Source organism: Oncorhynchus tshawytscha, linkage group LG24 (genome assembly GCF_018296145.1).
Source record: "Oncorhynchus tshawytscha isolate Ot180627B linkage group LG24, Otsh_v2.0, whole genome shotgun sequence".
Taxonomy (NCBI): domain Eukaryota; kingdom Metazoa; phylum Chordata; class Actinopteri; order Salmoniformes; family Salmonidae; genus Oncorhynchus; species Oncorhynchus tshawytscha.
This window is the reverse complement of record NC_056452.1, coordinates 25,451,482-25,595,660: the sequence shown is the minus strand read 5'-3', so window position 1 is coordinate 25,595,660 and position 144,179 is coordinate 25,451,482. Positions and strand designations below refer to the sequence as shown.

The 144,179-nt window shown below is 44.3% G+C and overlaps 3 protein-coding genes, 1 long non-coding RNA gene and 2 other non-coding genes across 7 annotated transcripts; 3 read left to right on the top strand and 3 right to left on the bottom strand.

Moving 5' to 3' along the window:
- Window positions 1-31,597: 31,597 nt before the first annotated feature.
- On the top strand, window positions 31,598-40,274 carry LOC112223377. Its single transcript, XR_002949300.2, has 2 exons — window positions 31,598-32,287; window positions 39,793-40,274. It is a non-coding gene; the product is annotated as an uncharacterized LOC112223377 (long non-coding RNA).
- A 28,027-nt stretch (window positions 40,275-68,301) lies between these two features.
- LOC112223368 (forkhead box protein K2) lies at window positions 68,302-81,272 on the top strand. Of its 2 annotated transcripts, none has more exons than XM_024386363.2 (9): window positions 68,302-68,799; window positions 70,795-70,989; window positions 73,331-73,481; window positions 74,180-74,326; window positions 78,221-78,414; window positions 78,713-78,915; window positions 79,013-79,273; window positions 79,396-79,593; window positions 79,758-81,272. In XM_024386363.2, exons 1-9 carry the CDS (start codon window positions 68,519-68,521, stop codon window positions 79,964-79,966), a joined length of 1,839 nt encoding a protein of 612 aa, XP_024242131.2. In that variant the 5' UTR covers window positions 68,302-68,518; the 3' UTR covers window positions 79,967-81,272. The 2 variants fall into 2 exon arrangements, with proteins under 2 accessions (XP_024242131.2, XP_024242130.2); XM_024386362.2 differs by having other exon boundaries at window positions 79,755-81,272.
- Window positions 81,273-90,257: 8,985 nt separating this feature from the next.
- LOC112223373 (WD repeat domain phosphoinositide-interacting protein 3) lies at window positions 90,258-105,556 on the bottom strand. Its single transcript, XM_024386367.2, has 10 exons — window positions 105,368-105,556; window positions 104,276-104,350; window positions 103,016-103,117; window positions 102,636-102,723; window positions 98,855-98,949; window positions 98,473-98,663; window positions 91,998-92,083; window positions 91,678-91,779; window positions 91,222-91,343; window positions 90,258-90,807 (listed from the first exon to the last, which is right to left on the bottom strand). Exons 1-10 carry the CDS (start codon window positions 105,432-105,434, stop codon window positions 90,701-90,703), a joined length of 1,035 nt encoding a protein of 344 aa, XP_024242135.1. The 5' UTR covers window positions 105,435-105,556; the 3' UTR covers window positions 90,258-90,700.
- A 5,087-nt stretch (window positions 105,557-110,643) lies between these two features.
- Window positions 110,644-110,715, top strand: trnaq-cug. Its single transcript has one exon. It is a non-coding gene; the product is annotated as a tRNA-Gln (tRNA).
- Window positions 110,716-115,435: 4,720 nt separating this feature from the next.
- On the bottom strand, window positions 115,436-115,508 carry trnar-ucg. The gene has a single exon. It is a non-coding gene; the product is annotated as a tRNA-Arg (tRNA).
- A 2,441-nt stretch (window positions 115,509-117,949) lies between these two features.
- On the bottom strand, window positions 117,950-141,217 carry LOC112223370 (cerebellar degeneration-related protein 2-like). The gene is made up of 6 exons (XM_024386364.2): window positions 140,872-141,217; window positions 127,927-128,039; window positions 121,826-121,974; window positions 121,581-121,745; window positions 120,495-120,702; window positions 117,950-120,003 (listed from the first exon to the last, which is right to left on the bottom strand). Exons 1-6 carry the CDS (start codon window positions 140,939-140,941, stop codon window positions 119,251-119,253), a joined length of 1,458 nt encoding a protein of 485 aa, XP_024242132.1. The 5' UTR covers window positions 140,942-141,217; the 3' UTR covers window positions 117,950-119,250.
- Between the last annotated feature and the right edge of the window lie 2,962 nt (window positions 141,218-144,179).

The window sequence follows — 144,179 nt, the reverse complement described above, 5'->3', positions numbered from 1 at the left end:
TTGCTCCATTTCACCATCATGGAGACATGATCCACCCGCTATTTGGGCCCACCTTGATACAGTTCTTGCTAAGTTGAAGCAGAAGTACCCTGAAATCAGCCGGCTTCATTTCTTTAATGACGGGCCGGCTACACAATACACGCAAAAAAGGGAACTTTTACCCACTTGCCAAAGAACCACACAAACAAGGCTTTCAAGAGGTCAACTGGAATTTCTTTGAGGCCAGCCACATCAAAGGGGGCACCAGATGATGTTGGAGGGGCCCTCAAGAGGGTGAAGTGCATGCACCGGAATGGCATCAACAACATCAGAAGGCACACCCAGGAATCCCAGTTCGACAATAAATGACTGATTTGTTCCATAAAGTTCCATCATTTATGTCCAAATAGCCACTTGTTGTTAGCGTGTTCAGCCCAGTAATCCATCTTCATGAGGCGCAGGCACTTCATCCAGACAAAAACTCGAAAAGTTCTGTTACAGTCAAACGATGTATGGAATCAATCTTTAGGATCTTTTTAACATAAAACATCAACAATGTTCCAACCGGAGAATTCCTTTGTCTTCAAAAAAGCACTGGAACGAGAGGTAACTCTGTCGGGAGCGTGCGTCATGAGACCAAGGCACTCTGCCAGACCACTGACTCAAAGAGGTCTCATGAGCCCCTCCTTTATAGTAGAATCCTCAATCAAGTTTCAAAAGACGGTTGACATCTAGTGGAAGCCGTAGGAAGTGCAACTTTATCCATATCTCAATGTGTATTCGGTAGGCCAAGCTTTGAAAAACTACAAACCTCAGATGTCCCACTTCCTGGTTGGATTTTTCTCAAGTTGTCACCTGCCATATGAGTTCTGTTATACTCACAGACATCATTCAAACAGTTTTAGAAACTTCAGAGTGTTTTCTATACAATGATAATATATGATATGCATATATTAGCATCTGGAACAGAGTAGGAGGCAGTTCACTCTGGGCACGCTATTCATCCAAAAGGGAAAATGCTGCACAAAAAGGTTAATGCACCGGCAATGTATTTTTGTGTTGTTTTTCACATTGAATATGTAACTAAATAGCAGTTCCAATGTTGTTACTACATGTATTACTACTATTACTATAATAGATATATTTTCAGTGTTCAGGGTTTAATTTATGTCCCGAAATAGCTGTCCACCCTGTTATACCTTGGTCCACCCTGTTATCTTGGCATCTTTTCAAAATAATTCAGTTACATTGTCAAATATCAAGAATTTGTGTAATGTATTTTAAAGAGTAAGACACGGCCAACACCACACAATTCTAAACTTGGATAAAATATCATTAATACCTGTCTCAATTTAGAAAGATATGGTGCAAATTAGATGAAGTTCTATATAAAACCACATATTGTATAGAAAATCTGTTATTTCTTTATGATTTGACCAGAACAAATGGACAGAGTTAACAAGGAGATACCATAGCTTTACGAAAATGTAAATATTATTAAAATAATTAAAGACAGTTAAGTGCATGTCCATAACAGGGTGGACATATCATATGGCTAATTCACTGAAAATGAATCTAACTCTAAGTGCTGGAGCTGGGCCAACATGTTTTTCTACAAGTCAAATATTTATTTTTTATAGTAAAACATAAAAGGAATAGAAATTCTGAAATAAAAATGTAAAATGTTGCATGGTTCATATGGTAATCTTGTGTGATATTGACCCACCTATTTGGATTCTCGTGGACAGTCATGACACCTGTCTCCGGAGAACGTTGTCAGTTCCGCGGGCTGCATCTCACTAGTCAATTACAGAGGAGACGACATGAGAAGAGGACATGAGGAGACCGAGCCAATTCACATCCTTTAGATTTCCCAAACCTCACATTTTGCCTCTAAAAAAATTCCCTAATTCCCATCTCCACCCCCTTTCTTCACCCCCACCCCCCTGGTACAGAGGTAGATTGGGTGTAAAGGCCCTGCGATAGACTAGCATCCTGTCCAGGGGGTGGGATTGTACATCAAGCAGCCCCACGCTACAAAAACAGGATAGGCTCCTGCCCTATTAGCCGTTCTGGCTCACACAGGCTACCCGCTGGAACCAAAAGGATTTTGAATCCTTCTGAGGGAGTAGAGTGGAGAGGAGAAGAGAGAGAAGCGATGCATCAAAACTCCATTGATGCCTTAAGAATAATAGTTGATTGAATTAGCCACCCATTTCTGTCCTGGCACTCATACATATACATACTTAAAAGATAATGGTTCTAAATAGTACCAGATAAGGGTAATTTGGCTTGTAACAATAGCAGAACCCTTTTTGGGGCTAGATAGAACCCCTTTTTCTTGTTCTTTATTGAACATTAACAGAGAATAGTTACATAAAGAACCTTTCTAAATATAAGAAGTTAATTGTAGACTATTTTAAAGAACAACACAGAGTTCTCTATTCTGGTCAGCCATGTTATTTTCTTACAATTATGTAGGTGTTATTCTTGTTAATTGACAAGTAGAAGCAGGTGAACTGACCAATAACATTTCATAGCACAACACAGCAGATTAGAGAAACTAGACTGACACTCTCACTCATGGTTCCACAAAAAAAAAGCTGTGTGTAAAACCGCGCCCCAAAATATTTTAATGATCCGCCTCCCCTACATTTTAAATATCACTAAAAGAGCAAAGAACCCGTTTGTGAACTGTAAAGAACCATTGAAGAGCCCAAAGGTTCTATGAGTCAGTATGGTTCCACATAGAACCAATAGCCTCTCCAAAGAACCCTTGAGGAATCCTCATTTTTTGTGTGTGTGTGTGTGTGTGTGTGTGTGTGTGTGTGTGTGTGTGTGTGTGTGTGTGTGTGTGTGTGTGTGTGTGTGTGTGTGTGTGTGTGTGTGTAGACAGTCTGCAGTCTAAAATAGCTTCCTCTCCTCGTCTCCCTTCATTGGTTTCATCTGATATAATAAGAACTTGGCAGCTGGAAAGTAGAAAGCGAACCAAGCAGCAGGGTTGCTCCATTGCGTCCTCTACTACACTGCCGTTTCCCCTCCTTTCGTTCAGGTCTAATGAGCCTTGTCTCTTTGACATGCACATTTTAAATCACACTGTGGGAAGTTGAGCCGCTTTGTCAAAGACTTCTCAACCGGCAAAGGGAACTATTTTTAAATCTACATTGAAACATTCACCCACATCAACCCCATGTTAATGAATGCATGCATGTTCAATGTAGATTAAAACTACTTTGGAGCACATTGTCCCCACTGCTTTACCTCAGAAGACATGTAATCTGTAGTCATCAGGTGGCGGAAGTCTCACAAAGACAGAACAAATTGAAGTATTAGAGCTGCCATACCTGTAGACCCAGACTCTGAACGGCACTCTGCCCTATTAATTAATATTCCTGGTTCAGTGTGCCTTTTCATACAGCTTGAGACGGGATCACAAAGATAAAGGAAGTACATGGCAATGGATGCAATGCCCTCAAATGACCTGGAATCTGAGTGGAAAGTCTTTTATAAAGCCTGTCTGGAAGAAAATCAATGCTTGTAATTGGCAGATTTCTGCTAACATAGTTGACACTGTCCCTATTGGTTGTATTTCGAGAGAGAGAGAGAGAGAGAGATCAACGTAGAGAGAGAGAGACACTAATCAAAGTGGAGGGAGAGAGAGAGAGAGAAATCAAAGTGGAGGGAGAGAGACTAATCAAAGTGGAGGGAGAGAGAGAGAAGGGGAGGGAGAGAGAGAGAGAGAAGGGGAGAGAGAGAAGGGAAGAGAAGGGAAGGGAAGGGGAGAGAGAGAGAGAGAGAGAAGGGGAGAGAGAGAAGGGAAGAGAAGGGAAGGGAAGGGGAGAGAGAGAGAGAGAGAGAAGGGGAGAGAGAGAAGGGAAGAGAAGGGAAGGGAAGGGGAGAGAGAGAGAGAGAGAGAAGGGGAGAGAGAGAAGGGAAGAGAAGGGAAGGGAAGGGGAGAGTCATCAAATAACATTGCTCATAATAACCTTTCATCCATTGTAATGACTTTGAGCCCAGACAGGCTCTGTTCCAGTAGGATGCAGTAGAAAATGGACCACTCCTTCTTTCCATAGCCACTGACCTCACAACATTCTGTTTCATCAAGCGAATTGATCGTGACCTACTCTGTTCAAAGACGTGGTGGATGCAGGGTTATGTTTAGTTGGATGTATTGTATTCCACAGTGGGAGTTGTTTGTGTCGTCTAATTGTTTGTGTCTTGCCACAAGCTGTGAACATGACATTCCCCAATGAGGACAGTCAATAAGAACAAACACTGTAGAAAAACATTGAGCTCTGTGTGATTGAAAGTTAGATGGAATGTCTGCTTTAAACCACGTAAAATCCAACCCCTGGAGGGACGCAGTGTCTGCAGCAGGGTTTTGTTCCTCCCTGCCACCTAATTGATCAAATAAGGTCATTGATTGGCTGGGAAGTCCACACACCTTGGTTTCCAGGTGGAAATCAGACACTAATTACAAGGGAAGAACAGAAAGCAGACACTGTGCCCCTCCAGGAATTGAGTCCTGTGCTTCAAACAATGGGCCTCTGCTTTGTGAATGAGGTGACACAAATGGTGATGTCTTCATCTCTGACAGAGGTCACACACACAATATGAGGTCACACACACAATATGAGATCACACACACAATATGAGGTCACACACACAATATGAGGTCACACACATGGTGACGTCTCACTGTCGTGTGTGTGTGTGTGTGTGTGTGTGCCTGCATGCATCGGTATAGGCTTCACATATACCCTTCACTGTAGGTGTGTGGGAGTGAGTGTGTGTGTGTGTGGGGGGGTGAGTGGGTGTGAGTGAGTGAGTGAGTGAGTGGGTGGGTGTGGGTGCATGTGAGTGGGTGGGTGTGTGTGTGTGTGTGGGTGTGTGTGTGTGTGTGTGTGTGGGTGGGAGGGTGGGTGGGTGGGTGGGTGGGTGCGTGTGTGTGTGTGTGTGTGACAGTGTGTCACAGCCCTGTCTCTGTCTGTGACGTGAAGCAGGGGTGCGGAGGGTTGGAGACAAATCTGTCTACTTGTCATACAGCTCCCAAACATGGAGTTCAGAGAGAGACTACTTCATACTTCTGGTCCACTGTCCATACGTTTATTCAACAATCACTCAACCCTGTGGGGTGTCTCCTTTCATAGCAGTGTGTGTGTGTGGGTGTGTGTGTGTGTGGGTGGGAGGGTGGGTGGGTGGGTGGGTGCGTGTGTGTGTGTGTGTGTGTGTGTGTGTGTGTGTGACAGTGTGTCACAGCCCTGTCTCTGTCTGTGACGTGAAGCAGGGGTGCGGAGGGTTGGAGACAAATCTGTCTACTTGTCATACAGCTCCCAAACATGGAGTTCAGAGAGAGACTACTTCATACTACTGGTCCACTGTCCATATGTTTATTCAACAATCACTCAACCCTGTGGGGTGTCTCCTTTCATAGCAGTGTGTGTGTGTGTGTGTGTGTGTGTGTGTGTGTGTGTGTGTGTGTGTGTGTGTGTGTGTGTGTGTGTGTGTGTGTGTGTGTGTATACCTATAGCTGTTACCATACTGTACTATACTACACCTATAGCTGTTACTGAAAATACCTTTTGCTGTTAACTACAGTACGTCTCAAGAGTACAGAGAAGCTGACAACAAGCTGGAAGACAATATGCCCCTAAGTTTTCTTTCGCAGGGTTGCTGTGTATTGTTCCATAGTTAACTTCAATTGGAAAATCAAAAGAATCAATCAGTGGAACCCAATTAGACCCAGTTAAATCAATTTAAAGCTATGTTTATGCCACGGTGTGCTCTAATGGATAGGAAATCGTTATATCTGAGTCTAGTAACGAGGTGATTCACATTTGATACAATTTTGAGTATGGATTGGAATGAATCACAGTAACTCCCTTTTTTGGGTTTCAGCATGAATTTAATGTTGCAGTAGTTCTTCTCTTTGACAACAAACATCGCCATCTAGTGAGATTCATGTCATAGCAGGGGTGACGCTTGATGCCAATAAAAAAAAGGATGCATCTCAGTAGTCTCTTCTCCTCTGTGTTTCAGTTCAGTCCAGACGAAAAGGGGGGAAAAGCAACTTCATCTGTGGCCCTTTGAAGCACACATATACCGTAACTCCATAGCATGAATCATGAATCCATCTATTGCTTTTCAGGACTGCACTCTTATTTGTCTTTCCCCAGTTTCTCTTAATATTACATCCTCTTGTCTTATTAGACGGCACCATTCCTCCTCTACTGACATTGTCATCCAGCGTGTGTCAGTACGCACCGTCTCTATCGCACTCTCTCTCTATTCTATCAGCCTGCTAGTTGTCTCAATGTGTCATCGTCTCATCGTCTGATAGTCTCGTCTCTGTAACGTAAATTTCGACATGCGGGAGATTCATCGAAAGTGCATGGAAAAGAGCTTGAAAAAGATAGGGAAAGAGAGTGATAGAGAGAGAAAGAGGGAAAGAGAGAGAGAGCAAAGTGAAGGAGAGGGATAAAGAGAGAAATAGAGGGAATGAAACAGAGGGAGAGAGACAGAGAGAGAGAGAGAGAGAGAGAGACTGAAAGGGTGAGAGCGAGAGAGAGCATTAGACAGAGAGAGAGAGTTAGAGAGAGAGCAAAGCGAGGGAAAGAGGGATAGAGAGAGACCGAGAGGGAGAGAGAGAGAGAGACAGAGAGAGAAAGACCCTACTAGAATCTGAAGTCAAATGTCTACTGTTTGCTGATGATCTGGTGCTTCTATCACCAACCAAGGAGGACCTACAGCAGCATCTAGATCTTCTGCACAGATTCTGTCAGACCTGGGCCCTGACAGTAAATCTCATTAAGACCATAATAATGGTGTTCCAAAAAAGGTCCAGTTGCCAGGACTACGAATACAAATTCCATCTAGACACCGTTGCCCTAGAGCACACAAAAAACTATACATACCTTGGCCTAAACATCAGCGCCACAGGTAACTTCCACAAAGCTGTGAACGATCTGAGAGACAAGGCAAGAAGGGCATTCTGTGCCATCAAAAGGAACATAAAATTTGACATACCAATTAGGATTTGGCTAAAAACACTTGAATCTGTTATATATAACCCATTGCCCTTTATGTTTATTAGGTCTGGGGTCCGCTCACCAACCAAGAATTCACAAAATGGGACAAACACCAAATTGAGACTTGCAGAATTCTGCAAAAATATCCTCTGATTGAGTTCAAATAACAGACTGGAAGCTTCAAAAGGAGGGTGGTGCTTGGAATCATTGTTCTTCCTCTGTCAACCATGGTTACCTGCAAGGAAACACGTGCCATCATCATTGCTTGGCACAAAAAGGGCTTCACAGGCAAGGATATTACTGCCAGTAAGATTGCACCTAAATCAACCATTTATCGGATCATCAAAAACTTCAAGGAGAGTGGTTCAATTGTTGTGAAGAAGGCTTCAGGGCACCCAAGAAAGTTCAGCAACCGCCAGGACCGTCTCCTAAAGTTGATTCAGCTGCGGGATCGGGGCACCACCAGTACAGAGCTTACTCAGGAACGGCAGCTGGCAGGTGTGAGTGCATCTGCACGCACAGTGAGGCAAAGACTTTTGGAGGATGGCCTGGTGTCAAGAAGGGCAGCAAAGAAGCCACTTCTCTCCAGGAAAAACATCAGGGTCAGACAGATATTCTGCAAAAGGTACAGGGATTGGACTGCTGAAGACTGGGGTAAAGTCCTTTTCTCTGATGAATCCCTTTTCCGATTGTTTGGTGCATCTGGAAAAAAGCTTGTCCGGAGAAGACAATGTGAGCGCTACCATCAGTCCTGTGTCATACCAACAGTAAAACATCCTGCCACCATTCATGTGTGGGGTTGCTTCTAAGCAAAGGGAGTGGGCTCACTCACAATTTTGCCTAAGAACACAGCCATGAATAAAGAATGGTACCAACACCTCCTCGGAGAGCAACTTCGCCCAACCATCCAGGAACAGTTTGGTGATGAACAATACCTTTTCCAGCATGATGGAGCACCTTGCCATGAGGTGAAAGTGATAACTAAGTGGCTCGGGGAACAAAACATTGATATTTTGGGTCCATGGCCAGGAAACTCCCCAGACCTTAATCCCATTGAGAACTTGTGGTCAATCCCCAAGAGGCGGGTGGACAAACAAAACACCACAAATTCTGACAAACTCCTAGCATTGATTATGCAAGAATGGGCTACCATCAGTCAGGATGTTGCCCAGAAGTTAATTGACAGCATGCCAGGGCGGATTGCAGAGGTCTTGAAAAAGAAGGGTCAATACTGCAAATATTGACTCTTGCATCAACCTCATGTAATTGTCAATAAAAGCCTTTGACACTTATGAAATGCTTGTAATTATACTTCAGTATTCCATAGTAACGTCTGTAAGAAATATCTAAAAACACTGAAGCAGCAAACTTTGTGGAAATTAATATTTGTGTCATTCTCAAAACTTTTTGCCACAACTGTACAGAGAGATGAACCTGGAGAACAGTCCCCTAAGCAAGCTGGTCCTGGATCTCTGTTCACAAAGACAAACACACCCCACAGAGCCCCAGGACAGCAACACAATTAGACCCAACCAAATCATTAGAAAACAACAAGATAATTACTTGACACATTGGAAAGAATTAACAAAAAAACAGCGCAAACTCTGATGCTATTTGGCCCTAAACAGAGAGTATGCAGTGGCAGAATACCTGACCACTGTGACTGACCCAGACTTAAGGAAAGCTTTGACTATGCACAGACTCAGTGAGCATAGCCTTGCTATTGAGAAAGGCCGCCGTAGGCAGACCCGGCTCTCAGGAGAAGACAGACTATGTGCAAACTGCCCACAAAATGAAGTGGAAACTGAGCTGCACTTCCTAACCTCCTGCCAAATGTATGACCATATTAGAGACACATATTTCCCTCAGATTACACAGTTCCACAAAGAATTCGAAAACAAACCCAATTTTGATAATCTCCCATATCTACTGTGTGAAATACCATAGTGTGCCATCACAGCAGCAATATTTGTGACCTGTTGCAACAAGGAAAGATCAACCAGTGAAGAACAAACACCATTGTAAATACAACGCATATTTATGCTTATTTATTTTCCCTTTTATACTTTAACCATGTGTACATCGTTACAACTCTGTATGTGTACATAATATGACATTTGTGATGTCTTTATTATTTTTGGAACTTAATTTTTATTGATTATTTCACTTTTGTATATTATCTACTTCACTTGCTTTGGCAATGTTAACATATGTTTCCCATGATATTCCCCTTCAATTGAATTGAATTGAATTGAATTGAATTGAATTGAGAGAGAGAGAGAGAGAGAGAGAGAGAGAGAGAGAGAGAGAGAGAGAGAGAGAGAGAGAGAGAGAGGTGTGATGTTTTGTGTGGAAAGGTGTTTTGTCTTGTTATGTCTGCAGATTTATATTGAAAAACAATACAAATGTAACCATTGTAAATTACAACCCATAGTTATGCTTATTTATTTTCACCTTTAATACTTTAACGATGTGTACATCGTTACAACTCTGTATGTGTACATAATATGACATTTGTAATGTCTTTATTCTTTTGGAACAGAGACGGGGGAGAGAGAGACGGGGGAGAGAGAGAGGGGGGGAGAGAGAGAGACGGGGGGAGAGAGAGAGACGGGGGAGAGAGAGAGGGGGGGGAGAGAGAGACGGGGGGAGAGAGAGACGGGGAGAGAGAGACGGGGGAGAGAGAGAGGGGGGAGAGAGAGACGGGGGAGAGAGAGAGACGGGGGGAGAGAGAGAGAGACGGGGGAGAGAGAGAGAGAGGGGGGGAGAGAGAGAGAGACGGGGAGAGAGAGAAAGGGGGGAGAGAGAGACGGGGGGGAGAGAGAGACGGGGGGAGAGAGAGGGGGAGAGAGAGACGGGGGGAGAGAGACGGGGGGAGAGAGAGACGGGGGGAGAGAGAGACGGGGGGGGAGAGAGAGAGAGGGGGGGAGAGAGAGAGACGGGGGGGAGAGAGAGACGGGGGGAGAGAGAGAGAGACGGGGGGAGAGAGAGAGACGGGGGAGAGAGAGAGAGACGGGGGGAGAGAGAGACGGGGGGGAGAGATGGGGGGAGAGAGAGGGGGGGAGAGAGAGACGGGGGGAGAGAGAGACGGGGGGGAGAGAGAGAGACGGGGGAGAGAGAGAGACGGGGGGAGAGAGAGAGAGACGGGGGGGAGAGAGAGACGGGGGAGAGAGAGACGGGGGGGAGAGATGAGGGAGAGAGGGGGGGAGAGAGAGATGGGGGAGAGAGAGACGGGGGAGAGAGAGAGAACAGTCAGATGAAATGTGATGTTTTGTGTGGAAAGTTGTTTTGTCTTGTTATGTAGGCAGATTTATATTGAAAATCAATGCGAATGTAACTAAATATAATTTATTGATTGAAATAAGTAGCTAGGGAATTTGAGAGTTGGTGAGCTAAGTACAAGACAATTTTGAAGTCATTTTGTTATAATTGTAATGCATGACTTGATATCAGGTCGTCTACCCAACACTTAACATTCCCACCATCACCTCAACACACAAATTGTTTCCCGCAAGAAAAATAATTTATTTCATCCAATTAATGAGACATTGCCTTATTGTCCTGGCCTTGGTTCCTGAGGGGTGCATGGGGGTTATCTAAAATTCACTCATTTGAGAAATTGAATGACTCTGTACTTCTAGGACAATGAGGATGATTTATATCACTTATTTTCCTCTTTTCCAATAAGACTACTGCATCAGAATAAAAATCACCTCCTCCGTTGAGGCCTGTCCAGAGCTCGGACACACAAAGGATCCATTCAATAATTTATTGTTCCACATTAGCAATTCAATGACACAATCTGGCAGCTGCCGTAAACATAGCTGATCTTTTTTCTCTTTCCTAGCTGCATTTAACACTGCTTTTTTAATTAAACAACCCAGACATTTGGGATTAAGTAAGATGCAAGGTTGGTATTTGTTGTCGATAAGTGAAAAATAATTCATCTTGGTGATTTGACAAATCTCTGGCTGACAATGGCCCATTGTTTAGCGCCTGTTTGTGTATGAGTAGTCAAAGGATCAAATCTCCCTCTAGTGGCCTCATGGGTGGAATGTGATTCAATATTTTTCAGAATTTAATAATTAATCAACTTTTTTTTTTGTACAGACGAAAATAATGGTGTTTCTATGGCAAACAGTTTTGTTATATTTCAGTCTTCTGTGATGTATAAAAAGTGTAATATTGGGACGCAAACTCAAAATGGAATACATTTCAACTCTATATCTGACATGGTACAGGCTTATTTTTTGGGTACCCATAACCATGTGTGTGAGGTGTATACTTTTGTTTCAAAGTAGATTTGTTTAAGACTACCAAGAAACATTCTGTGTGACTAGGGCTGTGGCGGTCACAATGTTTCTTCAGCCGTTGATTGTCAAAGAAAAACTGTCGGTCTCACGGAAATTGACAATTAATTATCATAAACACATTTAGCATCTCCTGGCTTCCACACACAGCCTAAAAGCCATTTTAAGTCTAATAATACATGTAATATAGCCTACACCTTCACAATAAATCCATGATTTCTTTTAGAAGAAAATGTAGTCTATTTCAGAAGAAAATAATAGCATACTCTAAGTTGTCCTTATTTTAGGTCCTGATGTGTCTTATGCCATATGGCTGTGGGCTACACTAGTTCATTTAGCAGACCAGATTTGCTTATAATTCCGTGGCATTATTTTATATAATTTTATAGTACGAAGAATACAATTGAACAAAGCTTAATAAAATATGATTATTTTCTCCAAACGATTTCAGGGACTTGGGGCTATTCTGTGTTGAGGGGTTAACAAAGAAATAGGTACTCCTACATGCTTAATTTAGAGTTATTAATGTAACTTTAGCTGTTCTACAAATGTTGGGCTACATGGTTAGACTTTTAATACATTGTAAGGCTGAATGAGGAGACTCTAATGACGAGGAGGAGCCAATTAGCTTTCTGTAGGCTAGGCCTACTATATTTATTTCTCAACCTTCCTAATATTAAGCACATTGCTTATATTTACAACAGGAGTATAGCCTACCTGGCTGGCATGAAAATTAACCACGGGGGAAAAGCGTCCACCATTCACTATTTAAGTGCATAGATGATACAGTTGAAGTCGGAAGTTTACATACACCTTAACCAAATACATTTAAACTCAATTTTTCACAATCCCTGACATTTAATCCTCGTAACAAATTAAGTCTTAAGTCAGTTAGGATCACTACTTTATTTTAAGAATGTAAAATGTCAGAATAATAGTAGAGAGAAGGATTTATTTCAGCTTTTATTTCTTTCATCACATTCTCAGTGGGTCAGAAGTTTACATACACTCAATTAGTATTTGGTAGCATTGCCTTTACATTGTTTAACTTGGGTCAAACGTTTCAGGTAGCCTTCCACAAGCTTCCCACAATAAGTTGGGTGAATTTTGGCCCATTCCTCCTGACAGAGCTGGTGTAACTGAGTCAGGTTTGTAGGCCTCCTTGGTCACACACACTTTTTCAGTTCTGCCCACAAAATGTGTATAGGATTGAGGTCAGGGCTTTGTGATGGCCACTCCAAAACCTTGACTTTGTTGTCTTTAAGCCATTTTGCCACAACTTTGGAAGTATGCTTGGGGTCATTGTCCATTTGGAAGACCCATTTGTGACCAAGCTTTATAACTTCCTGACTGATGTCTTGAGATGTTGCTTCAATATATCCACCTAATTTTCTCCCTCATGATGCCATCTATTTTGTGAAGTGCACCAGACCCTCCTGCTGCAAAGTACCCCCACAACATGATGCTGCCACCCCCGTGCTTCACGGTTGGGATGGTGTTCTTCGGCTTGCAAGCCTCCCCCTTTTCCTCCAAACATAATGATGGTCATTATGGCCAAACAGTTCTATTTTTGTTTCATCAGACCAGAGGACATATCTCTGAAAACTATGATGTTTGTCCCCATGTGCAGTGGCAAACCGTAGTCTGGCTTTTTTATGGTGGTTTTGGAGCAGTGGCTTCTTTCTTGCTGAGCGGCCTTTCAGGTTATGTTGATATAGGACTTCTTTTACTGTGGATATAGACACGTTTGTACCGGTTTCCTCCAGCAGCTTCACAAGGTGCTTTGCTGTTATTCTGGGATTGATTTGCACTTTTCGCACCAAAGTGTGTTCACCTCTAGGAGACAGAACGCGTCTCCTTCCTGAGCAGTATGACGGCTGTGTGGTCCCATGGTGTGTATACTTGCGTACTATTGTATCTAGACATGAACGTGGTACCTTCAGACGTTTGGAAATTGCTCCCAAGGATGAACCAGACTTGTGGAGGTGTACAATTTTCTTTCTGAGGTCTTGGCTGATTTCTTTTGATTTTCCCATGATGTCAAGCAAAGAGGCACTGAGTTTGAAGGTTGGCCTTGAAATACATCCAAATGACTCAAATGATGTCAATTAGCCTATCAGAAGCTTCTAAAGCCATGACATCATTTTCTGGAATTTTCCAAGCTGTTTAAAGGCACAGTCAACTTAGTGTATGTAAACTTCCGACCCACTGGAATTGTGATACAGTGAAATAATCTGTCTGTAAACATTTGTTGGAAAAATGACTTGTCAAAACTATAGTTTGTTAACAAGAAATTTGTGGAGTGGTTGCCTTTTCGTTGTTGCCTGACGAAAAGTAAATGTGGATAGTTCTTACAATATCTTCAATACGCACCTCGGAATTGGATAAGGACGCGTGTATTTAGGTCCCCGATGTGTCTGTCTTCACTTGTAGCCTGTGAGAAAGACCTGTGTCACTTGTACACAGGGAGAAGGGAACCACAGCAGCACTCAAGGCCACAAAGGGCAAGGATTTCTTTAGTCTGCATTTCAGCCATAAAGGGGATACAGCCGTGAAATTCTAGGCATCATTAAGTGCTTGTCAAATTGTGAATGAGAGACTTTTGAAGTGTGTACAAAACCGAGGCCGTCACTCTGTTTTCTCATTGCCTATAGAAATATTAAGCAACATGAGCTCACGAAGTGTTTGATAAGATTTTCGGATACATTTGCATTGATGTCAGAGTGATTTAGAGGGACAATAGAGTGCTGAGTACCAGGCAGTTAGCAAGTTTGGTTGGCTACTAATGACCATCGGCAGCATCAGAGCTTGGAGAAGCCTAATATCCGTGAGTAAAAAAGTCACATGGATTTGACTGCCTTCATGACTCGGGACCGCCGGATTTGTGGCGGTAATACGGTCACCGCAACAGCCCTGTGTGTGACCCTGATTTTAGTCCACTGCAGGAAAAGATGAATAGCATAGCTACATCCCCTGAGGGTTAGTGTAAGAGACAGCGGGTAAACACCACATCAATCCCTACCCTGATTTAAAACCAAAAACACTTGAAGCTCGAGAGGCATCTTTAGCTTTGGTGGGGGAAGGGGGTGGCTCAAATCGTTTTTAGGTAGGAATAGGAGCCCCTGGTCTTTAGAAATAAGGACTGGTCCAAGATGTTGACTAATAGCTGAAGAGAAGGTTAATTAAACTGTTGGCCAAGATAAAAATCACCACCGAGTAGCTGATGAAAATAATCTATATTTCTCTTATTCCTCCACAGCTCTTCAGCTCTAGGCCTTCTGTGTGTGTGTGTGTCTCTCTCTCTCTCTCTCTCTCTCTCTCTCTCTCTCTCTCTCTCTCTCTCTCTCTCTCTCTCTCTCTCTCTCTCTCTCTCTCTCACTCGCTCTCTCTCTCCTCTCTTTCTCTCTCTCTCTCTTGCAGTGCATGCTGGGAGTGTTTTGGAGTGGTGTGGAGGGCTCTGTCCTAACTTATTTTCTTGATTCTGTCCTTGGTCTTTTCTTTCAATTTTATTTTCTATGGTGGAGGGTTAATGCATTATTTGTTTTAGCGGTGTCCACAGGTTTTTTTTCAAAGTTAGGGTGGAAGAGGACAGAGTTAGTTTCCTAGGGTTTGGAAGGTGTGGTGTGGGCGATGGCTTCTCAGCCCAGAGCAGAGGAGACGCTGTCGATATGACATGGATTCAGGTGTGTTCCTGAATAGGTAGGAGCTGAATTTATATATTCCGCTTTCAGAATGAACAAAGCTGTGGTTGCTATGCTAATTGCTGCTGGAATATTTGTAAGGGGTGTGTTGGTGCCAATTTTGCCTCTTTCTACCACTTCGACCAGGGTGGTAGTCGCTAATTTGCCTTTGTTTATTACGGATGATCAAATCAGGAAAGAGCTGAGTCGTTTTGGTAAGTCTGCTAGCAGTTTTCGTGTCCTGAGGAAAGAGCTGAGTCGTTTTGGCAAGTCTGCTAGCGGTTTTCGTGTCCTGAGGGAAAGAGCTGAGTCGTTTTGGTAAGTCTGCTAGCGGTTTTCGTGTCCTGAGGGAAAGAGCTGAGTCGTTTTGGTAAGTCTGCTAGCGGTTTTCGTGTCCTGAGGGAAAGAGCTGAGTCGTTTTGGTAAGTCTGCTAGCGGTTTTCGTGTCCTGAGGAAAGAGCTGAGTCGTTTTGGTAAGTCTGCTAGCGGTTTTCGTGTCCTGAGGAAAGAGCTGAGTCGTTTTGGTAAGTCTGCTAGCGGTTTTCGTGTCCTGAGGAAAGAGCTGAGTCGTTTTGGTAAGTCTGCTAGCGGTTTTCGTGTCCTCAGGAAAGAGCTGAGTCGTTTTGGTAAGTTTGCTAGTGGTTTTCGTGTACTGAGGAAAGAGCTGAGTCGTTTTGGTAAGTTTGCTAGCGGTTGTCGGCAGGCTTTCAGGCAGATGCCGTTAAGCACGTTGTTTCATTCCAGAGGCCAAGTGTTTATGTTTCTGAACAACAATGAGCAACAGCTAAATGTGCATTTTAAAGTAAGGCATGGGGAGGGGCTCTACGCAGGGTTTGCTACAGTGTTTTGAGTGTGTGGATTTGGGGCATAAGAGCTTTACTTGCCTACATAAAGGCCGTAGACAAGGTGAGGGTACAAGCACCGGTGGGGGAAATCGAGGTCAACGTGCAGGGGGCAATGAGACGCAGACAGCAGAGGCTGGGCTTAGTCATGCTATGGATGGTGGGGTAGCTGAGGCTGGGTCTAGTCAGGCTAGAGATGGTGGGGTAGCTGAGGCTGGGTCTAGTCATGCCAGAGATGGTGGGGTAGCTGAGGCTGGGTCTAGTCAGGCTATGGATGGTGGTGTGGCTGAGGCTGGGTCTAGTCAGGCTAGAGATGGTGGGGTAGCTGAGGCTGGGCTTAGTCATGCCAGAGATGGTGGGGTAGCTGAGGCTGGGTCTAGTCAGGCTATGGATGGTGGTGTGGCTGAGGCTGGGTCTAGTCAGGCTAGAGATGGTGGGGTAGCTGAGGCTGGGTCTAGTCAGACTAGAGATGGTGGGGTAGCTGAGGCTGGGCCTAGTCAGACTAGAGATGGTGGGGTAGCTGAGGCTGGGCCTAGTCAGACTAGAGATGGTGGGGTAGCTGAAGTGGGGTCTAGTCATGCTATGGATGGTGGGGTAGCTGAAGTGGGGCCTAGTCATGCTATGGATGGTGGGGTAGCTGAGGCTGGGTCTAGTCAGACTAGAGATGGTGGGGTAGCTGTAGTGGGGCCTAGTCATGCTATGGATGGTGGGGTAGCTGAGGCTGGGTCTAGTCAGACTATAGGTGGTGGGGTAGCTGAAGCTGGGTCTAGTCATGCTATGGATGGTGGGGTAGCTGATGCTGGGTCTAGTCAGACTATAGGTGGTGGGGTAGCTGAAGCTGGGTCTAGTCATGCTATGGATGGTGGGGTAGCTGAGGCTGGGTCTAGTCAGACTATAGGTGGTGGGGTAGCTGAAGCTGGGTCTAGTCATGCTATGGATGGTGGGGTAGATGAGGCTGGGTCTAGTCAGGTTATGCTAGTGGATGAGGAGAGTATATTGGGGAAGTGTAAGAGATTAGGGGGGGAGGAGTAGGGTGTCAAGAGGAAGAGGAAAAATAGGGAGAAGGAGGTGGGAGGGGAGAGGATGGTGTGGTCAAAGGCCCCAAGGAACCTTTTCCTGGTGCTAGGGGGGGGGCAGAGAGGAAGGGCAGGTGGTCAGGATGGGAGATGGAGATGAGGAGGAAAGTGAGTCTGAGGAAGAGGATGATGAAGCCTTTTTTTCAGACTCTTCCTCAATGGGTCCGGAGCTGACAGCCAGTCAAGCAGAGGGGTCAAAGTCCACGTTGAGGGAACTGACAAGGTTCCTGAATGAGACAAAGGGGAAAAAAGTTCATCTTGAGGCTTTTTTTTCTTATCCGAGAAAGTTTGTAAGATCAGTACAACATGCTATGAAAAATGAGGGGCATGGTGTCCTCTCACCCAGGAAGCGGTTTAGGTTGAGGAAGTGGGTCACAACAGTGCGTAAGGGTCTACCTTCAGAAGCTGTTTATATGTATATATGTATAGATTCTTTCTGGCACTTGGGATTTTTGAGCTTTGCTATTGGTCTCTTTCCTTGCTGGCTTTTCTCCCACTTCTTATGGAGACTCTTTGGGTAGGCTTGCTCCATATAAATGGCGCCAGAGATGCGGGAAAGAGGAGTGTGTTGGGTGAATATGTAAAACAAAAAAGGTACAGGTGTTGTTTCTGCAGGAGACGCATAGTGATGTGTTGAATGAAGTCGATTGGGGGCTCTGGTGGAAAGGGGCAAGTGTGTTGAGCCATGGGACATATCTTAGTGCAGGAGAGACAGTCCTTTAGCACCGAGGCTGTTTGTGTGTTGATCCATGGGACAGATCTTAGTGTAGGAGTGGCAGTCCTTTAGCACCGGGGCTGTCTGTGTGTTGATCCATGGGACAGATCTTAGTGCAGGAGAGACAGTCCTCTAGCACCGGGTCTGTCTGTAAAACCTCCTCAAAGGAGGTGTGTAAAGGTAGGCTGCTTGTTGTTAAAGCAGAAATTAACAACATGGGTTTTGTCTTTATAAATGTGTATGCGCCTAATACAGGGATAGAGAGAGGGGGGTTCTATGTGGGTGTCTTAGACAGGAACTCTCACAGGTAGCGCCTGAGGAGACGCTGGTGGTCGGCGGGGACTGGAACTCTCACAGGTAGCGCCTGAGGAGACGCTGGTGGTCGGCGGGGACTGGAACTCTCACAGGTAGCGCCTGAGGAGACGCTGGTGGTCGGCGGGGACTAGAACTGTACAATGGATTTTATGAAAGACAGAAATGGGGAAGAGCCTCGTTCAGTGTCAGTGGGAGTGTTAAGGGACATCGTTAATCAGTTCAACCTAGTGGATGTTTGGAGAACTAAACATCCCAACACAAGACAATATACATGGGTGAAGATAAGTGCAACCCGACTTGGTCATTTTTGCATGTCCAGGAATCAGAGCAATAGGCTGCTGGGCGCTACCATTCTCCCGGTGGGGTTTTCGGATCATCACATCTCCATGGCTCGGCTGTCTATTTCTCCAGGGCCTCGGCAGGCAACCTATTGGAGGTTTAATGTAAAGCTCCTACAAGATGCCACTTTTTGCTCAGGTTTCCAGACATTTTGGGAAAGGTGGGGGAAGAGAAGAGTATGAGTCTCTGAGCCAATGGTGGGACGTGGGGAAAGTCCAAATTCTGATTTTCTGTCAACAGTATAAAACTGTTCGCAGACCTGCAACACAAGCTGGTGGACTTTTCCTGGTCGGGCCATCACTGGCTGAGGGCGGCAGTGTTGTACATGACCGTCCACGAAGGAGGACAGGGCCTGGTGGAACTGGAGAGCAGGATGGCTGCTTTCTGACTAAAGGCGGTGCAGAGACTGCTGTACCATACTGATGTTGGCTGGGGGGAACCAGCATGCACACTGCTGAGGAGAGCTGGCGGATTAGGGTTGGACCGGCAGCTGTTCCTCATGAAGCTGGAGAGGCTGAATACAGCAGGTCTCTCAGTTTGTTACTCTGCAGTGATGAGGGCCTGGCAGCTGCTAAGGCCCTAGCAGAAGGGGGTGTGGAGCCTGGGCTGTGGGTGTGGGAGAAGCCTATCTTCAACAACCCAGCCATCCCTTTGAGATCCCTTTCAGTCGGCCACCCTGCAGAGGCGACTGATAGCAGTGGGTTTACAAAGGCTGGGTGACCTGAGACTGCTGGGAGAGGAGGGGTGGAAAACCCCAGAAGTCCTGGCAAAACAAACAGGAATAACGTCTCTTAGGCTGCTGGAGAGATTTCTGGAGGAGATCCAGGAGGCACTGTTTGAGGCGGTAAGGGGGGTGTTTGAGCGGCCAAAGGGGGAGGGGCCACCAATGTTTCCGCCACTACAGGTGACGGCAGAGACTGGGACTGGCAAGGGGGTCTGGAGGACTTGTTAGATTTTAACACTCTGAGCCTGGGGGAGTTTGAAGGGGTGGGAGGTAATGTCCTCTACAACCTCTGCATTAAGATGAGGAACATTAGGAGCCTAACAGAAGTGAGGGCACATCAGTGGCAGGGGGGTTTTGGGGAGAAGAGTATGGTGGGTTTTAGATGGTGGGGGCTCTACAAAGCCCCAGTACCAAAGAGGTCAGGGGACCTCCAGTGGAGGGTTCTACATGGAGCCCTGGCTAGTAACAGCTGGTTGGCACGGGTTGACCCGGGAGTCGGGCAGGGGTGTTCTTTTCTGTGTTCTGAGAGAAACTGTGATTCATGTGTTTTCTCTGTGCGCCAGGTTAATGCCATTAATGTCTATGTTGGAATGCCTGTGTGAGAGGTTGGGGGTGGTTTTTACTGTTGGGATGTTTATAATGGGATACAGGTATTCAAATAAGGAGCTGGCCAAATGTGTTTTGTTGAATTTTCTGTTTGCTCAGACAAAGTTGATTATTTGGCTAACAAGGAGGAACATTTCATTAAAGAAAGACAAAAAGTCAAGTCTCTCTCTCTCTCTCTCTCTCTTGTTCTCTCTCTTGTTCTCTCTCACTCTCTCTCTGAGGCAGATTTCTCTGTCTCTCTCCTCCTCCAGTCCCTACACAGAGCCTCAGTTGTAACAGGTTTGGTTGGCAGCGTCTCCAGCTAACCTGAGGCTGTCCAGGTTAAAGGGGACTGAAATATCAGATCCTCCCCAGATCTGCACAGAATGTTCTGAAATCTATGTTGAACACCTCTCAACGTTTAATAAATGTTAAACCACTAGTGTAAATTAGTAATCAGTCGAGAAGAGGATGGAAGATTCCCAGAAACCTTGTGATCCATGTAGGAATGAAAAGAACTATAGGAGGCCTCCCGGTTGGCGCAGTGGCTAAGGGTGCTGTACGGCGCTGCCGGTAGGGATGTCCTTGTCTCATCGCGCACCAGCGGCTCCTGTGGCGGGCCGGGCGCAGTGCACGCTAACCAAGGTTGCCAGGTGCACGGTGTTTCCTCCGAAACATTGGTGCTGCTGGCTTCTGGGTAGGATGCGCTCTGTGTTAAGAAGCAGTGCGGCTTTTGGGTTGTGTATCGGAGGACGCATGACTTTCAACCTCGTCTCTCCCGAGCCCGTACGGGAGTTGTAGCGATTAGACAAGATAGTAGCTACTAACAATTGGATACCACAGAAAAAAAAAAATTTTAAAAGGACTATAGGTAGTGTCAGTAATGTGGTGTATATTTACCCCGCGGTCTGGCTGGGTCAAACAGTGAATACATCACACGTCTGTTCACACTATTATGACATCACACCTCCTCAAACACTAGTGACAGTGAGAGGGAGTGAAAGACATCAGCTAGCCGTCACTTACAATCAATCACCCATATAGACACACACACACACACACACACACACACACACACACACTACATACGTGCAAGAACACACACACAACATACAAAAAAAACGCACTGTACTGTACATGCAGAATGACACATTGACACAGCTAGGTTCAGGAGCTGAGAAGTAAACGTTGGCCCTCTAGCCTAATACCAGCCTGTTACCCACATGCTCACATGTTGGAACACACACACACACATCACAGCGCCGTCTTCTAATCCACTGGGTTGCATCTTCCACTTAGCTTCCCATTCACCATGACAACCTTGAATAAGACACCTTAGCAACAATGCCTGTTTTCTTTACATCCCTCCCCCTCTGTCTCCATCCATCCTCTCTCTCCATCCATCCATCCTCTCTCTATATACAGTTGAAGTCGGAAGTTTACATACACCTTAGCCAAATACATTTCAACTCAGTTTTTCACAATACCTGACATACAATCCTAGTAAAAATGCTCTGTGCTAGGTCAGGTAGGATCACCACTTTATTTTAAGAATGTGAAATGTCAGAATAATAGTAGAGAGTGATTTACTTCAGCTTTTATTCCTTTCATCACGGCAGGTTAACCTAGTGGTTAGAGTGGTGGACTAGCAACCGGAAGGTTGCAAGTTCAAACCCCCGAGCTGACAAGGTACAAATCTGTCGTTCTGCCCCTGAACAGGCAGTTAACCCACTGTTCCTAGGCCATCATTGAAAATAAGAATGTGTTCTTAACTGACTTGCCTGGTTAAATAAAGGTAAAAAATTAAAAAAATTAAAATTCTCAGTGGGTCAGAAGTTTCAACACACTCAATTAGTATTTATAGCATTGCCTTTAAATTGTTTAACTTGGGTCAAATGTTTTGGGTTCCACAAGCTTCCCTCAATAAGTTGGGTGAATTTTAGCCCATTCCTCCTGACAGAGCTGGTGTAACTGAGTTAGGTTTGTAGGTCTCCTTACTCGCACACGCTTTTTCAGTTCTGCCCACACATTTTCTATAGGATTGAGGTCAGGGCTTTGTGATGCCCACTCCAATACCTTGACTTTGTTGTCCTTAAGCCATTTTGCCACAACTTTGGAAGTATGCTTGGGGTCATTGTCCATTTGGAAGACCCATTTGCAACCAAGCTTTAACTTCCTGACTGATGTCTTGAGATGATGCTTCAATATATCCACATAATTTTCGTTCCTCATAATGCCATCTATTTTATGAAGTGCACCAGTCCCTCCTGAAGCAATGCACCCCCACATCATGATGCTGCCACCCCCGTGCTTCACGGTTGGGATGGTGTTATTCGGGTTGCAAGCCTCCCCCTTTTTCCTAAAAAAAAAACTATGGTCATTATGGCCAAACTGTTCTATTTTTGTTCTTGGCTGATTTCTTTTGATTTTCCCATGACATCAAGCAAAGAGGTACTGAGATTGAAGGTAGGCCTTGAAATACATCCACCGGTATACCAACATTGACTCAAATTATGTCAATTAGCCTATCAGAAACTTCTAAAGCCATGACATCATTTTCTGGAATTTTCTAAGCTGTTTAAAGGCACAGTCAACTTAGTGTATATAAACTTCAGACTTCAACTGTGTATATATATATATATCCATTCCTCTCTCTCTCTCTCGCTGTCTCTCTCTCTCTCTGTCTCTGTCTCTCTCATATATATGTATATATATCCATTCCTCCCTCTCTCTCTCTCTCTCGCTCTCTCTCTCTGTATCCATCTCTCTCTCTCCCTTTCACTCTCTCTCTCTACATATTTATATATATATATCCTGTCTCTATATCCATTCCTCTCTCTCTCCACATCCATTTCTCTCTCTCTCTCCATCCTGACTTATATGCCCAGGGTAGAAGACAATGGCTACTTAGAGGAGGGAGGGTGGGAGAAGAGGATAGAGGAGAGATTTAATTGGCGTCATGCTTCCCTCTGTCTGTCCCCCACCCCTGTTATAGCTGGGAGGAGTCGGAACGTCATGATTTAATACTATAAATAACTGCTAGTGTCCTTGGAGGGACAATCTCTCTCTAGACATTAGCTGATGGGGACTGCCCTTTGACCTCCACCAAGAAGAGAGAGTGTGTGTGTTTGTGTTTGTGTGTGTGTGTGTGTGTGTGTGTGTGTGTGTGTGTGTGTGTGTGTGTGTGTGTGTGTGTGTGTGTGTGTGTGTGTAATCTAGGGCTGGGCTGGTTCTGTGGATAAGATCGGCCTGTGGAACAATGGTGCTGTCACTGAACCCATCAGGTCAAGGTGAGACTAATGTACCCTGACACACACCAAACTCCAACCCCCTGGCCAAGCCCTCATTTCTGTACGTAGATACACAGATAAGCTGTCTATTAAAGACCCTGAAGCCTCACACACTCAGAGACACATTGTGTGTGTCTCCGCCTCTTCGGGATAAACACTGGCTCTCTTAAATGACAGAACTTCAGTTATGATGCTCCTGATATTGGACCTGAACAAAGGAGAATTGTCACCATCCTTCTAGAAATGTCAGATCTGAAGCCTAAACTGTTAAATATATAGTAATTAATATATTGATACATCTGATCCTCTGTAATTAAACCAATCCTGACATCAACATTGTGACAAACTGGCTGTGTAACACATCTAATGTTGTGTGAGTCTATAACTTGTATCCAGCACTCTATTAAATCAAATCAAATTGTATTGGTCACATACACATGGTTAGCAGATGTTATTGCGAGTGTAGCAAAATGCTTATGCTTCTAGATCCAACAGTGCAGCAGTATCTAACAAGTAATATTGAACAATTCCACAACAACACCTAATATCTAATATCTAACACATTCCACAACAAAAACCTAATATCTAACACATTCCACAACAAAAACCTAATATCTAACACATTCCACAACAAAAACCTAATATCTAACACATTCCACAACAAAAACCTAATATCTAACACATTCCACAACAAAACCTAATATCCTAACACATTCCACAACAAAACCTAATATCCTAACACATTCCACAACAAAACCTAATATCCTAACACATTCCACAACACAACCTAATATCTAACACATTCCACAACACAACCTAATACACACAGTCTACTGTAGGAATGGGATGAGAATATATAAGTATAAAATATATGGATGAGCAGTGACAGAGCGGCTAAGATGCAATAAAAAGTAAAGAATAGATAGTGGAGGATACAGTATACAGTATATACATATGAGATGAGTAATGCGAGGTGGAGATGTTGTTTCCTACCTTCACCACCAGGGAGCGGCCCATCAGGAAGTCCAGGACCCAATTGCACAGGGCGGGGTCGAGACCCAGGATCTCAAGCTTAATGATGAGTTTGGAGGGTACTATGGTGTTGAATGCTGAGCTGTAGTCAATGAACAGCATTCTAACATAGGTATTCCTCTTGTCCAGATGGGATTGGGCAGTGTGATGGCGATTGCATTGTCTGTGGACCTATTGTGGCGTTAAGCAAATTGGAGTGGGTCTAAGGTGTCAGGCAGGGTGGAGGTGGTATGATCCTTGACTAGTCTCTCAAAGCACTTCATGATGACTGAAGTGAGTGCAATGGGGCGATAGTCATTTTGTTCAGTTACCTTTGCTTTCTTGGGAACAGGAACAATGGTGGCCATCTTGAAGCATGTGGGAACAGCAGACTGGGATAGGGATTGATTAAATATGTCCGTAAACACACCAGCCAGCTGGTCTGTGCATGCTCTGAGAACTCGGCTAGAGATGCCGTCTGGGCCGGTAGCCTTGCAAGGGTTAACACGTTTAAATGTTTTACTCAATTCAGCAATGGAGAAGGAGAGCCCACAGTCTTTGGTAGCGGGCCATGTCGGTGGCACTGTATTGTCCTCAAAGCACTCAAAGAAAAGGTTTAATTTGTTTGGGAGCAAGATATCGATGTCCGTGACGGGGCTGGTTTTCTTTTTGTAATCCGTGATTGTCTGTAGACCCTGCCACATGCGTCTCTTGTTTGAGTCGTTGAATTGCAACTCCACTTTGTCTCTATACTGACGCTTTGCTTGTTTGATTGCCTTACGGAGGGAATAACTACACTGTTTGTATTCGGCCATGTTTCCAGTCACCTTGCCATGATTAAATGCTATGGTACCATGATTAAATGCTATGGTACATGTTTCCAGTCGCCTTGCCATGATTAAATGCTATGGTACATGTTTCCAGTTGCCTTGCCATGATTAAATGCTATGGTACCATGATTAAATGCTATGGTACCATGATTAAATGCTATGGTACATGATTAAATGCTACGGTACCATGATTAAATGTCATGGTACCATGATTCAATGCTACGGTACCATGATCACATGATATGGTACATGATCACATGCTATGGTACATGATTACATGCTATGGTACCATGATTAAATGCTATGGTACATGATTAAATGCTATGGTACCATGATTAAATGCTATGGTACCATGATTAAATGCTATGGTACCATGATTAAATGCTATGGTACCATGATTAAATGCTATGGTACCATGATTAAATGCTATGGTACCATGATTAAATGCTATGGTACATGCTTTCAGTTTTGAGTAACATATAAGAGTAACTTGAGAAAGTTAGCAGAAAGTTAGCAAATCTCTCTGCACTTCTAACCGGTGACAGAAATTAACTGCACTGAATAAAATAAGGGAAAAGTGAGAGGGGAGTGGTGGAGTCTGATTGGTCACACACACACACACACACACACACACACACACTCACTCAGTGCAAACACAATACACACAGACAGTACACACACACTTTTAAGGGAGGTGTGGTCTGCCTGCTTAAATGCTCAGGACATTCATGCATGTCGAGACTGCTGACCCTCTGGGAAATCAGGGGGCTGGAAAATGTCAGCCTCCCCAAAACATCCCCGACTTCTAACGCACCGAGATCTGACATCCTACTGAAACTTAGTGCAGCCAAACCACCTGCCGCATCCAAGCTTCATACAGCCCTGATGAGAGAGACAGGACAGAGAAGTGAGATAATTTCTTCAGTTTTTAGATCTCTTGCCAACTTTACCCATTGACCTATAACTCTGGAAGTGTCATAGGACGGCTGTAATGAGAATGGATATTATTTATCAATGTCTTCAATTACCTTCCTAGGCTCAATTATTTAATAAGGCCTCTATTTATCGCTCTAGAAGTTGCTCAAAGAGAAAAGAAGGTTGAACTCTGAACTCTCTCACTCAGATTGATCTTAAGTGGAGCTTTGCAAGACAAATGTTTCTGTGCCACAGTACTTTTGATTTGTAATGGTATCCATCGTCTAAGGAAGAGGAATCATCGGACCAAAGCGCAGCATGGTAAGTGTTCATGCTTTTTATTGGAACTGAACACCATAACAAAAATAACAAAGAGAATAACTGAAACAGTCCTGCAAAACACTAAACAGAAATGAACTACCCACATAAACCATGTGTGAAAAAGCTACCTAAGTATGGTTCCCAATCAGTGACAACAATAGGCTGTCCCTGATTGAGAACCATACCCAGCCAAAAACAAAGAAATACAAAAACATAGAAAAAAGAACATAGACTGGAGAGTGTCGCTGGAAGCTCCGGACTGAAGGGCGCCTCTGGAGGCTCCGGATTCGAGGGCGCCTCTGGAAGCTCCGGACTGAAGGGCACCTCTCGAGGGTCCGGACTGGAGGGCGACTCTGGAGGGAGGAGACGCAGAGACATCCTGGTGCGTGGGGCTGCCACAGGGCCCACCAGGCTGGGGAGACCTACAGGAGGCCTGGTGCGTAGAGGAGGCACCGGATGAACCGGGCTGTGGGGGAGCACTGGAGCTCTGGTGCGCAGCCTTGGCACCACTCCTCCAGGCTGAATGCCCACTTTAGCCCGGACTCTCCAAAGTGCAGGCACAGGTCGAACCGGGCTGTGGGGGAGCACTGGAGATCTGGTGCTTACCACTCGCACCTCTCCATTTGGCTCAATGCCCACTTTAGCCCGGCACGGTCAGAGCGCAGGCATAGGACGAACTGAACCGTCCCAGCACCCCGGAGACACAGTACGCAGAGCCAGCGCACCGGAGACCAAGTGCGCTGAGCTGGCACAATCCGCCCTGGCTGGATGCCCACACTCGCATGGCACTTGCGGGGGGCTGGCATATAGCGCTCCGGGCTATGAGCACGCACTGGAGACACTGTGCGCTTTACCGCATAACACGGTGCCTGACCAGTACCGGTAAGCACGGGGAGTTGGCTCAGGTCTATCACCTGACTCTGCCCATCTCCTCGTGTGCATCCCCCCCCCCCCAAAAACAAATTGGGGCTGCCTCTTGTGCCTGCTGCGCTGCCTTGCCTCATATCGCCGCCGCTCAGCTTTAGCTGCCTCCAGTTCTTCTTTCGGGAGGCAATATTCCCCAGCCTGTCTCCAGGGTCCCTGTCTGTCCAATATCTCCTCCCATGTTCAGGAGTCCTGAACACTCTGCTCCTCCGTACCACGTTGCTTGGTCCGCTTGTGGTGGGTAGTTCTGTAACTACCCACCACAACAAAAATAACAAAGCGAATAACCGAAACAGTCCTGTAAGGTGCAAAACACTAAAAAGAAATGAACTACCCACAAAAACCATGTGGGAAAAAGCTACCTAAGCATGGTTCCCAATCAGAGACAACGATAGACAGCTGTCCCTGATTGAGAACCATACCTGGCCAAAACAAAGAAATCTGAATGTTTCAATAAGACTTCTAACAACACTGCTTAGTTTTGGTTGTTTAGAAGTGCAAGCATAGAACATATGGACATTCATTTGCTCAGGCATTATCAATCAGGCAAACACATATTTATTTATTGTGGCATCCATCAGTGACATGCAAAGCTATGATCTTCTGTTCTCTATCCATGTAATTAGTCCACTGCGCCACCAGGATGCAGCTAGCCTACCATGTTTTTTAACTTGTACAAAGCTGTTCATTTTAGTCTATTCAAAACAGACCCCATTTCAAAGGAAACAAGCACTCATTAAGATCAGGTGTTGGCCAATTAGTTGGCGCGGTCAATGCACCTGAACACACTTCGTTGACACTGAGAACGAACGTTCTTTGAACGTTACTCATGTTTTCTTGTGTTTTTTTTATAGAAAGATTCCTTAATGTTCTGAGAACACGACTTTAAAGAGAACCATGAGGAAACATGTTGTTTCTCAAACATTTTGTTGTGTTACAAATTGGAATTAAATTGGATTTCATTGTCATTTTTTGTCAACGATCTACACAAAAGTACTCTAACGTCAAAGTGGAAGAAAAATTCAAACATTAGTAAAAAAATATATATATATATGAAAAATAAAACGCTATCCTATCTTGACTACATAAGTATTCAACCACCTGAGTCAATACATGTTTACAATCCCATTTGGCAGGCATTACCGCTGTGAGTCTGAGTAAATCGCACACCCGGATTGTACAATATTTGCAGATTATTCTTTTTAAAGTTTTTAAGGCTGTCAAATTGGTTGTCGATCATTGCTAGACAGCAATTTTAAAGTCTTAACGTAGTTTTTAAAGACGATTTTAGTCAAAACTGTAACTAGGCCACTCGGGTACATTCAATGTTGTATTGTTAAGCAACTCCAGTGTATATTTGGCCTTGTGTTTTAGGTTATTGTACTGCTGAAAAGTGAATTCATCTCCCAGTGTCTGTTGGAAAGCAGACTAAAGCAGGTTCTCCTCTAGGATTTTGCCTGTGCTTAGCTCTATTCCGTTTCTTGACAAAACAACAGCTCTACATTTAAAGTACAGGTTGTGTTCCGTGTAGGCCACCCTGGCGTGACGTTTTGATAACCGTGTAAATCTCTCTAGGACAAGGTGACTTTTAGCAATATATTAGCCTGTATTTTTGCTGTAAAGTGGTGGGCCACTAAACATTTTTCCCGCATGGTGGGGGGGCCCACAACCAAATCTAGCTTAGGTCCCCCAAACAGCTAGGGCATGCCCTGGTCGTAGCAGTAATAGTCACAGTAATGATAGGACAGAGTAATGTTAGGACAGAGTAATGATAGGACAGAGTGATGATAGGACAGAGTAATGTTAGGACAGAGTAATGATAGGACAGAGTGATGATAGGACAGGGTAATGATAGGACAGAGTAATGATAGGACAGAGTGATGATAGGACAGGGTAATGATAGGACAGAGTGTGAGTCTTGACTTGGCTTGAGCTTCTTTCCTCCCTTCATCTCAGCTTCGCCTCCCCTCTCCTAACCACGCCTCCCCTCTTCTAACCACGCCTCCTCTCTCCTAACCACGCCTCCCCTCTCCTAACCACGCCTCCCCTCGTCTAACCACGCCTCCCCTCTCCTAACCACACCTCCCCTCGACTCCGCCTTACCTCGTCTAAGCCTCCCCTCACCTCCCCTCCCCTCATCTCAGTCTTGCCTCACCTCCCCTCATCTCAGTCTTACCTCTCCTTCCCTCACCTCATCTAACTCATCTCAGTCTTGCCTCCCCTCACCTCCCCTCCCTCTACTTCCCTACCTCCCCTCCCCTCATCTCAGTCTTGCCTTCCCTTGCCTCACCTCCCCTCGCCTCCCCTCATCTCAGCCTTACCTCTCCTCCCCTCCTCGTCTAAGCCTCCCCTCATCTCAGTCTTGCCTCCTCGCCTTCCCTCATCTCAGTCTTGCCTCCCCTCCCCTCACCTTCTCTCGCCTCCCCTCAACTCAGTCTTGCCTCCCCTCACGTCACCTCCCTTAGTCTCAGCCTCTCCTCCCGTCCCATTGTCTCAGCCTCTCCTCCCCTCTCCTCCCCTCATCTCAGTCTTGCCTTGCCTCACCTCCCCTCTCCTCCCCTCCGCCAACCTTCCCTCTCCTCCCTCGTCTCAGCCTCACCTCCACCCTCCTCCACTCCCCTCGCCTCCCCATGTCTCAGCCTACCATCTCCTCTCATTCCTTCGTCTCAGCCTATCGTCTCCTCTCCTCACCTCCCCTCGCCTCCCCTCACATTCACTCGTCTCAGCCTAACGTCTCCTCTCCTCCCCTCACCTCCCCTTGTCTCAGCATCGCCTCCCCTCGTCTCAGCCTCTCCTCCCCTCACCTCACCTCGTCTCTCCTCCCCTCGTCTCAGCCTCTCCTCACCTCGCCTCTCCTCTCCTCCCCTCTCCTCCCCTCATCACTCCTCCCCTCGTCTCAGCCTCTCCTCCCCTCACCTCACCTCCCCTCGTCTCAGCCTCCCCTCCCCTCCACTCGCCTCCCCTCACCTCATCTCAGCCTCATCTCCCCTCTCCTCCCTCACTTTGTCTCAGCCTCGCCTCCCCTCTCCTGTTCAACCTGACTGGAGGTATCTACCAGGTCGTCCATAGAAAATCCTCTTCATAAGCGAATATACTGGACAGGCAAGAACCCTGCAATGCAGTGTACCGTATATGAATGCAGGGGCTTAACTGGGTGCACAGTTTAGATACAGTATGTGTACAGAGGCTATATGTGTGTGTTTGTGTCCCAGTGACACACAGGTATACTAGAATGTCATTTCAGCTGCCAACACTAGAGATAGTATCAGATATCACCCTCACTTTGAGGTGATGATTGGGGTGAACTTGTTGTCATTCAAACGCCTACCATTAATACAATGCACTGTGTTGAAAGACAGAAATCTCAACTCAGGCCTCACCTCAAAGTCCATAATGGGCACATGAACGAGGTCTTTGTGAAAACACTTAGTCCCTAACACACAGTTGGAAAGGATGTTATCGGCCCCCTTCAAGCTTTGCTCTGAATAACACACACACGCGCGCGCGCGCGTTACTTACTTGGCCTCTCAGGCGTTATATAGGCAGCGTGAGTGAGTCGCTGAAGCAGGGTTTGGGCCTGTTGCAAAGGGGTTTGGCGCCCTCAGCAGCCGAATTGGAAAAACAACAGCTCTACATTTTTAAATTCTGTAAATAAATAAATAAAAATATGCATGATTATTGCTGCAGACAAATGACTCTTTCCCATTAGCTCAGGAACACTAAGCAGAAGCACAAACAGTATTTATATCAGTTGGACTAATTATGGTCCCACTATAAACAAACCCTTTTATAAGAACTTTATAGTGGCATTAAGCAGGTGTTTACTGTTGGGCGGGACTGGCTCTGACTGATTAGTTTTGAGTTGATGTGGCCAGAAACTGGTGTGGTTGATGGGTATCACAGAACAAGTTCTGGGAGAGACTGCTCTATAGTTTCTGCTCAACTTGTTGCTCCATGGTTCTCGCCAGAGAATTTTTATTTTATTTTTTTAACCTTTATTTAATTAGGCAAGTCAGTTAAAGAACAAATTCTAGAAATCTAGACTATGCAGAGGCCAATTCTCCAGGAGGGCTGGCCAACCTCACTCTTACCAATTAAAACCTGCAATCATAGCGTCTAAAATACGAGGATCATATTCAACCTTTGATTATCCCACCCCAGCCTGTGTGATGGATAGCCTGTGTGATGGGTAGCCTGTGTGATGGGTAGCCTGTGTGATGGATAGCCTGTGTGATGGGTAGCCTGTGTGCTGGGTAGCCTGTGTAATGGATAGCCTGTGTGATGGATGGCCTGTGTGATGGATAGCCTGTGTAATGGATAGCCTGTGTGATGGATAGCCATTGTCCGATCATCTCAAAACTAAAAAATAAACTGCCAGATGGATGCTTCCCCCAGAACTAGCATGAGTTTTTGAGCCACTTCTCAGGTTCAACAAACAGAACAGGTGTGACAACCTGATTGGGTGTGGGGGAATGCTAAAATGCAGCACTTTATGTAACACATTTTGAATGTATTTGCTTGTTTCGATACAAGTCTACCTGTTTTACATATGACCAACCACCTGTCATTTGGGTTACACTTAGACACTGATCTTACATCAGTTTTGCGTTTCTCCCCCAAATGATAAAGGCTCTAAATTTGGGTTCGTAAACTGGACTCAGATCTGTACAAACCCTCTAGTTTGAACCCTCTAGTTTACATTGACGTCACAGGAAGGCGGCTCTCTGGCGGCTCTCTGCGCGCACAGGTGTTCACCACAGGTGGATGGTGAGGAAAAGTGCGTCCTGTAAAACGAGTTCAGCTCTTCCCTGCCGTTATTTGAGCTCAATCACTCATACAGCTTAGGTATGGCTCACAACTGCGTGGGGAACTGTGCCCCGTTATTTTTCCTAGCCATTGCTTTTGACGTCTGCGGTTTGATAGTTATTTTAGTTGGTATTTTCGCCGATCTAAAGTTGGACGGTCACTTCTACGGTGATTTCCTCATCTACACGGGTGCACTCATCATTTTCCTCAGTCTGGCTTGGTGGATTTTGTGGTACACGGGCAACATAAAGGTTTACTCCGAGGACTTTGATAAAAGCACCCTGGACAATTTTGCGCACTGGGCAAGAAAGTTTTCGGAAAGGCTCTCGAAGAGCAAGATTAAAACTCTGGAAGCTGGGGAGAAGTGCAAGTGGAATGGAAAGGAATCAGTGAACGCAACGGTTCCTGATCAAACTCTATCACGAATTACGTGTGAACACAGCAGCAGCCTGACGGGACACGACAATCTAGGATATGACCGAAGTTTTGACCACCAGCCTACAGAGAAAACGGTGGAGTTGGGGATTCTGAATAATTCTGAGGTGTTGCAGAGCATTATGGATGGAAAAGTGGTTAGGCTTCTCTGACACACAGTTGGTAGGTGATTATCCCAAACAATAACAACTCATTACCTGTGGCTCTTTCTAGGTCGGCACAAAAAAAACTGAACTCATTAGGGGCAGCAGTTGCTCGTGGGTTTATGCACCCACATCCATATTTTGTTGAGATGTTTGTGTTTGTGTGGGATGTTGAGAAAATGTTGCAATTTTATAACGAATTTCCTGCAATAACACATTTTGCCATAGGCTGTAGATAAATGTTTTCCGTTTTTAATATTATATCTGAGTGAGAATAACAAAATCAATGCAGGCCCCACCGTAGGTAATTCGATAGCTGATTTGGCGATCTAAAAAATCTTCACATACATGGGCTAATTGAACGAATTTCGGTGACTTCCATAACAAGATAAACTGCTGATGCACAACCACATTTAGAAATGGCACCTTGTGTATTCTACTGTTCTAAATCGCAACAGTAATTTGAGACCCCGACTGAGTTTTATAAACAATTATAAATGACTTTATTTTTGGGTTAATCCGAGGGCCTTCAACGCCAGTGGCCTAGTGGCCTAACCTTGATCTAGGTGAGTTTTCGGCTCATTCTATTGTTAGATTCAGCCTGATGTTCTGGGATCAATTTCTTTATAAAATACATATTACATGAAAATACGAGATTCACCCACTCAAGGTAAACATATGTTCATCATTTTTTTTTGCTCAATTTCTAACTAGCCTGCATTTGACACCAAAACAGCGGCCAAGCCTCATTTGTGGTTGTTTGGACTGTACATAAATCCATTTCATTTCCCTGGTTAGGAACTCTATCCTCCCAAAGAGTTTAATGTTGCAACTCTGACACAATCCCATTTCTTAGGCTAGTCCTGCAGCTATCCTCCCACTCAATACAACAGCAAGGCTAATATCTGTTTTGGCAACATGTACTGTAGACTGTGTCAACATTCCCTCGGCTCTCTTGCCTTGAAGAAATGACTAAACACCAGTAGGCTATATACCACATCTAATGATCCATTGGGATAGAACACAGTGACGTTAAGAGGGTAAAACAACATTGCAACGCTGACGCATTTCTGTCGTGCCACTCCTTAGAATAGAATAAATCAAACGGGTATCAAAAGAGATGCGTATCCATGAGGCAGTTCATATGACGACACTCCTCGCTCGTCTTGGGGACTATGCAACGTCACATCTAACTGATGCAATACACAGTGCATTCGGAAAGTATTCAGACCCCTTTCCACATCTTGTTACATTACAGCCTTATTCTAAAATGGATTAAATCAAAAACAAAAAAATAGCCTCCTAAATCTGAACACATACCCAATAATGACAAAGCAAAAACAGCTTTTTAGAAATTTGTGCACGTTAGAGTTTTAAACTGATATCACATTTGCATAAGTATTCAGACCCTTTACTCAGTAATTTATTGAAGCGCCTTTGGCAGCAATTAGTCTTAAGTCTTCTTGGGTATGAAGCTACAAGTTTGGCACATCTGTATTTGGAGAGTTCCTCCCATTATTCTCTGCAGATCCTTTCAAGCTCCGTCAGGTCGGATGGGGAAAGTCGCTGCACAGCTATTTTCAGGTCTCTCCAGAGATGTTTGCTCGGGTTCAAGTCTGGGCTTTGACTGGGCCACTCAAGGACATTGAGGCTTGTCCCGAAGCCACTCCTGTGGAGTCTTGGCTGTGTGCTTAGGGTCGTTGTCCTGTTGGAAGGTGAACCTTCACCCCAGTCTGAGGTCCTGAGTGCTCTAGAGCAGTTTTTTTTAAATTAAGGATCTCTCTGTACTTTGATCCGTTCATCTTTGTCTCGATCCTGACAAGTCTCCCAGTCCCTTCTGCTGAAAAACATCCCCACAGCATGTTGCTGCCACCACCATGCTTCACCATAGGGATGGTGCCAGGTTTCCTCCAGACGTGAGACTTGGCATTCAGGCCACAGAGTTCAATCTTGGTTTCAGACTCTTGTTTCTCATGGTCTGAGATTCTTTAGATGCCTTTTGGCAAACTCCAAGCGGGCTGTCATGTGCCTTTTACAGAGGAGTGGCTTCTGTCTGGCCACTCTACCATAAAGGCCTGATTGGTGGAGTGCTGCAGAGATGGTTGTCCTTCTGGATGGTTCTCCCATCTCCATTTGAGGAACTCTGGAGCTCAGTCAGAGAGACCATCGGGTTCTTTGTCACCTCCCTGACCAAGGCCCTTCTCCCCCGATTGCTCAGTTTGGCAGTGTGGCCAGCTCTAGGAAAAGTCTCGGTGGTTCTAAACTTCTTCCATTTAAGAATGATAAAGGCCACTGTGTTCTTGGGGATTTTCAATGCTGCAGAAATGTTTTGGTACACTTCCCCAGATCTGTGCCTCGACACAATCCTGTCTCGGGGCTCTACGAACAATTCCTTTGACCTCATGGCTTAGTTTTTGCTCTGACCATGCAGTGTCAACTGTGGGACCTTATATAGACAGGTGTGTGTGCCTTTCCAAATTATGCCCAATCAATTGAATTTACCACAGGTGGACTCCAAGTTGTAGAAACATTTCAAGAATAATCAATGTATACAGAATGCACCTGAGCTCAATTTCAAGTCCCATAGCAGGATCTGAATATTTATGTAAATAATGTGTTTTTTATTTTTAATAAATGTGCCTACATTTCTAAACCTGTTTTCGCTTTGTCATTATGGGGTATTGTGTTTTTAGATCAATCAATTTTAGAATAAGGCTGTAATGTAACAAAATGTGGAGAAAGTCAAGGGGTCTGAATACTTTCCAAAAGCACTGTACACAACCAGTGTTATAAAGCCTAGACCTTCAGAATATAGATGCCCTTCACAGCAGCCAAGTGAACTCAAACGTCCGTGGCATAGCTTTTGAAAGCTTGTGTTTAACCCTTCGCCTACAATGGCCCCCATGGAAATATAATAACAAAACCTCTCCAAAATCCATCTGTTCAAGGAATAGAGATTTCTACACGGGCTGCGTCTCCATCCACCTCACCCGCCGATGTCACCCTTCAGCGTCTGCGGTGAAAGGTGGCAGAGTTAGAGTGGTGTTTGTCAGACCTTGAGACATTCCGAAAAATCGGTCTTCTCACAAAAATGTCTGTAGTCTACAAACTAAACTCGATCTTAAAAGCTGAGACTCTCACGGACACGATGGTGTTATCCGTTTTGTCCTGGGACGCCCACAAGACTCATCTGAAGATCCCTGGTACTAGTTTTAAAAACGAATGTAAGTACAGTGCCTTGCGAAAGTATTCGCCCCCCTTGAACTTTGCGACCTTTTGCCACATTTCAGGCTTCAAACATAAAGATATAAAACTGTGTTTTTTTGTGAAGAATCAACAACAAGTGGGACACAATCATGAAGTGGAACGACATTTATTGGATATTATACTGTATATATGGAGATAGTTTAGTGCCTAAATATTAGGGGATAAATACATGTCAACAAAACAACTGTCATAGTTTCCTGGTCTTTCTTATCTCATACAAGACAGACACTTCAGAACAAACTTCCTTTACATTTTTGGGGGCACTATTTGTTCCATGTAGTGAATCTTAAATGTTATTCATTGCGTTTCTATTGGCGAATAGCAGTAATGCCAAATTCAATGTTTCATCCAATATTTTTTTGATACCGTAAATGGTCTTAAAATTCCAAATCAAATAGCTGAATGATCCTTGGTATGACCATCTTAAAACAATTTATATGTTAGCTTTAAAAAAAAATAATAATAATTAACCTTTATTTATACAGGTTCTTCTCATTGAGATAATATCTCTTTTCCAAGAGAGACCTGGTCCAATAGCAGCAGGGGGAACAACGTTTCAGACAAAACAACTAACATACACTAACACAACTTTAAACAAAACTATAAACACACACACAGTACAACAATTACATATCACATTAAAAACACAAACATCTTGACTAAAAAAACCTAAAAAAACAATAACTCTCTTCTATGATCTATACATCGATCAAGTGTTTAAACTCCACCAACGAAACTAGATCATCACATTTTAAAATGTTCAGGAGAGAATTCCAGGACCACGGTGCTAAGTAACTAAAACTATTTCTACCATGACCTGTTCTCATTTTTGGCACTGTTAGAAGCAAATGAGAATGGGAGCTTAAATAAATATCAATTACTGACCTGACTAAAAAAAGAACAGAGAGAAACTGGCATTTGACCCAATATGGCCTTATAAATCAGTGTATACCAGTGTTTAAGCCTACGCAAGGTCAATGACGACCAGCCAACAGCGCTGTAGATTAGATCCTGTTTATCCATATTCAGGATATTTCCATTTAACCTTCATTTAACCTTTATTTAACCTTTTATTTGACTAGGCAAATCAGTAAAGAACAAATTCTTATTTACAATGACGGCCTAGGAACAGTGGGTTAACTGCCTTGTTCAGGTGCAGAACACCAGATTTTTACTTTGTCAGCTCAGCGATTTGATCTAGCAACCTTTCGGTTACTGGCCCAACGCTCTAACCACGAGGTTACCTGCTGCCCCAACTTGTTTTATAGGGTCAGCCATATTAGTACAGTGCCCCTGGAGGAAATTAGGGTTACGTGCCTTGCTCAAGGGCACATTGACAGATGTTTCACCTTGTCGGCTCGTGTATTCGAGCCAGCGACCTTTCAGTTACTGGCCGAGCGCTCTATCCACCTGCCGCCCTGTAAATATGTTGTCAAATGCGAGCTGTACGGTGCAAGAAGTGGATCTAATATTTTTCGGAATATTCTGTTTTCTTGGAGTACCACCTGCAACTGGACAGAGAAGTTTATAAGACAACGGTCCCGAATCGAGAACGAATTAAGTACTACCAAGTAAACGTTGGAAGAAAATGAGCTAAACAGAAACATATCAATGGCTAAGTAAATTAAATGAATTAGCTAATGATAGTCATTTTATTTAGTATTGGCTAACCTCACAGAATCCGCCATGCCCCAGGCCCTGATTGCACACTTCACTTTGCTCATGAATATCTGTCATAATTAATATTCTTTCTCTACTGGCTGCTACAGTCAAAAGAGCCTGTGGCCTTTGGCAGATTTTAATGAAGAAGTCTGGCCATTCCTATTCAGCTTCACGACTCTTCATGTACAGGCTTGTTTACCCACTAGTTTAAAGCAGTGCTTCTAACAAGGGTGGCAGGCGGGTGGTTCAGGCTGAGGTCCAGACCCCCTTGGAACGTAGCCTGCAATGCATCTTAATGGGCTTCAGTCCAGACCCCCTTGGGATGCTGTCTGCAATGCATCTTAATGGGCTTTAGTGCTGCTATTGATTCTATTGGATGGAGTTGGTTAGTCCTTAAGTCACCTGTAGCAGTTTTATTTCAGTGGGTATAATAGGGGATTGATTTTAGAGTAAAAACGACAATAAGCCAAGGGACTTTTTGAGATGGATTCAAGTCTTTATTGTCGTCTTTCTGGGCATTTCAACTGAATTGCAGGGAACAGCCAGAACAGGGAAAACATTCATTTAAAAGTACCACTCCCATACAGGCCATGAACTGGTGATTGTCACATGATTCCGTACAAGTGGCAATTGTTGACCCAAGCTTTTAACTTGTGAACGTGAGCTGTTTTTCTCATTCCGCCAGTATACACACAGGCCACCACCAAGGCACAACGTGGCTATTGTACGAGCCACCTGTTGCACCCCAGTTATGACTAATAGCTTGTCTTCATTGATAATGTTTGGCAGCAAATTACAAGTGCAAATAATGGCTGTGGAGAACATAAGAGCATTGATATTTTAAGCAAACATTTTTCTCAGTGTACGTTCAGTGATTCCAGACAGTATTGAACAATATCAACCAATATGTAATGTTTGCCAATGGGCCTATTAGTTGGTCCCATGTTTCATGAGTTGAAATAAAAGATCCCAGAAATGTTCCATATGCACAAAAAGTTTATTTCTCTCAGATTTTGTGCACAAATTTGTTTACATCCCTGTTATAGAGCATTTCTCCTTTGCCAAGATATGCCACACCTGTCAGGTGGATGGATTATCAAGTAGCTGATTAAACAGCATGATCATTACACAGGTGCACCTTGTACTTGGGACTTAAAGGACACTTTAAAATGTGCAGTTTTGTCACACAACACAATGCCATATATGTCTCAAGTTTTGAGGGAGCATGCAATTGGCACGTTGACTGCAGGAATGTCCACCAGAGCTGTTGTCAGAGAATTGAATGTTAATTTCTCCACCATAAGCCACTTGCAACGTCATTTTAGAGAATTTTGCAGGCCAGCCCAGGACCTCCACATCCAGCTTCTTCACCTGCGGGATCATCTGAGATCAGCCACCCGGACAGATGATAAAACTGTTGGTTTGTGCAACTGAAGAATTTCAGCACAAACTGTCTCAGGGAAGCTCATCTTTGTGCTCGTTGTCCTCACCAGGGTCTTTTATCTGACTGCAGTTCGGCGTCGTAACCAACTTCAGTGGGTAAATGCTCACTTTCAATGGCCACTGGCACGCTGGAGAAGTGTGCTCTTCACAGATTAATCCCGGTTTCAACTGTGCCGGGCTGATGGCAGACAGCGCAGTTATGGTATGGGTAGGCATAAGCTACGGACAATGAACACAATTGCATTTTATCGATGGCAATTTGAATGCACAGAGATACCGTGACAAGATCCTGAGGCCCAATGTCCCAGTTGTTCCATGGCCTGCATACTCACCAGACATGTCACCCATTTGAGCATGTTTGGGATGCTCCGGATCGACGTGTACGACAGCGTGTTCCAGTTCCCGCCAATATCCAGCAACTTCACACAGCCATTGAAGAGGAGTTGAGACAACATTCCACAGGTCACAATCAACAGCCTGATCTGCTCTTTGCGAAGGAGATGTGTCACACTGCATGAGGCAAATGCTGGTCACACCAGAAACTGACTGGTTTTCTGATCCATGCTCTTATCTTTAAAAAAAAAAGGTATATTTGACCAACATGCATAGCTGTATTCCCAGTCATGTGAAATACATAGATTAGGGCCTAATGATTTAAATTATCTGATTTCCTTATGAACTGTAATTCAGTAAAATCTTTGAAATGGTTGCGTTTTTATATTTATTTCAGTGTACTTGACAGTCTGTGTCATTCATTGTCCTGTGCATGTGTCCTGTGAGATTGTATTGAAATGTTCTCATGCGATCCTCTGAGTCATTTAGACAGAAAAGAACAGTGAGTCCTGTTACCTCATCACTTTTTGAGGCATTCTATAGCGTTACATACAGTAGCTTTAGGATACGGGTCATGTAGGCACATACTATTGCTTCATCTCGTTTAGGAACATGTAGACACTCCTACCATCTCTCATCTGTCCATGTGATATAACATGGTGACTGAAACATTTGAATCAATAAATCTTTATTGTCCCAGAAGGGATGTTTCGAAATAACACAGTGCTAGGAAATAAAGGTGACTAAAACCATTTTCTTTCAGATGTTTTTGTCTTCTTGGTGTTCTCATTCTCACTCGCTCTTTTCCTCTTGTTGCAGGTAATCTCTGGTTCTCCGGTTTTGAAGAAAGTATGCCTCGCTCCTCCCCAAGAGCTGCTTTTTAAATCCATACAAGACTGTAAACCTTTTCGCCTATATGAACTAAAGACACTTTAAATATAGAAGACTACTTTCATTCAGGGAGAGGCCCCGCGCTGAAGCAATCTCCGGGCCCTGCACAAAGGATAGAAATGTCTGTGAATTTTACTTGTAAATGGATAAATAACTAGATTATTTTATGTCCTGAATTTTACATGGTCTGTTTTGAAGATGTTTTTTTTTTAGAAAATAATAACGCCATTTCTCTGGGTTCTTAATCAGACATCTGTGACTGGATAGCCCACACAACAACAAAGATATTGGATTCCACTTCTGCTGGAAGTAGGTGTTATTCAGACAAATTGAGGTTCCAGAAAGAGAGAATTAATTAGATAATTATAATATTCAAAATCCATTTGAGGGACATAAACAAATCAAAACAACTTCCAAAGCTCAGATCCTTTATTCATGTTTGTGTTTGTGTCTGGTTATCAGATCAATGCTACATCTGACTGGTCTGTTTGGGGTGTGTTGATTGCACTAAGCTGTCTGTCTGCCACTGGTTATACTGATGACATATTCCCTACACACACACACACACACACACACACACACACACACACACACTGAGACGGTATAGAATGTATCATGTAGAACAGATAAGATTGTCTGTTCTATTCATTATATTTCTATATGCAACATCCTGAACCTAGCTGAATACACACCGGCACAAGGACTATCTCCATTCCAGAAACTGCCTTGTCACCTGTAAAGAAATAAAAAAAAATACATCTTTACAAACATTCTCATGCCTCTACCGAACATGAACACTCCCCAACATTTCCATCCACCTGTAAGGGTCTAGGATAAACACCTAATGTGGTTATGTTAAGGACAGATGTCCAAAACCCCACGGTAAGGAGGTAGAAGAACGTTTCACCTCTTGTCTTGTCATCATTAGTGAGACATAAACACGTCTCCCCTTGACTGCAGTCCTGCTATAGGAACTATGTGATGTTTGATGGCTCCAGCTCATTGGAATGTACCAGGGTCTTTAAAACGCATCCTCTTCCTTGCTTTCTCTTAATTCAGTCTGAAGCACTGTAGTGTATGGTAGATTACCTGAACAACCTACACTCAGCACCTGTACAGACACTCAGCACCTGTACAGACACTCAGCACCTCTACCTACACTCAGCACCTGTACAGACACTCAGCACCTGTACAAACACTCAGCACCTCTACCTACACTCAGCACCTGTACAGACACTCAGCACCTGTACCTACACTCAGCACCTGTACCTGTACCTGTACCAAGACTCAGCACCTGTACTTGTACCTACACTCAGCACTTGTACCTGTACCAACACTCAGCACCTATACCGACACTCAGCACCAGCACCTATACATATACTCACTCAGAACTTGTACCTGTACCGACACTCAGCACCTGTACAGACACTCAGCACCTGTACCTACACTCAGCACCTGTACCTGTACCAACACTCAGCACCTATACAGACACTCAGCACCTGTACCTACACTCAGCACCTGTACCTGTACCAACACTCAGCACCTGTACCTGTACCTACACTCAGCACTTGTACCTGTACCAACACTCAGCACCTGTACCTGTACCAAGACTCAGCACCTGTACTTGTACCTACACTCAGCACTTGTACCTGTACCAACACTCAGTACCTGTACCTACACTCAGCACTTGTACCTGTACCAACACTCAGCACCTGTACCTGTACCTACACTCAGCACTTGTACCTGTACCTACACTCAGCACCTGTACCTGTACCTACACTCAGCACTTGTACCTGTACCTGAGCCTACACTCAGCACTTGTACCGACACTCGGCACCTGTACCGACACTCGGCACCTGTACCGACACTCGGCACCTGTACCGACACTCAGTACCTGTACCAACACTCAGTACCTGTACCTACACTCAGAACCTGTACCTGTACCTACACTCAGCACTTGTACCTGTACCAACACTCAGTACCTGTACCTACACTCAGCACCTGTACCTGTACCTACACTCAGCACTTGTACCTGTACCTATACTCAGCACTTGTACCTGTACCTACACTCAGCACTTGTACCTGTACCAACACTCAGCACCTGTACCTGTACCTACACTCAGCACTTGTACCTGTACCTACACTCAGCACTTGTACCTGTACCTGAGCCTACACTCAGCACTTGTACCGACACTCAGCACCTGTACCGACACTCAGTACCTGTACCTACACTCAGCACCTGTACCTACACTCAGCACCTGTACCTACACTCAGCACCTGTACCGACACTCAGCACCTGTACCGACACTCAGCACCTGTACCGACACTCAGCACCTGTACCGACACTCAGCACCTGTACCTACACTCAGCACCTGTACCGACACTCAGCACCTGTACCGACACTCAGTACCTGTACCTACACTCAGCACCTGTACCTACACTCAGAACCTGTAACTACACTCAGAACCTGTAACTACACTCAGAACCTGTAACTACACTCAGAACCTGTAACTACACTCAGTACCTGTACCTACACTCAGCACCTGTACCGACACTCAGCACCTGTACCGACACTCAGCACCACCTGTACCTACACTCAGAACCTGCACCGACACTCGGCACCTGAACCAACACTCGGCACCTGTACCTACACTCAGCACCTGTACCTACACTCAGCACCTGTACCTGTACCTACACTCAGCACCTGTACCTGTACCTACACTCAGCACTTGTACCTGTACCTACACTCAGCACTTGTACCTGTACCTACACTCAGCACTTGTACCTGTACCTACACTCAGCACTTGTACCTGTACCTACACTCAGCACTTGTACCTGTACCTACACTCAGCACTTGTACCTGTACCTACACTCAGCACTTGTACCTACACTCAGCACTTGTACCTGTACCTACACTCAGCACTTGTACCTACACTCAGCACCTGTACCTACACTCAGCACCTGTACCTACACTCAGCACCTGTACCTACACTCAGCACCTGTACCTACACTCAGTACCTGTACCTACACTCAGTACCTGTACCTACACTCAGTACCTGTACCTACACTCAGTACCTGTACCTGTACCTACACTCAGTACCTGTACCTACACTCAGTACCTGTACCTACACTCAGTACCTGTACCGACACTCAGCACCTGTACCGACACTCAGCACCTGTACTGACACTCAGCACCTGTACTGACACTCAGCACCTGTACTGACACTCAGCACCTCTACCTACACTCAGAACTTGTACCTGTACCGACACTCAGCACCAGCACCTGTACCTACACTCAGCACCTGTACCTGTACCTACACTCAGAACTTGTACCTGTACCGACACTCAGCACCTGTACCGACACTCAGCACCTGTACCGACACTCAGCACCTGTACCGACACACAGCACCTGTACCGACACTCAGCACCTGTACCGACACTCAGCACCTTTACCGACACTCAGCACCTGTACCGACACTCAGCACCTGTACCTACACTCAGAACTTGTAGCTGTACCGATACTCAGCACCTGTACCGACACACAGCACCTGTACCGACACTCAGCACCTGTACCGACACTCAGCACCTGACACTCAGCACCTGTACCGACACTCAGCACCTGTACCTACACTCAGAACTTGTAGCCTACCACTCAGCACCTGTACCGACACTCAGCACCTGTACCTGACACACAGCACCTGTACCTGACACACAGCACCTGTACCTGACCTCAGCACCTGTACCTGTACCTACACTCAGCACCTGTACCTACACTCAGCACCTGTACCTACACTCAGCACCTGTACCTGTACCTACACTCAGAACTTGTACCTGTACCTACATTCAGAACTTGTACCTGTACCGACACTCAGCACCTGTACCGACACTCAGCACCTGTACCCGTACCGACACTCAGCACCTGTACCCGTACCTACATTCAGCACCTGTACCTGTACCAACACTCAGCACCTGAACCGACACTCAGCACCTGTACTTTTACCGACACTCAGCACCTCTACCTGTACCGACACTCAGCACCTGTACCTACACTCAGCACCTGTACCTACACTCAGCACCTGTCCCTACACTCAGCACCTGTCCCTACACTCAGCACCTGTCCCTACACTCAGCACCTGTCCCTACACTCAGCACCTGTCCCTACACTCAGCACCTGTCCCTACACTCAGCACCTGTCCCGACACTCAGCACCTGTACCGACACTCAGCACCTGTACCGACACTCAGCACCTGTACCGACACTCAGCACCTGTACCGACACTCAGCACCTGTACCGACACTCAGCACCTGTACCGACACTCAGCACCTGTACCGACACTCAGCACCTGTACCGACACTCAGCACCTGTACCGACACTCAGCTGGGTCGCTGCCTTCTCTTCTTCACATCCATCTTCCTGGACGCTACAGGCCTCATTCTGTTCTTCCTGGGCATCTTTGCTCCCTTCAGCTTCTGGGACCTCTTGGTCTTCTCCAGAACCATCATCATGTTTCTCAGCCTGAACTTCTGGTACGTGGGCAACCTGAAGGTGGACGACTTCCTGCCCAAGTGACCCTCTACTTCTGGGGCTTAGAGAGATACGGTGGTAGAGGTGAGGACTGGTGATGTGGGTCTAGAATAGGCATGGAGTGAAAATGTAGTAATTACAACATAACGTTTTGAAGACAGAGGATCCACCCTGAACATCAATTGTGTCTTTCTATAATCTATGGGTACCAGTGAGGATTTCCTAGACTGGACAACTTGTTACAGCTGTTGATAAAGCCAGGTGTACACTACACTACTTTTGCCTCTCGCATGAAACAACAGTTTTTCCTGTAATTTTTTTAATGCTTGGAGCAAATCCAACACATCACTGAGCAACTGCCTCCTTATTTTCAAGCAAAGTAGTGGTTGCATCATAGTATGAGTATGCTTGACATCGGCAAATACTGGGGCGCTTTACACTAGACACTGGGAGATGAATTCACCTTTCAGCAGGACAATAACCTACAACACAAGGCCAGATCTACACTGGAGTTGCTTACCAAGATGACAGTGTTCCTGAGTGGCCAAGTTACAGTTTTGACTTAAATCTGCTTGAAAATCTATGGCAAGACTTCAACATTGCTGTCTAGTGATGATCCCCAACATCTTGACATAGCTTGAAGAATTATGAAAATAATATTGGCTAATATTGCACAATCCAGGTGTGTAAAGCTCTTTGAGACTTACCCAGGAAGACTCCCAGCTGTAATGACTCTTAGAGCCTTACCCAAGAAGACTCCCAGCTGTAATCGCTGACAAAGTTTATTCTAACATGTATTGACTCAGTGGGCTGAAAACTTATGCAATAACTATATTTTTAAGTTATAAAATGTGTGATTTTCTTTTTTTAAGTGTTGATTTTTCTTCCACTTTGAAAGTACCAAGTATTTTGTGTAGATTGTTGACCAAAAAAAAATGTACATTTAAATCAATTTTAAGCCCACTTTGTAACAAACAACCTTGAAAACCACTGCATATCTCGATAGGACTTCATGGTTTAAATTAAGGCTAAGATGTTCTGAAACACCTTGAAGTGTATAAACATTTGTTTTTGGTAAATACTTAAATATTTAGCTGTATTCTATTCTCTTTCAGATTCATTCTTTGCTGGAACTACATCACTGCATCATGATCATTTGAGTGATGTTTACACCTCCACAAGACTGAAGACTTGCATCTAAACATGAGACTGTCGCGTGTTCTGGGACCCTGGCTTTTTATAACGTCGATACTGTTTTGTTTTTTGAGGCTGTGAATTTTTGTTGGTGTTTATCACATTTATGATGTTTTTTTTGAAGGTTGATTACAATGTGAATATTACAACACTTTTTAAAAGATTGCGCTGAATTGAATTGTACAAATCTCATTTGACTTTTTTTAGAGTTAACAAAAAATGTTTTTCCCCCACTGCTGATTTTCCTATTGTGAAATCCGAGTGTTCAGTTGCTTTCACCAGACAATAGAAACCAGTTAAACTGGGTATGTCGCCTACACTGGGGCAGGGAATGCTCTCACTTTACAACAATGGTGTCATGGAAAAAGGAGGAACTGTTTCCCAATGACCTTTTATTAAGCAACTAAGGAACATCCCCCCAAGTCCCAATGACAAGGACATTTTCCTGCCTTGTTCTGATCAAATATTTACATGATTTCCTGGACTGATTTGATTTTGATTCCCATGTACCTAAGTAAACCTTGCGTGTGCAGTAGTATGTGACATAACTGGTTCAGTGTGGCAAACCCTGGCACACCCATGTACTGTGTTGACATTTAAACTCTGCTGGGTGATGATCTCTCTCTGTACATGAGCAATGAAGGCTGGAGAAGTAACCCTGGTCACCGCCAACAACTCAGAGAAATTGTTTAAGACAACAGGGTAAAGAATGTAGTCGTTTTTATTTCAGTTTCCGGCAGCTATTTGATACGACTGATAATGAGCAGAGAATTTTATTCACCCAAAACTTACGCATTTGGGATTGTCATCAGAGACAAATTGTCAGTGGTGTAAAGTACTTAAGTAAAAATACTTTTAAAGTACTAAAGTAGTTTTTGGGGGGGGGTATCTGTACTATAGTATTTCTATTTTTGACAACTTTTACTTCAATACATTCCTTAAGAAAATAGTGTACATTTTCCCTGACACCTAAAGGTACTTGTTACATTTTGAATGCTTAGCAGGACAGGAAAATGATCCAATCCATGCACTTATCAAGAGAACATCCCTGATCATCCCTACTGCCTCTGGTCTGGCTGTCTCACTAAACACAAATGTTTCATTTGTAAATTATGTCTCGTAAATGACCTCATCACTGAGCGCAAAGTTGATTGCATGTTTCTCACTGAAACATGACTGACTTCAGACTGTAGTGCCGCTCTTATTACAGCCTCCCCCGGGAGCATCATGCTATACTGTTTAAATGTCAGCCACCAGTGCTGGCCATAACCCTGTATAGGCCACCAAAGCACTGACCCATTTTCTTTAATGATTTCTCTTAACTATTGTCCTTGTGAAATTTGAAAAATCATTGTGTTTGGCAACTTCAATATTCATGTTGACAAAGAGACTAACTCCAAGGCCATTGAATGTATTAATCTTTTGAGCTCTATGGACTTTGTCCAACGTGTTACTGGGCCCACCCATAACCGCAACCATACTATGGACCTGGTTATTACCAAGGGGCTTTCTACTGGGCCCACCCATAACCGCGGCCATTCTCTGGACCTGGTTATTACCAAGGGGCTTTCTACTGATATATCCTCTATTGTTGATGTTGCTTTATCTGATCACCACTGTGTGTTTTACTACCGTGTTGCCCATAGCACAGGGTAATACTGAATGCATTATTAAGAAACACTATCTTACCTCTGAAGAGCGGAAGTGGAGAAAGTCAAAGTTACATGTCCATTATGATATTCTGAAAGATAAAACTTGGCATAAATAACAAGGCAATTAGAATTTTTTATTTAACTAGGCAAGTCAGTTAAGAACCGATTATTATTTACAATGACGGCCAAACCCGGACGGCGACGCTGGGCCAATTGTGTGCCGCCCTATGGGACTCCAAATCACGGCCAGATGTGATACAGCTTGGATTTGAACCCGGAACTGTAGTGACACCTCTTGCAGTGAGATGCAGTGCCTTAGACCGCAGCGCCACTTGGGAGCCCAAGAAATGCTATATGGGTTCCTTTTACCAACTTGATCACTATTAATCGGATTAGATTGAGAGTGCTCTTCTCGGCCATTGATGGCCTGATTAAATCCTACCCAGGCAAACCTACAGTATGTGAACTTTCCTCCACATCTAAATGTGATAAGATTGTGGCATGTTTTAGAGATAAGATAACCAACCTTATGCTGGGTATCAGTCAAGCAAGACCTGATGAGAAGTCTAATACTGTATTGGACCTAGCCTACCACGTGAAGGCACCAAATATTTATTTTCCCTGGTTGACACAGACATGCTCAGGAAAGTGAAATCACAACTTAAGCCTACCTAAGGGGCGGCAGGTAGCCTAGTGGTTAGAGCTGGCAAGGTACAAATCTGTCGTTCTGCCCGAGCAAAGAAGTTAACCCACTGTTCCCCAGGCGCCAAAGACATGGATGTCGATTAAGGCAGCCCCCCGCAAGCCCCGCCACCTCTCTGATTCATTTCAGTTGAAGGCATTCAGTTGTACAACTGACTAGGTATCCTCCATTTTCTTTCCCCTACCTGCCTTCTCGATCCTATCCCCACCACCTTCTCCAAAACAGTTTTAATTGCATATCTGAAGAAGTACAAGCTATTGTTAAGGCACTTGCCCCACTGCACTAAAAACTGCTATGGTGAAACCCCTTCTGAAGGAAAGTTATCCAGAATCTTCAACTCATAACAATTTTCTGGCAATCTCCAACATTCCATTCTTAAGCAAAATTCTGGTAAATTTGGTTTTCAAACAGCTAAATTACACTATATATACACACAAAAGCATGTGGACATTCCTTAAATATTAGTGGCACCGTCATAGGATGCCACCTTTCCAACACATGTATGCCCTGCCAGAGCTACCCCGGTCAACTGTAAGTGCTGTTATTGTGAAGTGGAAACGTCTAGGAGCAACAACGGCTCAGCCGCGAAGTGGTAAGCCACATAAGCTCACAGAATGGTTTGCCGAGTGTAAAAATCGTCTGTCCTCGGTTGCAACACTCACTACTGAGATCCAAACTGCCTCTGGAAGCAACGTCAGCACAAGAACTGTTCGTCTGGAGCTTCATGAAATGGGTTTCCATGGCCGAATAGCTGCACACAAGCCTAAGATCACCGTATGCAATTCCAAGCGTCAGATTCTGGAGCAGTGGAAACAGGTTCTCTGGAGTGATGAATCACTCTTCACCAGCTGGCAGTCCGATGGACAAATGTTGGTTTGGCGGATGCCAGGAGAACACTACCTGCCCGAGTGCATAGTGCCAACTGTATAGTTTGGTGGAGGAGGAATAATGGTCTGGGGCTGTTTTTCATGGTTCGGGCAAGGCTCTTAGTTCCAGTGAAGGGAAATCTTAATGCTACAGCAAATACTGACATTCTAGACAATTCTGTGCTTCCAACGTTATGGCAACAGTTTGGGGACGGCCCTTTCCTGTTTCAGCATGACAATGCCCCCTTTCACAAAGCAATTATTTGTTGAGATCAGTGTGGAAGAACTTGATTTGTTTTGAGGCCGACCTGTTTAGCAAAACATGAACATTTTTTCCTGTTTTTATGTTATTTTGCCATTAATACATGTCGCATATCAGTTTGCAAACAATGTAAAAAAAAAAAAAAAAACATTTTGTTAATACAGGGGCGGCAGTGTAGCCTAGTGGTTAGAGCATTGGACTAGTAACCGAAAGGTTGTAAGTTCAAATCCCTGAGCTGACAAGGTACAAAATCTGTCGTTCTGCCCTTGAACAGGCAGTTAACCCACTGTTCCTAGGCCGTCATTGAAAATAAGAATTTGTTCTTAACTGACTTGCCTAGTAAAATAAAGGTAAAATAAAAATAAAGCCTCATACAAACATGGTCTCCTTTTTTGTTTTCTTGAGTAAGGCAGCTCCAAAATGCAGCCATTTCAGCCTAGCTCAGTGCTTTCTGTGGTGGTGGTGGGGCAGCCAGCGTAGAGGTTGGTAATATACTCTAGTTGAGCTGTGATTGGCTCAGTGTTCTGTCACTAATGGGGATACTATACCACCGCAAAATCTACGGCTAGAGCTCGTAAATTCAAGCCCCTTGGGTGCTGCCATAGAGTTACATTAGAAGTGCCCATCCAAGAAGGCTCAAGGTCATTGGCCACATATAAAATGACGTTAAATCAAGTTATATCTACCATAACTTTGATTGGACTGATCATGTCAGCATTATACTTTCAAAATCTTAGCTAGGAAGCTAGACAAGCAGTCATCAACATGAATCACGACGACAATCTTCTGGCAAGTCCTTTTCAATCCTTGTCATTTGAAGAGAAATTATAGATAAATACGTATTGGTGCTCATCGGCCATTGGACGTAAACATTACACAACAAGTTGGAAATAGCAAATTCAACAATGATTGGTTTGGATGGAATCAGTGGCTAACTGCAAGCATTGTAAAGCAATCACTAGCCTGCTATTCAGTGGAGTGGGTGTGTGGTCCATGTCTGGGTTTAAGTCTCTTTTCCAAGCTTTAAAGGTTGAATACACTGTCCATGCTGTCAATCCAGCATGACTTCTGCCGCGTTCAAAACAACTGGAAACTCTGGGGAAAAAACAAGCTCCGATTAGGAAAATAAGTTGTGAACGGTCATCTAACTAGAAATTCCAAGTCGGAAACTTGAACTTGTTTCTGGAGCTCTGACCTGAAGATCACTGACGTCATGATTCAACCTTGTTTATTTTCCAGAGTTCCCAGTTGTTTTGAAAGCACCATAAATCCAGAGAATGACAGATTTTGATGACAGAATTTACCCACAAGGACCGCCACCGCCACCTTCCTGTCCAAGTGAGCACAGCACAACAAGGTGAGTCCAGAAATGTCTTGTATGCTGCTGCATAAATGATGGAATATGCCAGGGAGATATGTATAGTGTAGCTAAGAAAGCAATACTAAGTGTATGTTGTGTAGTAAGCAGTTAGTAGTCCCTGTGCCTCACCCGAATAATTTGGTCCCATAACTTAGCCTACAGTTCTGACTTGGTGGTGCACTATAGCCTGTTTTAGAGAAATGTAATCATTGAATAATAATTTCTCAACTAGCCTACCTGGTTAAATAAAGGTTATATTGTAAGAGCTTTCATTGTCTGCTTATATGCCCCCTTTATTTATCCTACGGTTCTGACTTGTTGTATAGGGAGAATACTGTAAGAACGGCCAATGTTCTGAATTCTGTTGCTGTACATTTCAAAAGTGCTGGACAAATAGTTATATTGACCAAGTCCATCCTAGCTTGCTCATTAATGTCGTAAATCCAAATTACGGATTGCCTCTTATCAGCTCGTCATCCCCTTATGCCATAGTTTGTACATCTCAATTGTCAGTAGAATCCACATTTGTTTAAGCAAGTCAGCCATTTCAGCTTTGTTTTTTTTGAAGGCAGTAAATGAGGCTGAATTTACTGTTTCGCTGCCAGACAAGGCTCTGCTGATAGCCAGGCGTAGTGGTGGTAAGGATTCACTCCATGGTGCTGAAAAGAAAGCTATGCTGTTGGGACAGCTTTATGTCGGCCCTAACAGTTTGTGGGCAACCGTTATAGCGCAATTAATATATTGTTTAGTGATGTGTAGTGGCTTTGCTGGCATGCATTTAAAAACTGTTTTTTGAGTTTGCCCCACCAAGAATTACATGCTAAAATTCACCACTGCTCCTATACAGAGAGGACACTTGGACATTCTGTTTAGCTGATGTCCAATTTCCAAAGGTGTCAGGCATGCATTACTAACTGTTACACTAGCACAGAATCAAGGAATCAGGCTACGGTTGAAATGTCACTCAGAAAAGTGTTGAAATCCCCCTATCGTTGCCCTGGGGTTAACTTTCCTGTTCACACCAAGCGTGTCTACACCTAAGTATCTGCACTAGCCGGTGCCAACAACCACTGAATGAAGTGCTAGATAACACACACCGAGGTAAGTGAACTCGACACCATGTTGCGTGTCCGTGGTAACAAAGGGGGAGCTGGGATGCTGTTCAACCTGGAGACAGACAGCCCACTGCACTGCCTTGTTAACTCTGCCAATGGTTGACACTTCTGTGGCCCTCTGGTGTCCCCTGTGGCGGTGATGTTACATTGATCCATGCCAGACCCTCGGGCCTTGCCAGGCACCTGGCTTATTACTGCATTATAAACTCAAGTGACGGTTACTGAATAAAAAAGGTGGGTTAATTATTCCACAATATAAAATACTTTTCTCAGTCTTTCCATGTCTGACGCGGAGAGTGGACGTTATGGTTTAAGACACCGCATGCACTACTAGATTGTAACATTTCTTATAAACACTAGATGGCAGTGTTGTCTCAATGACAGACAACTTGCTGCAATGTTTCGCATCTGTCTGCTTGGACCAGATGACCCGCCTTTTCACTTGTCTTGCACTGATCTGAAAGAGGTCCAGGGTTGGGTAGGTTAATCCGTTAGTTACCTGTCCAAAATTGTAATCAGTAACGTAACTTTTGGATTAGCCAAACTCAGTAACGTAATGATTACTCTGTTACTTTGGATTACTTTCACTTTAAGAGGCATTAGAAGACAAAAATGAAAATGACCAATTGAACGACATCTATTGCAAGATAAATCAACGTTAGTGTAGACATAGCTGGCCATTAATCAGGCCCTGGATCCGCACTATACAGCTGTTGCAAAAGCTCATTTTTCACTGGCTGTACACTGGTCGCGAAACAATGATTGATAGGCAGTTTATTGGGTTAAAATACACATATACATTTGTGAACAGCCATCCACAAGGCGCAAAACTCTCACTGAGAGAGCAGCAGTGGGATTCACATCAATGCGCTATTTAAGTGTCATAATATGTGATATCCGTATCGCCCGTATGCTACACCACCGCTGTCCTCCTTGCCTCTAAGCGTTCATTCAAATTGGATGCAAACAGTAGGCAAACCCTTGGAAGGCAGCTTGGACTGTAGCCTATAAAAGCTATTTTCCCGCGATCCATCAAACACATTTGGTGTGTCATCATAGTGCTCTCTGGCTTGTGGTCAGACTCACTCAGGCGGAACAAACTTACATTTGCGCCTTTTTTCAATGATGATTTGAATGTCATTAGCCCAGGTTTACATCCAATTTGTGACAGATTTTCATGCAAATATTCAAAAATCTGCATCAAGGAATATGTGCATTTTCCCACCAGAGATGTTTCCATCAAAATGACTTATTGCGGATAAAAGTCTGTGAAAGGCACAGCAAGCTCTTCACGTGAACTTCAACACCCTGTGAAGTTCATAAATCGTAGTGGGAGGACCACACAACATAATGTATCATCGCATCGACTACAAGTGTATTTCGATATAACGGTTATAATATCAATATTTGCGCATAAAGGCGTTTCCACCCCAATTTCTCGAATAATTAATTTTAACGACACAAAAAGATCCACATTTCTTGCATAATTAATTTTACCGACACAAAAAAGTTTCCACCATGTCGAATGAACAAATTGTACCGAATATCCTGATTCCCGTCAGCCCGGTCGTGACTTTGTTCATGCGTCAGGTAATTCATCTGCATGAAATGGTTTGGATGGAAACCTGGTTATTGAGAAAGCCATCGTGCTTCCACATCTGCATTGCTTGCTGTTTGGGGTTTTAGGCTGGGTTTCTGTACAGCACTTTGTGACATCGGCTGATGTAAAAAGGGCTTTATAAATCAATTTGATTGAAAACAGAAAGTTTGTCGAAGATTTTTTTTGCTGCAAACATCCTTTCTGAAATATAAAATAATACTTTGGTGTAATCATCTAGTTTTTCAAAGGTAATCTGATTACAAAATGTTTGCTGGTAACGTAATTGATCAGTTAGTTTTGTTGTAATCCGTTACATGTAATAGATTACATGTAATCCTTTACTCCTCAACCCTGAAGAGGTCCAACATTCTGTGTTCCATCCGTTTTCAGATCAGTGCATAAATAGGAGATAAAACAGCAGCTACTTTAGTAAACTATTCAGATGCAGGCCCAGTTCTCGAGTGTTGATCACAGCAGTGCAGAGACATATGGACAACTATGAACAGTAGAAATCTGGCGTCAGGGAGCTCCCACTACTCACAACTAATTTAAACTCCCTCTCTCCACTCCTAATATGGCTCTTCTTTTCATCTCCCTCTCTCCACTCCTAATCTGTCTATGCTTTTCAACGCATCTATCTCCTTCAGAAAGAGCAGAGAGACGATGTAAGGACTGTCCCTAGTGTCATTATACACAAGCACAAACAGTGTAACATTTTCAGTGACATAAACGGGCAAGCTAACTCCACAACCTATTTATCTCGAGATTTCTGAAAGTGAAATTCAAAACAAGTTATACAGCTTGTTTTCCCAATTTGTAAAATTGAGTAAAATGATGCTATGCAACGTTTAGACGTCTTGAATGCAACTACTCCACTATGTAATGATGTCATCGATAACCGAACGCGCATGCATGCCACATGGAATGTTCTCTATGCACCACGCTTGTTTTTGTTGCAAACATTCACAACGCGTAAAGCACCAGGCATTCAACACGACAGCTTGTCAAATACGCCATTTATACGTTTTATGCATTCGGTTATTAAACGTGGACTGTCGAAACTTGTTTCAAATATCCACACCTTTATTTTGACCTCCATAACATTCCGAGTCGCCTGAAGCATTGTGGGTACTATCTATGATTTGTAAACGAGAGGCTGTTCGGCTGCATAGAAAACCCGGCAGGATCTACTATTTGAATCGGAATCATTTGGACAGGCAAGGGAGTAGCGTCCACCGGGAGACCAGGAGCCTGGCCGCTTGCTAAATTAGCCCCTGGTTATACTGTCCCCTCAGTAAAACATTGCCACTCCTACTGACACATCATTTCCTGTTATTTTGATTGCATAATTTACATGCCAAAATTGATTTGTGCAGACATGCAATAAATAAAGGTAAAGTAAATATATCGACCTATAGTTAGCCAGGCTAGCTATCTTAGCTGTGTAGCATGCAAATACATTTAAGCTACAAAACCCGCTAGGTGAATCTTTTTGGTTAACATATGCTTACTGCCAGACTGGTTGATAGAGGTAAAACTGATGTTCCAATCCCAGATTGCCCCTTTAAGACCTTTTTACTTTTAATTATGAAAAATATTATATGATAACAGAGCTGCAGAAGGAGTAAATGAGAAGTGGAGCGTCAGTTCAAAGTTCAAATAAATGCATTAAATGAGCCTGACTTCTGTGTTTCTTCATGATGATGATGAACTGCGTTACCGTTTGGCTATAGATAAACCGGCCAGTAGATGGCGATAGTGTTGGTTTTAGTGACAGGCCATTGGTTCCCGGTCTCCAGCTGGATACTATAGAGCAGCGTTTCCCAAACTCAGTCCTGGGGACCCCAAGGCGTTCTGGTTATTTGAATCAGCTATGTAGTGCTAAGGGAAAAAACAAAACGTGCACCCCTTGAGGTCCCCAGGACTGAGTTGGGGAAACCCTGCTAACGAGGCAAGGGGCCAAGAGCCAATGGCGTTCTCACTGAAGGGGCGAGTGAAGAATTTTCACAATTGGAAGGGCGGACGACGTGAGGCAGAAAGAATGGCGCTAAGTACAACATGTACAAACGTTTGTCTCCTGAATACACAAGCTTACTCATTTAATGTAAGATCCAACTATGGGAGTGATGGTTCCATACTCCTTTCCTAAAAACCCTGAGATGGAATCGGTTAGTGACAGCTCAGAAATCGAACCTGATGAAAGTGAGGATGTATGCCTACCTGCGTCGACAGCTGTGGTGAAGACTTCCAAGCCACATCCCTATGATTAGGATAATGCCCTAGATGATTTTGGCCCAGTGGGAGTAAGATTCTTGGAGAAAGTGGATTCATGTCTTTTTTCCGACCCATATGTGGTATCAGGCTGGGTAGAGAAGAATCTGGGTACTCTTCACATTGCTACCGACCTTGTTATAACGACAAAATCAAACATTTGTTAACAGAAAATATTGTTTTCACATATTAGTATTATTTAACAGTTTAACACTGTTCATCATAGGAATTAGTTGTTTTAGGGTGAATTATCCCTTTAACTCCCATAGCACGTGAATGCAGCATAGGCTTTTATGGTGTGTTGAAGACAACTCGGGAACTCGGAAATCTCCGACTTCTGACATCAGTTTGTTCATCACAACTGAAAACTGAAAAAAAACGAGCTCCAACTGGAAAAATCTTTTGAATGGTCACTCGGAATTACAAGTTGGAAACTTGGTCATCATCCTAGAGCTCCAACTTCTCTGACCTGTAGATCACTAATGCAGTGCTTAAGACAACTCGGAAACTTGGAATCTCTGATTAAAAATTGTATATGTTGTTTGCGTAGAACTTTCTATTGGTTGATTCTGATATTTTCCAAGTGGGAAACTTTGACCTCATCTTTCTACAACGAATTTCCAAGTCGAAAATTTCAGAATTGTCTTTATTGTGGAATGACGTCATGATTTTTTCCTAGTCTGAGCTAATCTTTTTACGAGTTCTCAGTTGCCCTCCCTACCTTCAGGTTATGCTCAAACGTAAAGAAAGCAGAGTCCCTTCCTACCTTCAGGCCTAACATCAGGACAGCTGAGTCCCTTCCTACCTTCAGGCCTAACATCAGGACAGCTGAGTCCCTTCCTACCTTCAGGCCTACCTTCAGGACAGCTGCATCCCTCCCTACCTTCAGGCCTACTGTCAGGACAGCTGAGTCCCTGATCATCTTGTGAAAATGTCAGAAAACCTATTTCTTCAATGAGAATCTTGATGAATCCCACAGCCCAGCCACACAGAGACCGGCCTTTTGAACTCAGTTTTAATAGTACTTTTCTGTGGGTGTTTTGTCACAAATTTCCACCAGCAGAAGGACAAAAATCAAACAATCCCACACGCTTGCAAATTATTTGTTTTATTCTGTTTAATGTGTAAGCCTTTTGTCAAATAATTTGCTTCAAAAGAACTATCTGCTCTATTTGAAAACGGCAAGATGCTATCTTTACAATGTTTTAGATACTCCCCTCATTAGATCTTGTTCAAAGAAGAGCAGAGATGTGAGCGGTGTGCCTTCCCGACAGGCGGTGTTCAGCAGGGCACAGCATTATGAAAAATCCAGATATAAATACTACATAGCATAAATATATTATGACGCTAATCTGTCACATTACATGCAGAGTGAGGAATTAGACCCAGGTGGCAGTTGGATGGGGGGGGGGTTTTCTCTCCATGTTCACACTGACACATTTTACTCCGAGGCCAGTCACTATCATGTGTTCTGCCTCTGGAGAACTTTCCTCATGTACAGTATCTTTGTAAAGATCCAGCATGAAAGTAGCTTGTTTCGCAATAGTTGTCCTGAAAAGGTTTAGCTGAATTCGCTCAGGTGCAAACCCGCTGTTGCCATTTTAGCTACTGCGCATTTTACGCACAGCACTATGGTATGATTTCTCCCCTGTGTTGGTCATCATATGTCGGGTCAGCCTAGACTAAACATTGTAGAATTTCCCACATTCGCTGCATGCTCTAGTGATCTCTCATCATGTGTATTTTTTAAGCAACAACAAAAGAATAGCCTCTGTCGCAATAGCTGCACTGGAAAAACTATATACACTGGTGCCGTTTTAAGAATCTTGGGTCTCTAATGCATTTTCAAAACACTGGTATGATTTCTCCCTTGTGTGGTTCATAATATTTTTTATTTGATTTATTTTAACTTTATTTAACTAGGCAAGTCAGTTAAGAACAAATTCTTATTTTCAATGACGGCCTAGGAACAGTGGGTTAACTGCCTTGTCAGCTCGGGGATTTGAACTCGCAACCTTCTGGTTACTTGTCCAACGCTCTAACCACTAGGCTACCCTGCCGCCCCAAAATATGATCGGTTAGAATTGACTTGGGGTAGAAGCATTCACCACGTTCATTGCACTGATACATATGCACTACAGTTCAAAAGGGGGGTCACATAGAAATGTCCTTGTTTTTGAAAGTAAAGGACATTTTTTGTCCATTAAAATAACACCATATTGATCAGAAATACAGTGTAGACATTGTTAATGTTGTAAATGACTATTGTAGCTGGAAAAGGTAAGATTTTTTATGGAGTATCTACATAGGCGTACAGAGGCCCATTATCAGCAACCATCACTCCTGTGTTCCAATGGCACGTTGTATTAGCTAATCCAAGTTTATCATTTTAAAAGGCTAATTGATCATTAGAAAACCCCTTTGCAATTATATTAGCACAGCTGAAAACTTTTGTGCTAATTAAAGAAGCAATAAAAACTGGTCTTCTTTAGACTAGTTGAGTATCTGGAGCATCAGCATTTGTGGGTTCGATTAGAGGCTCAAAAAGCCCAGAAACAAAGACCTTTCTTCTGAAACTCGTCAGTCTATTCTTGTTCTGAGAAATGAAGGCTATTCCATGTGAGAAATTGCCAATAAACTGAAGTTCCTGTACAACGCTGTGCACTACTCCCTTCACAGAACAGTGCAAACTGGCCCTAACCAGAATAGAAAGAGGAGTGGGAGGCCCCGGTGCACAACTGAGCAAGAGAAGAGGACAAGTACATTAGAGTGTCTAGTTTGAGAAACAGACACCTCACAAGTCCTCAACTGACAGCTTCATTAAATAGTACCCGCTAAACACCAGTCTCAACGTCAACAGTGAAGAGGTTACTCCGGGATGCTTGCCTTCTAGGCAGAGTTACAAAGAAAAAGGCGTTTTTCTAGGCCTATTGACACACAGTCGACAGATTATAATTTTCATAACAACATAAACTAGCTTTTTGTAACAGTAACGAAAGTCGATACAAACCTGTCCTGTGTAACTTTATCTACGGTTTGAAAACCCAATCCAATACAATTGTTTTTGTGAGATTTGTTCTCCTCCTTGGAACAGTGAGTTCATCTTGCGATTCTTTTATGGTTTTCTCCAGTGGTACGGAGATCTGTCCAGCAGCCAATGCAAACCGTTCAGTAAGATACTCATGGAAAAACTGTAGTTTGGACATTTCAGATGTAATGCATGGATGTCAAGGAGTTGGACTATTGGCCCCTTGGCCCATTGCCTTCTTCTTCTTCTTCACCGTGTGGTTTTCCCCAAGACTAGATGTTTTGTTGCCTGCTGGCTTTCACAGGTCGGACTGTGAATTGCACATTTTGTTCACAAAAAGGAAAAGGGGAATGGGAGAAAATAAATTGACCCAACACCCTATATATACGCCACTATCCCCAACAAACCCATCCCTTCCCACTACTTTGGCCCTAACAGATTCTACGCTAGGTTGTCGGCCTGGGAGGATGAACCCCTCTCAAAATCCACTGTAGTTTTTCTGCAGTAAAACAAAGTATCCAGAAGTGGAGTAGTGTTGATTATCGGTGTGTCCTCCACCCAGAGGGAGTGGGCACTTTGCATTATGTGCCTCTGGACCAGATCTCTATCTTGCTTTGCTCTTCGGAGCAGAGCGCCACTGGAAGGAGTGATTACTGGGGGTGGCATTGAGTGTTGAAGTGGAACAAATTAAGATGAGGATGCCCAATGTCAGTGATGTCAGTGACGTTTTCTGACGGGACGCAGACCCAGTGGTAAGCACGAGTTCCTTTTGAATTTTGATGCAGAGCTTTTGCTTGATACAGTCATGCTAAGATATGCCAGTTATCCAGTGAGGGCTTTTGTTCCAAACCCATTACAGTGTTTCAGATACCAAGCCCATGGTCATGTTGCAGCAGCATGTAGGAGGGAGATTCAGAGATGTGAGAAGTGTGCAGGAGGGCATGGGACAAAGGAGTGTGTAGTTTTGGTGGGAAAAGCTGTGCGTGTCAATTGTGAGGGTGTCCAATGTTGCAGGGGATCAAAAATGTCTGGTGAGAGAGACTAAACAGTTTGAGGTTGCCAGAGTTCGAGCAGTGCAGAAAGTGTCATATGCTGAGGCAATGAGGAAAGTAGAGAATGCTGGGAAAATAGTGAGGGGGCCTGAGAGGATCCCTGTGAGTATGAGTGTCCCTGTGAGTAGTAGGCCTGTACAGAGTGACCTGAACAGTTTGTGCTTTAATAAGGTTGGCTTCTTGGCGTTTATTTCTGTGGTCATTAACTCTACAGCGCAAATGGAACGGGCAAATGGAACGGAAATCCCAGAAGATTGCTCAGAACAACTACCAATTCAATGTGAAAATTGTTGTGGAAATCTGTAGCTCAAGTTGACAACAAAACCCACAATGAAATGCTCTCTCTCTCTCTCTCTCTGGGCTGGCTGGCTATCAATTTTCGAAGTCTATCTCACCGAGTTCAACATGCAGTTCCTCTCTGCCCAGAGCACGTGCAGACTGTTGCTATGGAAACAACAGCCCTTTCCCACGTTTCCCACAGACACACATGTAGTAGCGGAGGAGCGTGGGTAAAATCAAAACCAAGTCAGGGGAAAAAAATGCAATACTACAACATATGTGTTGTGATAATTGCATTGTTTGCTCTATAACCTGTTAGTTCATATGCCTTGACATCGTGATATATAGGCCCAATGCAGAAACAATAAGAAGACACAGTGGCAGAATAAATTCAACCACCCCTTTGTTTCATCACAAAACCGAAGAGCAACATCTGTCTCCTAAAGTCCACAAAGCATATGCATGTAACAAACAGTTACATGACCTACACAGCATGTTAATTTTTTGGGACATTTTTGGACTACTACACAAACACCAGAATGTTACGCAAGTCACAAAGAAAACAGGAACTGCCTCGAATATTCCAGCACCCATTTCAACTACAACATTCCAACATCATCAAATCACCTCTGCTTAATCTAATACAGGGACAACTAAAAGATTCACAAAACAATTTAGTCCAATCAACATAATCTAAATAGGATGTGGCTGTCCATAGTACTGTGTGTGTGTGTGTGTGTGTCTGTCTGTCTAAGTAGTTGACTCACCCTACTTCTAGAGAAATGCCAATGCCATTCTCCTCTCTTTCATGTTCAATGGTCTCACTCTGTCATACAGTAAACGCTTTTAGTTGTTGTTATCATAGGCTACCAGGCTAAAATGTTTGCTCGCTAGACTAACTTCCTTTCATGGGCAACAATTAGCCAGATAGTTAACATTAGCCTTCTACATCTAGATACATATTGGACTTCCATCCTCTCAGGCCAGGGGTACAACAATGTATGAATTTATGGTTGTATCAGAATCACCGTCATGATCATTGGCCAGTATGGAGAATTAAGTAAAACCACAAGTCCAAATCCCTATCTCCATCCATGGCTAATTTAGGAAAGGGACCATTTTAGCTAGCTAGCTACACACCGGAGGACAACAACACAAAGACATGCAACATTTCACATTTGACTTTTGATATGATTGGTGTGAAGCCAAATCCAAGCTGGCTTCCCTAGACACTATTTTTGGTGTGCGCCAGGGCCATTCACAGTAGAGTTCACTTATTTTAGCTCAACGCTGATTGGCTATTATTGTGTCATTTAAAAAAAAAAATCCATAGTGGTCAAATGCTCGCTGGCTTCCTTTGCATTCAATGCTACCGGTGGCAACAATGTCATACTCTTTTTGACCAGACAGCATCAGATAGATGGGCTACACATACAGAGACAGAGGGGCGCTGTTTCTCTCGCTTGTCTGCTTTCTCCGGTGAGCTACATTCAGCCTCTTGCGTATTGAAGGAAAATGATGGAAACACAAAGAGATGAACAATAAATTATTTTATAATTTGTATTTTTTTTTATTGGTCAATTTTTTGGAGAAGCTTGGCTTCCCTTGGCATCCATGAATACACACCACGGTATACAGGACACATTGCAACATGGTACTTGAAGGAGAAACTGAGTTCAATCATTTGGAGGACTGTTTAGATTGATTCCAAGAACACAGGATGAGATGTTACTATCCTTTGTGCAAGCACTTCCAAGAGTTCATGAACAGTGAGCGTGGTGAAATTTGGGGAGTGCATCGTCAGTAGTGTACCTTTGGTTCCTAGGGTGTTTCGGCCTTTCACACTATACACCCTCCCCAAAAGGCGGCCAGCAACAGGGTGATCAATCCTACGCTTGCGTCCCATTCCCAATTAGTCATAGGAGTTGCCTTGTTGTTGATAGCCAACATCCCATGGGACTATACATCTAAGCAAAATATATATGTTGTCATGATGATAGAAACAGATGGATGTGTTCTAGACAGTATGCTCCTACCATCTATAGGCTGATTTGGACATCTGCTGTGCAGGTAATTGTTTTAAAAGCAATATGAAATGTGATCGTGTGTTATCCCCTATCTCCAGTGACGAGAATGATGTAGCTATGACGCTTTCCTACACAATTTCATGACTCACAGACGGACCACTTAGAAGTTAAATCATGAGGAACATTTTTATTTTACCCACTGATAGAACATAGGCCGTTCAACAAATTGTCAGGAGTTCTATCATAACACTATCATAATGAACGTAAATTATTTGCGTAGAGCTTCCTATTGGTTGATTCTGATGTTGCCCGAGTGGGAAACTCGAGACCATCTTTCTACAACAAGTTAGCAAGTCGGATCTTTCTGAGTTTACTAGTTCCGACTAGCACATGACCACATGAAGGCACTAGACTGGATGACCCGAACGACTCTCCCTCCTGTCATGTTGCTCCCAACATAAGAGTCTAAATGATGTAAAGTTGATCTATACAATAGCATGGCTACCCTAGACTAGAATACTCACTGCAGCAATTCCCCCATTCACATCGACGTGGCTGTAGTGGAGAAGGTTGAGAGCTTCAAGGTCCTTGGTGCCCACATCACCAAGGACCTTTCATGGTCTAAACACACCAACAACGTTGTGAGGAGGGCACGACAATGCCTATTCCCCCTCAGGAGGCTGAAAAGATTTGTCATGGATCTTCAGATGCTCAAAAAGTTCAAAAGCTGCACCATCCAGAGCAGTCCTCCTAAACAGTCCTCCACTGGTTGCATCACCGCTTCGTATGGCAACTGCTTGGCATCCGACTGCAAGGCACTACAGAGGGTAGTGCATACGGCCCAGTACATCACTGGGGACGAGCTCCCTTCCATCCAGGACCTCTATACCAGGCAGTGTCAGAGGAAGGCCTTAAAAATGGTCAAAGACTCCAGCCACCCTAGTCATAGACTCTCTCTGCAAGCGGTATCAAGTCTGGGACCAAAAGGCTCCTTAATAGCTTCTATCCCCAAACCATAAGACTGCTGAACAGTTATTCAAACCAGCAACCAGGACTATCTGCATTTACCTCCTTATTTTATTACAATCTATTCTTGTTTTGTATCAGTAATCAAGGTAAGACCCAGATGCAGACTGTTGAAGTAACAATGTTTATTGTAGCAACAGGGGCAGGAACAGACCGGTCAAGGCAGGCAGGGGTTGACAATCCAGGGTAGAGCAAAGGTACAGGACGGCAGGCTCAGGGACAGGCAGAAAGGTAAGGTGGGCAGGTACAGGCTCAGGGACAGGCAGAGAGGTAAGGTGGGCGGGTACAGGCTCAGGGACAGGCAGAGAGGTAAGGTGGGCGGGTACAGGCTCAGGGACAGGCAGAGAGGTTAGGTGGGCGGGTACAGGCTCAGGGACAGGCAGAGAGGTAAGGTGGGCGGGTACAGGCTCAGGGACAGGCAGAGAGGTAAGGTGGGCGGGTATAGGCTCAGGGACAGGCAGAGAGGTAAGGTGGGCAGGTACAGGCTCAGGGACAGGCAGAGAGGTAAGGTGGGCGGGTACAGGCTCAGGGACAGGCAGAGAAGTAAGGTGGGCGGGTACAGGCTCAGGGACAGGCAGAGAGGTAAGGTGGGCGGGTACAGGCTCAGGGACAGGCAGAGAGGTAAGGTGGGCGGGTACAGGCTCAGGGACAGGCAGAGAGGTAAGGTGGGCGGGTACAGGCTCAGGGACAGACAGAGAGGTAAGGTGAGCGGGTACAGGCTCAGGGACAGGCAGAGAGGTAAGGTGGGCGGGTACAGGCTCAGGGACAGGCAGAGAGGTAAGGTGGGCGGGTACAGGCTCAGGGACAGGCAGAGAGGTAAGGTGGGCGGGTACAGGCTCAGGGACAGGCAGAGAGGTAAGGTGGGCGGGTACAGGCTCAGGGACAGGCAGAGAGGTAAGGTGAGCGGGTACAGGCTCAGGGACAGGCAGAGAGGTAAGGTGGGCGGGTACAGGCTCAGGGACAGGCAGAGAGGTAAGGTGGGCGGGTACAGGCTCAGGGACAGGCAGAAAGGTAAGGCGAGCGGGTACAGGGTCGGGACAGGCAGAGGTCAAAAACCAGGAGGCTGAGAAAAGAGAGGCAGGGAAAAAGACAGGAGCTGACAGGAAAACCACTGGTAAGCTTGAACGAACAAGACGAACTGGCAACAAACAGAGAACACAGGTATAAATACACAGGGGATAATTGGGAAGATGGGCGACACCTGGAGGGGGGCGAGACAAGCAAAGGTGAAACAGATCAGGGCATGACAGTTTTGCACCAAGTCTCTTGCACTGGCTAGATGTACACTCACTGGACTCTAACCACACACATACTACAATGACACTCTAACACACACACACAGACAGACACACACATTCCGTCCTTCACACTAATCACACACGCTACTGCTACTCTCTGTTTATTTTCTATGCATAGTCACTTTACCCCTACCTACATGTACATATTACCTCAACTAACCCGTACCCCTGCACATTGACTTGGTACCCCTTGTAAACTCAGCAAAAAAAGAACCGTCCCTTTCTCAGGACCCTGTCTTTCAAAGATTATTTGTAAAAATAAAGGGTTTAAACACTGTTTCCCATGCTTGTTCAATAAACCATAAACAATTTAGGAACATGCACCTGTGGAACGGTCGTTAAGACACTAACAGCTTACAGACGGTAGGCAACTAAGGTCACAGTTCTGAAAACTTAGGACACTAAAGAGGCCTTTCTACTTACTCTGAAAAACACCAAAAGAAAGATGCCCATGGTCCCTGCTCATCTGCGTGAACATGCCTTAGGCATGCTGCAAGGAGGCATGAGGACTGCAGATGTGGCCAGGGCAATAAATTGCAATGTCCGTACTGTGAGACGCCTAAGACAGCACTACAGGGAGACAGGACGGACAGCTGATCATCCTCACAGTGGCAGACCACGTGTAACAACACCTGCACAGGATCCGAACATGGGACCTAGGTACATCCGAACATCACACCTGCGGGACAGGTACAGGATGGCAACAACAACTGCCCGAGTTACACCAGGAACGCACAATCCCTCCATGAGTGCTCAGACTGTGCGTAATAGGCTGAGAGAGGTTGGACTGAGGGCTTGTAGGCCTGTTGTAAGGCAGGTCCTCACCAGACATCACCGGCAACAATGTTGCCTATGGGCACAAACCCACCGTCACTGGACCAGACAGGACTGGCAAAAAGTGCTCTTCACTGACGAGTCGCGGTTTTATCTCACCAGGAGTGATGGTCGGATTCACGTTTATCGTCGAAAGAATGAGCGTTACACAGAGGCCTGTACTCTGGAGCGGGATCGATTTGGAGGTGGAGGGTCCATCATGGTCTGGGTCGATGTGTCACAGCATCATCGGACTGAGTTTGTTGTCATTGCAGGCAATCTCAACGCTGTGCGTTACAGGGAAGACATCCTCCTCCCTCATCAAATCAAATCAAATTTATTTATTTAGCCCTTCGTACATCAGCTGATATCTCAAAGTGCTGTACAGAAACCCAGCCTAAAACCCCAAACAGCAAGCAATGCAGGTGTAGAAGCACGGTGGCTAGGAAAAACTCCCTAGAAAGGCCAAAACCTAGGAAGAAACCTAGAGAGGAACCAGGCTATGTGGGGTGGCCAGTCCTCTTCTGGCTGTGCCGGGTGAAGATTATAACAGACCATGGCCAAGATGTTCAAATGTTCATAAATGACCAGCATGGTCGAATAATAATAAGGCAGAACAGTTGAAACTGGAGCAGCAGCACAGTCAGGTGGAAGTTGAAACTGGAGCAGCAGCATGGCCAGGTGGACTGGGGACAGCAAGGAGTCATCATGTCAGGTAGTCCTGGGGCATGGTCCTAGGGCTCAGGTCAGTTGAAACTGGAACAGCAGCATGGCCAGGTGGACTGGGGACAGCAAGGAGTCATCATGTCAGGTAGTCCTGGGGCATGGTCCAAGGGCTCAGGTCCTCCGAGAGAGAAAGAAAGAGAGAAGGAGAGAATTAGAGAACGCACACTTAGATTCACACAGGACACCGAATAGGACAGGAGAAGTACTCCAGATATAACAAACTGACCCCAGCCCCCGACACATAAACTACTGCAGCATAAATACTGGAGGCTGAGACAGGAGGGGTCAGGAGACACTGTGGCCCCATCCGAGGACACCCCGGACAGGGCCAAACAGGAAGGATATAACCCCACCCACTTTGCCAAAGCACAGCCCCCACACCACTAGAGGGATATCTTCAACCACCAACTTACCATCCTGAGACAAGGCTGAGTATAGCCCACAAAGATCTCCGCCACGGCACAACCCAAGAGGGGGCGCCAACCCAGACAGGATGACCACAACAGTGAATCAACCCACTCAGGTGACGCACCCCCTCCAGGGACGGCATGAGAGAGCCCCAGTAAGCCAGTGACCCAGCCCCTGTAATAGGGTTAGAGGCAGAGAATCCCAGTGGAAAGAGGGGAACCGGCCAGGCAGAGACAGCAAGGGCGGTTCGTTGCTCCAGAGCCTTTCCGTTCACCTTCCCACTCCTGGGCCAGACTACACTCAATCATATGACCCACTGAAGAGATGAGTCTTCAGTAAAGACTTAAAGGTTGAGACCGAGTTTGCTTCTCTGACATGGGTAGGCAGACCGTTCCATAAAAATGGAGCTCTATAGGAGAAAGCCCTGCCTCCAGCTGTTTGCTTAGAAATTCTAGGGACAATTAGGAGGCCTGCGTCTTGTGACCGTAGCGTACGTGTAGGTATGTACGGCAGGACCAAATCAGAGAGATAGGTAGGAGCAAGCCCATGTAATGCTTTGTAGGTTAGCAGTAAAACCTTGAAATCAGCCCTTGCTTTGACAGGAAGCCAGTGTAGAGAGGCTAGCACTGGAGTAATATGATCAAATTTTTTGGTTCTAGTCAGGATTCTAGCAGCCGTATTTAGCACTAACTGAAGTTTATTTAGTGCTTTATCCGGGTAGCCGGAAAATAGAGCATTGCAGTAGTCTAACCTAGAAGTGACAAAAGCATGGATTAATTTTTCTGCATCATTTTTGGACAGAAAGTTTCTGATTTTTGCAATGTTACGTAGATGGAAAAAAGATGTCCTTGAAATGGTCTTGATATGTTTTTCAAAAGAGAGATCAGGGTCCAGAGTAACACCGTGGTCCTTCACAGTTTTATTTGAGACGACTGTACAACCATTAAGATTAATTGTCAGATTCAACAGAAGATCTCTTTGTTTCTTGGGACCTAGAACAAGCATCTCTGTTTTGTCCGAGTTTAATAGTAGAAAGTTTGCAGCCATCCACTTCCTTATGTCTGAAACACATGCTTCTAGCGAGGGCAATTTTGGGGCTTCACCATGTTTCATTGAAATGTACAGCTGTGTGTCATCCGCATAGCAGTGAAAGTTTACATTATGTTTTCGAATAACATCCCCAAGAGGTAAAATATATAGTGAAAACAATAGTGGTCCTAAAACGGAACCTTGAGGAACACCGAAATTTACAGTTGATTTGTCAGAGGACAAACCATTCACAGAGACAAACTGATATCTTCATGTGGTACCCTTCATGCAGGCTCATCCTGACATGACAAACCACCAGCCATACTGCTCGTTCTGTGCGTGATTTCATGCAAGACTTGAATGTCAGTGTTCTGCCATGGCCTGCGAAGAGCCTGGATCTCAATCCCATTGAGCACGTCTGGGACCTATTGGATCGGAGGGTGAGGGCTAGGGCCATTCCCCCCCAGAAATGTCCTGGAACTTGCAGGTGCCTTTGTGGAAGAGTGGGATGACATCTCACAGCAAGACCTGGCAAATCTGGTGCAGGCCATGAGGAGGATATGCACTGCAGTACTTAATGCAGCTGGTGGCCATACCAGATACTGACTGTTACTTTTGATTTTGACACCCCCTTTGTTCAGGGACACATTATTCAATTTCTGTTCGTCTGGAAGTTGTTCAGTTTATGTCTCAGTTGTTGAATCTTGTTATATTCATACAAATATTTACACATGTTAAGTTTGCTGAAAATAAACTCAGTTGACAGTGAGGAGACGTTTCTTTTTTTTTTTGCTGAGTTTATATAGCCTAGATATTGTGCTGCTCTTTTTCCTTTGGTTTATAACAAATTGTACTTACTTACTTTTTTTTAAAACTCTGAATTGTTGGTTAAGTGTCTATTTTGTTCATTGAATGTGACAAATAACATTTGATGAGGAAACCAAATTGTCATTTGGGTGAACTACCCCTTCATGAATCTACAAAACTCCAATCCGTTTCGTAAATATCAGATTCCATCGTTTACATTCAGCCATCGATATGCGCTTCAGCCTACAGTGCAACCAACCGTGATTTTCACAATCTATTTATATTTTGGCTGTCATTGGTAAACAATGTGTATCTGCCTACCCAGTCTTTGAAGGGATAGGGACGTTGAGCTATCAGTCACCTCCTTTCCTCCCATTTGGCCTCCATTGGTTGGCTGTTGTCTTTTCTCTTTCTCTCTGTCGCGGCGGTGTGTCGGAGCTGCTGTGTCCCCGATCTGGCACGTTCCAAACCAAATTCTTCACGGTTTTACAATTGGATCCCCCTTTTACGAAATCTCCACATTTCTAAACCCTGCCGAAATTAAAGCCAGTGCTCCCTAATTAGCGCCTATCCCCCCCCAGACACACAGTCTCAAAATTAGAACCCCCAAGAAGATGGCGGTGGGGTCGGCAGTCGCCCGGCTTGAGGGCCGAGAATTCGAATACCTGATGAAGAAGAGGTCGGCGACCATCGGACGGAACTCATCGCAGGGCTCGGTGGACGTCAGCATGGGCCACTCCAGTTTCATCTCCCGCCGGCACCTTGAAATTTTCACCGCGGGTGAAGACGGGACCGGTAGCGGGGAATTTTACCTCCGATGCCTCGGCAAAAACGGGGTATTTGTTGACGGGGTGTTCCAGAGACGAGGGGCTCCACCTCTGCAGCTCCCACGAATGTAAGATGGGGTAGTATTTGATATTTTATGTCGCGGTAGACCCGCTAAGGTAAAGGTGATGATATTCTGACCTCGCGTTGTTATTGTTTTGTTCCCTGGCCGCCGCACGTGTTGTGACAAACACCCGGCGCCTGTCCACACAGCGAGCCGCTGGTAACGCTGGCTTTGTTTGCATAAGGGTTACGCGAAGCACACACATGTTTTTTTTGTCATTTAACATTACTAAGCGTGCGTATCTAGGTACTGTATTTGGCTGGTTATGTCTGTATACATATAGCTTGCTATCAAAACGTGTCTACGATGGAAAATGTATGTAGCTAAGGTTAGCTGGCCATGCTTTGGCTAAATGTCAGCTTGGTTTCTAGGCGGATGTGTTGCAATGTTTGCACAGCATAATGTACAAAGAAACTAGCCTGCACCGTGTTTTGTTATTGTCGGTATGGGCTGTATATCAGGCTGAATTGATCGTTTTTCCAAATGTTACCCGACGTTTCTGTTTACATTCTAGCAGAAGCTCTTATTCAGATATACTTTTTCGTACTGGTCCCCCCCCCCCGAACCCACAACCCTGGCGTTGCATGTGTCATGCTCTACCGACTGAGCAGGAAATTACAATAGTGGGTTAGAAATAGCATTGATTGGTACGCAGTTCTATTAAATCGTAACAATCGGATTATTTTTGAATATATGTTTTATTGCCATATACACTGGAAAGGTGCAATGAAATGTGGTGTTTTACTGGTCTGAAATGTCAAATAGTTCTATGTCACAGTCAACTGGTCCCATAGCGCATGATATGGTCCAAGTATACCCCAATGATATGGTCCAAGTATACCCCAATGATATGGTCCAAGATACCCCAATGATATGGTCCAAGTATACCCCAATGATATGGTCCAAGTATACCCCAATGATATGGTCCAAGTATACCCCAATGATATGGTCCAAGTATACCCCAATGATATGGTCCAAGTATACCCCAATGATATGGTCCAAGTATACCCCAATGATATGGTCCAAGTATACACCCCAATGATATGGTCCAAGTATACCCCAATGATATGGTCCAAGTATACACCCCAATGATATGGTCCAAGTATACACCCCAATGATATGGTCCAAGTATACACCCCAATGATATGGTCCAAGTATACACCCCAATGATATGGTCCAAGTATACACCCCAATGATATGGTCCAAGTATACACCCCAATGATATGGTCCAAGTATACACCCCAATGATATGGTCCAAGTATACACCCCAATGATATGGTCCAAGTATACACCCCAATGATATGGTCCAAGTATACCCCAATGGTATGGTCCAAGTATACCACAATGGTATGGTCCAAGTATACCCCAATGATATGGTCCAAGTATACCCCAATGATATGGTCCAAGTATACCCCAATGATATGGTCCAAGTATACCCCAATGATATGGTCCAAGTATACCCCAATGATATGGTCCAAGTATACCCCAATGATCTGGTCCAAGTATACCCCAATGTAATAGTAAGTAAGAACTGTTATGTAAGCTCCATTTATAAACCCTGTTAATAGGCTAACTCTTCTGGCCCTTATCAGAGTGCCTCTATGTGTTGATACCCATTCAACACTGCTGCTGGCGTGTTGCAGTCAGAATGCAGACTTTTTTAATTTAACTAGAATAGTCTGTTCAGAATTATTATTATTTTTTTTACAATTGCAGCCTACCCCAGCCAAACCCTCCCCTAATCAGGACAATGGGCCAATTGTGTGCTGCCCTATGGGACTCCAGATCTCAGCCAGTTGTGATACATCCCGGGATCAAACCCGGGTCTGTAGTGACACCTCTAATACCGAGATGCAGTACCTTAGACTGCTGCGCCACTCAGGATCCCAATTAAAGAGACATTCTCACTATTATTGTTGAGTGAGTCTGGGTAGGTGTGGATGGCTGTTCTACAATTGTGTCCTTAGACTCTCTCTCCCCCTTTCTTTCACTGTTCTCCAGGTGCTGTCTCCGGTTCCCCAGCACCAACATCAAGATCACGTTCACAGCCCTGTCCAGCGATAAGAAGGAGCGTAGGAACGTGTCGGAGTCACCGGTAAAGCCCGTCCAGCCCCAAATGGCGCCGCTGACCATCAACATTCCAGACAACATCGCCCACCTCATAAGCCCCCTGCCCTCACCCACCGGCACCATCAGGTGAGACTGAAGTGAAGTTTGAGCCATGAAACGGTCAGAGCGTTGCAGATGGCAGGGTTATTCAAATCTGGATCAGGAAGCGAGTGCCGCCACTGATTTTCAAAAACAGCAATACTCCGAACCTCCAGGCTCAGATGTGAATACTCCTAGTAGAGCTGGGCGATATGGACAAAAATACATTTTGTGGTAAATTGACTGAATTATCACAATAATGATAAATTGAACAATCAATTCATAACATTAACATGCACTAGTAACTTTTGAAATATTGCCCTTAAAACTACTAATACAACTTTTGAATGTTGTAGCTATCAATTTTCCAGTTACCAATAGCCCATAGTAGCAGACTTATTTCGTTTAAAACTTCACATTCCTTCAAAGGCTACGTATGGTTATTATCGATCAGTAAAATGTCCAGGATACCTTTTGGGTTTATCGTCCCAGCTCTAACTCCTGGCATATACACTGAGTGTACAAAACATATTAAGAACACCTTCCTAATATTGAGTTGCACTCCCCCCTTTTGCCCTCAGAATAGCCTCAATTGGTCGGGGCATGGACTCACCAAGGTGTTGAAAGCGTTCCATAGGAATGCTGGCCCATGTTGACTCCAATGCTTCCCACAGTTGTGTCAAGTTGGCTGGATGTCGTTTGGGTGGTGGACCATTCTTGATACACACAGGAAACTGATGAGCGTGAAAAACCCAGCAGTGTTGCAGTTCTTGACACACACCGGTGTGCCTGGCACCTACTATCACAGCCCGGTCAAAGGCACTTACATCTTTTGTCTTGCCCATTCACCCTCTAAATGGCACTCACATACAATCCATGTCTCAAGGCTTAAACATCATTCTTTAACCTATCTCCTCCCCTTCATCTACACTGATTTTGTTGTGAATTTAACAAGTGACATCAATAAGGGATCATAGCTTTCACCTGGTCAGTCTATGTCATGGAAAGGGCAGGTGTTTTATACAGTGCCTTGAGTCTTCTTGGCTTGGCACACCTGTATTTGGGGAGTTTCTCCCATTCTTCTCTGCAGAACCTCTCAAGTTCTGTCAGGTTGGATGGAGAGTGTTGCTGCACAGCTATTTTCAGGTCTCTCCAGAGATGTTAGATCGGGTTTAAGTCCAGGCTCTTGCTGGGCCGCTCAAAGACATTCAGAGACTTGTCCCGAAGCCACTCCTATGTTGTCTTGGCTGTGTGCTTAGAGTCGTTGTCCTGTTGGAAGGTGAACCTTTGCCCCAGTCTGAGATCCTGAGCGCTCTGGAGCAGGTTTTCATCAAGGATCTCTGTACTTTGCTCTGTTCATCTTTGCCTCAATCGTGGCTAGTCTCCCAGTCCCTGCCTCTGAAAAACATCCCCACAGCATAATGCTTCCACCACCATGCTTCACCGTAGGGATGGTGCCAGATTTCCTCCAGACGTGACGCTTGGCATTCAGGCCAAAGAGTTCAAGTGTGGTTTCATCAGACCAGAGAATCTTGTTCCTCATGGTCTGAGAGTCTTTAGGTGCCTTTTGGCAAACTCCAAGCGGGCTGTCATGTGCCTTTCACCGAGTAGTGGCTTCTGTCTGGCCACTCTAACGTAAAGGCCTGATTGGTGGAGTGCTGCAGAGATGGTTGTCCTTCTGGAAGGTTCTCTCCCATCGCCACAGAGGGACTCTCGAGCTCTGCCAGAGTGACCATTGGGCTCTTAGTCACCTCCCTGACCAAGGCCCTTCTCCCCCGATGACTCAGTTTGGCCAGGCGGCCAGCTTTAGGAAGGGTCAAGGCTGGTTAAAAATGATTCAGTTTAAGAATACTGTGTTCTTTGGGACCTTCAATGCTGCAGAATTGTTTTTGATACCCTTCCTCAGGTCTGTGCCTCGACACAATCCTGTCTCTGAGCTCTTCGGACAATTCCTTCGACCTCATGACTTGGTTTTTACTCTGACATGCAGTGGACCTTTATAGACAGGTTTCTAAATCATGTCCAATCAATTGAATTTACCACAGGTGCACTCCAAGTTGTAGAAACATCTCAAGGAGCTCAATTTCGAGTCTCATAGAAAAGGGTCTGAATACCTAGGTAAATAAGGTATTTTTGTTTGTAGATTGCTTAGGATTCATTTTAGAATAATATTGTAACTTGTGGAAAAAGTGAAGGGGTCTGAATACTTTCCGAAGGCACTGTGCATACTGCTCCACCAGAGGTTTCAGACACTATGGTTATGGGTTAGGTGTCTTTGATGCTTGTTGGATCTGAGATCTTTTCTGTCATCGCAGGATTTCCTTGTTCATCACCAAACCACAGTCTCTCCCACTCAGTCTCACCGTTAAATTGTTTCTCGCCCCAACAGTGCTGCCAACTCCTGTCCAAACTCCTGTCCGTCAAGTCCCCGAGGGGCGGGTCTGTCTGGCTATAGGATGGGCCGCGCACTGACCGCTGACCTCATCAATGAGAACTCCCAATCAGACGAAAAGGACGGCTCGGGGGGAGACAGCCCCAAGGTGAGACACCAGCATCCCAATAGTCCCAAAGTGGCTTCCTCTCCTTTCCTCCACGCTGATATGAAGAGGTCAGGCAAAGCAGTATAATTGAAGTCAAATGAGAGACCTGTCCATCTCTTACAGAGCATTGTCAATGAAGCAAAGAAGATGAGAGGATTCCACTTTAGACTATTGAGGTGTTCGCCCAGTGCTGGGATGAACCGGTGAAGAAGTGAAGTGTTCAAAACGTTGAATATAGAAATGAGTCTAATCGAGCTAAACAAATCCCTGTTTTGCCCTGACAGCAGTCCTATCAATTCTACACAATGCGTTTCTATCTCCGTGTTCTGTAATGTGGCAGCGTCCTGAACACACCCCTGACTCCATTGTCTTTAGAGGTAGAACCCGGGGTGATGGAAAGAAACGTGGGTTTTGTTTTGGTTCTCTGGGATCGGTTACTCATTGAAGGAAAATGTAGACTCAGACTTTGGAGTGACAAATCCCGGTGAACTATAACTCTACTTGTTTTCAACATGTGTGTGACTAACATGAAACTGAAAACAAGTTCTCACAAAACCGAACACTTGAACCTATTTTTAAATTAAAATGTTTATTGACCCAGATAAACACATGCAATACATACACATCAATCGTAGCATAAATCTAATCCAATATCTGTAGCATGAAATAAAATGCTTTCTCATTTGTTCTGTCCTCAGGATGACTCCAAGCCACCATATTCCTATGCACAACTAATAGTCCAGGCCATCACCATGGCCCCCGACAAGCAGCTGACTCTGAATGGGATTTACACCCACATCACCAAGAACTACCCCTACTACAGGACCGCAGACAAAGGCTGGCAGGTCGGTGAATCAAACCCTGTATTTCATCCTGCTGTGGTATATTTCTCTTAGAATGAGACAAACCGACATCTATGTAAACGCCAGTCTTTCTAAGTTATCCAGTCTCACGTTATCCATTACAACCTGTCTCTCATGGTTTTGAACTGAACTCTTTATCAGTTATATCTTTCTGTTCTAGAATCTCATCTATTGTTTCGCTCGCTCTTTCTGTCTATAATTCCATCCATTCTCACTATGTCTCTCTACTCTGCTGTAGAATCTCAATCCGCCATAACCTTCCCATTGTCATGAATACTGTCTACTGTGTTCTAGAATCTCAATCCGCCATAACCTTCCCATTGTCATGAATACTGTCTACTGTGTTCTAGAATCTCAATCCGCCATAACCTTCCCATTGTCATGAATACTGTCTACTGTGTTCTAGAATCTCAATCCGCCATAACCTTCCCATTGTAATGAATACTGTCTACTGTGTTCTAGAATCTCAATCCGCCATTACCTTCCCATTGTAATGAATACTGTCTACTGTGTTCTAGAATCTCAATCCGCCATAACCTTCCCATTGTAATGAATACTGTCTACTGTGTTCTAGAATCTCAATCCACCATAACCTTCCCATTGTAATGAATACTGTCTACTGTGTTCTAGAATCTCAATCCACCATAACCTTCCCATTGTAATGAATACTGTGTTCTAGAATCTCAATCTGCCATAACCTTCCCATTGTAATGAATACTGTCTACTGTGTTCTAGAATCTCAATCCGCCATAACTTTCCCATTGTAATGAATACTGTCTACTCTGCTGTAGAATCTCAATCTGCCATAACTTTCCCATTGTAATGAATACTGTCTACTCTGCTGTAGAATCTCAATCTGCCATAACCTTCCCATTGTCATGAATACTGTCTACTGTGTTCTAGAATCTCAATCCGCCATAACCTTCCCATTGTCATGAATACTGTCTACTGTGTTCTAGAATCTCAATCCGCCATAACCTTCCCATTGTCATGAATACTGTCTACTGTGTTCTAGAATCTCAATCCGCCATAACCTTCCCATTGTAATGAATACTGTCTACTCTGCTGTAGAATCTCAATCCGCCATAACTTTCCCATTGTAATGAATACTGTCTACTCTGCTGTAGAATCTCAATCCACCATAACTTTCCCATTGTAATGAATACTGTCTACTGTGTTCTAGAATCTCAATCCACCATAACCTTCCCATTGTAATGAATACTGTCTACTGTGTTCTAGAATCTCAATCCACCATAACCTTCCCATTGTAATGAATACTGTCTACTGTGTTCTAGAATCTCAATCCACCATAACTTTCCCATTGTAATGAATACTGTCTACTGTGTTCTAGAATCTCAATCCGCCATAACCTTTCCATTGTAATGAATACTGTCTACTGTGTTCTAGAATCTCAATCCACCATAACCTTCCCATTGTCATGAATACTGTCTACTCTGCTGTAGAATCTCAATCCACCATAACCTTCCCATTGTAATGAATACTGTCTACTCTGCTGTAGAATCTCAATCCACCATAACTTTCCCATTGTAATGAATACTGTCTACTGTGTTCTAGAATCTCAATCCGCCATAACCTTCCCATTGTCATGAATACTGTCTACTGTGTTCTAGAATCTCAATCCGCCATAACCTTCCCATTGTCATGAATACTGTCTACTGTGTTCTAGAATCTCAATCCGCCATAACCTTCCCATTGTCATGAATACTGTCTACTGTGTTCTAGAATCTCAATCCGCCATAACCTTCCCATTGTCATGAATACTGTCTACTCTGCTGTAGAATCTCAATCCGCCATAACCTTCCCATTGTCATGAATACTGTCTACTGTGTTCTAGAATCTCAATCCGCCATAACCTTCCCATTGTCATGAATACTGTCTACTGTGTTCTAGAATCTCAATCCGCCATAACCTTCCCATTGTCATGAATACTGTCTACTGTGTTCTAGAATCTCAATCCGCCATAACCTTCCCATTGTAATGAATACTGTCTACTCTGCTGTAGAATCTCAATCCGCCATAACTTTCCCATTGTAATGAATACTGTCTACTCTGCTGTAGAATCTCAATCCACCATAACCTTCCCATTGTAATGAATACTCTATCTACTGTGTTCTAGAATCTCAATCCGCCATTACCTTCCCATTGTAATGAATACTGTCTACTGTGTTCTAGAATCTCAATCCGCCATAACCTTCCCATTGTAATGAATACTGTCTACTGTGTTCTAGAATCTCAATCCACCATAACCTTCCCATTGTAATGAATACTGTCTACTGTGTTCTAGAATCTCAATCTGCCATAACCTTCCCATTGTAATGAATACTGTCTACTGTGTTCTAGAATCTCAATCCACCATAACCTTCCCATTGTAATGAATACTGTCTACTGTGTTCTAGAATCTCAATCCACCATAACCTTCCCATTGTAATGAATACTGTGTTCTAGAATCTCAATCTGCCATAACCTTCCCATTGTAATGAATACTGTCTACTGTGTTCTAGAATCTCAATCTGCCATAACCTTCCCATTGTAATGAATACTGTCTACTGTGTTCTAGAATCTCAATCCACCATAACCTTCCCATTGTAATGAATACTCTATCTACTGTGTTCTAGAATCTCAATCCACCATAACCTTCCCATTGTCATGAATACTGTCTACTGTGTTCTAGAATCTCAATCCGCCATAACCTTCCCATTGTCATGAATACTGTCTACTGTGTTCTAGAATCTCAATCCGCCATAACCTTCCCATTGTCATGAATACTGTCTACTGTGTTCTAGAATCTCAATCCGCCATAACCTTCCCATTGTCATGAATACTGTCTACTGTGTTCTAGAATCTCAATCCGCCATAACCTTCCCATTGTCATGAATACTGTCTACTGTGTTCTAGAATCTCAATCTGCCATAACCTTCCCATTGTAATGAATACTGTCTACTCTGCTGTAGAATCTCAATCCGCCATAACCTTCCCATTGTCATGAATACTGTCTACTCTGCTGTAGAATCTCAATCCACCATAACCTTCCCATTGTAATGAATACTGTCTACTGTGTTCTAGAATCTCAATCTGCCATAACCTTCCCATTGTCATGAATACTGTCTACTGTGTTCTAGAATCTCAATCCGCCATAACCTTCCCATTGTCATGAATACTGTCTACTGTGTTCTAGAATCTCAATCCGCCATAACCTTCCCATTGTCATGAATACTGTCTACTGTGTTCTAGAATCTCAATCTGCCATAACCTTCCCATTGTCATGAATACTGTCTACTCTGCTGTAGAATCTCAATCCACCATAACCTTCCCATTGTAATGAATACTGTCTACTGTGTTCTAGAATCTCAATCTGCCATAACCTTCCCATTGTAATGAATACTGTCTACTGTGTTCTAGAATCTCAATCTGCCATAACCTTCCCATTGTAATGAATACTGTCTACTGTGTTCTAGAATCTCAATCCACCATAACCTTCCCATTGTAAAGAATACTCTGTCTACTATGTTCTAGAATCTCAATCCACCATAACCTTCCCATTGTAATGAATACTCTATCTACTGTGTTCTAGAATCTCAATCCGCCATTACCTTCCCATTGTAATGAATACTGTCTACTGTGTTCTAGAATCTCAATCCGCCATAACCTTCCCATTGTAATGAATACTGTCTACTGTGTTCTAGAATCTCAATCCACCATAACCTTCCCATTGTAATGAATACTCTATCTACTGTGTTCTAGAATCTCAATCCACCATAACCTTCCCATTGTAATGAATACTGTCTACTGTGTTCTAGAATCTCAATCCACCATAACCTTCCCATTGTAAAGAATACTCTGTCTACTGTGTTCTAGAACTCGATCCGTCACAACTTGTCTCTAAATCGCTACTTCATCAAAGTGGCTCGGTCTCAGGAGGAGCCAGGTAAGGGATCTTTCTGGAGGATCGACCCCTCATCAGAGGGCAAGTTGTGTGAACAGGCATTCAGGAAGCGCAGGCCCAGGGGGGTACCCTGCTTCAGGACCCCACTAGGCCCCCTCTCATCCAGGTAAAATAGTTCTCACTAGAAGTCACATGCTCCTATATTTCCCTCTCGTATATATTGTAGTTAAATAGTTTGAAATGGCATGCAGTTCTCCAGCAGTATATTAACTCACCACTACCCCCTGTGGGCTCAGTTAGTCAGTGCAGGTAGAGGAAATTATTTCTCTGTCTGGGACACTGTGTTCTAAATTATTCAATGGGCTCTGGGTAGGATGTTTCTTTTTGGCATGCAGAACACAAAGATGAATGTACACTCACATTTGCTAATCATTCTAATAGTCTTCCTGCTGTTGTCCCTTCAGGAGTGCCCCGGCCTCTCCTAGCCACACAGGGGGACTGTCGGCCCACTCCAGTGGAGTGCAGTCCCCGGAAAGCCTGTCCAGGGAGGGTTCCCCTGTGCCCATGGACCCAGAGCCAGCCCGGGCCATAGCCCCCACCACAGCCACTGCCCTACAGCCCAAACTAGCTGTCATCCAGGAGGCCCAGTTCGCTCAGAGTGCTCCTGGTGAGTTATGTTATGTTGGAGATTGTTGTTTCAACTGTGTTGGTGGGTGGTTAACAACTCCACTTCCTGTCTGACCTCTGATACTTGTCTCTGATAGGCTCCCCTCTAAACAGCCAGCCGATGCTGATCGCCGTGCAGCGACAGTTACCCCAGACTACCATGAAGCCTGTTACCTACACCATGGCAACGCCCGTCATGACAACAGCTGTAAGCTCCGCCCCCGTCATGCAGACGGTACATGTACTCCAACAGATCCCGATGGTCACCATGGCTACTATTGGTGCTACACAGAACTCTGTCGTTACGGTAAAGACAGAACTGCAGGAGAACGGAGGGGGAGACCACAATGGGGTCAAAGGTGAGGAGACAAAGTTTGGCATATAGATTTACAGTCAAATGTGTATTTTCTTTGCTGTACCAGTCCCTTTATAAATGAAAAACTGTAGTCATGTATCTCAGTGTTTGTCTCTCTTCAACCAGTCAAAGTGGAGCCGGTCCCAGCTGTCACTGCTTCCTCTATAGGCAGGGCCAATCGCATCATCCAGACCTCCCAGGCCACGCCCCTAACAACGGTTACCATTTTGCAGCAGGCCCCCCTGGGCCAGCATCGGCTTCCTATCAAGACCATCACACAGAACGGGACTCGCCTGATCCCAATTACTACTGCTGCTAACACAGGTGAGACACACTCAAAATGGCACCTAACACCCATGAAGCTTGTAAAAAATGGCACGCGATTGGAATGACTTGTCTAAAATGACCTGCCGTTTCACTCAGTAATGCTTGTTTATGTCAGGGTTACCTTGAATCCAGTAGTAAAACTCTCTCTCTCCTCTCAGCAGTGGTGAACCCCCTCCACCTGTTGGCAGCCCACGCCTCGGCATCTGCATCACTGCCAACCAAGAGGCGGAATGGGGAGCTGGCCGACCACTCCGAACCCAAGAGAGTCAAAATGGAAGAGGGGGGCGAGAGCATTATCCCCGCTGTAAACAACTCGCACACAAACAGAGACGAGGAGAATGGGGTTAGTGAAAAGGCCAGCGATGACTAGAGGTCCTGACCCCTCTCCTCAATGAGCCCCCTCTCTGTTCTCACCCCTCCCCCTCGACCAGACTCCCACTCTAAATCACGTTGTTCATCTACTCAAAGGGAGGAAAGAGATACAAAGCGTGTGACCAGTAAACAGACCACTCACCCAGTTAGTATAAAAATAGGAAAATAATAATTCAAAAAGAGAAGGCAAATGAAGTTGCTAAAGAGGTGACACTGTTTTGGAGAGACTCAACCTTAAGAGAAGCACGGTAACCCTTCATTATATAAGTTATTCAAAAAGTAGTACATAAAAAAAATTGTTAACAAGATGAAAATGGAACTCTAGACTACCAGAATCACCAAGGCTTCCACTGCTGATTGGTAGGTTCCCCTGTCAGTTTTTACCCAGGACACGCCCCCAATGGAGGGATGTAGCCAATGGCGTCATCCCGGCAGCATGATAGACAAGCTCTTAATATTTGGAAAGAAATGACTTCAACGACCGTTAACAGTAGTGTATTCCCTAAAAGGGAAGTGTGTGTGGAACCATTCCCTGTATCTCTGGCAGCTAGCCTTCATGTCGACCTACCTAAAGCAGTCGTGAGTGAGTAGAGATGTCGTATTTTGTTGTACACGTGTATCCTAGGATCGTCTTTGAGTGTACCACCCGTTTTCCAAGGCACAGACATTTTAGTAATAACCATACTAAAAGCTATAAGAAGTGGGTTCGAAAAAATATTTAAAGTCACCTGATATTGTGGAATCTTTGTTCAGTGAAATGAATGTAGTCTCCTTTTCCTTCAAGAAAACACTATCTATTGAGTGGATTGTTTTGTTTTTCTGTTGTCAAACCCAAAAGAAGTTTCCAAATCACTGTACATCTACAGATGTCATATTTTAACAAATATCCTATAAGAAAAAATATATTTCCATGCGTGTTTGACCGTATGCTTCATCAATGCTTTGCATGTTACCGAATTTAGAGAATGTACCTGAGCAGTTAACTGAATATGGAACTCAATAAAATAAGACTGAATCTATGCTATACTGTATGATTCTGACCAGTAAAGCACTTACCCTCTTCATGTATTTTATTTACTTTTTATTCTGTTTTCCCTGTCATCAATGGCTGTGTTTACCTTTTTGTGTTGAAAGTCGGCAGTCTCCTTGCTTGATTATTTTTATTCTGTTCTGGCTCCCTGAAGTCTCTTCAGATTGTATTTGGTTTCCACAAGGGAAAAAAACAAGTGATATGTTTGTTCTGCTTCGGTGGGTAAATGCATCCTTTTTTTATTTTATATATATATAAATTAATTTCAACCTCTGTCCTGTGTCTTACTGTTTTCTGTCGGGTGTGTTTTTGACTCTCTGCTACTGGTAAAGGCGCATTCACACAGAGAAACAGACACTCTGTGTTTTGTCGCCTTGTCAAAGAACATTATTTTCAACCTGAGATGCCTTGAAGGTGCAAATGCCAGCCACGGTGAGAACAACCATCCTTTTGCAAGGCATCTGGTTGACAGCAGTTGAAACCTCACCATGTAATGTAACGTTGGTGAATCTTATTTCCTCTAATGCAGTGGTCTTCTAGGGGCCCAAGGTACAATAGGTTCTGTAACACTGGAGAGAAACGACACTATAGAGAAGCAGCCGCTCGGCAGATAGTTAAGATGAGGGAATACCAGTCTAGTTCTAGGAGAGTAGGTAGGACGGGGTTTGTTTCACCATGACTGCAGCTGCATTCCTGGGATTTTTGTTGGTGTTCCAGGAAGTTACTGCGGGTGGGTGGGGCAATTGGCCCAGCGTCGTCCAGGATAGGGGATGGTTTGGCCAAGTTTTTTTTTTTTAATTAGCTCATCGCGCTCTAGCGACTCCTTGTGGCAGGCTGGGCGCCTGCAGGCTGACTTGGTCATCAGTTGAACGGCGTTTCCTCCGACACATTGGTGCAGCTGGCTTATGTAAGTGGGTGTTAAGAAGCGTGGTTTGGCGGGTCATTTTTCGGAGGACGCATGACTCTACCTTCACCTCTCCCAAGCCGATTGGCGAGTTGCAGTGATGAGACAACATTTTAAAAATATTTATAATTTAACCTTTAGTTAACTAGGCAAGTCAGTTAAGAACAAATTCTTATTTACAATGACGGCCTACCAAAAGGCCTCCTGTCAGGATGGAGGCTGGGATAAACAATGTCATCAAAATATAGGACAAAACAAACATCACAAGAGACAACTCCACAAAAAGACAGACCCAAGACCACAACATAGCATGGTAGCAGTGCAAAACATGGTACAAACATTATTGGGCACAGACAACAGCATAAAGGGAAAGAAGGTAGAGACAACAATACATCACGCAAAGCAGCCACAACTGACAGTAAGAGTGTCCATGTTTGAGTCTTTGAATAAAGCGATTGAGATAAAACTGTCCAGTTTGAGTGTTTGTTGCAGCTCGTTCCAGTCGCTAGCTGCAGCGAACTGAAAAGAGGAGTGACCCAGGGATGTGTGTGCTTTGGGGACCTTTAACAGAATGTGACTGGCAGAACAGGTGTTGTATGTGGAGGATGAGGTCTGCAGTAGATATCTCAGATAGGGGGGAGTGAGGCCTAAGAGGGTGTTGTAAATCAGCATCAACCAGCATCAACCAGTGGGTCTTGCGACGGGTATACAGAGATGACCAGTTTACAGAGGAATATGGAATGCAGTGACAATATACTGTCCTGTAAGGAGTGGTAAAGAACATCTAACTGCTCGAGAGCACCCTCACCTGGCGATCTATAAATTCAGGGTTAGTTTGGCAGCTGGGGTGAAAGAGGAGCGATTACGGTAGAGTAATCACAAAATTTCGAGAAGAATTGGGTTAAAAAAAAAAAAGTTGTGCCCTATATAGGGACTAGGGAGCCATTTTGGACGTAACATGAACTTCCCCCATGAGGATTCGTCATGTAATGGATACGAGAACCAACTGGACCACTTACACTATATATACAGTTGGAGTCGGAAATTTACATGCACTTAGGTTGGAGTTATTAAAACTCGTTTTTCAATCACTCCACAAATATCTTGTTAACAAACTATAGTTTTGGCAAGTCGGTTAAGATATCTACTTTGTGCATGACACAAGTAATTTTTCCAACAATTGTTTACCTACAGATTATTTCACTTATAATTCACTGTATCACAATTCCAGTGGGTCAGAAGTTTGTATACACTAGTTGACTGTGCCTTTAAACAGCTAGGAAAATTCCAGAAAATGATATCATGGCTTTAGAAGCTTCTGATAGGCTAATTGACATCATTTGAGTCAATTGGAGGTGTACCTGGATGTATTTCAAGGCCTACCTTCAAACTCAGTGCCTCTTTGCTTGACATCATGGGAAAATCAAAAGAAATTAGCCAAGACCTCAGAAAGAAAATTGTAGACCTTCACAAGTCCAGTTCATCCTTGGGAGCAATTTCCGCCTGAAGGTACCATGTGCATCTGTACAAACAATAATACGCAAGTATAAACACCATGGGACCACGCAGCCGCCATACCGATCAGGAAGGATACACGTTCTGTCTCCTAGAGATGAACGTACTTTGGTGCGAAAAGTAATCAATCCCAGAACAACAGCAAAGGACCTTGTGTAGATGCTGGAGGAAACAGGTACAAAAGTATCTATATCCACAGTAAATCGAGTTCAATATCGACATAACCTGAAAGGCCGCTCAGCAAGGAAGAAGCCACTGCTCCAAAACCGCCATAAAAAAACCAGACTACAGTTTGCAACTGCTCATGGGGACAAAGATCGTACTTTTTGGAGAAATGTCCTCTTGTCTGATGAAACAAAAATAAAACTGTTTGGCCATAATGTCCATCGTTATGTTTGGAGGAGAAAGGGGAGGCTTGCAAGCCGAAGAACACCATACCAACCGTGAAGCACGGGGGTGACAGCATCATGTTGTGGGAGTGCTTTGCTGCAGGAGGGACTGGTGCACTTCACAAAATAGATGGAATCATGAGGGAGGAAAATTATGTGGATATATTGAAGCAACATCTCAAAACATCAGTCAGGAAGTTAAAGCTTGGTCACAAATGTGTCTTCCAAATGGACAATGACCCCAAGCATACTTCCAAAGTTGTAGCAAAATGGCTTAAGGAAAACAAAGTCAAGGTACTGGAGTTGCCACCACAAAGCCCTGACCTCAATCCATAGAAAATTTGTGGGCAGAACTGAAAAAGAATGTGCGAGCAAGGAGGCCTACAAACCTGATTCAATACACCAGATCTGTCAGAAGGAATGGGCCAAAATGTACCTATCTTATTGTGGGAAGCTTGTGGATGGCTACCCAAAATGTTTGACCCAAGTTAAACAATTTAAAGGCAATCCTACCATATACAAATTTAGTGTATGTAAACTTCTGACCTGCTGGGAATGTGATGAAAGAAATAAAAGCTGAAATAAATTATTCTCTCTGCTATTATTCTGACATTTCACATTCTTAAAATAAAGTGGTGACCTAAGACAAGGAATGTTTACTTGGATTAAATGTCAGGAATTGTGAAAAACTATGTATTTAAATGTATTTGGCTTAAGTGTATGCAAACTTCCGACTTCAACTGTACAAAAGGATGTGGACACCCCTTCAAATGAGGGGATTCAAACATTTCAGCCACACTCGTTGCTGACAGGTGTATAAAATTGAGTACACCGCCATGCAATCTCCATAGACAAACATTGCCAGTAGAATGGCCTTGCTGAAGAGCTCAGTGACTTTCAACGTGGCACCGTCATAGGATGCCACCTTTTCAACAAGTCAGTTTATCTAGCCCTGATAGAGCTGCCCCGGTCAACTGTAAGTGCTGTTACTGTGAAGTGGAAACATCTAGGAGACACAACAGCTCAGCTGCGAAGTGGTAGGCCACACAAGCTCACAGAACAGGACCGCCGATTGCTGAAGCACGTAGCGCATAAAAATAGTCTGTCCTCGGTTGCAACACTCACTACCGAGATCGAAACTGCCTCTGGAAGCAACGTCAGCACAAGAACTGTTCATCAAGAGTTTCATGAAATGGGTTTCCATGGCCGAGCAGCCGCATACAAGCTTAAGATCACCATGCACAATGTCTAGCTTTGGCTGGAGCTGTGTAAAACCTGCCGCCATTGGAGCAGTGGAAACGCGTTCTCTAGAGTGATGAATCACGCTTCACCATCTGGCAGTCCGATGGACGTTTCTGGGTTTGGCGGATGCCAGGAGAACGCTACCTGCGTTGTGCCAACTGTAAAGTTTGGTGGGGGAGTAATAATGGTCTGGGGCTGTTTTTCATGGTTCAGGCTATGCCCCTTTAGTTCCAGTGAAGGGAAATCTTAATGCTATAGCATACAATGACATTCTAGACTATTCTGTGCTTCCAACTTTGTGGCAACCGTTTGGGGAACCCCTTTCCTGTTTCAGCATGACATTGACCCCATGCACAAAGCGAGGTCCATACAAAAATGTTTTATCAAGTTTGGTGTTGGAGAACTTGACTGGCCTGCACAGAGTCCTGATCTCAACCCCATCGAACACCTTTGAGATGAATTGGAACGCCGACTGCGAGCCAGGGTCTAATCGCCCAACATCAGTGTCCAACCTCACTAATGCTCTTGTGGCTGAATGGAAGAAAGTCCTCGCAGCAATGTTCCAACATCTAGTGGAAAGCCTTCCCAGAAGAGTGGAGATAGTGACACATTTGTTGTTGTTTTGGCTCTGTATTCCAGCACTTTGGATTTGAAACGATACAATGACTATGAGGTTAAAGTGCAGATTGTCAGCTTTAAAGATGAGGGTATTTCCATCCACATCGGTTGAACCGTTAACAAATTACAGCACTTTTTGTACATGGCCTCCCATTTGAAGGACAAACCCACTTATGTGTATTAAAGTAGTCAAAAGTTTAGTATTTGGTCCCATATTCATAGCACGTTACTTTACTTTTTCTTGTTACTTTACAAACTTGTTGGATGCATTTTCTGTTTGTTTTGTTTGTCAGATAATTTGTTCCAATATAAATTAATGGTAAATAATGTATTGTGTCATTTTGGAGTCCCTTATTGTAAAAATGTTATATGTTTCTAAACATTTCTACATTAAAGTGGATGCTACCATGATTACGGATAATCCTGAATGAATTGTGAATGAGTGAGAAAGTTAGATGCACAAATATCATAACCCCCCCAAATAAAAAAAATGCTAACCTCATTGGTATGGTGAGAGGTCAACAGGCATGGGGGTATTTTATTTGTGAGTCATTCAGGATTATCCGTGATCATGGTAGCATCCACATTAATTTAGAAATGTTTAGAAACATATTAGGGGAGGGGTTAACAGAGGGCTAAGGGGAGGGGTTAACAGCTGGCTAGGGAAGGGGTTAACAGAGGGCTAGGGGAGGGGTTAACAGCTGGCTAGGGGAGGGGTTAACAGCTGGCTAGGGGAGGGGTTAACAGAGGGCTAGGGGAGGGGTTAACAGGGCTAGGGGAGGGGTTAACAGCTGGCTAGGGGAGGGGTTAACGGCTGGCTAGGGGAGGGGTTAACAGAGGGCTAGGGGAGGGGTTAACAGAGGGCTAGGGGAGGGGTTAACAGCTGGCTAGGGGAGGGGTTAACAGGGGGCTAGGGGATGGGTTAACAGGGGGCTACGGGAAGGGGTTAACAGAGGGCTAGGGGGTTTAACAGCTGGCTAGGGGGACAGCTGGCTAGGGAAGGGGTTAACAGAGGGTTAACAGCTGGCTAGGGGAGGGGTTAACAGAGGGCTAGGGGAGGGGTTAACAGAGGGCTAGGGGAGGGGTTAACAGCTGTCTAGCGGAGGGCTTGGGTGGTTCATTTCAGACCAAGCATGGTTCCTTCTAAACTAAATGCATTGTGAATGCATATGATGCAAAAACATACTAAAACAGATTACACCACTGCCTTAAACGGAGTTCACACACTACCTTTAAGTTACACACAGTACCCCAGGTCATGTACAAATGTCCATACGGACATGACATTTTATTTACAAATTTAAATGCAGGATTTTACAATCATTTTGAATGTGTCACATAAACAGGAGAGTTTGTGCCGCGTCCATATGTAGTTAAATGGCAGCATAGTGTGGTGTGTGTGTGTGTGTGTGTGTGTGTAGGGATTAAATTCCCCTGACATATGTACAATCAGAGCTGGATGCAACAAATGAAATGCATTCAGAAAGCTGTTCCCATTCAATTCAAACTGAAAGAGAAATGTGCGTCGGACAAATCAGAAACATACTGAAAGATACAGAAAAATACATTGTAGTACTGCATTGTAAGGTCACATACATGGGCCAAAAAGCTGGACCTGATACTGTGACAAACATGAGATGGGCTCTAAAGTCAATACTGCTTGTAGATCCACAAATGTTACCATCATTTGTAGATCAGTTAACATATGCAGAAGCTTGCTAAAGCTGGCCCTAGTGAGCAAGCAGAAGAGACTTCTATCTTCAAGAGGCAAACTACACCAGCCAATTAAACCTCACCAAAAAGGAATGGGTGCGTATTCAGTCACACAAGGAAGTGGATTTTGGTTTAATTCAGCTAGAATGTGTCACTCGTAAGCCTTTCATAAGGGGGTGGAAATGCACTTTGATCACGGCAGAATACTGCAGCAGTTTCCACAATGACCGGGGCGGCTTGGTTCTGGGAAAACGGTTGTATTCATTCAGGAACGGATGCATGAGAAACATTGGTTTCTTTGAAAGAATTAGGAAGTAACGCGTCATTGAAAATCATCTGAGACTGATCAAATTGCCCGAGTTTGATTATGCTCAAAACTCAAAATGTAAAGATCAAAGTACTTGGGCCTAGATTCAATCCGTACTGCGGAAGAGCTGTGTTATAGCGCGATTGACATACATTTCCGATTGAGCCGACATATGCAGCATTTACCACGAATGCGGTCTCCTCGAACACGGAAACATTGCCTTTAAAAAAAGGTGCATAGCCCGAAAAGGGGCGATGGGATTGAATCTAGCCCCAAATCAGTGCTTTAATAGGTAATTAAGAGTTGTAAATAATATATTCCCTCTCCACAAGGAGGGCGAGACTCACGTCAAGAATATTACACGTACATATATACATAGTAAGCTACAACATGAAATGTCAGGAAAAGCGAAACATTCATCACCATGAGATCTCTTCTTCTTCGACGGGAGGTTACATGTGTTCAGTCTGGCGCATTCATTGTGTTTATACAGCGAAGCTAAACTCTACCAGGGTGAGGTTTCACCAAGAGGAATCCCTGAGGTTAACCAGATAAACCACCGTAAATCAAGATAAAAAAAATCATGTAAAAATATGAACTTTTTTCAATTTAACGAGGCAAGTCAGTTAAGAACACATTCTTATTTACAATGCCGTCCTACTGGGGGAACAGTGGGTTACCTGCCTTGTCCAGGGGCAGGACAACAGATTTTTTACCTTGTCAGCTCGGGGATACGATCCAGCAACCTTTCGGGTTAGTGGCCCAATGCTCTAACCACTAGGCTACCTGCCGCCCCTTAATGGGGGACTCATTTCTTCAACCGTAGGAAGAAGGCTCTATTTCTAAGTGTTTACCCACCTGGCTAACTCAAAGATCTTCCTTTGTGAAATCCCACCCAAATATGCATATCAGTGCCTTCAGGAAGTATTCATACTCATATTCATATTCATTCATGATTTTGTCCACATTTTGTGTTACAGCCAGAATAAAACATGTATTAAATTGAGACTTGTTTGTCACTGGCTTAACCACAATACCCCAAAATGTGCAAGCGGAAATGTTTACAAATGAAAACTGAAATGTCTCGAGTCAATAAGCATTCAAACACTTCGTTTTGGCAAAGCCTAAATACTTTTTAGGAGTAAAAATGTGCTTAATCATGTCACACAGTAAGTTGCATAGACTCGCTCTGTGTGCAATAAGTGTTTAACATTATTTTGAAATCACTACCTCATCTCTGTACCCCAGACATACAATTATCTGTAAGGTCCTTCAGTCGAGCAGTGAATTTCAAACACAGATTCAACCACAAAGACCAGGGGGGTTTCTAATGCCTTGTAAAGAAGGGCACCTATTGGTAGATGGGTAAAAACATTTTTTTTTAAAGTAGACATTGAATATCCCTTTGAGCATGGTGAAGTTATTAATTACATTCTGGATGGTGTATCAATACACCCAGTCACTAACTCAGTTGCCAGAGAGAAAGGAAACTGCTCAGGGATTTCACCGTGAGGCCAATAGTGACCTTAAAACAGTTACAGAGTTTAATGGCTGTGATAGGAGAACAGAGGATGGATCAAACACATTGCAGTTACTCCACAATACTAACCTAATTGACAGAGTGAAAATAAGGAAGCCTGTAGATGATGCATGTTTTGGAAAATTTGTATTATGTTTGTAATAAGACACTAAACTAATTACCTGCAAAACATGTGGCTCAGCAATAAAAATTTTGTCCTGAATACAAAGTGTTGGATTTGCCCCAAACATAACACATTACTGAGTACCACTCTCCATATTTTCAAGCATAGTGGTGGCTGCATCATGTTATGGCTATGATTGTAATTGTTAAGGACTGGGGAGTTTTTCAGGATAATTTTTTTTACAGAATAGAGCTAAGCACAGGCAAAATCCCAGAGAAAAACTGGTTCAGTCTGCTATCCATCAGACACTGGGAGATTAATTCACCTTTCAACAGGACAATAACCTAAAACACAAGGCCAAATCTACACTGGAGTTACTTACCAAGAAGACAGTGAATGTTACTGAGTGGCTGAGTTAGTGTTTTGACTTAAATCTACGGCAAGACCTGAAAATGGATGTCTAGCAACAATCAACAACCAATTTGAGCGCTTGAAACATTTTGAAAACTAATAGCGGGCAAATGTTGCACAATCCAGGTGTGGAAAGCTCTTAGAGACGTACCCAGAAAGACTCACAGCTGTAGTCACTGTCAAACGGTGCTTTTACAAAGTATTGACTCAGGGGTGTGAATACTTATGTAAATTAGAAATGTCTGCATTTCATTTTATATTTGCAAACATTTCTAAAAACATGTTTTCACTTAGTCATTATGAGGTATTGTGTGTAAAAAAAAAAAATAAATAAATATATATATATATATATATATATATATATATATATATATAATCAATTTAGAATTCAGGCTGTAACAACAAAATGAGAAATAAGTCAAAGGGTATGAATAGTTCCTGAAGGCACATATGCGAGTATATACACACTCCAATATTGATTCAGCTCAGAGGCACTCCCTATAGTTAGATTAGGTGGTGTTAGTTTACAATATTTATTTTTCTATGTATCTACCTATTGGAATTAACGCCTTTAAAAAAAATAACCAGAATAATCGACCGATCATTGTAAATTCCACGGAAGACACCTATAAAAAGCAACAAAAATACATTTCCCTGTTTGGTTCTCAGAGTAGCAGGACAACAAGGTCCAGGTGACAGTCTGTCCATCTGTCTGTCCTTTGCTAGTTGTTCAGGGATGGTCTCTAAGTAGTTTGTGTCAGAGAGGACATTGACTTCATTCATCGCTCCCTCCATCCGTCTTGTCGTTTCTAAGGCGGTCTCCCTCTCTCCATTGAGAGTCTATCAGCACTGGGTGAGCAGAGACACCTAACCTCCTCCTTCTGTCCATCCCCCCTTGTCCTCCTGCTCCAGAAAATAAACACACGTCTGTCTGTCTGCAGGAGGAGTCTGGGTTAAAGGTCAGATCTTCTCATCAGTCATCTCCAGGAACTGGGCGTAGACGTCTCGGGAACACTCCCCCTTCGGGTTGAACAGGAACTTGTAGTAGCTGCCGTCAGCACAAATGGCTGATATGAGAGAGAGAGCGAGAGAGAGAGAGAGCGAGAGAGAGAGAGAGAGAGAGCGAGAGAGAGTGTCGCAATAAGAGAATGTACATCAGCTATATCCTCAAAGTCTAAAAACGTTTTTTCTTCTGGTTGGCACAAAAGTATGCACAAATCTAAGAACACAGTTTCCCGCTCAAAGTCTAAAATTATGTCAACAATAAAACAGTCGTGTCAGGTCAACAATCAAATGAGTCAACATTGAAGAAATGTCAAGCTGAATGTGTTTACAGACACTGGACAGGAAGCAGGAAGTAGCTGGAGTATGACTAATTTATGACTGCACTGGGTTCTGTTCCAGAGATGTGCCAAAGCAAACATGTACACAGAGAGCAACACTACCACACACACACACACACACACACACACACACCTCACCTATGACAGAGTTGGGTTCTGTTCCAAAGGCACACACACACGGCGAATTTGATGGAACCTGGAACTTGGAGAAACTCCACTTGGAGCTGAAGTACTTAGGCAGGAAACTAGCCGAGGCTAAGCTAAGGATAAAAGAAAACAACAATGATTCAGGGATGGGTTTTGAATTTATAGGAAACAAAACAAGGATTCGGGAAGGGGTTTGGAATGGTGGCTGGTTTAAAGATTAACATTGGAAAACAAATGTGCTCACTTCAAAGTTACTCTTCCAAAAATGGTGTATATCATTGAACAGTCAATAATATAGATAGTTCTCTCAAAAAGAGCTTCATCACCACTGGCACCAAGGCAGTACTTTAATCTATGATCAATGTTGCAGTATTTGGACCTTTTAAGAGCTCCAGTCACAAAGTGCATAGAAAGGGGAAACGTTTGTCTCAGACAAATCAGACAGACCTGGACTGTTTGTTCCTCTTGGGGTCCTCTGCAGCGAATATGTGGACTGTACCATGGTCACTAGACAGACAGATGAGGGACGCGTCCTGGTTGAAGTTGATGCTGGGGAACGGGGAACAGAGGGATACCAATCAGGACTAGAACAACAACAACTTACTATGACTAATATGAGGTCGTCGCACCGAACAACCTTTAGATGCACTCTGTAAGTCACTCTGGATCAGAACATCTGCTTAAATGACTCAAAATGGAAACGTTAGTTCATTTGTCACATCTAATATCAGGTGAAGAAGAGACCCAGGTTGGTTGGTTGTTCTCACCAGTAGATGTTAGCGGCCTGTGACCCCCGCCTCAACTCCTGAATCAGGTGACCTGCCATGGTGTCAAATATTCTGATCAGGGTTCCCTGGAGAGAAATAAAGAGAGATACGGTGTTGAGAGTTGGTACGCCTCGTCTACAAGCAACTATGACAACCAGTTGGGAGTTGGTTACGCCTCGTCTACAAGCAACCATGACAACCAGGTGGGAGTTGGTTACGCCTCATCTACAAGCAACCATGACAACCAGTTGGGAGTTGGATGCGCCTCGTCTACAAGCAACCATGACAACCAGTTGGGAGTTGGTTGCGCCTCGTCTACAAGCAACCATGACAACCAGTTGGGAGTTGGTACGCCTCGTCTACAAGCAACCATGACAACCAGTTGGGAGTTGGTACGCCTCGTCTACAAGCAACCATGACAACCAGTTGTAGAGACAAAAAGGTACCGTCTAAGCCCAGGAGTAGTGGTAAAAGGGTTAAGGGTTAATTCCACGTTAAGAGTGACACATACATTTTAAAGTAAAAAGAAAAAAAAAAAAGAGTATGTCAAACAAAAACCAATGATTGCAAAGTTAAACAAACCATACAGCTCTATGAACAAAGACTATCTACTGGTGAGAACTTGAATCCAAGATGGTGTAGCAGTCAGGCGTCTGTCTTCGTCTTGTGGTGTCCCGTGTATATATCTTTTTATATATCTTTTTTCTTTGCATATTTTTTATATTTTTCTTAACCTCAACTTCAACATACTCTCCTGCAACCCGCCTCACCTAATGTGGTATGGATCTGCTATTTTCTTTACTTTAGAACCGGAACCCCCAAAAGAAGCTAGTCAGCTAACTAGCTACTAGTCAGCTAGCCACTGCTAGCCACTGCTAGCGGTTATCAGCTAACCTTTAGCCTGGACAACTCCAGCCAGTCTGCACAGCTCGATTCAATCCAGAGCATATCGGACTTCTTCTTCTCCATATCTCCAGATTCCTACGGCAAGCTCTGAACCTTTTCACCTGGATCATCGCAGCTAGCTAGCTGCAATCCGAGTTGCTACTCCTGGCTAACGTCTCTGTCCCGAAGCAAACACCAATTAGCCTGGAGCTAGCCCATGCTAGGCCCATCTCCCGGCTAGCAGAAGAGGTCCATCAGCCACTCCTTGGGCTACAATACCTATTTTGTCAAATGGCCTGGACCCCTTTTACTGCCGATACGGAGCCCTACCGATTTATCACGACTGGACTACCAACGTAATCCGCCCGAGGGGGATTTTTTCAACAGGCTCCTCCGTCGCGACGTATCTTGAATGCCCATCTGCTAGCCACGGCCCACTAGCTGTCTAGAGCATATCGGACTGTTAGCTGAAGAGGTCCATCAGCCAATATCTTGGGCTAAAATACCTATTTTGCCAATTGGCCTGGACCCTTTTACTACACAGAGCCCTGCTGATCCATCACAACTGGTCTGCCGACTTAAACGCACGAGGGGGCTACGACAGACGTCTTCCGTCGCGACATCCCTCTAAGGCCCATCTGCTAGCCCCGGCCCACTAGCTGTCTGAATCGCCGTGTCTCCAGCCCGCCTAGCTATTCACTGGACCCTAGGATCACTTGGCTACGCAAGCCTCTCCCTAATGTCAATATGCCTTGTCCATTGCTGAGTTGCAATCTACTGCAGAGATAGCCTGCAAAGTTCTGTCTTACTATCCAGGTCTGTGCACAAACAATTTGGGCTTCTACTTCTAAAAATCCACCTTTCCAGAAACAAGTCTCTCACCGTTGCCGCTTGCTATAGACTACCTTCTGCCCCCAGCTGTGCCCTGGACACCATATGTGAATTGATTGCCCCCCAATCTATCTTCAGAGCTCGTACTGTTAGGTGACCTAAACTGGGACATGGTTAACACCCCGGCAATCCAACAATCTAAGCTTGATGCCCTCGATTTCACACAAATGATCAAAGAACCTACCAGGTAAACACGGGCACCCTCATAGATATCATCCTAAAGAACCTGCCCTCCAAATACAAACCTCTACTGTTTTCAACCAGGATCTCAGCGATTACCACCTTATTGCCTGCGTACGTGGGTCTGCGGTCAAACGACCACCCCTCATCACTATCAAACGCTCCCTAAAACACTTCAGCGAGCCGGCCTTTCTAATCAACCTGGCCCGGGGTATCCTTGAAGGATATTGACCTCATTCTGTGAGTAGAGGACACCTGGTTATTCTTTAAAAGTGCCTTCCTCACCATCGTAAATAAGCATGCCCCGTTCAAAAAATGTAGAACCAGGAACAGATATAGCCCTTGGTTCACTCCAGACCTGACTGCCCTTGACCAGCACAAAAACATCCTGTGGCGTACTGCATTATCATCGAATAGACCCCGCAATATGCAACTTTTCAGGGAAATTAGGAACCAATATACACAGGAAGTTAGGAAAGCAAAGGCTAGCTTTTTCAAACAGAAATTTGCATCTTGTAGCACAAACTACAAAAAGTTCTGGGACACTGTAAAGTCCATGGAGAATAAGAGCACCTCGTCCTAGCTGCCCACTGTACTGAGGCTAAGAAACACAGTCACCACCAATAAATCCACAATAATTGAGAATTTCAATATGCATTTTTCTACGGCTGGCCATGCTTTCCACCTGGCTACCCCTACCCCGATCAACAGCCCTGCACCCCTCACAGCAACTCGCCCAAGCCTCCCCCATTTCTCCTTCTCCCAAATCCAGATACCAGATGTTCTAAAAGAGCTGCAAAATCTGGACCCCTACAAATCAGACGGACTAGACAATCTGGACCCTCTCTTTCTAAAATTATCCACCGAAATGATTGCATCCCCTATTACTAGCCTGTTCAAACTCTTTCGTATCATCTGAGATCCCCAAAGATTGGAAAGCTGCTGTGGTCATCCCCCTCTTCAAAGGGGAGACACTCTAGACCCAAACTGCTACCCCCCTATATCTATCCTACCCTGCCTTTCTAAGGTCTTCAAAAGCCAAGTTAACAAACAGATCACTGACCATTTCCAATCCAACCGTACCCTCTCCACTAATGCAATCTGGCTTCCGAGCTCGTCATGGTTTCCCCTCAGCCACGCTCAAGGTCCTAAACGATATCATAACCACCATCGATAAGAGACAATACTGTGCAGCTGTATTCATCGACCTGGCCAAGGCTTTCGACTCTGTCAATCACCACATTCTTATCGGCAGACTCAACAGCCTTAGTTTCTCAAATGACTGCCTCGCCTGGTTCACCAACTACAAATCAGACAGAGTTCTGTGTGTCAAATCGGAGGGCCTGTTGTCCGGACCTCTGGCAGTCTCTATGGGGGTGCCACAGGGTTCAATTCTAGGGCCGACTCTTTTCTCTGTATACATCAATGATGTCGCTCTTGCTGCTGATAATGATTCTCTGATCCACCTCTACGCAGATGACACCATTCTGTATACTTCTGGCCCTTCTTTGGACACTGTGTTAACTAACCTCCAGACGAGCTTCAATGCCATACAACTCTCCTTCCGTGGCCTCCAACAAGTAAAACTAAATACATGCTATTCAACAGATCACTGCCTGCACCTGCCCACCCATCCAGCATCACTATTCTGGACGGTTCTGACTTAGAATATGTGGATAACTACAAATATCTAAATGTCTGGTTAGACTGTGAACTCTCCTTGCAGACTCACATCAAGCATCTCCAATCCAAAATTAATTCTAGAATCAGCTTAATATTTCGCAACAAAGCATCCTTCACTCATGCTGCCAAACATACCCTTGTATAACTGACTATCCTGCCGATCTTGGACTTCGGCAATGTCATTTACAAAATAGCCTCCAACACTCTACTCAGCAAATTGGATGCAGTCTATCACAGAGCCATCCGTTTTGTCACCAAAGCCCCATATACTACCCACCACTGCGACCTGTATGCTCTCGTTGGCTGGCCCTCGCTTCATATTCGTCGATAAACCCACTGGCTCCAGGTCATCTATAAGTCTTTGCTAGGATTCCTCTTTTGGCCGCCTTTCCTTCCAGTTCTCTGCCGCCAATTACTGGAACGAATTGCAGAAATCACTGAAACTAAAGACATATCTCCCTCAATAACTTTAAGCTCCAGCTGTCAGAGCAGCTCACAGATCACTGCAGCTGTACATAGCCCATCCAACTACCTCATCCCCAAACTGTTTTTTTTTCTCTCCTTTGCACCCCAGTATCTCTACTTGCACATTCATCTCTGCACATCTATCATTCCAGTGTTTAATTGCTAAATTGTAATTATTTTGCCACTATTTATTTCCTTACCTCCCTTATCTTACCTCATTTGCACACACTGTATATAGACTTTTTCTATTGTGTTATTGACTGTATGTTTGTTTATCCCATGTGTACCTCTGTGTTTTTGTTTGTGTCGCTCTGCTTTGCTTTATCTTGGCCAGGTCAAGGTTGTAAATGAGAACTTGTTCTCAACTGGCCCACCCGGTTAAACAAAGGTGTTCTCAACTGGCCCACCCGGTTAAACAAAGGTGTTCTCAACTGGCCTACCCGGTTAAACAAAGGTGTTCTCAACTGGCCTACCCGGTTCAACAAAGGTGTTCTCAACTGGCCTACCCGGTTCAACAAAGGTGTTCTCAACTGGCCTACCCGGTTAAACAAAGGTGTTCTCAACTGGCCTACCCGGTTAAACAAAGGTGTTCTCAACTGGCCTACCCGGTTAAACAAAGGTGTTCTCAACTGGCCTACCCGGTTAAACAAAGGTGTTCTCAACTGGCCTACCCGGTTAAACAAAGGTGTTCTCAACTGGCCTACCCGGTTAAACAAAGGTGTTCTCAACTGGCCTACCCGGTTAAACAAAGGTGTTCTCAACTGGCCTACCCGGTTAAACAAAGGTGTTCTCAACTAGCCTACCCGGTTAAACAAAGGTGTTCTCAACTAGCCTACCCGGTTAAACAAAGGTGTTCTCAACTAGCCTACCCGGTTAAACAAAGGTGTTCTCAACTAGCCTACCCGGTTAAACAAAGGTGTTCTCAACTAGCCTACCCGGTTAAACAAAGGTGTTCTCAACTAGCCTACCCGGTTAAACAAAGGTGTTCTCAACTAGCCTACCCGGTTAAACAAAGGTGTTCTCAACTAGCCTACCCGGTTAAACAAAGGTGTTCTCAACTAGCCTACCCGGTTAAACAAAGGTGTTCTCAACTAGCCTACCCGGTTAAACAAAGGTGTTCTCAACTAGCCTACCCGGTTAAACAAAGGTGTTCTCAACTAGCCTACCCGGTTAAACAAAGGTGTTCTCAACTAGCCTACCCGGTTAAACAAAGGTGTTCTCAACTAGCCTACCTGGTTAAACAAAGGTGTTCTCAACTAGCCTACCTGGTTAAACAAAGGTGTTCTCAACTAGCCTACCTGGTTAAACAAAGGTGTTCTCAACTAGCCTACCTGGTTAAACAAAGGTGTTCTCAACTAGCCTACCTGGTTAAACAAAGGTGTTCTCAACTAGCCTACCTGGTTAAACAAAGGTGTTCTCAACTAGCCTACCTGGTTAAATAAAGGTGTTCTCAACTAGCCTACCTGGTTAAACAAAGGTGTTCTCAACTAGCCTACCTGGTTAAACAAAGGTGTTCTCAACTGGCCTACCTGGTTAAATAAAGGTGTTCTCAACTAGCCTACCTGGTTAAACAAAGGTGTTCTCAACTAGCCTACCTGGTTAAATAAAGGTGTTCTCAACTAGCCTACCTGGTTAAACAAAGGTGTTCTCAACTAGCCTACCTGGTTAAACAAAGGTGTTCTCAACTAGCCTACCTGGTTAAACAAAGGTGTTCTCAACTAGCCTACCTGGTTAAACAAAGGTGTTCTCAACTAGCCTACCTGGTTAAACAAAGGTGTTCTCAACTAGCCTACCTGGTTAAATAAAGGTGTTCTCAACTAGCCTACCTGGTTAAACAAAGGTGTTCTCAACTAGCCTACCTGGTTAAACAAAGGTGTTCTCAACTGGCCTACCTGGTTAAATAAAGGTGTTCTCAACTAGCCTACCTGGTTAAACAAAGGTGTTCTCAACTAGCCTACCTGGTTAAATAAAGGTGTTCTCAACTAGCCTACCTGGTTAAACAAAGGTGTTCTCAACTAGCCTACCTGGTTAAATAAAGGGGAAATAAAATAAAAAATAAAATACTTAACTATTTCCACTGAACATTTTACAAAAAACATTTACTTGAGCAGTTCATTCTGTTACCAAACTTAGCATCTGACGGTTGGTGTTGTTTGTGCCGTCATTCTGTTACCAAACTTAGCATCTGCAGTGTTCTTCAAGTAAATGTGTTTTGGAAATAGTTAAAAGTAGTCCTTGCTCATAGACTTGTATGGTTTAACCTTGTAATCACTGGTTTTTGTTTGACATACATTTTAAAGTCTCAGTCTCACTCTGTTACTGTGGAATGTCCCTTTAGTCAATGAGTATTTTAAAAAAAGGGTTGTATTACTTTCTCAGAGGCGGTGGCTATCCTGGTTCCCTGCAGGTTGAGGGCGATGCAGCACAGCGCCCCCTCATGGGCGGGGATGTCCACTGGAGGCTTCTCTGTGTTGGCCAGGTCTACGATCTGCACATGCCCAGAGTGGGTGCCCGGGAACGCCAGGAGAGAGTTGTTACTGTTGGGACACAGCACACACAGACCTGGGGAGAGTGTATTAAAATGGAGGGAGAGGGGAGAGAGAGCGAGGGAGAGAGATGAGAGGAGAGAACTGTTGTGAAGATTGTTTGTTTACTTCAATTATGAGCATGTCTAATATTGTATTTAGCAGCCTGGTTAGGAGTCTGGAAGCTGCAGTAGACAGTAGTCGGTCCGTCTGTATTGTAGTACTGACCTTTGGGGTTATAGCAGGTCTCAAATACATGCAGCTGATGAGGGCTGTGGGTGAACGTGAACACTTTGATCATTGAGTCCAGGACCACAACGATCCTGAGGACATAAGAGAGATAGAGACATTAGGCTAAAGATTTCTGGCCCACTAACATACAGCAATCCAATGGAGAAACATTGGTAAGAAAACATTGGCTTTACTCATTTCGTATGTATATACTTTATTCTATTGTATTTTAGTCAATGCCACCGCAACATTGCTTATCATAATATTTATATATTTCTTAATTCCATTATTTTACTTTTAGATTTGTGTGTATTGTTGTGAATTGTTAGATATTACTGCACTGTTGGAACTAGGAACACAAGCATTTCACTACACCCGCAATAACATCTGCTAAATATGTGTAAGTGACAAATGTGATTTCTCCTGACACCGACATGCTACCTTCTAACATTCCCCTTTAACATTACCTAAAAAGGTGAACATCTTAACAGTCATTGCTTTTCAGGCAATTCCAGCGTAGTCCTCTCTAAAAGCAACAAGGATCTATACTGTGTTATACCATTACTGCAATGGGACCTAGTACTGTATAATTACCAACCAATTACTACTATGTAATGACTGCCAATCCAACAGGTTCTGGGCCTAAGAAGAGAGAGTGCAATCACAGCCTGTTATTACTGTACTACTACAGGCAGCAGGTAGTCTAGTGGTTAAGAGCGTCGGGTCAGTAACCGAAATGTTGCTGGTTCGATTCCACGAGCCAACCAGGTGAAAAAAAATCTGTTGATGTGCCCTTCAGCAGGGCACTAAACCCTAATTGTTCCTGTATGTCACTCTGGATAAGAGCGTCTGCTAAATGACTCAAAAATTTAAATGCTGGTACCGTCTCCCACCCTCTCTGTCCTGTAACTAAAGCTAAATATCTCATTTGATTCCCAATACAGTGGCCTGCAGTACTTCCAACTAAATGACACTTTATTCGTCCGATGCTTCGTAAAACAACAGGTGTCGACTAACAGTGAAATGCGTACTCGTGTAAGCAACGCTTATGCGATCGCTGTGTGCCTTTGACGATGAAACACAACGACTGTAAATCCTAGTTGGTCTTAAACAAAGAGTTAAACTCGTACTAAAATGTGAGTTACATTGGAGTCGATGGGTGTTTCTCAAAATGCTTACTACTGCGCTCTGAGCACGCAAACTGGAGCACGGGAGGGTTGGAGTATGAGTCCAAATCCAAGTATGTGAGCACGGAGGGCACTTCTCTAATGCATAATTGTACATATTTTGAAGCATGCAAGCGTCAATGGAATGTATGCACAGAAATATGACGCAACCCCGTACAAATAACGCAAAATGTATTGAAGTCAATGGCGAACATTATTTGAGCTGAAGCAAGAGAAAATAAACTCCATCTTCGGAGTGAAATGTTGCCTATTCATATCTCATATGTTGTCTATTCATATCTCATATGTTGCCTATTCATATCTCATATGTTGTCTATTCATATCTCATATGTTGTCTATTCATATCTCATATGTTGTCTATTCATATCTCATATGTTGTCTATTCATATCTCATATGTTGTCTATTCATATCTCATATGTTGTCTATTCATATCTCATATGTTGTCCGACTATAATATTTTTTTTATCTTGACAGGTTAATAAATACATGCTGTGTTAATTTTGACATGTTTAACTGCCTACGCAGCGTAGATCACAAGCCCATAATAAGTAAAGAATTGTTAGCTAGCTACCAACGAAGGTTTGACATGTGTCTTGCATAATATTAGTTTTAGGAGATTTTGCCTGTTAAACCATCTACATTATTACAATTCACATATAGCTAGCTGATTGTTATGAAGTATACACAGTACCAGTCAAACGTTTGGACACACCTACTCATTCAAGGGTTTTTCTTTATTTGTACTATTTTCTACATTGTAGAATAATAGCAAAAACATCAAAACTATAAAATAACATATGGAATCATGTAGTAACCTTGTAGTAAATCAAAATATATTATATATTTGAGATTCTTCAAAGTTGCCGCCCTTTGGCATTCTCTCAACCAGCTTCATGAGGTTGTCACCTGGAATGCATTTCAATTAACATGTGTGCCTTGTTAAAAGTGAATTTGTGGAATTTCTTTCCTTCTTAATGTGTTTAAGCCAATCAGTTATGTTGTGCAAACGTAGAGGTGGTATACAGAAGATAGTCTTTTACCAAATAGGGCTGAGTCTTTTACCAAATAGGGCTGAGTCCAAATGATGGCAAGAACAGCTCAAAAAAGAAAAGAGAAACGACAGTCCATTATTACTTGGAGAAACTTTCAAAGTGCAGTCGCAAAAACCATCAAGCGCTATGATGAAACTGGCTCTCATGAGGACCGCCACAGGAAAGGAAGACCCGGAGTTCCCTCTGCTGCAGAGGACAAGGTCATTAGAGTTAACTGCACCTCAGATTGCAGTCCAAATAACTGCTTCACAGAGATCAAGTGACAGACACATCTCAACATCAACTGTTCAGAGACTGCGTGAATCAGGCCTTCGTGGTCAAATTGCTGCAAAGAAACCACTACTAAAAGACACCAATAATAAGAGACTTGCTTGGGCCAAGAAACACGAGCAATGGACATTAGACCGGTGGAAATCTGTCCTTTGGTCCAAATTTGAGATTTTTGGTTCCAACCGCTGTGTCTTCGTGGGATGCAGAGTAGGTGAACGGATGATCTCTGCATGTGTGGTTCCCACCATGAAGCATGGAGGAGGAGGTGTGATGGTGTGGGGGTGCTTTGCTGGTGAAACTGTCAGTGATTTAGAATTGAAGGCACACTTAATCAGCATGGCAATCACAGCATTCTGCAGCGATACGCCATCCCATCTGGTTTGTGCTTAGTGGCACAATCATTTTTCAACAGGACAATGACCCAAAACACCTCAAGGCTGTGTAAGGCCTATTTGACCAAGACGGAGAGTGATGGAGTGCTGCATCAAATGACCTGGCCTCCACAATCACCCTTTCTCAATCCAATTGAGATGGTTTGGGAAGAGTTGGAACACAGAGTGAAGGAAAAGCAGCCAACAAATGCTGAGCATATGTGGGAACTCCGTCAAGAATGTTGGAAAAGCATTCCTCATGAAGCTGGTTGAGAGAATGCCAAAAGTGTGCAAAGCCGTCATCAAGGCAAAAGGTGGCTACTTTGAAGATTCTCAAATATAAAATACATTTTGATTTGTTTAACACTTTTTTGATACTATATTATTCCATAGTTTTGACGTCTTCACTATTATTCTGCAATGTAGAAAATAGTAAAAATAAAGAAAAACCCTTGAATGGGTAGGTGTGTCCAAACTTTTGACTGGTACTGTATCTTGTTTCATCGCTATTTTCCTGGCTGGAAGACGGTTCAGTGAAGTGGCAAGTCAATAGTTCAATAGGGCTATCTAGCTGATAATTATGAAGTAAAACGTGTGCCTTGTGTAGAACTTGTTTGGTCTCTATTGTTGCCATTGTCCTGGCTGGAAGACGGTTCAGTGAATGGGAACGAGCAGTGTGAGGTAATACAGTAGGGGGAAGGTGAGTGGTTCTCAAGTGGAATGTTTTATGCATTCGTCACACTCTCGTCCACACAAGAACGTACTCAGGAAAACGTCTGCAATAGAATGCACTCGGGAGCACAGTAGTATGCGTATTGAGAAACGCCCAATGTGTGGTTGTGTTGGCACTCAACGCTGCTGATCGAAACACCCAGAGGGAAACACAAGTGTTCCTACCGGTCCCTTCGAAGCTTCACTGCTTTGACCTCCGTGGAGAACTCGATTTCTATAACAGTCTTTTTCTTCAGGTCATCCCAGATCATCACTAGGAGGAAAACAGAGGACATGGTGGGAATTAACAACAGTCAAGAAGACTAACGTGAGAGAGATGATGCCGTTTGTCTCTAGTTTCAGACCAAATGTAAAGAAATAACTGGATACGGTCAATCTGATGGAAAAGTCTACCACTATTGAGATAATTGCAAGGGAAACATTTCAAACAGATTTTTTTTTTTAGTGTTATTTTGAGGGTTCCAAAATATATTATTTGTTATGCTCATAGTACATAGATACAGGCAAGTTCAACACAAGCACCACACACACAGTAACCACCATACCTTTGTTAGGTGGATATTTGGGCTTCTTCCCTCCTCCGACCAGCGCTAGGTAGTTACACCTGAACAGCATCTCCACATGGCTGACCCCGCCCTCCATGAACTCTGGAAGACACACAGAACCCACCTCATTGGCCATTATGCTGTCAATCTGGCAGGTGCCGAGTAAACCGAGCCAACGAGAATCAAGGATGTTGCCTCAAAAACCACCACAATTATCCAAAATATTATTGCCGACAAGATCTCTAAAATGTTACTAGAAAGATACACTCCTGATCAGGAGGATTTAAATAGTTTTAATATCTCAAAAGTTTTACTCGTTTTCAAGAAAGTAGCAGACAGTAAGTAGCAGACAACTCATTCCATCTGCATATTAAAACAAGTCTTCCCAGCATGCATGATGCCTCACAGAAACCCAATATCCTAGCACCTGCACACATAGGTAAAGGTTGGACAATGAACAGAAAAAGTGTTTGTTTAAAATAACACTGGTCTGTAACAAAAGCCTGCACACCCTGCAGAAAAAACCAACAGGACCAGGTTATCCCTGGCCTATAGGCTCCCGAGTGGCGTGGCACAGCGGTCTAAGGTATTGCATTTCAGTGCTAGAGGCGTCACTACAGACACCCTGGTTCGAATCCAGGTTGTATCACAACCGGCCATGATTGGGAGTCCCATAGTGCGGTGCACAATTGGCCCAGTGTCATCTGGGTTTTGACGGGGTAGGTCGTCATTGTAAATAAGAATTTGTTCTAACTGACTTGCCTAGTTAAATAAAGGTTCAATTTAAACAATATTAAATAATAATTTCCCTACAGTACTAACGACAGTAAGCCGTTGTTTCCTATAGTGACTTTGGACCAGGTTATGTGCGGAGTGAGGAGTCACATGTGCAGGGCCGAGTGGCGGAATGATTAACTTTCTCATATAGCCCTCCTCATCCAACTAGAGTACCAATCCAGCCACAGACAGATCCATCTCGTCTCACACACAGCAAGAACAGGAAGGAAGTGCGCTGGCTCTCGCTGTCACAATGCTGTGGCCCCGGTATGCAGCAAAAGTGCCTCGATTTACTGCAAGCACTACTACTCACCCATTGAGTTCCTTTACATATCAATAGAATGGTTACCCGATACCTTTTGATCAATAGTAAACTGTGGAAAAAACACATTATGATGAATCATGACTTATTTATTTATTATAGACAATTAGGATTTTGTGTTTCATATTTGCTGTACGGTCATTATCTTGACATATGTTTACCTTGTTTTTCTTTCTCTTTGAGTGGGTCTGCGTTGTACACTCTAAACCCATTCTCCATTCCGCAAGCAAAGCATCCTGGAAGGAGCACAGAAAATACCATTGGTTAGAACAACCCTGATCGAAGCTTGGTCCAAACAAATTCACAGTGTATGAACAAACCCAAGATAATCACATTGTGCCGCAATGTGTGTCTGTCTTCGAAGACATCATGATTATATGGAAGGTCGACTAAGGACAGACTATGGTTTCCATTCAGTCTCCTATCTGTTCCTGTTCTTTCGCTCTATCATATCAGAGTTGGAGTTTGTCCTACTGCTCCAGTGACCAGATGCTGCCTGTGAGGAAGGCACACACAGTGGGCATTGAACAGAGTGTTTGAATATTAGCTACCAGTCATTTCTTTGTTTGGAAGGAGACCCATTCATTCACTGCTCAGTGAAGAAAAGCTGGCTAGGGGCCACCCAGACCCACCCACCCTCAGAACTTGAGCTGCCTAGTTAAAAACAGGTTCAATAAAAAATACCTAGCCATCTTTTGATGTAAACTATTTAGCAGTTGTCAAACTAACGTTATAACCACAGATAAAATGGGAGCGTTATACCATCTTTGTTATAGCCATCTGTGCTGTACCGCTACTATGTAGCTAAGATAGTTAGCTTGTCAACGACAGAGACGCTAAAGATGAGGACATTTAACAACCCCTGCAAGTATATACGGTAAAGTGAAGAGTAACGTTATGTTGGCTATTTACAACATACATTTAACTAAAGTTTAGCAGCTGTTTATTTGACATCAGACAACATTAGTGGTACAAATGGAAGAGCCTAACAGATTCATAACATTTAACTCGCTCTGGTCATGATGTTACACCTAAATGTGTTACATGTAAAATGATTTTAGTTTTCTCAAATGACAATCCAATCACGATTTCACAACAACTTAATATGCCTAGAGAACAACTAGCCAGCTAGCTAGCGAAGGCTGACAAAACGTTTAAAGTTAACCCCCGGCCTCAACACGTCGTCGGTAGCGTGGCATCGACGACAAAAACCGTCAACCAAAGACGATTTCGATGAGGAAACCATTTCTCACCATGATCCTGGTTGAATCCCGCGTACAAGAGTCCGTTCCCGTGTGCATTTGACGGTAATAAATTCATTACGTCGATCAGATAATCACAGCCGTACGTTAGCCGAATTTTAACAGAATGCTAGCTAGCGTTCCTCCTGTGCCCCAGACAAGCAGCCAGGAAAAACAACACAGCCAGACACAGCTATTGGTTCCAGGACGCTCAAACGAGCACCGAGCGATCGATTGATTGATTGATTGATTGGGAGTGGGCGTTTCAGTACTAGTTCAAAGACAGTGGAGAAAAAAAACAATATACTGTATATTTGATATTTTATTTCACCTTTATTAAACAGTGAAAACATATTAAAACTTAGGTATCTTTTTCTCTGTGTTATGATACAACATAAATATATACATTAAACGCAACATGTAAAGTGTTGGTCCCATGTTTCATGAGCTGAAATAAAAGATCTCAGAAACTTTCCACATGCACAAAAAGCTTATTTCTCTCAAATGTTTTGCGCAAATGGGTTTACATCCTTTTTAGTGAGCATTTCTCCTTTGACAGGATAGTTCAACCACCTGAAAGGTGTGGCATATCAAGAAGCTTATTAAAAACAGCATGATCATTACACATGTGCACCTTGTGCTGAGGACAATAAAAGGCTACTTTAAACGTACTGGAGTTTAAATGTACTTTAAACTCCAGCCCAGGACCTCAGCATCCGACTTAGTCATTTAAGGACAGATTGAAATTTATGGGAGCGGGGCGGTACTTGACACTGTTTTGGTACTTCCCTTGTGCACTCCGCTTTTCCGCGCACTAACTTTTACTATATAGGCCAATATAGACTACCAGTCTGTTCTATCCTGCCCTCCATCCACCATTCATAGTGACAATAGTCGTAGGTGGATAGTTTGTCCAGATCTGCAATAGGCTAACTAGCCATCATACCACACATAAAAGCAGTCAAAGATGCATAAATGTTCTATATGAATCCACAAGAACAAGGCCAGGTGCATCATTGCGCATGAAAATACAGTGAAGCCTTGAAGTACGCAGCTCAAAAATCTCCCCTATTGATTTTTGTTTAGGTACAATACAAGTATCCTACCTAGACTAGTCTACAACACCACAATACAATGAAAAATGTCAAGTGAGTACAAAATTCTGCTCTCGGTTGCAGTGAAAATGTCATTTGAATAGTGGTGCAAAAGCCCTGTGATTTGAATGTTTCATTCGATTTGGATCAGTTGTGGGTCGACTCTGGACAGTTCATAAGGTCTAGAAAGGCACAGTCGCAGACTAGTCTGGCTGTATTTTTTACTTTAGATACTGAGATGTGCTGTCTGTTTCAGATCATCATTCTCCCAAGTCATCCTGTAATAATGTGTCAACATAGGATCCCGGCAGGCCCGGTTATTCAGGAAAGCTTAAAACACTCTGCCTCCTCTCCAATCCAAACGGCTGTTCCTCGCACACCTAGAACCGAATTCTTCAAAATAGCATATTATCATTTAACTTTTAAACTGTATTACGTTTTATATGTGGCATGAACACACCCAGTCACAATGTTTGAATATGATTAGGATACTTCAAATGTCTCCTGTAGGCATGGAAAATATAATTCCAGCATCCTCAAAATGGCTTTACATTAACCAGGTTTCCATCCAACCTTTTAATGCTAGTTAAGTACATTGGATAAAAAAATATCAAAGACATCATGGGATGCAGTTTAATAGGCTACAGATTAAATAAGTTATTATGTACTTCACCGGGTGGTGAAAGAGCACGGTGATGAGCTTGATGCTCCTTTCAATAAATATCGAGGGTCTTATTCTGGTGACATGATGATCGATGCTTGGCTGCCGTTTGACAAATACAAATAATTTAGCTTTTATCCATAATAATCTCATAATGTAGTAGGCTTTACCCACAGTGTGTCTGTGAGCTGTTGGCTAGAACATACTTCATCCGCAATAAGTGAATTTGATGGAAACACAACTTTGATGGGAAAATATGCCGATGATTTTTATGCAGATTTTAGAATTCCAGTGGAGGCTGGTGTGAGGAGCTATAGGAGGACTGGCTCATTGTAATGGCTGGAATGGAATAAATGGAACGGAGTTAAACACGTTTCCCTCTGTTTCCATTTATGCCATTCCAGCCATTCCAACGAGCCCGTCCTCCTATAGCTCCTCCCACCAGGCTCCAATGGAATATTGACGTAAAAACTGTCACCAATTGGGTGGAAACCTAGCCACAGACACCCTAAAGGCTCAAGTGCACTAGTCCAGTGTAACTTTGATTTTGCCTGTACGTCATGGTTCACCAGCAGCCCCAAACATCTAAAGAATAAGCTACAGACCAGCCAAAACAAGCTTGTAATAATTGTCCTTAAACCTCCCTCCCATACTCATCTGGAGGTCAAGCATTTGTTTCTGTATTTCTTTTTTCTGTTTCCAGGCAAGTCAGCTAAGAACAAATTCTGATTTACAATGACAGCCTACTCAGGCCAAACCTGGACGACACTGGGCCAAATGTGCACCACCCTACGGTACTCCCAATCACGGCCAGATGTGATACAGCCTGGATTCAAACCAAGGACTGTAGTGACGCCTCTTGTATTGAGATGCAGTGCCTTAGACTGCTGCAGCACTCAAGAGCCCAATGCCACAGTGTTTCTCTGTAACGTGTCTGTATCGATGTAATTGTATATTTATTTATGTTAAAAAAATAGGGACCACAACGGAAATAAGTCCCCGACTTTATTGTGCAATCCTGGTCACTTTGACAAATCTTATATACAGTATGTCTTTTTTTAACTGACAAATAAAATCAATCAATTCAAACTGTGCAGCAGCCAAATGATGAATGGAAAGAGACATCTGTTACAAATCACCAAACGCTGGGCCAATTGTACGACGCTGGGCCAATTGTACGACGCTGGGCCAATTGTACGATGCTGGGCCAATTGTGCGCCGCCATATGGGACTCCCAATCACGACCGGTTGTGATACAGCCTGGATCAATCAAAAAGTAACACAATAAATTGACATAACAATAACGAGGTGTCGTGGAAATTTCCTGTATTACCAAATCTTGAGAGAGCAAACCACACACAAGTCAGAGTTATATCATAAAGTCCATATTTAATTATATGAGCTTCACCATAGCCCTGTGACTCTCAGATCAATTCAGTGTCTCTAAATGAATTATCTGAGAGTGCTTATACCGCTTGCCGTGCGGTTGCAGAGAGAACAGTCTATGACTTGGGTGAATGGAGTCTTTGAATATTTTTTGGGCCTTCTTCTGACACCGCCTAGTAGGTCCTGGATGTCAGGAAACTTGGCACCAGTGATGTACTGGGCTGTACGCACTACCCTCTGTAGTGCATTCCGGTCAGATGCCGAGCGTTTGCCATACCAGGCGGTAATGCAATCGGTCAGGATGCTGTTGATGGTGCAGCTGTAGAACTTTTTGAGGATCTGGGGACCAGGGGGAAAAGGTGTTGTCGTGCCCTCTTCACGACTGCCTTGGTGTGTTTGGACCATGATAGTTTGTTGGTGATCTGGACACCAAGGAACTTTAAACTCTCAACCTACTCCACTACAGCCCCGTTGAAGTTAATGGGGGCCTGTTCCTTTTCCTATTGTCCTTTGACTTGCTCACAATGAGAGAGGTTCTTGTCCTGGCTCTACACTGCCAGGTCTCTGACCTCCTCCCTATAGGCTGTCTCATCGTTGTCGGTGATCAGGCCTACCAATGTTGTGTTGTCAGCAAACTTAATGATGGTGTTGGAGTCGTGCTTGACCACACAGTCGTGGGTGAACAGGGAGTACAGGAGGGGACTATGCACGCAACCCTGAGGGGCCTCAGTGTTGAGGATCAGCGTGGCAGATGTGTTGTTGCCTATCCTTACCACCTTGGGGCGGCCCGTCAGGAAGATCAGGATCCAGTTGCAGAGGGAGGTGTTTAGTCCCAGGGTCCTTAGCTTAGTGATGAGCTTTGTGGGCACTATGATGTTGAACGCTGAGCTGTAGTCAATGAACAGTATTTTTACAAAGTAGTTATTTTTGTCTAGGTGGGAAAGGGCACTGTGGAGTGCGATTGAGATTGCGTCATCTGTGGATCTGTTGGGGTGGTATGCGAATTGGAGTGGGTCTAGAGTTTCCGATATGATGGTGTTGATGTGAGCCATGACCAGCCATGCAACGCACTTCATGGCTACCGACGTGAGTGCTACGGGGCAGTAGTCATTTAGGCAGGTTACATTCGCTTTCTTGTGCACAGGGACTATGGTGGTCTGTTTGAAACATGTAGGTTTTACAGACTCGGCCAGGGAGAGGTTGAAAATGTCAGTGAAGACACTTGCCAGTTGGCCCGCGCATGCTTTGAGTACACGTCCTGGTAATCCGTCTGGCCCCGCGGCTTTGTGAATGTTGACCTGTTTAAAAAGTAATTTATATTATTAATGCGGAGGCAAGTTTATCACCACGATCTATAAGAGAATATTGATTATTTTGGCCTTTAAAAGCGCTTGCTGCTGTATGACAATATATCCTTTCGCAAATAGCTAGTTAGCTAGCTAGCTGTCGCCAATGACTGACGGATTAAATAAATACAATTTTATTTTTTTAAATAAAACAAATTAAAAAAGAGGAAGATAACCGCAACCCGGGAATACAGACACAACTACATTGTCGGTCTCCACCAGAGATAGCTGAGGAAGTACACCAGAGACAGACATTGCTCCAGTCAGATGAAAGTTAGCTAGACAGGTCAGGTAGGTAGCTAGTTAGCTAAAATGCGACCACGTGCCCAGAATGATACGGTAGCTAGCTGGTTTGCTAACTCTCGCTAACCCATGCCATGTCCTTGGTAAAATTGTCCATCACGGTGTTGGCCCAGCGTGGCCTTCGTGAAAATATCTATGGAAATTGTAGTTTGAAAAGAATGCTTTTACACGACAGTACTAATATGAATTTGTAGGCCCTATAGTCATTCCGGCATATATATGCATATATATATTTTCTTAATGCGCCCCAGTGGTCTATAATGGATAAGGCATTGGCCTCCTAAACCAGTGATTGTGTGTGCGAGTCCCTTTAATTTTGCTTGCATTGGGAATGATAACAATCACATGTGGGGCATGATGTTCCATGAATCAATATCGACTGCCTCCCAAACAGCCAGCTGTCAGCTTCCTGGTTGTGTACAATGTATTTGCTATACATATAATGACGCACGAAATTCCAATAGTTCAAAATGTGTTGCAGAATGGAAAGCAAAACGTGGTTCTATGGTGTAATGGTTAGCACTCTGGACTCTGAATCCAGCGATCCGAGTTCAAATCTCAGTAGGACCTAATGTTTTATCACGACCATGAAGAATTGTCACATGTATTCCACCGAACATTTGTCCGACCTAAATTTGCGCTGTGTTAATGCATGCGAGGTACTAGCTAACAAGATTGATTTTCATAACCCGTGCATTTTCAAGACTATCCTATCAAAACTAAACGGTCTTTACCTTGGCAACCGAGAAAATACTTAATGGATTAATTCATAGCAAAATGTTGTTTTCAACTCTCTCACTGTTCAGGAATGATTCAGTCCATTACTCTACAAGGAAAATTGCCCCCTTTGTATATAAGAAACTGAAACCTCCTCAGTCAATGTCCAAGTTTTAGTTATGGAAACCGAGCATCTGACAACCCATAGGAACCCAGACAGGAAGATCATGTCAGTGACTCAACCCACTCAAGTGACGCACCCCTCCTAGGGGCTGCATGGAAGAGCACCAGTAATCCAGTGACTCTGTAATAGGGTTAGAGGCAGAGAATCCCAGTGGAGAGAGGGTGAACCAGCCAGGCAGAGAAAGCAAGGGGGGTTCGTTGCTCCAGTGCCTTTCCATTCCCCTTCACACTCCTGGGCCAGACTACACTCAATCATAGGACCTACTGAAGAGATGAGTCTTCAATAAAGACTTAAAGGTTGAGACCGAGTCTGCGTCTCTCACATGGGTAGGCAGACCATTCCATAAAAATGGAGCTCTATAGGAGAAAGCCCTGCCTTCAGCTGTTTGCTTAGAAATTCTAGGGACAGTTAGGAGGCCTGCGTCTTGTGACCGAAGCGTACTTGTAGGTATGTACGGCAGGACCAAATCGGAAAGATAGGTAGGAGCAAGCCAATGTAATGCTTTTTAGGTTTGCAGTAAAACCTAGAAATCAGCCCTTGCCTTAACAGGAAGTCAGTGTAGAGAGGCTAGCACTGGAGCAATATGATCAAAAAATGTGGTTCTAGTCAGTATATTTAGTTTGTAGATAGAATGTGAGATTCAAATATATATGAAAAAACTGCTATTTACATGGGATAATACATGGGATAAGACAAAGACAAACACACGTCCGACTGCTATGCCGTCTTGGAAATTACTCACCAATGTCCAGTCTCTAGATAACAAGGTAGACTAAATTATGGCAAGGGTTGCTTTCCAGAGAGACATCAGGGATTGTAATACTCTGTTTCACGGAAACATGGATCTCTCAGGATATGTTGTCGGAGTCGGTACAACCACCGGGATTCTTTATGCATCGCGCCGACAGAAATAAACATCTCTCTGGGAAGAAGAAGGGCTGGGGTGTACGCTTCATGATTAATGACTCATGGTGTAATCGTAACAACATATAGGAACTCAAGTTTTGTTCACCTGACCTAGAATTCCTCACAATCAAATGCAGACCATATTATCTCCCAAGACAATTCTCGTCGGTTATTGTCATAGTCGTGTACATCCCCCCTCAAGCCTATACCGCGACGGCCCTCAAGGAACTTCACTGAAATCTATGCAAACTGGAAACCATATATCCTGAGGCTGCATTTATTGTAGCTGGGGATTTTAAAAAGGAAATTTGAGAACAAGGCTACCTAAATTGATTGTAGCACTCGGGCAATACACTGGATCACTGCTCTAACTTCCGCGATGCATACAAGGCCCTCCCTTCGGCAAATCTGACCACAACTCCATTTAGCTCCTCCTGTCCTACAGGCAGAAACTCAAACAGGATGTACCCGTGATAAGAACTTTTCAACGCTGGTCTGACCAATCCGAATCCACACTTCAAAATGGTTTTGAGCACGCAGACTGTGAAATGTTCCGAGCACCCTCAGAGAATAATATCGATTTATACTATGATTCGGTGAGTGAGTTTATAAGGAAGTGCATTGGAGATGCTGTACCAACTCTGACCATTCAAACCTACCCTAACCAGAAACTGTGGATGGATGGCGGCATTCGCGCAAAACTGAAAACGCGAACCACCGCATTTAACCATGGAAAGATGACTGGGAATACTTTCAAAAACAAACAGTTTAGTTATTTCTTCCGCAAGGCAATCAAACAAGCGAAATGTTAGTATAGGGACAAAGTGGAGAAGCAATTCAACGGCTCAGACATGAGACGTATGTGGCATGGTCTACAGGCAATCACTAACTACAAAAAGAAAACCAGCCACGTCATGGACACCGACATCTTGCTTCCAGACAAACTAAACACTTTCTTTGTCCGCTTTGAGGATAATACAGTGCCACCGACGTGGCCCGCTACCAAGGACTGCGGGCCCTCCCTCTCCTTCTCTGTGGCCGATGTGAGTAAGACATCTAAAAGTGCCAACCCTCGCAAGGCTGCCGGCCTAGAAGGCATCTCTAGCCGCATCCTCAGAGCATACGCAGACCAGCGGACATATTCAATATCTCCCTATCCCAGTCTGCTGTCCCAACATGCTTCAAGATGGCCACCAATGTTCCTGTTCCCAAGAAGTCAAAGGTAACTCACTTATATCATCTTGAAGTGCTTTGAGAGACTAGTCAAGGATCATATCATCTCCACCTTACCTACCACCTCAGACCCACTTCAATTTGCATACCGCCATAATAGGTCTTCAGACGATGCAATTTGCCATCACACTGCACACTGTCCTATCCCATCTGGACAAGAGGAATACCTATGTAAGAATGCTGTTCATTGACTACAGCTCAGCATTCAACACCATGGTACTCTCCAAGCTCATCATTAAGCTTGAGGCCTGGTTCTTAACCCGGCCCTGTGCAATTGGGTCCTGGACTTCCTGACGGGCCGCCCCCAGGTGGTGAAGGTAGGAAACAATACCCCCACTTCGCTGATCCTCAACACTGGGGCCCCACAAGGGTGCGTGCTCAGCCCCTTCCTGTACTCCCTGTTCACCCATGACTGCGTGGCCATGCATGCCTCCAAGTCAATCATCAAGTTTGCAGATGACTCAACAGTAGTGGACTTGATTACCAACTACGAATAGACAGCCTACAGGGAGGAGGTGAGGGCACTCAGAGTGTGGTGTCAGGAAAACAACCTCTCACTCAACGTCAACAAAACAAAGGATATGATCATGGACTTCAGGAAACAGCAGAGGGAGCTACCCCCCTATCCACATCGACGGGACAGTAGTGGAGAGGGTAGTAAGTTTTATGTTCCTCGGCGTACACATCACGGACAAACTGAAATGGTCCACCCACCTAAGGAGGCTGAAGAAATTTGGCTTTTCATCCAAAACCTTCACAAACTTTTACAGATGCACAATTGAGAGAATCCTGTCGGGCTGTATCACTGCCTGGTACTGCAACTGCACCACCCACAACTGCAAGGCTCTCCAGAGGGTGGTGCAGTTTGCACAACACATCACTGGGGGCAAACTACCTGCCTTCCAGGACACCTACAGCACCCGATGTCACAGGAAGGCCAAAAAGATCATCTAGGAGCCACTGCCCGTTCCCCCCGCTATCATCCAGAAGGCGAGGTCAGTACAGGTGCATCAAAACTAGGACCAAGAGACTGAAAAATAGCTTCTATCTCAAGGCCATCAGACTGTTAAACAGCCATCACTAACACAGAGAGGCTGCTGCCTACATACAGACTTGATATCATTGGCCACTTTAATAAACGGATCACTAGTCACTTTAATAATGTTTACATATCTTGCATTACTCATCTCATATGTATATACTATATTTTATACCATCTATTGCATCTTGCCTGTGCCGCTCGGTCATCGCTCATCCATATATTTATATGTATATATACTTATTCCACCCCTTTACTTAGACTTCTGAGTATTATGTAGTTGTTGTGGAATTGTTCGATTACTGTTAGATATTTACTGCGCTGTCGGAACGAGAAGCAGAAGCATTTCACTACACTCGCATTAACATCTGCTAACCATGTGTACGTGACCAATAAAATTAGATTTTATTTTATTTGATGTAACATATTGAATTCAGTATGTTTGTACTCTTTCTTCCACTGCAGAATAAAAACCATATCAACAAGGCAGTGAGCCTTGCTGGTGATGTCAGAGCAGAGCAGGAGCCAGCAGAGCAACCTCAGGGCCAACATTCAGAAGATATTGACATCATAGCAGAGACTATTGAGAAGCCCAATGAGTCTATTGCAAAGGACATAGCCCTCAGAGCATCTAGGTAGTGAATGAGGCCTGCTTTGTGACTATTTTCTCACGTAATCAATACATTAGCATTTTTTGTTTGAAAGGATAAAACATCTATGTTGAGTTTTTGTGGATATGTTGACCTCATTTGAGTTGATTGCTGTTGCAGTTATTTTCTATAAAGTACAACTAAATGTTGTTCAATGAATGAGCAAAAAACATCGGATTCCGCGTGAACGGGAAGAAAAAATAGCAGAGGATGGTTTCGATCCATCGACCTCTGGGTTATGGGCCCAGCACGCTTCCGCTGCGCCACTCTGCTGTACAAGATTTCGTAGTGCAGTTACCTTATTATACGTAGCTGAAAACGCCCACAACTGGAAAGCGAAGAGAACTGGTGCACTCGGTTCGGAAGTACTTAGCAACCCTAACTGTGCAAGAAGATGTAGAAATGATATGCGGTCGTGTACAGTATGAGAAATAAGAACATTTAACTTGTTTGCCTGTTAAGTTATGCTGAATCACGCAATTGTTAAATCTTTACACTTTCGCAATCAAATGAACGTACCTAGCTACAAATGTCACAGTAACCGTACGATTTAGCAAAAGACGACCACGAAGGGACTCGAACCCTCAATCTTCTGATTCGAAGTCAGACGCCTTATCCATTAGGCCACGCGGTCTATGTAGAGGACAACGTTTTAGAGATTTAAATGCTACTACTATTACTACTATTATTTAATGTTGGATCAAAGATGGGGTAATATGAAGATATAATTTTACGCTTTTAGGTGATGTCATGGCGACCTTGGCTAGCTGTGCTCATGCGCAGAAACACGCAATCGCAATTAGTCTTGTTATCAATGGCACTAATTCGATAATGTAAACGTGTCAGTTTGTCACTTTCACGAGGTTGGAGTAATAACAAGTTCGTTTACCGAAGACATTAGCTAGAGAAGATTTCGAGAAAATTAAATTGTTCACTTCTCTCATTGAATTCTTAAACATCAAACCCGGTCTGTTCTACCGAGTCTGCTTGGCAAGCGTTCACGGACATCTCGCGATGTCGGGCTTCGGTTTACAAAACTCGGATTGAATATTTGTTTTCTGCTTAGTGGCTCACCGTGCTGGAGTGAGTGTGTGCAGCTCAACACTGTAAATATAACTACACGAGTGAAATAATGTAGTTATACGTAAAGGTAGACGCCGTTGACCTGGTCAATAGCGCATCTTGGTGGAAGACCCGGGGATCGTCGGGGTGAATGAAAATCGGAGGAACTTGACCCTCCCTGTGTGCGTGTTTTTTGGGGGGGTATCTTTACGTTACTATTTATGTGTTGGACAACTTTTTCTTCACTACATTGTTTTGAAAATAATGTACTTTCTACTCCATACATTTTCCCTGACACCCAAAAGTACTCGTTACATTTTGACTGCTTAGCAGGACATGCACATAGTCACTTAAAGAGAAAATCCGTAGTCATACCTACTGCATCTGATCTAGCGGACTCACTAAACACAAATGCTTTGTAAGTTGTGTTGGAGTGTGCCCCTGGCTATCTGTAAATGGAAAAGAAAAAAAAACAATCGTGTCATCTATTTTGCTTAATATAAGTAATGTACTTATACTTTTAATACTTAATTACATTTATTTTTTTGATACTTAGTTTTTTTTTAAACCAAATACTTTAACTTTTACTGAAGTACTATTTTACTGAGTGACTAACTTTTATTCAAGTCATTTTCCATTAGTCTCTTTACTTTACCTCAAGTATGACAATTGGCAACTTTGTCCACCACTTTGTCCACCACTGTGTCCTCCATTAATCATTCCACCAGCCAATTAATCAAATCATTAACCATCAATGTACATTTTCAGAGTAATATAACAAAATCCACAGACAGACATATTTTCATTCCAAAGCTTTAATTGCACAGAGCAGACATGTAAGTCAATGATACAGAGTGCCACAACAAGAGAGAGAGCTAATGTGGCTTGCCCCAATGACAAAACCTGTGATGCCAAAGGCTAATAACTAGGCTAACTCATAAAACTAATAATATGCTCATTCATCTGATTGAATTTTTATTTAACTAGGCAAGTCAGTTAAGGCCAAATTCTTATTTACACTGACGGCCTACACCAGCCAATTTTGCACCGCCCTATGGGACTCCCAATCATGGCTGGTTGTGATACAGCCTGGAATCGAACCAGGGTGTCTGTAGTGACATCACTAGCACTGACATGCAATGCCTTAAACCGCTGCGCCACTCAGGAGCCCAAAAGGTTGAGTAGATAAATAAGACTTGATTTTCATTCTAAAGATGCAGCCTATCAATAATGAATACAATCACATATAGGCACCTTGGCAGATAAGTGTCGTTATCATGAATCAATGCTCAGAGACACACAATAATGGAATAAATACACAAGCAACACTAAGTAAATATCCATGTATAAATACACAATGAGTGGTTTTTTTTTTTTTAAGTGCAATCAGTAAAACATTACAGTGCAGAGAAAGCCAAGGAGCCTTCAAAAAGGACATCGTCAGAATGTTCCATAAGAATGGGATGTCCCCTTTTGAGTGGCTCCCTGTTAGGAAAGATTTTGTTCTCTCTTATTAGAATATAGAACATGTTCCGTTACCATTGCTGACACAGTGTCATTATCTCCTTGCACTGAAGCACGTCAGGCTGCGCAGGCCTTTTTCCCCCCCAGCCCAGCAGTAAACCTGAATGCTGGGCTGGAACAAAAGCCTGCACACGCTGCGACCCTCCAGAACCAAGAGGGAACACTGCTATGACAGACTGACAGTTAGCCTCCACAAGACGTCATGCCCTTTTTCTTCACTCAGCAACACTTGAGTGACCTTGGGAGAAAAATTTGCCTCTGCTTGTACCTGGCACATACGACTCATTATAAACTGGGTGGTTTGAGCCCTGAATGCTGATTGGCTGACAGCCGTAGTATATCAGACCGTATAACACGGGTATGACAAAACATTTATTTATACTGCTCTAATTACATTGGTAACCAGTTTATAACAGCAATAAGGCACCTCGATGGTTTGTGGTATATGGCCAATATACCACAGCTAAGGGCTGTGTCCAGGCACTCCGCTTTGCGTCGTGCATAAGAACAGCCCTTAGCTGTGGTATATTGGCCATATACCACACCACCTCATGCCTTAATGCTTAATTATAACACTGTGGAGAAAACAATAACACATTTCTGGTTGAAATGATTCAGTTGATTTCTCTGTAACGACTTTTATTTTCTCAATCCATAGTTTCACAACACCACTGATCTCACGCCAAATCCTGTGTCTGCTATAAAAGGTTTGAAGCTTCAGTCGAGTTTAAGACCTCGAGTTAGATAGCTCTAAATCAAATGGTATTCGTCACATGCGTCGTAAACAACAGGTGTGGACAAACAGTAAAATGCTTAGTGACGGGCTCTTCCCAACAACGCAGAGAAAGAACACAGAGAAATAATAGAAAAGTAAACCATGTAATAATACAAGGTATAATCGATTATATTTCCTGTATACTGCAGGCTCATTGTGTACATTTTCTCCTGCCATATGGGATGCCATTGCAACATGAGTATTTCACACACACACACAAGTCAAAGTATTGCAACATACACTATAACATTCATGATAATAAGGAAAAGGTGGTTGGAGTTATGGACCATGCTGGAGTGGCTAAAGCCTAAAAATGTTTACCCCTGGCTGAACGCGGGGGGCGCAACATCAGGAAGTTGCATTAGTCACTCGAGCATGGTGGTGGAAAATGGTGTTTCATAAAGAAAGTACGTTTTCTTCCACCTTAAATTAAAATGGAGTTAAGTAGGAGAATGGAGAATGTGTGGAACTGGTCGTCAGGGGACAAGAGTGTATTACCAGCTGGGCATATCAAGCCCAGACAATAGTGGAGTCCAACGTGACAGTTATCATACCGGTGTGACCTGTGTAATGGTAGCAAAAGGCAGCTGTGTTAGATCTCACTGGCAAAGCAAGGCAGGTGCTAATAGCATTAGTAGTAGATTGGTTTAAGTGGCGTATTGTTTGATTGGTAACTATAGTAACAGAATCAGTCCACAGGAGGTTCCTTAGGTTTATGATAACTGTCCTGTTGCTCTAATGGCTGGAGCGGAATCATTTGGAATGGTATCAAATACATCTAACACATGGTTTCCAGTAGTATAATGCCATTACATTTGCTCCGTTCCCGGGCATTATTATGAGTCGTTCTCCCCTCAGCAGCCTCGTGTGAAGCAGACAGGAGACCAGACCCCATACAGAAGCTTCCTCATGAGTGTTACACATCGGTAGAGTACGAGGCAAATTCCTCCACTAATCTCAAGCGCTTTGATCATGGAAAAAGCACTGCACTACCAAACCAATCCAGTATCAGAATTTATTTGCTGGACTTGCCAGACTTGCTGGCTTTGGTGGCTTTGGTAGCTTTGATGTCCATCTTGGTCTTCTGAATACGAGAGAAGATCTCCTTGAACAGAGCTTTGTACTCTGGCGTGCTCTGGCCCAGTCGTTTATCTACCGCCTCCACCTGCTTACTGATGCTCTCCATCACCTCGGGGGTGGAGGGGGACTGGGTGGGGGAGGGCGGGGGTGCAGGGGTGGGGCCCATGGCACAGTCCTTCATGGAGGGGTCCCTGGAGACGGGCCGCGAGGTCTGCACCCCCGCGTGGCACAGGGACTCCTCGTGGCGCCGGCACTTCCTTAACAGCTCCTCATACTTCTCCAGCAGAGCGTGGTACTGCTCGTCCACCTCCCTCAGGATGGACATCCCTCTCTTACGGACGCTGTTGGCGTGGATTGCGTAGCTCCCTCTTCTCCTCCCAGATGCGTCCCTGGCCACGATGGCGTTCAGCGCCGTGTCGCTGCAGCTCTTCCTGACGGGGCTGGAGGCAGGTAACGACTCTCCACCTAAGCCTCCCCCACCCTCGCCCTCCTCCCTGAACCCTCCACCCACTTCTCCTCCCTCCCCCTCCAGGGTGTCTGTCTCGGGGGTGTTGTTGAGGAGGGTCTGGGTGAAGCCCACGCCGTCATCTTCGCTGGTCAGGAGGAGGGTCCTCGCCCGTCGGAGCTGCTGGAGTTCCTGGAGCTCTGCCTCTAGTTCACGAACCCGTGCCTGGCAGCTCTCTGCACCCTGTCAATCAATCAATGAGTCAATCAGTCAGTCAGATAGTCAATAAACCAATCACTCAATATTTTTTTATTCTTCCAGAAAAGAGTGAGTTAGGAGCCCTACTATATTTAAGTTAGGAACAAGTATCAGTATCACTCATTGGATTGAACAGACTTAGTAGAACAAGTATCAGTATCACTCATTGGATTGAACAGACTTAGTAGAACAAGTATCAGTATCAATCATTGGATTGAACAGACTTAGTAGAACAAGTATCAGTATCACTCATTGGATTGAACAGACTTAGTAGAACAAGTATCAGTATCACTCATTGGATTGAACAGACTTAGTAGAACAAGTATCAGTATCACTCATTGGATTGAACAGACTTAGTAGAACAAGTATCAGTATCACTCATTGGATTGAACAGACTTAGTAGAACATGAAACCATTAAAAAAACAGTCACACCTTTTGGAATGAATATTAAATAGAGTTGAAATAGGATTCTGACCAGCACACGTGACTCCAGACGAGAGAACTCCCCCAGGAGGACGTGACACTCCCTCTCCGCCCCCTCCCTGCGACCCCGCTCCGCCCTCACGGCCGAGCGCAGCGCCGACACCGCCTCTCTCAGACGCTCGTTCTCCTCCTCTGCTGGCTGGCGCTTAGTCTCTGAGGTGAAGCTGTCTGAGCGGCCCACCACGAACCCATCCTCATACCTGACGGACAGACAGAGAGAGACACACAGTTCCACACAATATCAGCTAAAATCCTAACATCGCTGAGCCTCTCATATTAAAACAACCATCTTTCCTGTCGTTTTTTTTTGTCTTGCCAACTTAACGATGTGGCACAGACAGGGGTTCACACACTAAAAGATTCTTTACTTGGTCGTGAGGATTTTCGATTACCAACACACCGTCTCACAAAAAACAATGATGGTGATTAGATTGTTAACGTAGCTAGAACAAAGCAGCCTCAAACGTTTCCAGTCAGACATTCACACCTGCCGTGCAGAGTTGAAATATTTAGCCAACATATTTTTTGAGTTGAATAACATGAACTTCAGAGCTGTAACGATTTGACACTTTGGTTTAAAAGGCAAGTACAAAACACCTAATACTAGTAGTCATGGTTCCTGCTGGAGAATCTACACATTCTGGGTGATGTGATACGACGTCATCATCACGATCATCTCGCTGGCTTCTTCTCTGGCGAGCTCTCATTGGTTATTGATGATCGCCGCACTCACACTACAAGAGCATTGCAGATTTTGTGCCGATAAAATCAAACGTCTGGGAATCTCGGGACGTCTGGTACGGCTCAAAGACGGGATCGGTAGCTCTCAGATGGTGTCTCTGACCCGCTTACATTACACGATCTTCGGTGATGGCCGCCCGCCCCGAGTAGGCAACGACATGGGGATTTTGTCTCCGATCACAAAAACTTGTCTGGGACAGCTAAATCGGAGCGAAAATCGTGTAGAGTCCACCTGGCTTTACTTGTACCTGCCACAGACAGACAAGCTCAATACATAGTCTAGGGACCTTGAGATCCAGTAATCAAAGACGTGAGTGTGACTGCTAGGAATCCTCACTTGGGTGCGGTGCAGAGTTCCCTAAGGCAGGGGAAGGAGGCGATGGTTTTGCGTCGTTCCCTCTTCTCCCTCCGGACCCTGAGTAGCTCCAGGGAGTGGAGCTGTTCCACCTGCCCAGAGAGAGACTCCACCTGGGTCTGCAGGGTCTCGATGGTCCCAGTCAACCTGGGAGAACCAGGGAAGAGAGACATGGGGTTAGTGTGTTTGTGTACGTGCGTTTGACGATGTGCGTCCGTCCAGCTCACCTCTCTATCTTGTGTTGTGAGGCCTTGCTGTCCAGTACCAGGGTACGGTTGGTGAGCTCCAGTTCTCTGGCTGTCCCATCTAGCTGCTCGTACACCTTAGCATGCTGCTCATTCATTTCCCTCAGCACCTCCAGCTGCTTAGCCAGGTACTGCACAGAGAGAGACATACTGTATAATAAATATAGAAATAAATATATAAATATATGGTGGCACCTTAATTGAAGAGGACGGGGTCGTGGTAATGACTGGAGCAGAATGTTCTCACTTTGTCATTATGGGGTGTTGTATGTAGATTCATGCGGGAAAAAAAACAACAATTTAAATCCATTTTAGAATAAAGCTCAAACGTAACAAAATGTGGAGAAAGTCAAGGGGTCTGAATACTTTCCAAAAGCATACAATACATTAAAACAGATGGGGGCATGTTCCACTACCCCTAAGCCATTAGGGGGATGGATGCTTTCTGGCAATTGCTGGTTAAGGGCAACACTTCTATTCCCTCCCCTGGTTACTCAAAAACCCCTTGGTCGTGAACTCAGTGAACCATTTCACTAGATTAGGATCAGCCAGCCGGGTCAAAGAGTTACTGAGGCATTAGTTAGGCCACAGCACTATGGCCAGCCATCACAGCAGAGAAGAGCCAACTTCCTACAACTCTGCTCAGTCAACAGGTAGATTGTCATCCAATCTACACCTAACTTATGGGTAGAGGTTACATTAGAGTTTAGACAGTTAGGGAAAAGGGGGGATACCTAGTCAGTTGTCCAACAATGTATTCAAGTAGAATGGGTCTTCTGCATTTAACCCAAACCCTCTGAATCAGAGAGTTGCGGGGGGCTGCATTAATCAGCACCCATGGCACAGTGGGTTAACTGCCTCAGCTCAGGGATTCAATCCAGAAACCTTGTGGTTACTGGCTCAACGCTCTAACCACTAGGCTACCTGCCGCCCCAGTTGAGATGTGGGTAGAGGTTATGTTAGAGTTTAGATTCTTGAGAGGTGGGCAGGGTTTGGAACCGGTTCAGCGAACAGAAAATATTAAATATTTTCGAGGAACAGAACCAGAACAGAGAACAAAAGTGATATATATGGTTCCGGAACATAACCTTCATTTTAAAAAGCATGGGAACCGGTTAATAATTGTATTTTATGTTCTGGGCATTTTTTTCCAGTCCCACAAAAACGCAACAAAGAGCCTATGCAAAGCCCTCACTGTCACTATGAAACTTATTCTAGTGTCTTCCTGAAATCTTTGCCAGTGTGTACCTTCCCCTCCCACTCCCCCCGAAGAATACATAATCTACAGTAGCTACTGGCGTTACAGGCAGAAATTGGCGAGAGAAGAATGGATTAACCTTTTCAATGCTATTTAAAGATACTACAGTTATCACGTTTCACATTGGATTTATTAACTACAGAAAGGTAAGATGTGTTTTTACTTGAATTCTGGTGCCGCTCTGCACACACAAGCTAGTTTGTTAGCTAGCTCTGGCCTAGCTCACGATGGGCTGTTCACAGATGGGCTATGTACAGGTGCAGTGATCTGTAAGCTGCTCTGACAGCTGGTGCTTAAAGCTAGGGAGGGAGATATGAGTCTCCAGCTTCAGTGATTTTTGCAGTTCGTTCCAGTCATTGGCAGCAGAGAACTGGAAGGAAAGATGACCAATGGAGGAATTGGCTTTGGGGGTGACCAGTGAAATATACCTGCTGGAGCGCGTTCTACGTGTGGGTGCTGCTATGGTGACCAGTGAGCGGAGATAAGGCGGGGCTTTACCTAGCAGAGACTTGTAGATGACCTGGAGCCAGTGGGTTTGGCGACGAGTATGACGCGAGGGCCAACCAACGAGAGCGTACAGGTCGCAGTGGTGGGTAGTGTATGGGGCTTTGGTGACAAAACGGATGGCACTGTGATAGACTGCATCCAATTTGTTGAGTAGAGTGTTGGAGGCTATTTTATAAATGACGTCGCCGAAGTCGAGGATCGGTAGGATGGTCAGTTTTACAAGGGTATGTTTGGCAGCATGAGTAAAGGATGCTTTGTTGCAATGTAGGAAGCTGATTCTAGATTTAATTTTGGATTGGAGATGCTTAAAGTGAGTCTGGAAGGAGAGTTTACAGTCTAACCAGACACCTAGGTATGTGTAGTTGTCCACGTATTCTAAGTCAGAGCCGTCCAGAGTAGTGATGCTGGACAGGCGGGCAGGTGCGGGCAGTGATCGATTGAATAGCATGCATTTAGTTTTACTTGCATTTAAGAGCAGTTGGAGGCCACAGAAGGAGAGTTGTATGGAAGCTTGTCTGGAAGTTAGTTAACGCAGTGTCCAAAGAGGGGCCAGAAGTATACAGAATGGTGTCGTCTGCGTAGAGGTGGATCAGCGACGTCATTGATGTATAACAGAGAAGAGAGTCAGCCCAAGAATTGAACCCTGTGGCACCCCCATAGAGACAGCCAGAGGTCCGGACAACAGGCCCTCCGATTTGACACACTGAACTCAATCAGAGAAGTAGTTGGTTAACCAGGCGAGGCAGTCATTTGAGAAACCAAGGCTGTCGAGTCTGCCGATAAGAATGTTGTGATTGACAGAGTCGAAAGCCTTGGCCAGGTCAATGAATACAGCCTCACAGTATTGTCTCTTATCGATGGCGGTTATGATATTGTTTAGGACCTTTAGCGTGGCTGAGGTGCACGGATGACCAGCTCTGAAACCAGATTGCATAGCGGAGAAGGTACGGTGGGATTCGAAATGGTCAGTAATCTGTTTGTTAACTTGGTCTGTAGCAGTTTGGGTCTAGAGTGTCCCCCCCTTTGAAGAGGGGGATGACCACAGCAGCTTTCCAATCTTTGGGAATCTCAGACGATACGAAAGAGAGGTTGAACAGGCTAGTAATAGGGGTTGCAACAATTTCGGCAGATCATTTTAGAAAGAGAGAGTCCAGATTGTCTAGCCCGGCTGATTTGTAGGGGTCCAGATTTTGCAGCTCTTTCAGATCATCTATCTGGATTTGGGTGAAGGAGAAATGGTGGGGGCTTTGGCGTGTTGCTGTGGAGGGTGCCAGGCAGTTGACCAGGGTAGGGGTAGCCATGTGGAAAGCATGGCCAGCCGTAGAGAAATGCTTATTGAAAGTCTCAATTATAGTGGATTTATCAGTGGTGACAGTGTTTCCTATCTTCAGTACAGTGGGCAGCTGGGAGGAGGTGTTCTTATTCTCCACGGACTTTACAGTGTCCCAGAACTTTTTTGAGTTTGTACTACAGGATGCAAATTTCTGTTTGAAAAATCTAGCCTTAGCTTTCCTAACTGCCTGTGTAAATTTGTTCCTAACTTCCCTGAAAAGTTGCATATCACGGGGGCTATTCGATGCTAATGCAGAATGTCACAGGATGTTTTTGTGCTGGTCAAGGGCAGTCGGGTCTAGAGTGAACCAAGGACTATATCTGTTCCTGGTTCTACATTTATTGAACGGGGCATGCTTATTTAAGATGGTGAGGAAGGCACTTTTAAAGAATAACCAGGCATCATCTATGGACGGGATGAGGTCAATTTCATTCCAGGATACCCCGGTAAGGTCAATTAGAAAGGCCTGCTCGCAGAAATGTTTTAGGGAGCGTTTGACAGTGATGAGGGCTGGTTGTTTGGTCGCAGACCCATTACGGATGCAGGCAATGAGGCAGTGATCGCTGAGATCTTGATTGAAAACAGCAGAGGTGTATTTGGAGGGTGAGTTAGTTAGGATGATATCTATGAGGGTGCCCGTGTTTACAGATTTGGGGTTGTACCTGGTAGGTTCATTGATAATTTGTGTGAGATTGAGGGCATCAAGCTTAGATTGTAGGATGGCCGGGGTGTTAATTAAGCATGTCCCAGTTTAGGTCACCTAGTAGCACAAGCTCAGAAGATAGATATGTGAATTGATTGCCCCCTACGGTATCGAGGGCACAGCTGGGGGCAGAGGGAGGTCTATAGCAAGAGGCAACAGTGGGAGACTTGTTTCTGGAAAAGGTGCATTTTTAGAAGTAGAAGCTCGAAGAGTCAAGATCAAGGGCTAGCTCTGGTCCAACGTTAGTTAAGCCAACTCTCTGAAGTTCAAAGACATTCAAAGTTCTTTCATAGAAGCCACTCCTCTGTAGGTATAATTATGTGGGCCTAATTCAGATAATGCATGTCATCACAAGTTGCCCAGTGCTCTCCTCAACCGCAAAATTTCAATGCATGTACAGTGTCTTGCGAAAGTATTCGGCCCCCTTGAACTTTGCGACCTTTTGCCACATTTCAGGCTTCAAACATAAAGATATAAAACTGTATTTTTTGTGAAGAATCAACAACAAGTGGGACACAATCATGACGTGGAACGACATTTATTGGATATTTCAAACTTTTTTTAACAAATCAAAAACTGAAAAATTGGGCGTGCAAAATTATTCAGCCCCTTTACTTTCAGTGCAGCAAACTCTCTTCAGAAGTTCAGTGAGGATCTCTGAATGATCCAATGTTGACCTAAATGACTAATGATGATAAATACAATCCACCTGTGTGTAATCAAGTCTCCGTATAAATGCACCTGCACTGTGATAGTCTGAGGTCCGTTAAAAGCGCAGAGAGCATCATGAAGAACAAGGAACACACCAGGCAGGTCCGAGATACTGTTGTGAAGAAGTTTAAAGCCGGATTTGGATACAAAAATATTTCCCAAGCTTTAAACATCCCAAGGAGCACTGTGCAAGCGATAATATTGAAATGGAAGGAGTATCAGACCACTGCAAATCTACCAAGACCTGGCCGTCCCTCTAAACTTTCAGCTCATACAAGGAGAAGACTGATCAGAGATGCAGCCAAGAGGCCCATGATCACTCTGGATGAACTGCAGAGATCTACAGCTGAGGTGGGAGACTCTGTCCATAGGACAACAATCAGTCGTATATTGCACAAATCTGGCCTCTATGGAAGAGTGGCAAGAAGAAAGCCATTTCTTAAAGATACCCATAAAAAAAGTGTTGTTTAAAGTTTGCCACAAGCCACCTGGGAGACACACCAAATATGTGGAAGAAGGTGCTCTGGTTAGATGAAACCAAAATTGAACTTTTTGGCAACAATGCAAAATGTTATGTTTGGCGTAAAAGCAACACAGCTCATCACCCTGAACACACCATCCCCACTGTCAAACATGGTGGTGGCAGCATCATGGTTTGGGCCTGCTTTTCTTCAGCAGGGACAGGGAAGATGGTTAAAATTGATGGGAAGATGGATGGAGCCAAATACAGGACCATTCTGGAAGAAAACCTGATGGAGTCTGCAAAAGACCTGAGACTGGGACAGAGATTTGTCTTCCAACAAGACAATGATCCAAAACAAAGCTAAATCTACAATGGAATGGTTCAAAAATAAACATATCCAGGTGTTAGAATGGCCAAGTCAAAGTCCAGACCTGAATCCAATTGAGAATCTGTGGAAAGAACTGAAAACTGCTGTTCACAAATGCTCTCCATCCAACCTCACTGAGCTCGAGCTGTTTTGCAAGGAGGAATGGGAAAAAATTTCAGTCTCTCGATGTGCAAAACTGATAGAGACATACCCCAAGCGACTTACAGCTGTAATCGCAGCAAAAGGTGGCGCTACAAAGTATTAACTTAAGGGGGCTGAATAATTTTGCACACCCAATTTTTCAGTTTTTAATTTGTTAAAAAAGTTTGAAATATCCAATAAATGTCGTTAAAAAATACAGTTTTATATCTTTATGTTTGAAGCCTGAAATGTGGCAAAAGGTCGCAAAGTTCAAGGGGGCCGAATACTTTCGCAAGGCACTGTACATAGCTTGCCTGCTCCATGACAAGCTGCTCTAGCCATGGGTGAAGTCATTTAATGTCGAGCTAAATGTCAAAATAAAAATAATGATTTCCGAGTTAAAAAGAAACAGAAGGGAAATTGTTTCGGGGTTTGAACCGGTTCAAAACTTTCTTTTGCTGAGGAACGGATTGCAAAAAAAAAATGGTTTTGGGCAGAAAGAAACGATTGGAAAATAATTTAGGTTCCAACCCCTCGATGTGGGTAGAGTTTATACTATTGAGATGCATCCATGGAGCTTTTGAGACTTGGCCCTCCTACCTCAATCTCCTGCACCTGCTCCTCATTGGTGATGTAGATCTGCTGTAGAGAATCCTCCAGCTCCTTGTTCCTCTCCAACAGAGTCTTCCCAAGCTCTGCTGCCAGGTGGAGGTCTAGAGAGAGAGTTGGAGAGAGGGAGGGAGAAAGAGCAAGAAGGAGAGAGTAAAACAAAAATATAATTATTTCCAATGTGTCAAATAATGAACAAAAAGAAAACTTAGTTAACTAGAATGCTATTTGGCCCCAAACAAAGAATACACAGTGGCAGAATACCTGACTACTGTGACTGACCGCCGTAGGCAGACCTGGCTCTCAAGAGAAGACAGGCTATGTGCACACTGCCCACAAAATGAGGTGAAAACTGAGCTGTACTTCCTAACTTCCTGCCAAATGTATGACCAAATTAGAGACACATATTTCTCTCAGATTACACAGATCCACAAAGAATTTGAAGACAAACCCAATTTTGATAAACTCCCATATCTACTGGGTGAAATACAACAGTGTGCCATCACAGCAGCAATATTTGTGACCTGTTGCCACAAGAAAAGGGCAACCAGTGAAGAACAAACACCATTGTAAATACAACCCATATTTATGTTGATTTATTTTCCCTTTTGCACTTGAACTATTTGCACATGACATTTGAAATGTCATAATTATTTTGGAACTTTTGTGAGTGTAATGTTTACTGTTCATTTTCTAAATTGGTTATTTAACTTTTGTTTATTATCTATTTAACTTGCTTTTGCAATGGAAACACGTTTTCCATGCCAATAAAGCCCTTAAATTGAAATTGAGATAGAGAGAGGGAGTGGGGGAGAGAGATGGAGGGGGGTGGATGGGAGGGGAGAGAGAGGAGATGGGTTAGAGAGATTAGAGATGGGAGAGGGCCATGGGAGACGGAGAAGGAGATAGGTTAGAGGGAGAGAAAGAGATTTTACATTTTGAGAGCAACAAGCTGTAACAAACTGTCTAAATAAGAGAGCGTCAGGAACAGGTTTTCCTTTGCTGGTCCAAAGATGTGAGTGATGTCAGTGAAGATACTAAAAATAGTTTGAATCTGCACTCGTCCCTATGACAGCCACAGTAGAAAGCGTTGTTCATACTGTAACATGATGATTCACTTAAGCAATAAGGCCAGAGGAGGTGTGGTATATGGCCAATATACCACGGCTAAGCGCTGTTCTTATGCATGACGCAACCTCGGAGTGCCTGGATACAGCCGTGGTATATTGGCCATCACAAACCATCGAGGTGCCTTATTGCTATTATAAACTGTTTACCAACGTAATTAGAGCAGTAAAAATAACTTTTGTCATACCTGTGATATATGGTCTGATATACCACGGCTGTCAGCCAATCAGCATTCAGGGCTCAAACCACCCAGTTTATAATTTGGAATACATCACAGTTCTATGTTCCGCAGGCTTCTAAGAGCATCTTCAAACAGAACATTCAAACGTTAAAACATTCCACCTTTGACCTCTGCACCACTCGGGAGACCTAAGGCACTGCATCGTAGTGTTGCGGCGTCACTACAGCCTGGTGTTCACAACCGGCTGTGACTGGGAGTCCTACAGGGCGACGCACAATTGGCCCAGCGCTGTCCGGGTTAGTGGAGGGTTTGGCTGGGGGTCTTTACTTGGCTCATCGCGCTCTAGCAACTACTTGTGGCGGGCCGGTGCCTGTTGTCAGTTGAACAGTGGTTCCTTCGATGCAGTGGTGTAGCTGGCTTATGGGTTAAGTGTGCGGGTGTTAAGAAGCAGAGTGGGCTTGGCGGGTCATGTTTCGTAGGACGCATGACTCGACCTTCGCCCTCTGTTGGGGATGACTCGACCTTCGCCCTCTGTTGGGGATGACGAGACAAGATGTGGGACTCATCCCCCTCTACTCATCCCCCTCTGAACACCCACTGTGGGACTCATCCCCCTCTACTCTGATTGGATATGAAAAAAGGGAGTTATTTTTTTGTTAAAAAAAATCTCATATTCCACCTTCATTCCTCCCTGAGATACACATAGATGAACAAGCTCATTCTGGAGAGAAAGAGAGGGAGACAAAGGGGGCGAGAGAGAGACAACACTAGAAAGAAAAGGTATCTCTGTCAGTGAAGATGAGACATTTTGACCCTTGTATCTCAGTCAGTGAAGATCGGAGATCTTTGACCCTTGTGTCTCAGTCAGTGAAGATCTGCGATATCTGCCAAGATACCGCTTCTCCACAGAGTCTATATATCATGCAGTGTGTCTCTCTGCAGCAGGGCGGAGGGGATACTAATGTCTAAAGTAGAAAGTGACAGGATATGAAGTTGCTGTCAGATTATGCATTTTATTCACATGCAAGCAGAGTGTGGGCTCAAACAAAAGCTCGTAGACATGTACACCCTGGAACAGGAATGAAGAACACTGTTCTAGTAGTGAAGCAATACAAGACACTAACAATAAGTCTAGACTAGAATACTTCTCTCTCTTAGGGGTCGAACAGAAGTGGAAGGGACTGTATTTTGCCTTCAGAGTGAATCAGTCGGATTCATAGTCTTTATTTTCAGGTCTGACACAGCAGCGAGATATGTTTGGTGTTTTGGGACCTGTGGTCAAATCTGAGAAGGGAAACCACACAACAACTCAATGGAAACACCATCACTCTCATTGTAGAGACTGAGCTGACAGTAAAAACTCTGGAGGTTGAGAGTGATGAACAATGGGATCACTGATCAACACTTCAGTTATTCGATAACCAGAGTTCATTCTGATCAGAATCTGATCTTCAACGAGAGAGAACACAGTATGTTGGTTGTTTTGAAGTGTTCAGAAACAGAAAGAACAGACAGGAGAGATGACAAGCTCAGGCTCACCCCCACACAATGTTGTTCCAGTGCTTGCTTTTCAACCATGCGGTCTCCTCTTTCTTATTATCTTGTCCTGTCTTGTCTTGTCGTCTTCCCTCAATTAAACTAATGAGGAGAAAAGCAGGCTTCTACCAGCTCCTCTCTGACATGGGCTTTATACATAGACCTGCCTGCTGCACTCACCGCTAAGTAACTCCTGTGGGGCCTCTGCTACTACACAGGTATCTGTGAATGGGTGTTGACCCTTCCGGCACTATGCACAGCACATTTAACCCTACGTTGAATGCTACTTAACCAATTCCTATATCACGACTGCTTAATTTCCATTCCAATTTCAATTCTATGGCCGATCCAATCCTCACGAAACGATTGAACGTTCAGGAAGAGAACACTGAGAAGTCACTCCTCAAAGGGTTAAACTGGCTAACAACGAGGAGGCTGCTTCCAGTCATAGAAATAGAATCTGATTCTAGTTCTGTGGATTCAGTGCTGTCCCACTGCTCCGTTAGAATAAGGCAGTGGGACAAGGGACCGTGTGTAGCAGAATAGGGCCTATTAGAATGGGACCGTGTGTAGCAGAATAGGGCCTATTAGAATGGGACCGTGTGTAGCAGAATAGGGCCCATTAGAATGGGACAAGGGACCGTGTGTAGCAGAATAGGGCCTATTAGAATGGGACCGTGTGTAGCAGAATAGGGCCTATTAGAATGGGACAAGGGACGGTGTGTAACAGAATAGGGCCTATTAGAATGGGACAAGGGACCGTGTGTAACAGAATAGGGCCTATTAGAATGGGACAAGGGACCGTGTGTAACAGAATAGGGCCTATTAAAATGGGACAAGGGACCGTGTGTAACAGAATAGGGCCTATTAGAATGGGACAAGGGACCGTGTGTAACAGAATAGGGCCTATTAGAATGGGACAAGGGACCGTGTGTAACAGAATAGGGCCTATTAGAATGGGACAAGGGACCGTGTGTAACAGAATAGGGCCTATTAGAATGGGACAAGGGACCGTGTGTAACAGAATAGGGCCTATTAGAATGGGACCGTGTGTAGCAGAATAGGGCCTATTAGAATGGGACCGTGTGTAGCAGAATAGGGCCTATTAGAATGGGACAAGGGACCGTGTATAACAGAGGGGGACAAGTCCCACAGTGGGTGTTGAGAGGGGGACGAGTCCCACAGTGGGTGTTCAGAGGGGTGTCATAACTCTCCTGTGAAGATCTGAAGGAGGTTGCAGTGGGTCCTCTCTCTCCTGCAGAGGAAGAGGGGGACGCTTTATGACGTCGTAAAATACTTCTGGGTTAAGTAGTATAGGAGATTGGAATGTAACTCTGGAACACAGAGAGAGAGACACTTGGACATCAAAAGATTGAATAATTGAACAGCATTTCTGTATTCCAAGCAGTTGGAGTGGTCCGTGGACACTTATGGGACAGTCATGTCGAGTTTGTTTCATTGGTGATCTCATGAAGGACAGGGAACACACATTACTGTGTCTTTGGTTGTGTTCCACTTCTCAATTATGGGGTTTACATCTAAATGTTGTATAAAATATATCATCAAATATGAAAAACTATTTGTGAGAAGATGAAATGTGATGTTAGCCTTCTAAACAAGATCATTGTTTTCATTTAAAGTTTTAATCCACACCCCGTGAGCAGACGTCGACGTCATGGAACGCCCCCTTTTCTAATAAAAAGGACTTGTGGCAAAATGTACATTTAGTCAAGATAACGCCGGGGCAGGGTCCCCACGTTGAAATGACTGCCACTCCTAACCAAAACACGCCGGGCGGTGCTGGTGTATGAAGTGGTTCAAACTACAACTGTACCAAAGGACAAGACCAGAGAACATAGAGATCATCCCCCACGCGGAAATGGTGACAAAATCTACAAACCAAAGACCAATTATTCAGCCTGCAGCTGTTAAAATTCTTTAGTCTGGTAAACACATTCGATCTAAGAATACTTCCCGAATGGCACTCTGACGTATCCATTATAACAACCTACAACTATGACAGACTTTGATCTCTAGTGGACAAACCAGAGGCTTTCTGTCAACTGACTATTATCCAGCAGACGGACTGGCGACCACAGAGAGAAACAACAGAGGCATACACTCATAAATATGTCAATTGCTATTTATTTTCTAATGAGCAGTTGTTCATGTTCAACGTATTAGCATTTCATGAGTGTAGTTATCAACTGTATTTTTTTGTGAATCCTCTCTGAGTTTCCCGCTCTTTTCCTGGCCCCACCCATTTCCTTTGTCTACCAAGCCATCATATCGGCTTAGCCCTCTAGGGACTTTCCTATTATGTCAGTAACCAATGTATGACTTATTTATGTGTGTTTTTATGTAATTCTGTGAGTGATTAGTTAGTTAGTAAATATATAATTAAGCCAATTTGTAAAATCACTGATTCATGATCTGTTAGTGTTTGTGCCAAGGGTTTGTGACGTTTAGTAATGAGACTGATGAGGTAACAATACATTAATAGAAAACTGTAATCGATAATAAAATATCTGAAGAGTTATATTTGGGAAATTGAAACTCTATACAACAATTTTCCCATGGTGCCCTGACTTCCTAGTTAATTACGATTCCGTGATTAGTTTAATTACATAATAATTACACATAGAGAGTTGATTTGATAAATATAACAGTCTTCAGATTTAATGACAGCAAATGTTACGACAGGGGGGTGAGTCTCACAGTGGGTGTTCAGAGGGGAATGAGAGACGAGACAGAGAGCGAGAGAAAGCGAGAGGGACAGAGAGCGAGAGGGACAGAGAGCGAGGGGGACAGAGAGCGAGGGGGACAGAGAGCGAGAGGGACAGAGAGCGAGAGGGACAGAGAGCGAGAGGGACAGAGAGCGAGAGGGACAGAGAGCGAGAGGGACAGAGAGCGAGAGGGAGCAAGGTGAGCACTGCGTTTCTCTGCAACATTAAACATCCTAATCAATACCCTCCACAGACCACTGTCTCCAAACAAGGACACCAGGAAGTCAACTTCCCCATGAAGGACGACATCACCACCCAGACCCAGTGACTGACACATAATGGAATGGATTGTGTGCATTTCCTGCATAGGCTATCAGGCCAATTCTACGGTTTTCTTTTGTGATGTTTTAGCAAATCAAATCAATTTATATAGCCCTTCGTACATCAGCTGATATCTCAAAGTGCTGTACAGAAACCCAGCCTAAAACCCCAAACAGCAAGCAATGCAGGTGTAGAAGCACAGTGGCTAGGAAAAACTCCCTAGAAAGGCCAAAACCTAGGAAGAAACCTAGAGAGGAACCAGGCTGTGGGGTGGCCAGTCCTCTTCTGGCTGTGCCGGGGTGGAGATTATAACAGAACATGGCCAAGATGTTCAAATGTTCATAAATTACCAGCATGGTCGTATAATAATAAGGCAGAACAGTTGAAACTGGAGCAGCAGCACACGGTCAGGTGGACTGGGGACAGCAAGGGGTCATCATGTCAGGTAGTCCTGGGGCATGGTCCTAGCAGTGTCAGCTACACTGACATATTGTCCTCAGGGGAAGATTCAAACTCCTGTCACAACTAACTGACACACACGTACACACACACAAAACAGTACAGTCGGGGTATCAGAGCCACTGTCTCTGAGCCCTGTAATCAGATCAGTTGGGGCTTAGTGCTGGGGAGTCAAACATTGAAACGACACAGAACTGTTGGCTGCAGAAATACATGTAATACAACTGTAACCTGTGTGCGTTCGCATGTGTGTGAGTTCGTGTGTTTGCGTGTGTGTGTGTGTTTGCGTGTGTGTGTGTGTGTGTTTGCGTGTGTGCACACGTGAAAGGAAACACCCCTGGTTTGGAATGTGCCCAGCCTTTCTGAGCAGTGTGTTGTTCCCATAGGATTCACAGGAATATGGAAAACAGGACCTCTCCCTGTTTTGTCCTCCTTCTCTCCTTCCTACTTTCCTTTCCTTGCAGAAAAGCTGTGAAGCAGGCCAACCCCCTTCAGTACGACTTCACCTGCAGTCTTCAGTCAATCCCATAGTAAGCTCAAATTCGGTGTACAAATGATGCATCCGCAAATTGTTATCTGCAGGATAACAAGGAAAGAAAGTGTGTGTCTGGAGACGTAGAGAGGTGGTTGTTGAAGAGATGGTAAAGCTGTAATAACAGCAGGTAGGCGGCGTTACAACCCGGTCATTAGATGTGAAGTCCAGCTCTGCTAACCAATCAGGTCCCAACAGCTGGTCTGGGCACATAGCTTCAGCTCAGAGTTTGGTCTAGATCCAGCCTTGGGTCTGTTTTTACAGAGGATTCCAAGCATGATCGTTGATGTGTTTTTCTCCTCGCGTTGTGTTTATAGAATGCATGGAAATGTCTGCGTCTGTATTGTAGATGGAACACGTTTGCTGATCCCTCACGGTAAAGAACAGCAGGTTGCCTCATTGCTTTGATGCTAAAGCATGGAAGTTCTCTTCTTCACCTGATTATTAACACATCTCAATCTGCCTTCTGGCTAAATAGCACCTCTGATGAAAACAGGATGCACCAGAGAGATGTGAAGAGAGGAAGGCTGGGCGCAGAGAGGAAGGCTGGGCGCAGAGAGGAAGGCTGGGCGCAGAGAGGAAGGCTGGGCACAGAGAGGAAGGCTGGGCACAGAGAGGAAGGCTGGGCACAGAGAGGAAGGCTGGGCGCAGAGAGGAAGGCTGGGCGCAGAGAGGAAGGCTGGGCGCAGAGAGGAAGGCTGGGCGCAGAGAGGAAGGCTGGGCACAGAGAGGAAGGCTGGGCGCAGAGAGGAAGGCTGGGCGCAGAGGAAGGCTGGGCGCAGAGGAAGGCTGGGCAGAGAGGAAGGCTGGGCGCAGAGAGGAAGACTGGGCGCAGAGAGGAAGACTGGGCGCAGAGAGGAAGACTGGGCGCAGAGGAAGACTGGGCGCAGAGAGGAAGACTGGGCGCAGAGAATGAGAGAGAGAAATGGGGCTTGTTCTCTTCTGATCTTCTACCGTCTCTCTCTTTCATGTCTCATCCTGTCTTCCTCCTTTGATCTTCTACTGTCTCTCTCTTTCATGTCTCATCCTGTCTTCCTCCTTTGATCTTCTACTGTCTCTCTCTTTCATGTCTCATCCTGTCTTCCTCCTTTGATCTACTGTCTCTCGCTTTCATGTCTCATCCTGTCTTCCTCTGATCTTCTACTGTCTCTCTCTTTCATGTCTCATCCTGTCTTCCTCCTTTGATCTACTGTCTCTCGCTTTCATGTCTCATCCTGTCTTCCTCCTTTGATCTACTGTCTCTCGCTTTCATGTCTCATCCTGTCTTCCTCTGATCTTCTACTGTCTCTCTCTTTCATGTCTCATCCTGTCTTCCTCCTTTGATCTTCTACTGTCTCTCTCTTTCATGTCTCATCCTGTCTTCCTCCTTTGATCTTCTACAGTCTCTCTCTTTCTCCAACACTGTATTCTCCCTTTCCCCTCACTCTTCTTCTTCTTTCTGAATAAGGTGGAGATACATCAGCCTTTATTTATATCCTCATCAGTTCTACTGATGTGTCCACACACTCCGTTCCCCCTCCTGCCCGCTCTCAGCAGCTACTCTTCCTGGGGTCCAGCCAAATGAAGGCAGTTTAAACAATGTTAAAAGCATTACAATACATTCACAGACTGTGTGCCCTCAGGCCCCTACTCCACCACATATATACAGTACAAAATCCATGTGTACATGTGTGTATAGTGTGTGTGTATATAGTGTGCACAGGAGGCTGGTGGCACCTTAATTGGGGAGGACAGTCTCATGGTAATCCAGGCTGTATCACATCCAGGAGTCCTGTAGGGCGCATTGGCCCAGCGTTGTCCAGGTTTGACCGGAGTAGGCCGCCATTGTAAATAAGAATTTGTTCTTAAATAACTTGCCTAGTTAAATAAAAGGTAAAATAAATAAATATTTAAATAAATGGCTGGAGTAAGTGGAATGGTAAACATGGGTTGATGCCATTCCATTTGCACCATTCCAGACATTATTATGAGCCACCCTCCCCTCAGCAGCCTCCACTGGTGTAGTGTGTATAGTGTGTGTGTGTGTGTGTGTGTGTGTATAGTGTGTGTGTGTGTGTGTATATATATATATATATACACATATGACCAGATCAAGAGCAGGGTCAAAGCATTACCTAGTTCGAATCCCCGAGCCGACTAGGTAACTACTCTGTCGATGTGGCCTTGAGCAAGGCACTGAACTCTAAATTGCTCATGTAAGTTGCTCTGGAAAAGAGCTTCTGCTAAATGACTCAAATGCAAATGCATCATCTGCTCTCAGCCTGTGGCAGATATCCTAATAATTGGAACAAAGAGATGAAGTGATAGAGAGATTAGGAATGAGTGATGCACAGCACGGAAGTGAGAGGCAGGGAGCGAGGGAAGTGAGAGGCAGGGAGCGAGAGGCAGGGAGCGAGAGGCAGGCAGCGAGGGAAGAGAGAGGCAGGCAGCGAGGGAAGAGAGAGGCAGGCAGCGAGGGAAGAGAGAGGCAGGCAGCGAGGGAAGAGAGAGGCAGGCAGCGAGGGAAGAGAGAGGCAGGCAGCGAGGGAAGAGAGAGGCAGGCAGCGAGGGAAGAGAGAGGCAGGGAGCGAGGGAAGAGAGAGGCAGGGAGCGAGGGAGGGAGGCAGGGAGCGAGGAAAGAGGGGCAGGGAGCGAGGGAAGAGAGGGGCAGGGAGCGAGGGAAGAGAGGGGCAGGGAGCGAGGGAAGAGAGGGGCAGGGAGCGAGGGAAGAGAGGGGCAGGGAGCGAGGGAAGAGAGAGGCAGGGAGCGAGGGAAGAGAGAGGCAGGGAGCGAGGAAGAGAGAGGCAGGGAGCGAGGGAAGAGAGAGGCAGGGGGAGCGAGGAAGAGAGAGGCAGGGAGCGAGGGAAGAGAGAGGCAGGGGAGCGAGGGAAGAGAGAGGCAGGGAGCGAGGGAAGAGAGAGGCAGGGAGCGAGGGAAGAGAGAGGCAGGGAGCGAGAGGCAGGGAAGAGAGAGGCAGGGGAGCGAGGGAAGTGAGAGGCAGGGAGCGAGGGAAGTGAGAGGCAGGGAGCGAAGGAAGTGAGAGGCAGGGGGAGCATCCTCAGCAGAGGGAAGTGAGAGGCAGGGAGCGAGGAAGAGAGCGAGACAAAAGAGAAAAAGAGCGATGTAGTGAGGAAGAGGGCAGAGATATGAAATAGCCCTAATGCTGGCAAGAAGTGCAAAGTTGTTTGACAAGGCTACAGCTCAGCAGATACATCCTCAGCAGATACATCCTCAGCAGATACATCCTCAGCAGATACATCCTCAGCAGATACATCCTCAGCAGATACATCCTCAGCAGATACATCCTCAGCAGATACATCCTCAGCAGATACATCCTCAGCAGATACATCCTCAGCAGATACATCCTCAGCAGCTACATCCTCAGCAGATACATTCTCAGCAGATACATCCTCAGCAGCTTGGGATATGCATTTAATGATGTACTGTTTCAGATTTTGTTTTATGTGTAATATAAGTTGTCTTTATGTGTTTGGACCCCAGGAAGAGTAGCTGCTGCCTTGGCAGGAACTAATGGTGATCCCTAACAAACCTCAGGAAGAGTAGCTGCTCCCTTGGCAGGAACTAATGGTGATCCCTAACAAACCTCAGGAAGAGTAGCTTCTCCCTTGGCAGGAACTAATGGTGATCCCTAACAAACCTCAGGAAGAGTAGCTGCTGCCTTGGCAGGAACTAATGGTGATCCCTAACAAACCTCAGGAAGAGTAGCTGCTCCCTTGGCAGGAACTAATGGTGATCCCTAACAAACCCCAGGAAGAGTAGCTGCTGCCGTGGCAGGAACTAATGGTGATCCCTAACAAACCCCAGGAAGAGTAGCTGCTGCCTTGGCAGGAACTAATGGTGATCCCTAACAAACCCCAGGAAGAGTAGCTGCTCCCTTGGCAGGAACTAATGGTGATCCATAACAAACCCCAGGAAGAGTAGCTGCTGCCTTGGCAGGAACTAATGGTGATCCCTAACAAACCCCAGGAAGAGTAGCTGCTGCCTTGGCAGGAACTAATGGTGATCCCTAACAAACCCCAGGAAGAGTAGCTGCTGCCTTGGCAGGAACTAATGGTGATCCCTAACAAACCCCAGGAAGAGTAGCTGCTGCCTTGGCAGGAACTAATGGTGATCCCTAACAAACCCCAGGAAGAGTAGCTGCTCCCTTGGCAGGAACTAATGGGGATCCATAATAAACCTCAGGAAGAGTAGCTGCTGCCTTGGCAGGAACTAATGGTGATCCCTAACAAACCTCAGGAAGAGTAGCTGCTCCCTTGGCAGGAACTAATGGTGATCCCTAACAAACCTCAGGAAGAGTAGCTGCTCCCTTGGCAGGAACTAATGGTGATCCCTAACAAACCTCAGGAAGAGTAGCTGCTCCCTTGGCAGGAACTAATGGTGATCCCTAACAAACCTCAGGAAGAGTAGCTGCTCCCTTGGCAGGAACTAATGGTGATCCCTAACAAACCTCAGGAAGAGTAGCTGCTCCCTTCGCAGGAACTAATGGTGATCCCTAACAAACCTCAGGAAGAGTAGCTGCTCCCTTGGCAGGAACTAATGGTGATCCCTAACAAACCTCAGGAAGAGTAGCTGCTGCCTTGGCAGGAACTAATGGTGATCCCTAACAAACCTCAGGAAGAGTAGCTGCTGCCTTGGCAGGAACTAATGGTGATCCCTAACAAACCTCAGGAAGAGTAGCTGCTCCCTTGGCAGGAACTAATGGTGATCCCTAACAAACCTCAGGAAGAGTAGCTGCTCCCTTGGCAGGAACTAATGGGGATCCATAATAAATACAAATACAAAATGAATTCAGACTGAGTGGTTCCGCTGAATGATGGTGTTCACACAATCTATATGGCCCAGGTCAAGTAGGTTATCTTTATGTAAATATCATATATGGTCCCATAGAATGAATGTGGAAGGGAAGTGATGCACAAGGCCTGGACCGTAGTTGACTAGCCTACAGAAAAAAATATATATTTGGGGAATAGCCTAGTGACTTAAAACAGAACACTGTAACAAATGGCTGTACATTTACAGCAACACATTCACAGTTAGCTACTGTAATTATATATTACAGTACAGTACTGTAAAGAGCAATGTATTATCAGGGCTCAATGGTGCTCCGCTACACTGCTGTAAAATTGTACAATACAATTGTACAGTAAATACTGTATTACCTTGTATATTTACAGCAGCATACTGTGAATTATGCTGCATTGTCGGAAAATGTTATATCACTTCCTTATTGATTATGTTCAACTAACATGTTCAGTTCTTATTGAATTATGCTGCATTGTCGGAAAATGTTGTGGGCACCGAAATAACCTCTGGCTCATTAACTATTCTGGTGGATCTGCAAGTCAAGCATGTTTCATGGCCTTTTTTTGGCTCATGTATGCTCTTTGTCCCAACCAATCACTTCCTTATTGATTATGTTCAACTAACATGTTCAGTTCTTATTGAATTATGGGCACATGGACCTGACAGTCTACAGGCCTTGAAAGTCAACACATTCTAAAAGGAAAACATCATTTGTAATGCTTGAATGAAGAAATCAACAAAAACCCAATTGACTGCATAAACAAGGTTAAGTGATCCCTAATCATTATTGCAACCTGTAAAGAACAATTGTATTTGCATTGATGACAGCCGAAATCTCCTAACTTCTATTTATGGTTAATTTATTAGATAGTAATATTATAATCCATTGTTTGCGAACACCAACAGACCACTGCCGAGTATTTGGTTTTTCTTGCAATATTGTGACAACAGCAGAGAAATTATTTCCCCAATCCACGTCAGAAAGGCCCTAGGAATCCCTTCAATAACTTGATGTCAGAAAGAAGCAAAATATTAAACTGCGGCTGCAGATTTCGAAGAGCAGTGCCATTACTATGTGTCAAGATGCACGGACAAATGTACCTTAGCAAACTGATCTAGAAGCCTTCGATCATAAAGGCCTTTGTCTGGGAAGAACATCTGAGCTCGCCAATAACGAACCGCTACCCGGTGCATTGACATACGGGATGCGGTTGGCTGCAAACGGCGTTCTCATATGCGTCGTTACTTACCCGATTCGAGATCTTGCTGGTCGTACCATGGCTCTTCCTCGTCGATGACAAATTCCTCCATTCCTAGCATCGAGACACGGATACCACCATCCGCCTTGTCCTGGAACCCAGCAAAGACGACTACACAATCAGACACACACGCAATTTCGCTGTCCTCTGGAATAACGTGAGCTCATCTTCCTTCAGATTCTGAATGAGGAAAGAGCTGTGACGTTAACCGATGAAGCAGGCTAAATATATAATTTTTTTCTTGGCTACAAATGAATCAAAATGACACAAAGTCAAGAGACTCGAACACTGTTTTAAAACCATGCCGTGTGAATTGGCCAATTATTGTCTCTTATAGACCCCTTTCCAGTACACGACACGCTGACGTCATGCACAGATGCGCGAGACTCTTGGCTGCAGTAATAAAGCCATGGCCATCTGCGCCCGTTCAACATCGCCTAGATTTACAGTTATATTTCCTCTAAAGGAGGATGTTCTCATACGCTTACACTGATGGTTTGATTCCAGCTTGAACAGTCTCTAAGATTATTTGGTTGTGATCTTTGCAAAATAACTATTTTGGATGCATTAGTTGTTAGCTAGAATGCTAACACTCATTGACATAGGCTGCAGCAAAAGCTAGCCAAAGAGCCATTTTACTGGTTGGTGGTGAACTGTCTCTTAAGTATAATGCAGTTGCTTTGCGATGATGACACAAACATTATATTAAGCAGGACATTCATACGATTCCAATTATAATCCCAAAGTAGTGTGAAATGCACTCATAAGCAACATGTAAATAGATAGATTTTTTAAGTTTTTGCCTTCACTCTAAGAGGTTGATGTTCTGCCACCAACCTTGCGCGCATCACCCTCACGTGGCAGTGTGAAACGGAAACGGGTCTGTTGGGGTCTTTAAAACGGGGTTGTGTTTCTGTCTCTGTTACTCCCAGCTCTCGCTCTCTCTCAATCCCCCTTCCTATCCTGTTCCAAGAACCGCTAGTGGAGAGAATGTGTGGTTTACAGACGTGGCAGATGTCTCAATTGTCTCTCCCTCTTCCTGCTTTCCTAAAACTATTACAAACGGGGGGCACAGCAGATTTGAGATCGGAATTTTAACACAGACGGTTTTACATTTGGACACTTTCTTAGAAAGGAAATGTGTTCAACTAACACTTTTCAAAGTGCTGATAGACTAACACCCTGAGAGTGTGGGTCCATAACTCCGACTTAAATGAACACTTTATATGAATTGATGCTGTTACAATTTCTCGGTGTTAGAGAATGAACAACTATGGCGTTACAGTAACTTGTTTTTGGGGTGTTGTTTTAACACTGTAGGGTGTGAAGCCTTATTTTCTATATTGATTTCCCAGGGTGATTTTCCAGTAAATGTTTGAGTTACCAGTAACACCTATGACTGTGTTTGCTAGTCACAGACACATTGTTGTTGCTTTCAGTCATGTAGCCTTGACCAAGTCTTAATGACAGTACATGACATATATCATGAAGCCATACTAAATTTCAAACCCCACTAGAATCAACACTCAGTTATAACACATACACTATTATGCAAGAAAGTCATTTATTACGTTGTAGCTGTGTTGCCTGAGGGCCAATTGAGTAGCAGTGAATCACGCTATTGATCGTCATCCCCTGAATTACCCCCCAGGAGTGCAGCAGAAGACAATATTTAATGTCACATTTGAGTATTTTTATTTGACCTTTATTTAACCAGGCAAGTCAGTTAAGAACAAATTCTTATTTTCAATGACGGCCTAGGAACAGTGGGTTAACTGCCTGTTCAGGGGCAGAACGAAAAGCTGTGTACCTTGTCAGCTCAGGGATTTGAACTTGCAACCTTCCAGTTACTAGACCAACGCTCTAACCACTAGGCTACCCTGCCCTATATGTGTTACACACATATATCACCACCAGGGGGCAATCCAACCTTTCAGTTCCACCAACCACCACCAAAACAGCTTGATGTGGTTCTCTCTCAGGCTCTGAGCAGTAATTACTCACATCACTTTGCCCAATGAAAGTCTTAGCCTTGTAATGGCGGGCAGGATTGTATTGATGGAGAAGAGCCAGCCACAGCTAAACTAATCTTGCTTTGTGACATAGGAGGATGTAAATCGCTCCGCTGATCTAAGGTCAGCTGTTTGGTGTTCTCCCCAGTGCTGGAGAGGATGAACTGGTCCTAGATCTGTGCATACGGGCCTTCTCCTACTCCCTAGGTCAGGGTGAAGACAGGACATTATACACAGTATTAGAATAGAGATCTGAGGATCCTGTCCGTGGGGACGTCACCCTATAGGTCACAGCACTGGCTGACAGAGGGACGTGACATCAGAGCCATTAGATCCCCATTGTGCCTACAGTGATACGCATGGCGGGAAATAGCGCACATAGTTTTTTTTACACAAATCATTTGAATTGCAAAGCTGCTAAAAGCTCTACTGTTCTCTAAAAGCTCTACTGTTGTCAACAAAGCCCGTCTGAATCCAGCTGCTCTGATTTAGAAAAGGAGGGGGGGGGGCTGGTATGAATCAAGCCTTTCTGCTCTCGTCTCGTTTCGTCTCTCTCTTCTCTGGAGGGGGCTGGTATGAATCAAGCCTTTCAGCTCTCGTCTCGTTTCGTCTCTCTCTTCTCTGGAGGGGGGCTGGTATGAATCAAGCCTTTCAGCTCTCGTCTCGTTTCGTCTCTCTCTTCTCTGGAGGGGGCTGGTATGAATCAAGCCTTTCAGCTCTCGTCTCGTTTCGTCTCTCTCTTCTCTGGAGGGGGGCTGGTATGAATCAAGCCTTTCAGCTCTCGTCTCGTTTCGTCTCTCTCTTCTCTGGAGGGGGGCTGGTATGAATCAAGCCTTTCAGCTCTCGTCTCGTTTCGTCTCTCTCTTCTCTGGAGGGGGGCTGGTATGAATCAAGCCTTTCAGCTCTCGTCTCGTTTCGTCTCTCTCTTCTCTGGAGGGGGGCTGGTATGAATCAAGCCTTTCTGCTCTCGTCTCATTTCGTCTCTCTCTTCTCTGGAGGGGGGCTGGTATGAATCAAGCCTTTCAGCTCTCGTCTCGTTTCGTCTCTCTCTTCTCTGGAGGGGGGCTGGTATGAATCAAGCCTTTCTGCTCTCGTCTCATTTCGTCTCTCTCTTCTCTGGAGGGGGCTGGTATGAATCAAGCCTTTCTGCTCTTGTCTCGTTTCGTCTCTCTCTTCTCTGGAGGGGTGCTGGTATGAATCAAGCCTTTCTGCTCTCGTCTCGTTTCGTCTCTCTCTTCTCTGGAGGGGGGCTGGTATGAATCAAGCCTTTCTGCTCTCGTCTCGTTT

What these genes read in the sequence shown, in the direction of transcription:
- LOC112223368 (XM_024386362.2), top strand. Translation starts at nt 68,519, where the DNA reads ATGGCGGTGGGGTCGGCAGTCGCCCGGCTTGAGGGCCGAGAATTCGAA. An exon ending in CTAGGCCCCCTCTCATCCAG is followed by an intron (nt 78,415 to 78,712) that starts GTAAAATAGTTC and finishes TTGTCCCTTCAG; the next exon opens with GAGTGCCCCGGCCTCTCCTA. An exon ending in AGACCACAATGGGGTCAAAG is followed by an intron (nt 79,274 to 79,395) that starts GTGAGGAGACAA and finishes CTCTTCAACCAG; the next exon opens with TCAAAGTGGAGCCGGTCCCA.
- LOC112223373 (XM_024386367.2), bottom strand. Translation starts at nt 105,434, where the DNA reads ATGAATTTATTACCGTCAAATGCACACGGGAACGGACTCTTGTACGCG. An exon ending in TAGCCACCGCCTCTGAGAAA is followed by an intron (nt 92,084 to 98,472) that starts GTAATACAACCC and finishes ATTTCTCTCCAG; the next exon opens with GGAACCCTGATCAGAATATT. An exon ending in AAGAGGAACAAACAGTCCAG is followed by an intron (nt 91,344 to 91,677) that starts GTCTGTCTGATT and finishes TTTTATCCTTAG; the next exon opens with CTTAGCCTCGGCTAGTTTCC.
- LOC112223370 (XM_024386364.2), bottom strand. Translation starts at nt 140,941, where the DNA reads ATGCTAGGAATGGAGGAATTTGTCATCGACGAGGAAGAGCCATGGTAC. An exon ending in AGCAGGTGCAGGAGATTGAG is followed by an intron (nt 121,975 to 127,926) that starts GTAGGAGGGCCA and finishes CTCTCTGTGCAG; the next exon opens with TACCTGGCTAAGCAGCTGGA. An exon ending in GAACTCTGCACCGCACCCAA is followed by an intron (nt 120,703 to 121,580) that starts GTGAGGATTCCT and finishes TCTGTCCGTCAG; the next exon opens with GTATGAGGATGGGTTCGTGG.